Source organism: Ornithorhynchus anatinus, chromosome 7, assembly GCF_004115215.2.
Source record: "Ornithorhynchus anatinus isolate Pmale09 chromosome 7, mOrnAna1.pri.v4, whole genome shotgun sequence".
Taxonomy (NCBI): domain Eukaryota; kingdom Metazoa; phylum Chordata; class Mammalia; order Monotremata; family Ornithorhynchidae; genus Ornithorhynchus; species Ornithorhynchus anatinus.
In genome coordinates, this window is record NC_041734.1 from 42,019,594 (window position 1) to 42,142,634 (window position 123,041).

Below are 123,041 nucleotides of genomic sequence, written 5' to 3' on the forward strand. Positions count from 1 at the left end.
CCGAAATCCGCACCCTCGGTGGTAGCCTTGACTCCACGTTGTTGTTCGGCTCTCGCATCCAGTCTGCTGAGAAAACCTGCCGTTCTTTTGTCAAAAAACATCTCCCGGTTCCTCCTCTCCCTCTCCACCCAGTCACTCTTCTAGTTCAAGAGCTCTTCTCGGTATGACTGGATTATTCGATCAATCAGTCATTCAACGGTATTAAGTGCGGAGCACTGCACTAAGCAGTTGGGAGAGTACAGTACAACCGACTTAGCAGATGCGGTCCCTGCCCATAACGAGCTTAGAGCATAGCGGGGGAGGCAGACATTAATAAACCTAAATAATTTGTAATATGTAATGTAAAGGCGTCTACGTAAGTGATGTGGGGTTGAGGGTGGAGTGAATATCAAATGGCCAAAGGACACAGATCCAAGTACATCAGCGTGGCTCAGTGGAAAGAGCCCGGGCTTCGGAGTCAGGGGTCATGGGTTCGACTCCCGGCTCTGCCACTTGTCAGCTGTGTGACTGCGGGCGAGTCACTTCGCTTCTCTGGGCCTCAGTTACCTCATCTGGAAAATGGGGATTAACCGGGAACCTCACGTGGGCCAACCTGATGACCCTGTATCTCCCCCAGCGCTTAGAACAGTGCTCTGCACGTAGTAAGCGCTTAACAAATACCAACATTATTATTACATAGGTAATATATTATTACACATTACATTGATTGAATGAATGAATGACCTAGATTGGGCATTCCATAAATACCCTTACTGCTATTACTAATTCCCGCCTCATCCCGACTCTTCCACGCTGAACATTACCAGACTAGGACACTGTCAGCTCGTCTTGGGCAGGGAAGGAGTCCGTTTACTGTTATCCTGTACTCTTAGTACAGTGGTTTTCACACAGTAATCACCGCATAAATTCGATCGAAGGAAAGCGTGAATGAAAGGGAACCTTTGCATGCTACAGAAAGAGGGTGGAGTTGGAGTTGCGGCTAATGGGTCTAAAACCCACCAGCGACAGACATCATGAAAGGAATACTTCACAAATTATACAAAGTACGATGGGGTATTGGAATATATAAATGGATTAAGGTGTCTGGAGCCAGGGGGGGTGACTCTGGGAGGACTTGACGGAGGAGGAGAGTTTTTAGGATCTTTATGAGCTAACGGCAACTGGGATCGCGGGTCGCGAGACAGAGAAGTGAAAGCAAATAGGATGTGAAAAGCGGGAGAGTCAGGTGCAGGCAGGAGTGAAAATAAACCAAACTGGCGCAATCTAAGTTCCAGTAAATTCAACCGATCAATCAATCATATTTACTGAGCACTTCCTATGGGCAGAGCACTCCGCTAGGTGTTTGGGAGAGTACAATTTAACAGCACGGTTAAGACACGTTCCCTGCCCGCAATGAGGTTTCAGGCTAGAGGGGGGGAGACGGGCATTCATATAAATAGTCAAATATGGTTTTGAAGATGGGGAAAGTGATTGGCTCGATCAAAACCAAGCAACAGAATGGTCGTTTTCGTAGGCAAATAATGCTGTCGCCTAGGCATCGAACTACGGTGGGTCGCCGGGCCAGAGGTTTTAGGCGGAGTAATGGTGGGGCTGCAGAGCCCAGCCTCCCCAACCCTCACCCCTGCCCCATCTGTTTCCTGTTTTTCACGATCCTCCACCCCCCTCCACATCCCCTGCTCTCTGCAGCTTCTTATCACACCCCACCCCACCTACTCAGATCATAATAATAGTAATAACAACTGTAGTATTTTGTTAAGCGCTTACTACGTGCCAGTCACCGTACTGAGCTCTAGGGTTGATAAGAGGAGAGAAAACAGTCCCTGTCCCCCATGAGACTCCCAGTCTAAGAAGGAGGGAGAACAGATGTTTTAGCCCCGGTTTACAGATGAGGCGATCGAGACACAGAGAAGTTGAGTGACATACCCAAGGTCACACAGCAGAGAAGCGGCAGAGCCGGGGTTGGAGCTCAGGTCCTCTGGCTCCCAGGCTCTTGCCTTTTCCGCTAGGCAATGCTGTTTCTCACGCCCCGGACCGGGAATTCCTGTTCACTGTTCTAAGATAATTTTTTAATTTATTTTCACTCCTGTGCCCGGGGATCGTTTGGTAGATCTGATCCACTGAGGAGGAGAACAGAGGTGGGAAGCTGTAGGAGACGAAGGTGGTGAAGTAAGCGGGGGAGGTTTCGGGGCAGAGCTTGAAATGGTAAGCTCTTGCCAGGCCAGTATGCTTAATAAATACTGTTGACCGATTTTTTTTTATGACATTCATTAAGCGCTTACTACGTATGAGCCAGTCACTGAACTAAGCACTGGGGTAATAATAGTCGTTCCGACTGTGAGCCCGTCACTGGGCAGGGATCGTCTCTATCTGTTGCCGAATTGTCCATTCCAAGCGCTTAGTAAAGTGCTCTGCACAAAATAAGCCCTCAATAAATACTACTGAATGAATGGACGTAATTATAGTAATAATAATTGTGATATCTGTAAGCGCTTTACTATGTGCCAAGCACCGAATGAAGCACTGGCGAACATACAAGTTAATCAATCAGTCGATCAACGGTAAGACTGTGAGCCCGTCACTGGGCAGGGATCGTCTCTCCCTGTTGCCCAATTGTCCATTCCAAGCGCTTGGTCCAGTGCTCTGCACGTAGTAAGCGCTCAATAAATACTATTGAATGAATGAATGAATTTAGTGAGCACTTACTGTGTGCAGAGCACTGTACTAAGCGCTTGGGAGAGTACAACACAACGGAGTTGGTGGACACTTTCCTTGCCCACAGAGAGCTTACAGTCTTTTGGGGCGGGGGGGGGAGTCAGACATGCCGACACAAAGAAACCTCCCAAACAGACGCACACCCAGATACAACACCCAGCTGTTGCTACGCGCATCCACGCGGAGGCTCACATCGTGCAGAAGGGGAGAGGCAGAGAGTTGGGGTGAGGAGGAGAAGCTGGAGGAGAGGAGAGGAGTAGAAGAGGAGAGGAGCCCTGGAGAGAGGGTGAGAGCAGGACCCTTCCTCTCCACCTCTTTATCTCCGCGATCGTCATCACCGGTAACGTTCGCTGAGAGCCAACTGGCTCCGGAGTAGCGTATTATGCACTTGGGAACACCCAGATTAGATTTTCAGGCCCACTCGGACTGTGGGGCGGGGATCGTGTCCTGGACCTATCCCGGTGCTGGGCAGATAGTAAGCGCTTTCACGAATACTACGGTGATGGTCAGAAAAAGTAAAAAGTGCCTCCAGGAGCCGAGGCCACCTGCCGAGGCCCAGACTCTTCTCCGGGATCTCGGTCCCGCTCCCACAAGACGATGAGGAATGAAGAGGGCCAAGCCTGCTTTTCCCCCCCATCCAGCAGCTCACCGGGCTATTCCGCACCGTCACCGGTCATATCAGTTGGACGCAGTCCATATCTCGCGTGGGGCTTACCGTCTTAATCCCCGTTTTCCAGATGAGGTAACTGAGGCACAGAGAAGTGAAGTGACTTGCCCTGGGTCACACAGCGGACAAGTGGCACAGCAAGGATTAGAACCCAGGTCCTTCTCCTGGGGCCCTGCTCTATCCACTAGGCACAGTGCTTCTAATCTGTTACAAGCAGTAGCCGGGATACCCCACAGCCTTTTCCTCAAAGAATCACCATTCCCCTCCTCTTAATCACACCCTCCTCTTCCTTCTTCTTCCCCTTTCGCCGTCTCCTTTCCTAGAAAACTGGGGTATTTTAAGTACTTACTACGTTCTAAGCGCTGCGCCGCATACAGAGGTAAAGTACAGAGCAGTTGGATCAGGCCCTGTCCACGAGGGACTCGCTATCATAATGGGTACTGTCTGATCCAAAGATAACGAAGAATTACAAATAATTATAAGGAGCCCGGTTAGGGAACCAAGTTATGAGAAGATAAGGAAATAAACTGTGCTGGAAAGGCAGTAAGTTCAGGCTTCTCAACCCTCTTGGCAAACAGTCCTGAGAAACTGCTGCAGCAATCCGAAGATTTAGAGGGAAGGATCCACAGAAGTCCTGGTGAGCTGTCACAGAATGGTGGGGACGGGAAGGGTAGATGGAAAACACTTAGCAGAGCGCTCTCCCACAGTAAGCTCTCAGTAAATAATAATAATAATAAAGCTGGTGTTTGTTAAGCGCCTACTAGGTGCCGAGCACTGTTGTAAGCGCTGGGGTAGAGACAAGGTAATCAAGGTGTCCCACGTGAGGCTCACGGTCATGATCCCCATTTTACAGATGAGGTAACCGAGGCACAGAGAGGTTAAGTGACTTGCCCAAAGTCACACAGCTGCTAAGTGGCGGAGCCGGGACTAGAACTCACGGCCTCTGACTCCCCAGTCCGCGCTCTTTCCACTAAGCCGCGCTGCTTCTCTAAATGCCACTGACGGATGGATTGACAAGCGGTTGTCGATCTAATAGACTCAATCTTGATTCTATCTATCGCTACTGTTCTCGTCTGTCCGTCTCCCCCGATCAGACCGTAAGCCCGTCAGAAGGCAGGGGCCGTCTCTCTCCGTTACCGATCTGTCCATTCCAAGCGCTTAGTCCAGTGCTCTGCACACAGTAAGCGCTCAATAAATACTATTGAATGAATGAAAGGAAGTGGGGGATTCCCAACTGATCACCTTGGAAGGGGAACTGTGCCCTGGAATGGTGTTCAAAATGTGCCCCGGGCATGACCTTGGTGAGACCAAAATATTTTCAAGCGTTTAAATGATAAGGGCAAGATGGAAGATTGGCAGGAAGATTGAATAGCGGGAACCAGGAAACTGTCCAGAAAAGGTGAGGTAGAGCCAGAAGGCTAGGAGTTGTGAGGGTTATAGATGATTCTTTGGCATTTTAACTTAAGCACCGCTAATCAATCAACACGTCAATGGTATTCATTCATTCAATTGTATTTATTGAGCGCTTATTGTGTGCGGAATACTGTCCTAAGCGCTTGGAAGGTACATTTCGGGTACAGATGGAGGCAATCCCTACCCAACAACAGGCTCACGGTCTAGAAGGGGGAGACAGACAACAAAACAAAACAAGTAGACGGGATTCAATAGCATCAAAATAGATAAATAGAATTATAGGTATACACACATCATAAATAAGATAAATAGAAGATTAAATGTGTACAAATATTCGCAAGTGCTGTGGGGTGGGGAAAGGGGTAGGCAGAGGGAGGGAGTCGGGGCGATGGGGAGGGGAGGAGGAGCAGAGCAAAAGGGGGGCTCGGTCTGGGAAGGCCTCCTGGAGGAGGTGAGCTCTCAGGAGGGCTTTGAAGGGGGGAAGAGAGCTAGTTTGGCGGAGCTGAGGAGGGAGGGCGTCCCGGGACAGCGGGAGGACGTGGGCCGGGGGTCGACGGCGAGACGGGCGAGACCGGGGGACGGTGAGGAGGCGGGCGGCGGAGGAGCGGAGCGTGCGGGCTGGGCTGGAGAAGGAGAGAAGGGAGGTGAGGTAGGAGGGGGCGAGGTGATGGAGAGCTCTGAAGCCCAGAGTGAGGAGTTTTTGCTTCGTGTGAAGGTTGATAGGCAACCACCGGAGGTTCTTGAGGAGGGGAGTGAGCGTTTCTGTAGAAAGATAATCCGGGCAGCGGAGTGAAGTAGAGACTGAAGAGGGGAGAGACAGGAGGATGGGAGATCAGAAAGGAGGCTGATGCAATAATCCAGTCGGGAGAGGATGAGAGATTGTACCAACGAGGGAGCAGTTTGGATGGAGAGGAAAGGGCGGATCTTGGCCATGTCGTGAAGGTGAGAACGGCAGGTTTCGGTGACGGATCGGATGTGTGGGGCGAATGAGGGAGCGCAGTCAAGGATTCATTCAGTAGTACTTATTGAGAGCTTACTGTGTGTACTAAGCGCTTGGAATGTACAAATCGGCAACCGGCAAAGACAATCCCTGCCCACTGACGGGCTCACAGTCTAATCGGGGGATGACACCGAGGTTGCGGGCTTGTGAGACGGGAGGATGGCCGTGCCGTCCACTGTGATGGGAAAGTCAGGGAGAGGACAGGGTCTGGGAGGGAAGATAAGGAGCTCGGTCTTAGACGCGTTGAGTTTTAGGTGGCGGGCGGCATCCGGTGGAGACGTCCCGGAGGCGGGAGGAGATGCGAGCCTGAAGGGAGGGGGAGAGGACGGGGGAGGAGATGTAGATTTGGGTGCCGTCGGCGTAGAGGGGATAGTTGAAGCCGTGGGAGCGAAAGAGTTCACCGAGCGAATGAGCGTAGGTGGAGAACAGAAGGGAACCGAGAACTGACCCTTGAGGAATCCCTTCGGTTAGTGGATGGGAGGGGGAGGCGGAGCCCGCGAAGGAGACCGAGAATGACCGGCCGGGGAGATGAGAGGAGAACCGGGAGAGGACGGAGTCCGTGAAGCCAAGGTGAGATGAGGTGTGGAGGAGGAGGGGATGGTCGACAGTGTCGAAGGCAGCTGAGAGGTCGAGGAGGATCAGGATAGAGTAGGAGCCGTTGGATTTGGCAAGGAGGAGGTCGAGGGTGACCTTTGACAGGGCAGTTTCGGTGGAGTGGAGGGGATCCAGGAGAGAGTTGGAGTTGCCTGAGCACTTACTCTGTGCAGAGCACTGTACTAAGCACTTGGGAGAGTAGAATATATCAGAGTTGGTAGACACGTTCCCTGCCCACAACAAAAGTGCCAACACCTAGTCATGTTGAGAAGACCCCTTACGGCCACTATCTGAGTAAATTCTCCTATTAGGAGAAGCAGCCTTGCCTCGTGGAAAGAGCACGGGCCTGGGAGTCAGAAGGATCCGGGTTCTGATCCCGGCTCCCGAACCTGTCGGCTTTGTGACCTTGGGCAAGTCACCTAACTTCTCCGGTCTCGGTTCCCTCATCTGTAAAATGGTGATGGGTACCGCGAGCCCCGCGCGAGACGTGGGCTGTGTCCCTCGTCATTAGCTTGTATCTACCTTGGCGCTTAGGAAGTGTTAAGTGCTAAAGAAATACCAAAGAAAATGAATCTGACAACCCTCTCGTCTTTCGAAGGACCCACACTAGTTTTGTTCTGACGAGTGCCATTTCAGTTCTGCCCGATTAAATACGGAACAATCGTTACGCGCCCGCTGGGTATAGAAATGACTTTCCGGCATGTCGATCGTATTTGTCTCGTCTTACGCCGCCTAGTCCACTCCGTCTCCATTCGTACGTCTTTCCCAGAGCGCCTCGTCTCCGTCGGCAATCGTTCGGGTAGTGTAGCTGGAGAGTTTTCTCGGTAAAAATATGGAAGGGAGGGGTTTATGTTTAGGGAAGCAGCGTGGCTCAGTGGAAAGACCCCGGGCTTGGGAGTCAGAGGTCATGGGTTCGAATGCCGGCTCTGCCACTTGTCAGCTGTGTGACTGTGGGCGGGTCACTTCACTTCTCTGTGCCTCAGTGACCTCATCTGGAAAATGGGGATTAACTGGGAGCCTCACGTGGGCCGACCTGATGACCCTGTATCTTCCCCGGCGCTTAGAACAGTGCTCTGCGCAAAGTAAGCGCTTAACAAATACCAACGTTATTATCACCGGCTTCTTCCATGCGGTAAAACCGAGTCGCCGCCCTCAACTCTCTCCCGTAGCGCCGCTGCCCAGCACGGGTGAGTTTTGGACTTGTAGCGGGTGGCCCTCCACTCTCCAGCTCGGGTGGAACGGGGATGCCTCTGCTTTACTCTCTACTGAGTGCTTACTCTGTGCAGGGCGCTGTACTGAGCACTTTACTGAGCACTTTGATTTACAATTTACTGAGCACAATCTAACAGAGCTGGTAGGCGTGTTTCCCGTCCTTACCGGGCTTACAATCTAGAGGATGCGTATGCACCTGTCGATGGCAATCACTGACATCTACATCATCTTTGACCATGTTATAGACCCACGTTATGAATTTGTGCCCAGTTCTTCCACGACACGTGTCTTCACTACACAATTTGACAAGACGGTTATTAAAGCAGAGTGGCTCTACGTGAGAAAGCCCAGGGTTGGGAGTCAGAGGTCGTGGGTTCTAATCCCGGCTCCTCCACCTGTCAGCTGTGTGACTTTGGGCAAGTCACTTCACTTCTCGGTGCCTCAGTTCCCGCATCTGTAAAATGGGGATGGAGACTGTGAGCCCCATGTGGGACAACCTGATTGCCTTATTTGTTAATTTTGTCAATGAAACGTACATCGCCTCGATTCTATTTAGTCGCCATCGGTTTTTACGAGGTATTCTTCCCCTCGACTCTATTTACCGCCATCGTTCTCGTCCGTCCGTCTCCCCCGATCAGACCGTGAGCCCGTCAGACGGCAGGGACTGTCTCTATCTGTGGCCGACTTGTTCATTCCGAGCGCTTGGTCCAGTGCTCTGCACATAGTAAGCGCTCAATAAATACTATTGAATGAATGAATATCCCCCCCACCAGCGCTTACAACAGTGCTTGGCACATAGAAGCAGCACGGCTCAGTGGAAAGAGCACGGGGTTTGGAGTCAGAGGCCATGGCTTCGAATCTGACTTTGGGCAAGTCACTTCACTTCTCGGTGCCTCAGTGACCTCATCTGTAAAATGGGGATGAAGACTGTGAGCCCCACGTGGGACAACCCGATTCCCTTGCGTCTACCCCAGCGCTCAGAACAGTGCTCGGCACGTAGTAAGCGCTTAACAAATACCGACATTATTATTATTATTATTAACAAGTGCCCTCATTATTATTATAATTGTTACTGTTAAAGGAGCAGCAAACCTTTGGCTGATGGTAGCCGGTCCTCTTTGGTGCTGGCCAATATATACTGCATTTAGGCTCTGTGAGTACTAGAGGGTGAGTTTCTCTTAAAGCTTGCTTTGGTGACAATACCGTGCCTGTGTTTTAGGAGACTGGGGTGTGTGTGCCTATTAAAGGACTCTTCGACCGGCAGCGATGCCCAACGTTCAAAATTCTGCAGCAGATGTCATAAATAGACCCCACCAGGTGGGAAGCCACATTTCAGAGTGTTGCATGCCCTCCTCCCCCGCCAAAATAGCTAGCTTCCAAAATAGTAGTTGACTCCCAAAAGACAGCAAGTGCCTAGTTCAGTGTACGCACTAAAGGGGCCCTCAAAAGCTGCCAATAATAATAACAATAACGATAATAATAATTATGGTATTTGTTAAGCGCTTACTATGCGCCAGGCTCTGTACTAAGCGCTGGGGTGGATACAAGCAAATCGGGCTGGACACAGTCCCTTTCCCAAGCGGGGCTCACAGTCTCGTTCCTCATTTTCCAGATGAGGTAACTGAGGCCCAGAGAAGTGACATGCCCAGGGCCACGCAGCAGACAAGTGGCCGAGCTGGGATTAATAATAATAATAATAATAATAATAATAATGTCGGTATTTATTAAGCGCTTACTATGTGCCCAGCACTGTTCTAAGCGCTGGGGTAGACACAAGGGAATCGGGTTGTCCCACGTGGGGCTCACAGTCTTCATCCCCATTTGACAGACGAGGTCACTGAGGCCCAGAGAAGTGAAGTGACTCGCCCACAGTCACACAGCTGACAAGCGGCCGAGCCGGGATTCGAACTCATGACCTGCGACTCCAAAGCCCGTGCGCCTTCCACTGAGCCACGCTGCTTCTCGTAGAAACCCGTGACCTTCCGACGCCCAGGCCCAGGCTCTATCCACTAAGCCACGCCGCTTCTCAATACTTCTCAACACTTAATATCGCTACTACGATTACCGGAGTGGTGATTTTTTAAAATGCTCTCTGTTGAACGCTTCCTAAGTGATAACTACTGTTCCGAGTGCTGGGGCAGATACAAGCTAATTAGGTTGGAGAGAGTCCCTGTCCCCCACGGGGCTCATATTCTAAGTAGGGGGGAGAAAAGGAGCACTGAAAGACAGATAAAGTGAGTGATTTGCTCAGAGTCACACCTCAAACCGTTGGCTTTGCAGTTTGGCAGCGCGGACACCTAGAATTTAGTTCCTTTTGTAAATTTGATTCCCCGCAGATGATCCCGGACGGAACGTCTTGTTGAACACTGAAAGCCTGCATCTCCAGCTTGTCCAGACAGTGCCGAACCTCTCTGGGCGGGTGGGGGGCGGGTGGGGGGCTCAGGGCCTGAGGGGAGGAGCTGTTAGTTTTCTGGCATTATCTCCCAGGAACGATTGAGTCATCAGCTTCCTGTCAAACCCCAGATTCCCCAAATGTTAGCGGGGTTTTTTGGGGCATTTTGTTTCTAAGGTTTCGGGGTCCTTAGCCAGTCAGAGTGAAAATCATCTATTCATTTCTTCCTCTGGATTCATAAAGGTCAACTGTCTTCCTCCACACCCACCCAACCATCCTCAGGCCGGGCAGCTCGCATCTTGGCTCTGAGGAAGAGTGGGGATGAAGACCGTGAGCCCCACGTGGGACAACCTGATTCCCCCGTGTCTCCCCCAGCGCTTAGAACAGTGCTCGGCACATAGTAAGCGCTTAACAAATACCAACATTATTATTATTAAGTGACAGAGCGGGGATTCGAACCCATAACCTCTGACTCCCAAGCCCGGGCTCTTTCCATCGAGCCACGCTGAGCATTATTATTATTACCACGCCTCGCACACGGTAAGCGCTCAGTAAATAGGATTGAATGAATGAATGAATCTGTGTGGGGCAGTCAGTCAATCCTATTCATCGAGCGCTCCTTGGGCGCAGAACACCGTACTTAGCCCCGGGGAGAGAAGCAGCGTGGCTCAGTGGAAAGAGCCTGGGCTCGGGAGTCAGAGGTCATGGGTTCACACTTGTCAGCTGTGTGACCGTGGGCAGGTCACTTCACCTCTCTGGGCCTCGGTGACCTCATCTGGAAAATGGGGATAATGACTGGGAGCCCAATGTGGGACAACCTGATTACCTTGTATCTGCCCCCAGTGCTCAGAACGGTGCTTGGCACATCGTAAGCGCTTAACAAATACCGTCGTCATCATTATTGTCATTATTACGAGCAAAGCGGGTGGGACGCAGTCCCCGTCCCGCATAGGGCTCGCGATCTTAGTCCCCATTTGACAGGTGAGGTCACTGAGGCACAGAGAAGTGTCTTAAAGCGCTTAACAAATGCCATCATTCTTATTATTAGAGAAGCAGCGTGGCTCAGTGGAATGAGCACGGGTTTAGGTGTCGGTCACGGGTTCCAATCCCGGCTCCGCCACCTGTCAGCCGTGTGAGCTCGGGCAAGTCACTTCACTTCTCGGTGCCTCGGTGACCGCATCTGTAAAATGGGGATGAAGACTGTGAGCCTCACGTGGGACACGTGCCTGTACCTCCCCCAGCGCTTAGAACGGTGCTCGGCACATAGTGAGCGCTTAACAGATACCAACGCTATTATTAGTGGCGCTTATTAGGCGCTCACTGTGTGCAGGGCGTTGGGAGGGAAAACCCAGATGGGGATTAAACCTGATCCCTGTCTCTTGAGGGGGCTCATTCACACAGGGACCCTGAGCCCTCCTTCACTTTCCGGTGCCACCCTGGGCAAGAGCGTGGCCGTGATCAAGGCCAAGAGCACGGCCACGCTCATGAGCTCAAGAGCATGGCAAGCAGCGTGGCTCCGTGGAAAGAGCTGGGGCTTGGGAGTCGGAGGTCGTGGGTTCGAATCCCGGCTCGGCCGCTTGGCAGCTGTGTGACCGTGGGCGAGTCACTTCACTTCTCTGGGCCTCAGTGACCTCATCTGGAAAATGGGGATGAACTGTGAGCCTCACGTGGGGCAACCTGATGACCCCGTATCTGCCCCAGCGCTTAGAACGGTGCTCTGCACATAGTAAGCGCTTAACAAATACCAACGTTATTATGGGCGAGAGCGTGGCCACGGTCATGGGCATGAGCGTGGTCATGGGCATGAGCGTGGCAAGCAGCGTAGCTCAGTGAAAAGAGCTTAGGCTTGGGAGTCGGAGGTCATGGGTTCGAATCCCGGCTCTGCCACTTGTCAGCTGTGGGACTGGGGACAAGTCTGCTCTGCGCCTAGTACGCGCTCAATAAATACTATTGAACGAAAAGTCCCTTCACTTCTCTGGGCCTCAGTGACCTCATCTGCAAAATGGGGATTAACTGTGAGCCTCACATGGGGCAACCTGGTGCCCCTGTATCTGCCCCAGCGCTTAGAACAGTGCTCCGCACATAGTAAGCGCTTAACAAATACCAACATTATCGCGGGCGAGAGCGTGGCCACGGTGAAGGCCAGGAGCATTGCCATGGTGATGGACAAGGCCTCAGCCCCGCCCCCTCGGAAGACGTCACCCTCAGGCCAAGGGAGGGGGGAGCGCCGGCCCTGCCGATCGGCAGCTCCCGCAGCCAATCCTCTTGCGGGACACGCGATGATCCCGCCCCCGCCTCCGAGAGGCGCGTTCCGATTGGTGGGCGGGAGGCGGCTCCGCCTCTCCCGTATTCCCCGCAGTAGCCGCGCCTGCGCTTCTTGAGCGGCGGGAGCGGGCGGAGAACCAGAGTCCCGCTTTCGGCCTAGTGCGCAGGCGCGGGGATGGACGGGAACCGCGCTAAGCGAAGGGCCGGGCCCGGGCCCGCCGGCCAGAAGAGCGCTGAGCGAGAGGAAAGGTGCGGGGCCTCCCTTTTCCTCTCGGACCCCGGGGGGGAGGGGCGGGAAGATCCATCCATCCATCCGTGACATTCATTCATCATAATAATAATAATATCCATTTATTTCATTATTATTCTATTCATAGGAATTGCATGGATTTATCACCATAAGGTGCATCGATTCCTCTACATGGAGGCATTGATGATAATAATGATGATGATGATGATGACGGACTATGTGCCAAGCACTGGTCTGAGCGCTGGGGTAGGTGATAAAAGGCACTTCACTTCTCTGGGCCTCAGTTACCGCATCTGTAAAATGGGGATGAAGACTGTGAGCCCCACCTGGGACATCCTGATTCCCCTGTGTCTCCCCCAGCGCTTAGAACAGTGCTTGGCACATAGTGAGCGCTTAACAAATACCAACATTATTATTATTATTAAAAGTGGCATTTGTTAAGCGCTCACTATGTGCCAAGCACTGGGCTGAGCGCTGGGGTAGGTGATAAAAGGCACTTCACTTCTCTGGGCCTCAGTTACCGCATCTGTAAAATGGGGATGAAGACTGTGAGCCCCACGTGGGACATCCTGATTCCCCTGTGTCTCCCCCAGCGCTTAGAACAGTGCTTGGCACATAGTGAGCGCTTAACAAATACCAACATTATTATTATTATTAAAAGTGGCATTTGTTAAGCGCTCACTATGTGCCAAGCACTGGGCTGAGCGCTGGGGTAGGTGATAAAAGGCACTTCACTTCTCTGGGCCTCAGTTACCGCATCTGTAAAATGGGGATGAAGACTGTGAGCCTCACGTGGGACATCCTGATTCCCCTGTGTCTACCCCAGCGCTTAGCCCAGTGCTTGGCACATAGTAAGTGCTTAACAAATACCAACATTATCATTATTATTATTATTATTATTAAAAGTGGCATTTGTTAAGCACTCACTATGTGCCAAGCACTGGTCTAAATGCTGGGGTAGGTGATGATGGTGGCATTTGTTAAGTGCTATGTGCCAAGCACTGGTCTGAGCACTGGGGTAGGTGATGAAAGTGGCATTTGTTAAGCTCTCACTATGTGCCAAGCACTGGTCTGAGCGCTGGGGTAGGTGATAAAAGTCACTTCACTTCTCGGTGCCTCAGTTCCCTCCTCTGTAAAATGGGGATGAAGACTGTGAGCCCCAGGTGGGACCACCTGATTCCCCTGTGTCTACCCCAGCGCTTAGCCCAGTGCTTGGCACATAGTAAGCGCTTAACAGATACCAACATTATCATTATTATTATTATTATTAAAAGTGGCATTTGTTAAGCGCTCACTATGTGCCAAGCACTGGTCTAAATGCTGGGGCAGGTGACACTTGTCAGCTGCGGGCAAGTCACTTCACTTCTCTGGGCCTCAGTGACCTCATCTGTAAAATGGGGATGAAGACTGTGAGCCCCACGTGGGGCAACCTGATTCCCCTGTGTCTCCCCCAGCGCTTAGAACAGTGCTCTGCACCTAGTAAGGGCTTAACAAATACCGACATTGTTACTGTGATGACGGTGGCATTTGTTAAGCGCTCACTAGGTGCCAAGCACCGGTCTGAGCGCTGGGGTAGGTGATGATCGTGGCATTTGTTAAGCGCTCACTATGTGCCGAGCACTGTTCTGAGCGCCGGGGTAGATCCAGGGTAATCCGGTTGGCCCACCGTCTCAACCCCTCGCTTTCCAGATAATAATAATCATAATCATCCTAACCATCATAATGATAATGGTATTCGTTAAGCGCTTACTATGTGCCAAGCGCCGGGGTAGGTGATGATCGTGGCATTTGTTAAGCTCTCACTATGTGCCGAGCACTGTTCTGAGCGCCGGGGTAGATCCACGGTAATCCGGATGGCCCACCGTCTCAACCCCCACTTTCCAGATAATAATAATAATAATAATGATGATGGTCTTTGTTAAGCGCTTACTATGTGCCAAGCACTGTTCTAAGCGCTGGGGTAGATCCAAAGTAATCCGGTTGGCCCACCGTCTCAACCCCCACTTTCCAGATAATAATAATAATAACAATAATAATAATGATAATGATGGTATTTGTTAAGCGCTTACTATGTGCCAAGCACTGGTCTAAGCACTGAAGGAGATCCAAGGTAACCCGGTTGGCCCACCCCCACTTTCCAGTAATAATAATAACGATGATGATGGTATTTGTTAAGCACTTACTATGTTTCAAGCACTGTTCTAAGCGCTGGGGTAGATGATAATAATAATAATAATGGGATTTGTTAAGCGCTTACTATGTTTCAAGCACTGTTCTAAGCGCCGGGGTAGATGATAATGATAATAATGATATTTGTTAATAATAATAATGTTGCTATTTGTTAAGCGCTCACTATGTGCCGAGCACCGTTCTAAGCGCTGGGGGAGACACAGGGGAATCAGGTTGTCCCACGTGGGGCTCACCGTCTTCATCCCCATTTTACAGATGAGGGAACTGAGGCACCGAGAAGTGAAGTGACTTACCCAAAGTCACACAGTTGACAGGTGGGCAGAGCCGGGGTTCGAACCCATGACCTCAGACTCCAAAGCCCGGGCTCTTTCCAGTGAGCCACGCTGCTTCTCTAAATGGTATTTGGTATTTGTTAAGTGCTTACTATGTGCAGAGTACTGTTCTAATTGCTGGGGTAGACACAGGGGAATCAGGTCGTCCCACGTGGGGCTCACCGTCTTCATCCCCATTTTACAGATGAGGGAACTGAGGCCCAGAGAAGTGAAGTGACTCGCCCACAGTCACACAGCTGACAAGTGGCAGAGCTGGGTTTGAACCCATGACCTCCGACTCCAAAGCCCAGGCTCTTTCCACTGGGCCACGCTATGTGCCAACAGTGTTCTAAGCACCGGGGTAGGTAGTAATAATAATAAGGGTATTTGTTAAGTGCTTACTATGTGCCAAACATTGGTCGAAGCGCTGGGGTAATAATAATAATAATAATAATGTTGGTATTTGTTAAGTGCTTACAGCACTGTTCTAAGCGCTGGGGTAGACACAAGGGAATCAGGATGTCCCACGTGGGGCTCACGGTCTTCATCCCCATTTTCCCGTTGCGTGAACCGAGGCCCAGAGAAGTGAAGTGACTCGCCCACAGTCACACAGCTGACAAGTGGCCGAGCCGGGATTCGAACCCATGGTCTCTGACTCCAAAGCCCGGGCTCTTTCCAATGAGCCACGCTGCTTCTTGGGGTAGATACAAGGCGATCAGATTGTCCCACGTGGGGCTCACGGTCTCAACCTCCATTTTCCAGATAATAATAATGGTGTTTGTTAAGCTCTTACTATGTGCCGGGCACTGTAATGATATGTTGGTATTTGTTCATTCATTCATTCAGTGGTATTTATTGAGCGCTTACTATGTGCAGAGCACTGGGCTGAGCGCTTGGAATGGGCAAATCGGTAACAGAGACAGTCCCTGCCCTTTGACGGGCTCACGGTCTAATCGATTTGTTAATTCGTTAAGCGCTTACTATGTTCTAAGCGCTGGGGTCAATACAAGGTGATCAGGTTGTCCCACGTGGGGCTCACAATCTTCATCCATTCATTCATCCATCCATTCATTCATTCAACAGTATTTATTGAGCGCTTACTATGTGCAGAGCACTGTACTAAGCGCTTGGAGTGAACAAGTCGGCAACAGATAGAGACCGTCCCTGCCCTTTGACGGGCTCACGGTCTGATCGCGGGAGACGGACGAGAACGATGGCGATAAATAGAGTCGAGGGGAAGAACGTCTCGTAAAAACGATGGCGACTGAATAGAATCGAGGCGATGTACGTTTCATTAACAAAATAAATAGGGTTGGGGATCGAGACTGTGAGCCCCACGTGGGTCCGGGACTGCGTCCACCCCGATTTGCTTGTATCCATCCCAGGGCTTAATACGGTGCCGGGCACATAGTAAGTGCTTAACAGATGCCATAATTATTATCAACAATAAAACTATATTAATACATAAAATCATCTTAATTTACAATATACTATAAATTAATATAATTTTATATATTATTGCGTTCTATTATACGAGAATCAAATACATGATAGAAATAATAGTATATCATTAATATTACATTATCGTATAAATTACATAATACATAAATATAAATAATAATAATGTTGCTATTTGTTAAGCGCTGGGGTAGATACAAGGTCATCAGGTTGTCCCACGTGAGGCTCCCAGTTAATCCCCCATTTGCCAGATGAGGCCACTGAGGCCCAGAGAAGTGAAGTGACTTGCCCACGGTCACACAGCCGACAAGCGGCAGAGCGGGGATTCGAACCCATGACCGCCGACTCCCAAGCCCGGGCTCTTTCCACTGAGCCCCGCTGCTTCTCTATTAACAAGGTGGCACAGCTGTGAAGCATTTTGAGCTGCTTTTGCGAATGGCGGGGAAACACTTTCAAGCCTAAGATTTTTGTTTTATTACCAGACCGCCAAATCGAGACTAGATTGTACATAAAAATCCACCCGCCCCCCGCACACACAATACAGATCCCACATTGTCTAGGAATCCAAGGATCCGGGTTCAAATCCCATCTGGGCCAACCGCCAGCTGGGTGATTCGGGGCAGCTGCTTCCCCCGGCTGTGCCTCGTTCTTCTCGTCTGCAAAACAGAGATGATCGCGTCTTTCCCTAACTCGCAGAGGTGGCGTGGAAGACAAAAAAGGAGCATGTAAAGGAAGAGCACCTTGCCAACACAAGATTAGGTCAAAAGCAAAGGATTATGGCCACCTCCTAAAGTAGAGAAGCAGCGCGGCTCAGTGGAAGGAGCCCGGGCTTGGGAGTCCGAGGTCAAGGGTTCGAATCCCGCCCCTTGTCAGCTGGGTGGGCAAGTCACGTCACTTCTCTGTGCCTCAGTTCCCTCATCTGTAAAATGTGAATTAACCGTGAGCCTCACGTGGGCCAACCTGATGACCCTGTATCTCCCCCGGCGCTTAGAACGGTGCTCTGCACAGAGTAAGCGCTTAACAAACACCAACATGATGATGGTGATGAGAGAACGGGTTGAGGACACGATAAGGAGACCCTTCCGGATAACTTCAGTCGGGACACTCACACTTTCACCAAGTCACTAAGTAACTCCCGACGACCCTGATAACGTATTTAATAACTCCAGCCTGTTTACGTTCTCAGTAGCCAAGTTAGAGCGGCGGAATAAGAAGTCATTACATCTCTAGAACAGGAGTTACTGTACCTTCTTTGCGATCTATAACTTGGGCTGCATTTTGATTTTCTAACAATATACAGCTTTAATAATCTCTGTAGAAAGTTAAAGTTCAGGTTCAAAACTAAACCCGTATAGGAAATACATTTTTTAAACCTCAGTTACGTTATGAGAATCGAGAATTTATATTTAATACTTCAAAGTGCGGTTCATAAGAAAATCTTTGAAACTGTAGACTTTTCGGTAATTTTTTAAAGGCTGTGTAGATGTGTTGGTTTTTCAAACAGTAATGAACCGGTGACTTAGGTTAGAAATAGAATATAAAATGGCTTAAAAGTAGTCATAAAATTTGCTTAGTTTGGATTCTGTATTTTAAGGCATTTTAAATGTCTCCCGAAAAACCTTCTACAGTAATAAAAAAAAAAATTCAGTCAATGGGTGGCGAGGATCTTGATTTCTCCTTCAGGAAAATGGAAATTTTAGTAGGTGGAGACGAACAATATGTAAGAGGTAAGTCTGTGGGCAATAATACTTGCAGTATCCTTTCTGTGCAAATTATTTCTACTTTTGAATTTTTAAAACAACAGGAGCAGCATGGTTTAGTGGAGAGAGCACTGGCCTGGGAGTCAGAGGACCTGGGTTCTATTCCCGGCTCCACCCCGTACCTGATGTGCGACCTTGTTCAAGTCACTTAATATCTCTATGCCTCAGTTTCCTCATCTATAAAATGGGGATTCAATCCTATTCCCTCTGACTCAGACTGTGAGCCCCAAGTGGGACAGGGACTGCATCCAACCTGATCATCTTGTATCTGCCCCAACACTTAGAACAGTGCTTAAGGCATAGTAAGCCCTTAACTAACACCATAAGAAAACAAACAACGGTGTTCTGCCAGTTGCTTGCTTTATGAACTTGGGCAAATCACTTAACCTTTCTACACCTCAGTTTCCTTATCTGTAAAATGGTGATTCGGTGCCTGTTTTCCATCCTACTTAGGCTGTGAGCTCCATGTTGGCCAGGGGCTGTATCCAACCTGATTAAATTGTAACAACCCCAGTGCTTAAAACAGAGTTTGACCCGTGACTGCTTAACAGATACTATAATAATACCAATAATATTATTTAGTTTTATAACAGTGTTGGTGCTAGGAGGCTTCCTCTTTCTTCCTGAAAGAAGAATCCATTAGACCCCTAAAAAATACCATTCTTCTACTATTGGCAATCAGCTATCAATCATTCAGTGGTATTTAGTGAATGCTTATCATGTGCTATGCGCTTGTGTTACCTCTTTTATATTTATAGGGACCACAGCAAAATTTTTTGAGTTCACTTCTCAATGTGTTACTCCCCTGGCTGTATCTGACTTGTTTCATCCACTGCCCCAGTGGGACCCTGACAGACGGGGGGGGGGGGGGGGGGTGGATGAGAGAAGGCGAGACTTCTTGGAGATCACAAGCTACCCCTCATCAGAGAGAACTTGTATCTACTTCAGCTCTTAGTACGGTGTCTGGCGCATAGTAAGCACTTAAAAATACCACAGTAATAATTATTGTCATTATCAATTCCTGCCACGGATTCTTCATCCCAGATTCTTCAGAACTAGACTGAGGCTCATGTGTCACTCCTTGAGGAAACGTGTCTGCTGGCTCAGTCAGAGTGTACTCTTCCAAGCATTTAGTACACAGTTACATTTAGTACAGTTAGTATTAATGCTCAAGAAATGCCATTGATTGATTGACAGGAGACATTATCATCGTCCCCATCTGAAGTATCCTTCTATATTAGTCTGATAGTTTGAAACTCCTCTGGAAATTCTCCTTAGTTTCTGTCCCTCTTCCACTATTTTCCCTTTAACTAGTACAACTTTTTTTATGATATTTGTTAACACCCTTACTATGTTCCAGGCACTGTTCTAAGTGCTGGGATCGATAAAATGTAATCAGGTTGGACTCAGTCCGTGTCCCACGTGGGGCTCAGTCTTAATCCTCATTTTACAGATGAGGTAACTGAGGCCCAGAGAAGTGAAGTGACTTGCCCGAGATCACATAGCAGACAAGGAGCAGAGTTGGGATTAGAACCCAGGTCCTTCTGACTCCCAGGCCCGTGCCTTTTTTTACAAGACTGTGAACTCTTTGTGGTAAAAGCACTGTGTCTGGACTGATTATTTCGTGCCTGGAACATAGTAATCATTCCATAAATGCCATAAGAAGCTATAACTTTACTTTGCACCGTTGTATGTTGTGGGAAAATGAAATCATAATAATTTGGCCTAATAAAGTTGGAGAGGTTTCAGGATGATTGAAGGGTTGGAAAATAGGACTCACTGTGAAGCAGTGTGTCCTACGGGAAAGAACCCGGGCCTGGGAGTCAGAGAACCTGGATTCTTAACCCAACTCCGCCACTTGCCTGCTGTTTGACCGTCTTCATCCCCATTTTCCAGATGAGGTAACTGAGGCACAGAGAAGTGAAGTGACTCGCCCACAGTCACACAGCTGACAGGTGGCAGAGCTGGGATTTGAACCCGTGACCTCTGGCTCCCAAGCCCCGGCTCTTTCCACTGAGCCACGCTGCTTCTCTCGGTAGAACTTACTATGTACCAAGCACGGTTCTAAGTGCCGGTGAAGACACAAGCTAATCAGATGAGACACAGCCCGGCTCCCACATGGGGCTCACAGTCTTAATCCCCGTTTTCCAGGTGAGGGAACTGAGGCACAAGAGAAGTGAAGCGACTTGCCCACGGTCACAGAGCAAGACCGGTGGGGGAGACGGGATTAGAATCCAGGTCCTTCTGACCCCCAGGCCCTGGGCTCTGTAACGCGGGTTCTGATCCTCTTTTCTTGTTTCCCCGAAGGAAAATTTATATGGACTATAATGCAACCACCCCTCTAGAACCTGAGGTGATTGAAGCTATGACGGAAGCCATGCACGAGGCCTGGGGCAATCCCAGTAGCTCCTACGTAGCAGGTAAGGAACGGAGTTTGAGAGAAAATGATTTCTGAATGGACAGGTCGCCTCTGGCAGAAGCATTCAGGAGCCTTCCAAGTCGCTTTTCTGTTCCGAACAGAATTTCCAATATCCGAAACTTCTTCCGTTCCAGTTTTTGGTTCCAGGTAAGCTGTTCTCTCTCCCAAAGTCGTTTTGGTATAAATTTTCCAAAGCGCATCGCTTGTTAAACAGAGCTATTCTTCTCCTTGTTTTTCTTCTAATATAAATATTCCAAATCTACCTCTTCAGTTCTCTAATTTATAGCACAGTTAAGAATAGATATAATTATAGGTGTAACTAACTGCCTATAAGCTCCCTGTAGACTGTAAGCTCGTTGTGGGAAGGGGATGTATCTACCAACTCTAATAATAATAATGTTGGTATTTGTTAAGCGCTTACTATGTGCAGAGCACTGTTCTAAGCGCTGGGGTAGATACAGGGTAATCACGTTGTCCCACGTGAGGCTCACAGTTAATCCCCATTTTACAGATGAGGGAACTGAGGCACAGAGAAGTGAAGTGACGTGCCCACAGTCACACAGATGACAAGTTGCAGAGCTCTGATTCGAACTCATGACCTCTGACTCCCAAGCCCAGGCTCTTTCCACTAAGCCACGCTGCTTCTCCAACTCCGTTGGACTGTACGCTCCCAAGTGTTTATTACAGTGTTCTGCACACAGTAAGCGCTCAATAAGTACCACTGATGAGGATGACGATGATATTCGTACGGTTCTTAGCAGCATAGTATGCACTTCATATCGCAATTGTCATTATCGTAAACACTTGATATCACAACTGCCATTATCTTTTTCGAATTCAATTTTATAACGTTGCGCTCAGCTTTCCTGCCTGAAGCCATCCGTAAATTGGTTGCTCTGCTGTTATCTAAGAGGAAATCTGCTGTTTCCTACAGGTGCAGATCACTTTTGCACTTAGAAGTCACATTCCGAATCAAGTACTTTTTAACTAAGAAGCACAATAACTCTCTCCTGTGTCCCTTGACGTCTGGGTGGGGAGAGATAGCTTATGATTGCAGTGATTTACTTACAAATGTTTGGTTACTGTAGACCGTTCCGACAAACACATCTTGTTAATGAAATGTACATCGCCTTAATTCTATTTATTTGCTATTGTTTTAATGAGATGTTCGTCCCCCCGATTCGATTTATTGCTATTGTTCTCGTCCGTCCGTCTCCCCCGATTAGACCGTAAGCCCGTCAAAGGGCAGGGACTGTCTCTATCTGTTACCGATCTGTACATTCCAAGTGCTTAGTACAGTGCTCTGCACATAGTAAGCGCTCAGTAAATACTACTGAATGAATGAATCTTAGCTACTGGACTGAGATACACTGCATTTGATAATGCTGGCAGAATTCAAACTACTGGTTATTACTCAGCCATTGTAAAAAAAAAAAAAGGTAGAAAGATAGATTAGATCCATCAGCTAGTAAATCATTCATTTTCCTTTCAGTTCTGGAATAATACATGCTTTCACTCTCTGCTAGAATATTTTTAGGGGCTTAAGGAACTTTCTCCCCCAAACCCGAGTCTGTTTGGATCCAGCAAACTGTAGTCAGACATTTCGAAATGGCTGAGCACGTGTTTAGCAGTGTCAGAATGGGTCAGTTATTTAGTCATTCGTACTTATTGAGCACTTACTCTCCGCAGAGCACTGCCCTCAGCGCTTGGGAGAATTCGATATAGTAACAGACACATTCCCCGCCTACAACGAGCTTAAAGTCTAGAGGGGGATGCAGCGATTAGTGTACGTAAATTAGAACAGTGCTTGGCACATAGTAAGGGCTTAACAAATACCGTTATTATTATATATACACAAGGGCTGTGGGGCTGGGACGGGAGGATGAATGAAGGGAGCAAGTCAGGGAGCCGCAGAAGGGAGGAGGAAAGGAGGACTTAGTCCGGGAAGGCCTCCTGGAGGAGATGTGCCTTCAGGAAGGCTTTGAAGCGGGGAAGAGTAATTATCTGCGGGATTTGAGGAGGGAGAGCGTTCCGGACCAGAGGAGGAACGTGGACGAGAGGTAGGGGCGAGACCGAGGCCCAGTGAGAAGGTTGGCGTTAGAGGAGTGAAGTGTGCGGGCTGGGTTGTAGTAGGAGAGTAGCGAGGTGAGGTAGGAGGAGGCAAGGGGATTGCCTGCTTTAAAGCCAGTGGTGAGGAGTTTCTGTTTGATGTGGAGGTAGATGGGCAACCACTGGAGGTTCTTGAGAAGAGGGGAGACGTTGCTTGAATATCTTTGTAGAAAAATGACCCGGGCAGCAGAGTGAAATATGGACTGGAATGAGGAGACAGGAGGCTGGGAGGTCAGCAAGGAGGCTGAAGCAGTAGTCAAGGCAGGATAAGATAAGTATTACACCCTCTTGTAGTACATATATATATATATATATAGTCATACATATATGTTTCATTTTCTTTTTACCTCGAGTTTATGTTAGTATTTGTCTCCCCAGCTAGCTTGTAAGATCCTTGAGGACAGAGATCCTATGTACTAATTCTTTTAGACTCGCCTAAGAGCTTAGTACTGTGCTCTGCACAGAATAGATAGCAAATATTTGGTAATTATTATTAATTGATTACAGTGTGAGTTTTCCCTGAGGTGGAGTTTTGAATGTATGAATGTATGAATGTTATTGAATTGGGTGTATTAAATCAGATTCTAGTTAAATCTGGATTTTGCCTAGTATGTTTAGGAGAAGCAGCATGACCTAGTAGAAACTTTAATACTATTAATTATAGCTGTGGCATTTTGGGGGTACTTAGGTGTTAAGCATTCAGTTAGGTGCTGGAATGACTACGAGGCAGTTAGATCAGACACAGTTCCTTACAGTCTAAATAGGAGGGAGAGCAGATATCGACTCCCCATTTTAGAGATGAGAAAACTGAGGCTCAGGAAGTTTAATGATTTACCCGAGGTCACACAGCCCGTAAGGAGTGAGCCGGGATTAGAACCCAGCTCCGCTAACGCTTAGATCTGAGCCACACTAGAGCACCAGCCTGATCCCAACTCTGCCACTTGCCTGCCGTGTGACCTTGGGCAAGTCACTTAACTTCTCTATGCATCAGTTTCCTTGCCTGTAAAATAAGGATAAAATACACGTTCCTCCCTCTTCGACTGTGAGGCCCAACCATCCACACTGTGTACTTCCTCTGCAAAGCAAGTAGACTTGGGGGCGAAGCACGAACTCATGAGGTATTTAGCAATCGATCCTAATTATTGAGCGCTTACTGTGTGCAGAGCTCTGTATTGAGTGTTCGGGAGAGTACAGTATAAAAGACGTGGTACCCATAACCAGCTTGCAGTCTAGAGGGGTAGGCGGACATTAATATAAATAAATTACAGATATGTCCATGAGTGCTGTGGGGCTGAGGGAGGAGTAGAATAAAGGGAGCAAGTCTAAGTTCAAGAATACCGCAGAAGGGAGTGGGAGAAGAGGAGGGACACAGATGAAGTGACACGCCCAAGGTCACGCAGTAGGCAAATGGTGGAGCCGGGATTAAAACCCAGGTCTCCTGACTCCCAAACCCTGCGGTTCTTTGCATTAGAAGGAGATGGGCTTTTAATAAGGTTCTAAAGATGGAGAGAGTGATGAATGTCTGTTGGAGATGAGAGGGAAAATGTTTCAGGCCAGAGGCAGGACGGGGGCGAGAGGTTGGTAGCGAGCTTGACGAGATTGAGGTACAGTGAGTAGGTTGGCATTAGAGTAGCGCAGTGTGAGGGGTTATGATAGGAGAGCAGGGAGAAAAAGTAGGAGTGGGCAAGGTGATTGAGGGCTTGAAAGCCATCAGTAAGGAGTTTCTGTTTGATGCGGAGGTGGCTGCAGAGATTCTTGAGGAGTGGGGCAAACACGGACTGAACGTTTTTGTAGAAAAATGATCCGGGGAGCAGAGTGGAGTATGGCCTGGAGTGGGGAAGAGACAGGAGGCAGGGAGGTCAGCAAGGAAGCTGATAGGGTAATCAGAGAGGGATAGGATAAATGCTTGGATTGACGTGGCAGGGCTTTGGATGGAGAGGAAAGGGTGGATTGCCAAGAGGGCAGGGGAGGGGACGGGAGATAGCCCGCCTCATGGCAGACCACCAGAGGTTTGAATGAAGAGAGTCTTTTCCGGGAGTTTGTTTTTGCTTTACAGTATCTCAGCACATAGAACCTCTAAAAAAGGCAATCTGCACTTTTTAAAAGCGTGTTCTAGCCGTGTGCCCTAATGCAAAGAACTGCAGGGCCGGGAGTCAGGAGACCTAATAATAATAATAATGCTGGTATTTGAGCGCTTACTATGTGCAGAGCACTGTTCTAAGCGCTGGGGTAGATACAGGGCAATCAGATTGTCCACGTGAGGCTCACGGTTAATCCCCGTTTTACAGATGAGGTAACTGAGGCACGGAGAAGTGAAGTGACTCGCCCACAGTCACACAGCTGACAAGTGGCAGAGCCGCGATTCGAACCCATTACCTCTGACTCCCAAGCCCGGGCTCTTTCCACTGAGCCACACTGCTTCTCTAAGAGCTGGGTTTTAACCCCAGCTCTACCATTTGCCTACTATGTGATGGGGCATGTTAGTTAATCTGTGTCCTAGTTTCCTAATAATAAGTGTTCGAGCTCGTGTCTAGACCGTGAGCTCGTTGTGGGCAGTGACTGTCTAGACCGTGAGCTCGTTGTGGGCAGTGACTGTGTGTGTTTGTCGTTGAATTGTACTCTCTCAAGTGCTTAATACAGTGCTTTGCACACAGTAAGCACTCAATAAATACAATTGAATGGATGAATGGTGTTTGTTAAGCACTTCTATTTTATTGTCCAGTGGGGAGCTCCCCTGAACATAATCCTCTACCTGGTATGGTTTGAAATTCCACTGGTTTATCTATTCATTGATGGAATTTTGTGTTGTGTTTTTTCCACAGAAGGTGGATGGAAAAAGTTAGTCATGATGGGTTTAGGGTTTCTGTCACTTTTGCAACACCTTTGCTCAGTCCTAATCTGATCACAATTCTCACCAATTTAATACAACCTACCTAATTACTCTACTTTTATCCCTTTATTTACAGATCAATTACAGCCTCAGGCTCTTTAATTGGATTTTCTTTTTCTTTTAGAACGTAATTCTTGTCCTCTACTTAAAATCGTTCCGGTAAATACCCTATTCCCTCTCGGGGTCGCACCTGGAGAGTTTCCAGTACTCTACCAGTCTCGACTGTGGGAGGGAGGGTCAAGCAGAGGCCTACCCATTCCGTTGGAGAAGCAGCGTGACTCAGTGGAAAGAGTCTGGGCTTGGGAGTCAGAGGTCACGGGTTCGAATTCCGACTCGGCCACTTGTCAGCTGTGTGACTGTGGGCAAGTCACTTCACTTCTCTGTGCCTCAGTTACCTCATCTGTAAAATGGGGATTAAGACTGTGAGCCCCACGTGGGACAACCTGATTACCCTGTATCTACCCCAGCGCTTAGAACAGTGCTCTGCACATAGTAAGCGCTAAACAAATACCAACATTATTATTATTCCTAGCTTGAGCAGTGACTAGTGAGTGGAAGGCAATCTGCTTCGAGTCAACCCCTTTGCTGGGCAGCGGCGGTATGGGAGAGAGTCGAGGGTCGAGTAGACTTGAGTTTACTGCACGGAAGGAGGCATTGGTAAAACACTTCCCTATTTTTCCAAGAAAACTCTATGGATACACTACTAGAACAATTGCAGATAAAGGTGGGGCGTTCTGGGAGAGATGTGTCCATGGCGTCGCTATGGGTCAGAGATGATTCGACGGCATAAGACAAGGCAAAAAATACCCTGTATTCACCTTACCAGGCAGAAAAGCCAAGGAGATTATAAATGGAGCTCGGGAAAATCTGGCCAAGATGGTGGGAGGAAGGCCCCAGGATATAATTTTCACTTCGGGAGGAACAGAGGTAAGATTTTCAAACACATCTTCACTCTTCCTAACAAGAATATTTATTGCATAATGATAAAATGTAAACCTGTGTTTCCTTTTTGTTTTGTTTTTAATAGAGCCTCTCCCTCTAATTTTCTCTTTTTCCACTACATTCCAGCTCAAGCTAAGATTGAAGGGGTGTGGCCTTTTTTATTTTATTATTTTATGGCAGCTGTGTGACTGTGGGCAAGTCACTTCACTTCTCTGTGCCTCAGTGACCTCCTCTGGAAAATGGGGATAAAGACTGTGAGCCTCACGCGGGACAACCTGATGATCCTGTATCTCCCCCAGCGCTTAGAACAGTGCTCCGCACATAGTAAGCGCTTAACAAATACCAACATTATTATTTATTATGTGCCAGCCACTGTACTGAGCCCTAGGGTAGATCCCAGCTAATCAGGTTTGACACAGTTCACGTCCCCTACGACACTTACGGTGTTACTCCCCGTTTTACAGATGAGGTAACCAAGGCACAGAGAAGAAGTGACTTACCCAAGTTCACACAGCAGACAGGTGGCAGAGCCCAGGGCCTTCTGACTCCCAGGCCCGTGTTCTGTCCACTAAGCCAGGCTGTCTCGTGGCAAGATCGCAGGCCTGGGAGTCAGGTGACCCTGTGTTCAAATCCCAATTCTGCCAGTTGCTTGTTGTGTGACCTTGGCCGAGTCACTCAGCCTCTTGGTCCCTGTTTCCTCGTCTTTAAAATGGGTATTAAATACCTCTCCCCTTAGACTGTAAACGCTGTGTGGGACAGAGACTGTCTGACCTATCTCGTATCTACCCCGGAACTCAGTGTAGCGCTTAGCACGTAGGAAGCTCTTCACAAATACCACATCATTTTTCTTAACCTACTCATTAGCTTGTTCCGGTCTTTCCCGTCTCCAACCCCTGCTCCTACCTTTCCCTTGTCTGGAACTTCCTCCCCGCCTCACGTCTGGGAGATAATAATAATTATGGTATTTGTTCAGCATTTTCTGCATGTCTAGCAGTGTTTTAAATGCCGGGGTAGATACAAGATAATCAGGTCCCGTACGGGTCTTGTGGTCTAAATAGTGGGGAGAACAGGTATTGAATCCCATTGTGCAGGTGAGGGAACTGAGGCATAGAGACGGTTTGATTTGCCCGAGGTCACACAGCAGGTAAGTAGCAGTGTCAGGATTAGAACCCAGGTCGTACGATTCCAGGCCATGCTGCTTCTCCCACTGGGGTGATCACTGCTCACCCCATATCCAAAACCCTTTCATCTTTTCATCAGGTTACAGTTGGTATGATATAATTAAGCGTTAGAGAGGAACACATGTGGTAACTTGCTTTTTTCTGTATTTAACTCTGAATCCGTCGGACTTGAAATTGGTTTCCTGAAGCAAGCAGGCGTGGAAGGAAGGAAGAAAGAGATTAAGTATTGCTGACTCTGAAAAGCCTAGCAGTGGAATAGTAATGTGCTCATAAAAGGCCTTTGGGAAAAGGTTTTCCCCTCTGGGTTCACTTTTATGTAGGTGGTGTGGTTAATTAGGACTGTAAGTCAAGTCCAAGCATATACAGTGGAGGGAGAACGTGTGTTAAGTATAGGGTACAAGATCGATCATTTTTTCAGGAAACCCTGTTCTCCTGCTATTACAGAGTCTGAGGAGATCGAGTTGGGTTATTTGTCCATCTCGAAAATAGAGTTGAGCAAGCCATTCAGTTCCCCTCTCGAGATGGAAAAACCAACCCACCCATTTTATACAACAGAAGAAATGGAAAAATCGAGACTTGTCCTCGGTCCCATTATCAGTTTAGATGCTCTCATTAATGTCATGTCCTTCCCGTTTTGTGTTTTCAGGCAAATAATTTAGTGATCCATTCCTCTCTGCAACTCTTCCAAGAAGGCCAGAGGCAAGTACAGAGCAAGCCTGAGGAGCGGGAAGTGCACGTCAGTAATCCTAAACCGCACTTTATCACGTCCAGTGTGGAGCACGATTCCATCCGCTTGCCTCTGGAACGTCTAGTGAAAGAGCGTGTGGCAGGTGAGTGACGGTGGGTGGTCGGTAAATTGAGCTCTCCACCTCTCGACCTTCTTTCTGAGGATTGGAACCACATTCCGAAAAAGGTCATGTAGTTTGAGAATGCCCCACTGATCGAGAAATCGGGAAAAACCCAGTAGATATTTCCAAATCTACTATTGTGTCGTGGCAGGTGACTTGGGTTGTTGAATAGCAGTCTTCCCTCGTATTTTTTTAATGATATTAAGCACCAGGCACTGTACTAAACGCTGGGGAAGGTACAAGCACTTGCCACAATGCTCTGCACACGGTAAGACCTCAGTAAATACGATTGAAGGAATACAAGCTGATCAGGTTGGACAGAGTCCATGTCCCACATAATAATGTTGGTATTTGTTAAGCGCTTACTATGTGCAGAGCACTGTTTTAAGCGCTGGGGGAGATACAGGGTCATCGGGTTGTCCCACGGGAGGCTCACAGTCTTAATCCAAATTTTACAGATGAGGTAGCTGAGGCACAGAGAAGTGAAGTGACTTGCCCACAGTCCCACGGCTGCCAAGTGGCAGAGCGGGGATTAGAACCCATGACCTCTGACTCCCAAGCCCCTGCTCTTTCCACCGAGCTACGCCGCTTCTCTATGGGGCTCACAGGCTGAATCCCCACTTTCCAGGTGAGGAAATGGAAGCACAGAGAAGTGAAGTGACTCGCCCAAAGTCACAAGGCAGACAAAAGGGCGGAGCAGGGATTAGAACGCAGATCCTTCTGACTCCCAGGTCCTTGTTCTATCCACTAGGTCACAGTGCTTCTCCAGCTGCTTTTCTCTGCTTTCTCCTATATGAAGAAATGAAGAAAATGCTATTTGTTAGGTATAAATGCAAGTCAATAGAGAACGTGGGGGCTAGTGGAAAAACCACAGGCCTGGGAGATAAGGAACCTGGATTCGGATCCCCGCCCTAGCCACTTGCTGACTGTGAGACCTTGGAAAAGTCACTTACACGCTGTGTGAGCTTGAGCAAGTGACATCTCACTTCTTCTCTTTGCCTCAGTTTCCTCATCGGTAAAATGGGGATTTAAATGTCTGTTCTCCCTTCCCTTCAGACTGTGAGCCCCTTATGAGAAGAAGGACTGGGTCTGATCTGATTATTTTGTCTGTATCCCAGTGCTTACTACGGTGCATTGCAATTACATCCTTAAAAGTTTAGAATTGCCACTGCCCAGTTAAGATGACTGAACTGAGAGCATACGCTCCCCCTGTCACCAGAGGTCCGTGGGAATTCAGAATAAGAAATATTCCCACAGATCATTCTCCTTTTATGGTGGGGAAATCCTCGGTTCCGTATGTGGCCATCTTTAAACGTCAGTGCACTGGTGCATCCATCAGCCCTGAGAGCTCACCTCCTCCAGGAGGCCTTCCCAGACTGAGCCCTCCCTTTCCCTCCACCCCTCCCCATTCCCCTTACTCCCTCCCCCTGCTCTTCCCCCTTCCCCTCCCCACAGCACTTGGGCGTATTTGTATATATTATTTATTTCCCTATCTATTTTGCTAACGATGTGTCTCTATCTATCATTCTATTTATCTTGGTGATGTTGACGCCAGATACTTGTTTCGTTTTGTTGTCTGTCTCCTCTCTTTAAACTGTGAGCCTATTGTTGCTGTTGTTTAGACTGTTGCCCAATTGTACATTCCAAGTGCTTAGTACAGTGCTCTGCACATAGTAAGCACTCAGCGAATACAATTGAATGAATGAATGAACCAGTGCATTGAAGTGAAAGATGATGGCAGCTTAACTGGGGATCCCAGGGGAGAAACCATAGTTCAGTGTGTTTACCTCTCCCTCTGGACTGTAAGCTCATAATGGCAGGGCATGTATCTGCTTATTGTGTCCTATTATACTCTCCCACACACTTAGTATAGTGCTCTGCACATAGTAAGTGCTCATTAGGTACCTGATTGACTGATCAATTAAACATTTTTGGCCTTTACACATTAAACCCAAGGAAGCAGCCTTGTGGCAAGAGCCCGGGGTTGGGAGTCAGAGGATGTGGGTTCTAACCCCAGCTCTACCACTTGTCTGCTGCGTGACCTTGGGCAAGTCACTTCACTTCTCTGTGTCTCAGTTACCTCAGCTGTAAAAAGGGGATTAAGGCAGTGAACCCCATGCGAGACAGGGACTGTCTCTAACCCGATTACCCTGTATCTATCCCATCAATTAGAATGGTGCTTGGCACATAGTAAGCACTTAGCAAATATCATAGTCACTGTTATTATTGTGTGCCCAGCAGATCCTCCTAATGAATCAATACAGTGTGGCCCATTAAGTCATTCAACAGCTCAGTATCACAAGTCCCAGCTCATACCAACTGGGACTTTCCCCGACCAGGGGAGTCTCAGTGACACGTAATAGATCTCAAACCACCCCTCTGATCACCAAAGTTAATGTGGAAAGTTTTTTACTTAGTTTTACCATCATGCAAGGGAGTGACGCATACATATACACCTTCATTCCTCTCCACCAAGGATCCAATACCACTCTGTGGTCAAAGGAACCCATTCTGCTAATGCTTCTTCTTTCTGCTTCCAAGTGCTACTCTCAGCCTACTTCCTTTGTGCTTCTCTACATGCTTCTGCTCCTCTACTTGCCTCCAGGTGACCCCCCCACCCCCATCTCTAACCCCACCAGCTCACCCACCTTTTATCTGCCTTAAGTATCACAGCTGTGGCTCTACATGGCAGTCATTGATTGGTCCAGGCCCATTAGTGGGTAGAAGAGGGAGAGAAAGCCCCTCTTCCCTCCATGCTCCACCCCCACAGGCCAGCAATCACCTGCCTCAAGCAGAACCCATCAGTGCCCTGGCCAGTCTCTTCCTTATTGCCGTTCACGGGATCACAGACAGTCATTAATGAGGCGGCTTGTTGTAGCCTCACCATCCTCAGTTCGTCAGTTGAATTTCTTCCTTTGTGAGGCAGTGTTAATCTGCCCCGTTCATCTCTCTATCTGTGTTTCGTATCACAGAAGCCACCTTTGTCCCAGTGTCCAAACTGAGCGGGCAAGCAGAAGTCGATGACGTTCTTGCCGAGGTCCGCCCTACCACGTGTCTGGTGACCATAATGTTGGCCAATAATGAAACTGGCGTTATAATGGTGAGTCAGTTCTGTATTTTTTTTAATCTAAAGTTGCAGAAAAATGGGGGCTGGAACCCTTAGCGTGGAATGCCCCTTTACCTGTCGATATCCTCTAATGCTCTTTATGATGTGTTTCCTTTCCAATTTGCATCTATTCCTCATCTGAGTCATTCACCCATATTTAAATCTTTCCCCCCACCAACTTTGTCCCATTTTATTTCATTGCATTGCTGTAGACTGGGAAAATTAACGGTAGTTTTCTCACTCTCTCTTCAGCCCATATCTGAAATAAGTCAACGGATCCAGGCCTCGAACCAGAAAAGAGCGGCTGCTGGGTTGCCTCGTATCTATGTTCATACAGATGCAGCACAGATTGTGGGGAAGAGGCGAGTAGATGTGCAGGAGCTGGGAGTCGATTTCCTTACAATCGTGGGGCACAAGGTACTTCTCTTCTCCCTTTTTAGCACGGAGACTGTACAGACCACTCTTATGTCTTTTTAAGTATTCCTAATTCTAGGAGAGAAGATTTTCTGACTAGTGGTTCATTACATAGTTTTACATGTAGCTGGGGGCTTGGTTTTTAACAAATGTATTTGGAGTTGGAGGAGACAAATTCCAGAGAGACATATTAGTCTCAAGAAGCAGCGTGGCTTAGTGTAAAGAGCACTGGTTTGGGAGTCAGAGGTCGTGGGTTCTAATCCCGGCTTTGCCACTTGTCAGCTGTGTGACTTTGGGCAAGTCATTTCACTTCTCCATGCCTCAGTTCCTTCATCTGTAAAATGGGGATTAAGACCGGGAGCCCCACATGGGACAACCTGATTACCCTGTATCTACCCCAACGCTTAGAACAGTGCTCAGTACGTAATATGAGCTTAACAAATACCATCATCATTATTATTATTATTAGTCATTGTTCTTTGTCAGGAAGCCCCTTCTGTCAGCTTAATAAACCTGAGTTTCTAGCATTGTGTTTTAGGGTCCTAATCTTTAGACATCTCTCATCATGTTTGCATCATTATTAAACCTCTCTTTCTGAGAAACATAAAATTTTATTTTAAGAAGATGTTACATAGTCTTCAGAGGATGTTGATGTTTCTCAAGACCTCTTGTGTCCCACCACTCACCCCTTTCTCACATCCTCCTAACCTGGAACTCCCTCCTCCTCTGTATACAACAGACCACCCCTCTCCCCACCTTCAAAACCTTATTAAAATCACTTCCCCCCCAAGAGGCTTTCCCATATTAAGTCCTCTTTTCCCCCTATTCCCTCTCCCTTCTTCATCACCTCTGTACTTAGCTCTGTATCTTTAAGCACTTGATATTTATTCCCCCCCTTCAGCTTCACAGCCAGTATGACACATATCAGTAATTTATTTATACTAACGTCTGTCTCCCGCTCTAAACTGTAAGCTCGTTGGGGCTGGGAACATGCCTACCAACTCTCTTGTATTGTACTCTCCCAAACCCTTAGTACAGTGCTCTGCACATAGTAAGTGCTAATAAATACCATTGACTGATTAATCAGTAGTATTTATGGAGGACCTACTGCACAGAGAAGTGTAATAAATATTTGGTTGAGTGCAACTGAATTAGAAGAGCCCTGCCCCCAGGAATTTAGAATCTAGTGGGGGAGACCAGCACTAAAATAAATTAAGGAACAAAGAAAGAAAGAAAGAAAGGGGGATATTTACATGAATTGGTGCTTAGAAATGGGGCATATAAAAAACATCCAAAAGTGCTTAAGGAGGCTGTGAGTACCATATGGCTGTCCATGAATGGGTCCCAATTAGATGGAGAGAAAGAGGCAGATCCAGGAAATAATGTGGAGGAAAAACCAACAGGATTTGGCAGCAGATGGAATATGAAGTTAGAAAAGGTGAAGGCGTCAAGGATAATGTCAAGGTTTTAGTTTTCAGAGGTGGGGAGGATGAGGATGGTTTTGTGGTCAATTGTATTGGGAAGTTTGGTGGAATAGATGAGGTCAGAAGGACCTGGGTTCTAATCCCTGCTCTACCACTTGTATGACCTTGGGTAAGTCACTAAATTTTTCTGTGCTTCAGTTACCTCATCTGTAAAATGGGGATTAAGACTGTGAGCCCCAGGTGGGACATGGACTGTGGCCAACCTGATTATCTTCATTCAATAGTATTTATTGAGCACTTAGTATGTGCAGAGCACTGTACTAAGCACTTGGAATGTACAGTTTGGCGACAGATAGAGACAGTCCGTGCCCAATGATGGGCTCACATTCTAATCGGGGGAGACAGATGGACAGAAACAAGACAACATAATCACGATAAATAGAATCAAGGGGACGGACACCTCATTAGCAAAATAAATAGGGTAATAAAAATCTATACAAATGAGCACAGTGCTGAGGGGAGGGGAAGGGAAAGGGGGAGGAGCAGAGGGAAAGGGGGGAAAGGGGGATTAGCTGAGGGGAGGTGAAGGGGGAACAGAGGGAAAAGGGGAAGCTCAGTCTGGGAAGCTAACCCAGAAATTACTGGAGTGCCTGGCACATAATAAACGTTTAACAAGTATCGTTAAGAGGAAAAAAAGGAAAAATAAGTTTGGTTTTGGATATGTTGAGCTTGAGGTGTTGGTGGGCAGACAATATAGAGATATAGAGATATCTTGATTCTATTTATTGCTATTGTTTTTGTCTGTCTCTCTCCTCCGATTAGACCGTAAGCCCGTCAAAGGGCAGGGACTGTCTCTATCTGTTACCTATTTATACATTCCAAGCGCTTAGTACAGTGCTCTGCACATAGCGCTCAATAAATACTATTGAATGAATGAATGAATGAGTATCCTTGAGGCAGGAGGAAATGCAAGATTGCAAAGAAGCAGAGAGTCACCTTCATAGGAGTGGTTGTTGAAGCCATCAGAGCGGACAAGTTTCCTAAGAGAGTGAGCAAGAAGTGAGAAGGGAAGCCAGAACAAAGGCTTGAGGGGTTACCTCAGTTGTGGGGTTGGAGACAGAAGAGCCAGCAAATGAATCAGGAGAATAAACTTGAAAGGTAAGAGGGGGGACCGGGATAGAATTAATTCAGTAGATTCAATTTCCAGGAGAAGGGAGGGATCCGCGGCCAAGAGAGTGAAGAGAATTAAGATGGAGTAGAATCGAACAGAATTGTCAAGGAGGAAGTCATTGACCTTGCAGAGAGTGGATTCAGTGGAGCTTGTGTCGTAGGAAGAATGTGGATCTGTAGTAAGTTTATACAGTATTAATCACTTTACAATGTAGAGATAGTCACAGAAGTTATGACTAAATGCCCTATGTTATAATTGCTAATAAATCATCTTGTAAATCTTATCCACCCTTTGCTACTTCTTTCTTTGTGACTCATGGTAAAGGATAAGTAAGAGTATTTTTTTATAGTATCTGCTTTATGGTTCCTTTCCTGTTGGGAAGGAAGCGGTGCTCCTAGTGGATAGAGCACAGGCCTGGGAGTCAGAATGACCTGGGTTCTAATTCCTGCTCTGCCACTCGTCTGCCACGTGACCCTGGACAAGTCACTTGACTTCTCTGTGCCTCAATTCCCTCATCTATAAAACAGGGATTAAGACTGTAAACCCCATGTGGGACATGGATCATAGCCGACCTTATTAGCGGATATCTACCCCAGCACTTTAGTGCCTGACACATAGTAAGCACTTAAGAAATACCATAAACAAAAATAACAAAGCCAAAAAAAAACCGAACTCCAAAACCTCCTGCCTTTTTACTTGGCTTTGAACCCACCGAACAGCATCTGGTCAGCCTAGCGTATGTTTAGCAAACAGTGAGCGTCTTAGGGCGTTTTACATGGAACGAGGCTCTGCAGGGTTTAATATAATTTTGATTTCCTGAAGTCCTTTGTCCACCTGTTCTCTCTCAAGAGAGCCTGCTTTCCTGCTGTCAGTGGTTAACAGCGAAACAAGTGAAAAATTAACGAGGACGGTCCAGCTTGGAAAGAAGTCGGACCTTATGGAATTTGCTAACCCCCATCCTTTAAGATGCGTTATTAGATTTTTGTTTGTCTGGCAGTTTTACGGTCCCCGGATTGGAGCCTTGTACGTGCGTGGGCCTGGTGTCACCACCCCTCTGTACCCTATGTTATTTGGAGGCGGACAAGAACGGAATTTCCGACCAGGGTAAGAAGGCAGGACGGCACGTTCTGTCGTGTCCTTTTTCCAGCTCCTCTGCCTCTTTGGAAGTCACTTTAATGTACTCACTTTAATGTACCAGCTGATCAGCCTGGCTTGGGAGGACTGAAAGACCTACTGAATCAAGGAATGGGGCTCACTTCTCAGATGTGGAGTTTACAACTGATGAAATGATGGATACGGTATGCCTGGTCTAGACCCAGTGAGAGTATTCTCGGGGTTGTGCTGGAGTGCTGTGAGCAAAATAACTCGGGAATTGGTAGTTTCTGAGAACTGCTGATCACACCTTTCCAGGGTGCGGCCTAATGGAAAGAGCATAGGCCTGGGAGTCGGAGGACCTGGGTTCTAATCCCAGCTCCGCCGCTTGTCTGCGGTGTTGGCCAAGTCGCTTAACTTCTCTGTGCCTCAATTACCTCATCTACAAAATGGGAATTCAATACCTCTTCTCCCTCTTACTTAGACTGTGAGCCCCATGTGGGACCTGATCTTGTATCTACCCCAGCGCTTAAGTACACTATTTGGCATATAGTAAGCACTTAAATAACCCAATTATTAATTATTATTATTATCCTCACCACATCTATGAAAATGACCACTGAAGGAGTTGTCCGATGGGAACCTAAGGGATTCCTCCCCAGAGAATTGTGCATGCTGTCCAAAATCTAGATTAGAGGGTCTACAAAAGAGAAAAGTGTAAACTCCACTAGTTTCCCTGAGAGCAGGGATTGTGTTGTCCAACTCTATTGTACGTTCCTAAGTGCTTGGTACAGTTCTCCGCATCCAGTGAGTGCTCAATAAATATCACTGGTTGATTGAGAAGATCACTGTTATTATTGGCCTCATTTTCAATGACAGTGTTAAGCCATTTTTGTTTCCTTCCACAAAAATTTGATATTTGATACTTTTCTCTCTTCCAGGACAGAGAATACTCCAATGATTGCTGGTCTCGGCAAGGTTAGTGCAGAATTAATTTCTAAGTCGAAAATAAAAACTAGATCATCTAAGGAGCTTTGTAGCTTTCATTATTACCGGATCAAATGTCACAATTTGTTTTAAACTGCTGAATAGATAGAATGAAAATTAGGAAATATGGGTATTTTTTCTCACTTTGCCATTTTTAGCTTATTCGATGGCCAAGGCTAAATCATTCAATCACTAGGGTCCTAGTTGTAAAATGGCAAGAGTAGAAATGCTTCCTCTTGCCTCACATGAACCTTCCCCATAAATCACAAAATTCCTGCCCTAGTCACTTTCAGCCTCAAGAGAGATGAGCACAAGTGCAGAGATATTTAAAATATATAAACTTGAAATGAATTAGTGAGGCGGTGGGAAAGAGGGGTGAGTTTCCCCAGGTCAGCCCAAAAATGGAACTTGAGAACCTGCCTTCCATTTCTCAGTGACTCAGTGATTCAGGAGTCGTGTTTTTAATGGAGGGACCAAGGTTAATCTGTACTTGGCCATCTTCCTGGAGATCAGGGCTACAGAATAATAATAATAATAATGATGTTGGTATTTGTTAAGCGCTTACTAGGTGCCGAGCACTATTCTAAGCACTGGGGGAGATACAGGGTCATCATGTTGTCCCACGTGGGGCTCACACACTTTTAATCCCCGTTTTACAGATGAGGGAACTGAGGCACAGAGAAGTTGAGTGACTTGCCCACAGTCACACAGCTGACAAGTGGCAGAGCCTGGAGTCGAACTCATGACCTCTGACTCCGAAGCCCAGGCTCTTTCCACTGAGCCACGCTGCTTCTCCAAGAGCAAGGGTTCTATAAAATCACTTCCTGGAATGATTTACACAACCCAGATTAACCCTTATAACGACTAGAGAAGCATCATGGCCTAGTGGATAGAGCACGAGCCTGGCAGTCAGAACCACCTGGGTTCTAGTCTTGCCTCTGCCAATCGCTTGCTGTGTGACCCTGGGCAAGATACTTCACTTTTCTGTGCCTCAGTTCCTTCATTCATTCATTCAATTGCATTTATTGAGTGCATACAATGTGCAAAGCATTGTACTAAGTGCTCGGGAGAGTACAATATAGCAATCTACAGACACATCCCCTGCCCACAACGAGCTTGCAGTCTAAAGGGGGAGACAGATATTAACATAAATGTAAAAGGGAGATTAAGACTGTGACCCCATATAGGTAGGGACTCTGACCAACACAATTTCCTTGTATCCAGTGGTCCTGAGGAAAAAAAAAAAGCACAAAGAAGAAAAATTTAAGATAAAAAATACAAAAAAATCACATCACCATCTCAGTTCCCCAACCCACTTTCCTCCAGAGTTGGCTGCAGCTCAGAGAATGCGCGGGTCACCTCTCCCTGAGTAGTGATTTCTCACGATCCCACTCCGAGACAGGATTCTGAAATTGCATCGGCGATATGAGTAGAACTACAGGTTTCTTTGTCTTTCTGCTGGGCGGTATTGTCAGTCAGTTCTATTTATTGAGTGATTACTGGGTGCAGAGCACTGTACTAAGCCCTTGGGAGAGTATAATATAACAATGCAACAGACACCTTTCCCGACGACCACGACCTTACAGTTATAGTAAGTGCTGCAGTATTCTGTTCTGACTGGCTGCTAGGAATATCACCTCTATTGTTTTACACAATTTGAGTGATTTCTATCCTCACTACTATTATAAAAGCAATGGAGGTTGAATCGTGACACAAAAGGGAGGCAGGGTGGCCTCGTGGAAAGAGCACTGGGAGTAGGAGCATCTGGGTTCTAATCCCAGTTCCACCACTTGCCTGGAGTGGGCAAGTCATTTCATTTCCCTGTGCCTCAGTTTCCTCATCTGTGAACTGGAGATTCAATATCTGCTCTCCCGTTACCCTAGACTGTGAACCCCATGTGGGACAGGGACTGCGTCAAACTTAGCTTAGTTCAGTGCTGGGCACATAGTAAGTGCATAAATACTGTTATTATTATTATTATTATTAAGAGTATCAATCTGCTGACTTTTGCACCTTCCTCTTTCCTAGGCAGCAGAGCTGGTACATAAAAACTGCGATGTTTATGAAGCCCACATGAGGAAAGTTAGAGATTACCTGGAGGGCCGGTTAGAAGTAAGTATTTCTTTGTTATCCCTGTTTGGTGCTAGAATTGTTCTGATTAACACAGCAATCATCCTCTGTGGAAAAAAAGGAATTTACACTGTGAATGGGAGATGGGCAAGGGATGAGTAAAACAGAAAGAAGACAGCAGCAGGGACCCAGTGAGATGGCGCTAGGCAAAAGAAAATGAAAAAAACAAATCCCTCTGGGTGATGTGCAGAACTCCAAGTAAGGTGAAACTATGGATCACTTGACAAGTCGTTGAAAACTAATTGCCTGAAGGTGGAGGATAGAGCGTAATCAGTCAATCAGTGGTATTTATTGAGTGCTTACTTAAGTGCTGTGGTGCTGGGAGGGGAGATGAATAAAGGGAGCAAGTCCAAGCTGACTGCAGAAGGGAGTGGGAGAAGAGGAAAGGAGGGCCTAGTGTAGGAATAAATTAGACATAGGGGAAATGGAAGAGTATAGGAATATTTGCCTAAATTCTGTGGGGCTGAGGTGAGTATCAAAGTGCTTAAGCCAAGCACCTAGTAGATGCAGAGAGAGGGGCAGATAATAGGGCGAATGTTATCGGGTTCACTTGCTCTGTGTGAACAGCCCAAATGAATGATTCTCATTAAGACCACTCTCCAGTGTGAATTATTCATTAGCGCTGCCTATATCAAGCACCTCAACCAAGATAATTCAGTTGCTGATTGATCCACATTTCAGGAAACTCATTAGGAAACTCATAAGGTATCACGAAGAAATAACGTGTGGGATAAAATCAGGAGAGGAAAACTGGGGCCAAGAACCCAAGATCAGAAATATGCAAGGAAAAATACACTTTTTCTTATATGTGAGATCGGAAACATGCAAAAAGAAAAAAAAACCTCCTTGCTATGCACCACTGAAAGTTACCAGAAATGCGCCTTGGTTAAGCCAAGGTTCGTATATATCTCTTCCTGTTTTGCACATCCTGAAGGATCCCATCAGCAGTTTGGAGTTTTGTTAACAGATGATACCGATATTTCCATCTATGTGGAAGTGAACTGTAATTCAGACTCTCCTCTCCAAGAAGCTTTTACTATCAAAAGAGCAGTTTGGTCGAATTAGCAATTTGATCTTCCGGCTAGATCTGAGCAGGAGGCTGTAAGTCAAAGCTGTTGATGGGTTGGGGAGGTAGGGGAGGCTTCAGATACTTCAGTTGTATTTATTGAGCGCTTACTGCATGCAGACCACTGTACTAAGCGCTTGGGAGAGTGCAATATAACAGACACACTCCCTGCCCCCAATGAACTTAATAATAATATTGGTATTTGTTAAGTACTTACTATGTGCAGAGCCCTGTTCTAAGCACTGGGGTGGATACAGGGTCATCAGGTTGTCCCATGTGAGGCTCACAGTCTTAATCCCCATTTTACAGATGAGGTAACTGAGGCACAGAGAAGTTGTGACTTGCCCACAGTCACACAGCTGCCAAGTGGCAGGGCAGGGATTCGAACCCATGACCTGTGACTCCCAAGCCCGTGCTCTTTCCACTGAGCCACGCTGCGGTCTGAAGATGAGCCTACAGGCTTGAGATGAGCTTGCAGTCGTGAGAGGAGCTTAAAGTCTAGATGAGGAGAGTGTCCAGGTAATAACTTTTGCAGATAGTAAGGAAGGTTTGGGGATTTGGACTCACGGAGGGAGGAAATATTTGGTAAGAGTGCCCTGTCTTTTTTTCCAGAAGAGATGAAACAAAAAGCTAAAAAGAAGGAGGAATGAATTCAAAAGCACCTCCCCTGTTTGCAAACAAAGAAGAATTTACATCCTTGGCATTTTTTACTGATTGCTTAATTTGTTTTCCTAGGCTGTTTTTGGAAAAGCAAGAATCCATCTGAACAGTCAATTTCTAAGCTCCGAGCGCCTTCCCAATACGTGTAACTTCTCCATTAAGGGTCCACATCTCCAAGGTGACTTTTAGATCTATTCCTCATCTTCACCTTTCTGCTTAGGATCCCACTCCATTTCATTTTTGTACTCCTAAAAAAGTCTCTTTTTAGTATTCCGTGCTGCTTCTATGCTTTCACTTTAGACTCTTTTGGAGCGTTTAATGCTCACCACAGAGTGCTATGGCAGTGTTTGATTATTCAAGGATTGATTATCCATATTGTAATTTATCCGGGTTATTTGACTCTGCTGCCGCCTGACCTTTGAACATTTGACTGAAGATAAAAAGTAAACAGAGGAACAAAAAGAGCTGAAAGCTCTCATTGAGAGCTAATCAGTGCCTACTCTTGCTTGATTGCGGGTCACATGAATCTGCCATAGCAAACCAACCCTGTCACATAACAAAATAAAGAATATCATTCAGGCAAATGATAATCATCACTAGATTTTAAGATTATAAAGCAGTTAGCAGCAGTAGTAATTATTAGTAGCAGTAATATTATTTATCGCTTACTGGGTGCGGAGCAGTGTGTGCTAAGCGCCGGGAGCGATTGTGCAGGCATGATGCCTGTCCCTTATGGGGTTCACGATCTAAAGGTTTAAGGAATAATAATAATGTTGGTATTTGTTAAGCGCTTACTATGCGCAGAGCACTGTTCTAAGCACTGGGGGAGATACAGGGTCATCAGGCTGTCCCACGTGAGGCTCACGGTCTTAATCCCCATTTTATAGATGAGGTCACTGAGGCCCAGAGAAGCGAAGTGACTTGCCCTTAGCCACACAGCTGACAAGTGGCAGAGCTGGGATTCGAACCCCTGACCCCTGACTCCCAAGCCTGGGCTCTTTCCACTGAACCACAATGCTTCTCTCTTAAGTGGGGAGAAGGGATTGGAAACAGAAACACTGGGAACTCTAGGTGGGCTGATCGTGACTATCGGGACAGGTTTAGCTTTTGAGAGGAATTCCAGCGGAAAATAACTTCTTTAACTTAAATCAGCGCAGGAAAACCTGACTCTAAGCAGAAAGGCTACACCCGCGAGGACTGGCCTATATTTAGTATGAGGTGTTGAGGATCTGGCATCACTAGTCCCGCCTCAGGCATCTCCCTGTCTGACGTGTCAACACACGTGTCTGGATGCCACATTCCTGATTGTCCAAACCCAACCCTGGCCCTCCCCCTTCCTCTTCCCACCATCCTCCTCTGTAGGACCGTCTCTGGGATCCCAGGAATCCCCGGAGTCGGGAAAGGCCAGCGGCCCGGGTGGGGATCAGCAGCACTCCTGGTCTCGGGCTAATGGACCCAGCTTGTCCCAGCCTCATTTCAGTCCAAAAACCTGTCCCCACCTCCGGGCCGTGTCATAATCAAAGAGCTCTTGGTACTAAGGATTATATCATTAGCTGACTAATGAGGCAGATTTCATTAGGAATGTCAAGAGGTGTGTGGTCTGAAAAGGATCGGAGGTTTAATAATGTTGATATTTGTTAAGCGCTTACTATGTGCCGAGCACTGTTCTAAGCGCCGGGGTAGATAGAAGGCAATCAGGTTGTCCCACGCAGGGCTCACAGACTTCATCCCCATTTTACAGATGAGGGAACTGAGGCACAGAGAAGTTAAGTGACTTGAGCACCACTTAGAGCAGTTGGGAATGGCTAAGGAAGAAAAGGGGCAAAAAGGAAAAAAGCAAGGGCTCACAGGGAGGAGGAGAAGCGGAGCATCTTGCAGGCTTGACCAGAGAGCTTGTTACTCGATAAGGATGACTATTATCACTGGGTGGAAGCCCTGCTGAGCTTTTTCTTTGTGGAGTTACCTCAACTGGTTCTTTTGCTAGGGTGAAAAACAGCCCTGGTGGTTTAAGTACAAAGATGAAGATTGGATTTGCGGGGCTTCGGGTGGGGAATGTGAAATAGAAGACTAAGGGTAAATGATAAGATGAGGGAGGCAAATGTGCTCTGGGGATTACGCGCAGCCCACCAAGTGACTGTGCCCAACAAGAGAATCGGCGTGGCCTGGTTGATAAAGTATGGACTTGAGAGCCGGGAGACCTGGGTTCTAATCCCAGCTCCACCACTTGCCCGCTGGGCAAGTCACTCCACTTCTCTATGCCTCAGTTTCCTCAACTGCAAAATGGGGATTCAATGTCTTGTTCCCTCCTATTCAGACTGTGAGCCCCATTGGTTCATTCATTCAATCGTATTTATTGAGCGCTTACTGTGTGCAGAGCACTGTACTAAGCGCTTGGAATGGACAGTTGGGCAACAGATAGAGACAGTCCCTACCCAACAAAGGGCTCACAGTCTAGAAAGGGGAGACAGGCAGCAAAACAAAACAAATAGGCAGGGGCAGGTACTATATTTGGCCTGATTAACTTGTATTTACCCCAGCGCTTAGAACAGTGCTTGACACGTACCATTTTATAAAAGGAATATATCATTGTGTGTGACAGGAGCTCTATTAAGTTATACGTATGTTTATGAGTTTTGAAAATAGGTATGGAAATGGCAAGAAGCATTCTTTACGTGAAAAATACCGTAACGATTTTATCGATAGGTATTGTGAACATCAGGTAATTTACGTGTGCGACCCTCGATAGCTTACGACAATAAGTATTCACCCTTGGGCTGGATAGGGCAGATAAATGTAGGAGATACAGGTGTCCCCATCTATTCAGCAGCTCTGTTATTTCAGACACAAGAAAGATGGTCAGAGAGAGTCTTATGCCAGGTTTTCTCTGGCTTTTTGGATGTTGACTTTGGCACTGTTAGATAAAATTAGAGAAGCAGCATGGCCTAGTGGACAGAGCATGGATCTGGGAATCAGAAGGACCTGGGTTCTCATCCCAGCTCGGCCACGTGTCCGCTGTGTGACCTTGAACGAGTCACTTCATTTCTCTGTGCCTCAGTTCCCTCATCTGTAAAACGAGGATTAAGACCCTGCAGCCCACGTGGGTTGCGGACTGTGGCCTACCTGATTAACTTGTATCTACCCCAGTGCTTAGTACAGTGGCTGACACATGGTAAGTGCTTAATAAATACCTTAAAAAACCAAAAGAGAAATAAAAGTTTAGGTGTTTGCTGTCTCCTGCAGGCAGAATGGTGCTTTCACGCTGCAAAACTCTCCTGGCCAGTGTTGGAGCAGCATGCCACTCAGACAAGGGCGATCAGTAAGTACTCCAAGTTTTGGCGAGGGCTTTCTCACAGCCAGTGAATATGAGGGGGGAAAGCAGGGAAGAGGTAACGTGAATGAGACGAGGAGAGAGTGATATTTGGTAGCCTTTTCTGGCTGGGAGAGAGTTCAGTGCCAAGAAGCAGGTCATCAGAAGATGGCATCAGCAGGTGTCCCTCTCTTCCCGCCCACGTTCGCTCCTGCCAGCATTGAAAGAGATTTACTGTGGGCTGCTCGGAAGGGTCTGTGCCCTAGAGAGCTAAAGCTAAAATAGGGCTTGAGGCAAATTCGGTACCGGGGGAGAAACCTGAGAAATCTAAACAGGGTTTGGGAGAGGGAAGTTTGGAGAGACCCAAAGTGCTGGCACCAGGGTGGGAAAAGTGCTTTGTTTTCTGAATCTTCCCTCCAGGGATAAGCAGGGAAGATGCTCACTCAAAAGGCTAATGCCCAGGCTCTGTGGATTTTCTTCCAGGCCATCGTCGATCTTGCTGAACTGTGGGATTCCCTTTGACGTGGCTCAGAACGCCCTCCGCCTCAGTGTAGGGCGGAACACCACCGAAGAGGATGTGGACTGCATTGTCGAGGACCTGAAGCAGGCGGTAGCCCAGCTGGAACAGAGCAGCGCCTCTTAGTCCTGACAATCGAGGGAGAAACCCTTTCGGACATCACTCCCGAAGGAAATCTAAGCAGACATTTTACCTAGAAATTGAGGTGCAAGAGGATATCTTGTACAAAGTGGGAAATCCTCCTGCTGGGAAGATGAAGTCACTATGGCTGATCCAGACCTATCCGAGGTCTTTAGGAATCTGGATATTTCAGGTACCCGAATATCTATGGCCTGAAATGCCCAGATAATGGATGGCAGTATATTTTTTAACCCAGACTTAACCAGGTAATCGGACTCAAGCCAGAGGAGAAGGAAGTTCCGTTGATGGAAGGGACGCGGGAGGACAGGTAGACGTTGAGAGGGCTTGGTGGCGGGGTGAAGAGGGAGTCGAAGAAAAGCGGGACCGAAACTAGGCCTCTGGAGGTTGTTTTCGAGGAAGGGAGATAGAGGTTTGGCATCAGCTTCTTCTCACGTGACCAATACTTGTCCCCATTATCTCTTCCTCCCTGGTGGCTGCTTCCACTAACAGAAGCTCAGGGAAATAGCCCTCAAGAATAGCTCACAGACACACGAGAGAGCAGAGGTGGGCGCCCGGAATTGTGCATGGGGTCTTCCCAGTCGGAAGGCCAAGGAAGCAGTGGCCGCCTCTGCTATTGCTCTTTTGCTCCTCTCTCCTTTCTCCCTAGGAGCGTCCTTTGGTTCGAAAGCAGCGCTGCTGCTGATGAGATAGTATGTGTGAATGAGAGTGTCTTTGAGGGAGAATCGCTTGCACACTTGGTCGAATCGCTTGTGCGCGCTTCGTCCCTGGAAATTCAATCCTACACCTCTTCTGGCTCCGGGCCATTTGTGTGAGCATTCCTCAGACACCAATGATTTAAGAGGGGGGGGGTGTCCTACTGCCAGCAGGAAATACCTCTGTCGTGACCTCGGTTACCAATCAGATCCTGGAATGCAGTCAGCTGTCCAACAGTGAAGTGAGGCTCCTGGGAAACACAGCTCTGCTTGGCGGGACCTGTGAGGAGACGGATGACAGCAGGATTCCTAAGCAGCTACTGCAAGTGATGAACTGAAAGAGGGCACACGCAAGCCAGGAAGGGAGAAGAAGCTATTTAAAAGCCTAGCGAAGCACATCGGGGAGAGGGCAAGGGGTTTATGCAAGCCATTAGAACTATTATCAGTTCCTTCTACGGGTCCGACACTCGTCTGCCATTCCTTCACATACTTATATCGATACTTTTGCCAATCTGGGGCACCGCTCGTACTATTTCACCCCTGACTCCCTCTTCCCTAAAGCCGAGTCCTCTGAGCGATTCTGTAACATCACAGTTGATAATGTAGAAGGCTGTTCGCATATTTTGGACACTTGAGAGATACCTATTTCTGCAGAACAGAAAGGAGCATGGAGCGATTGCAGATGAAATTCCACACTCAGTCAGCACTGATGGGTCACCATTTGGAATCCGATTATATTTGCAGTATGATTATTTTTGTAAAAGGGTCACGTAACTTCCAAACGTGTGGCAAATATTTGTGGCCAAAAGTAGACTCATGGAAATCTTTTAATGGCATAATTTATTCAGTATAAAAATGTCTACTATATAATGATCCTCAAGAAAACGAAGCGTTTCATAGTCCGTTGATGAAATATTCTACAGTGTGTGTGTTTCATATGGCAAAGTTTCCTTGGTTCTTGGTTTCCCTGTGTGTCTGACCGAAGCAGCTCTTCGGTGAGGATTCAAAGTAATTTCTCCTTTTTGTGACAATAGGGAAGTCAACTTGGGGCTTGTTTTTTAAACAGGGCACCTCAAGACATGACACACAGTGTGACCTGGAAGGCCTTCCTTTACTCAAATGAGAATTGGAGGGGAGGAGGGAAGGGAGGAAGGAGGGAGGGAAGAAAGAAGGGGAATAAGCCACAGGTAGGGAAGGAGAGCAAAGGTGGGAAATGCGCTCAGCCGTAACTCTCAAAGGGTCAGTAGAAGGTCAGGCAGGAAGAGCCCAGAAAATAGGTGGTGGCGGTAAGTGTTGTCCAAGAATCAATCAATGGTATTTATTGAGCCAGTTGCTGATCAATCTGGGCAAGGGATGCCCACCTCACCTCCCCCAGTTCAATTCAATTGAAGTTGCATTCCCCCTCCCTCCCATTCTAATGGCTGCAGAGAGAGCCAGCTTGGGTCAGGGCCAAAGCCTGATCTCCTTAAGTAGCGGTTGCATGTCCTGGGTTGCGGCTCCCCGTCCCCAGGGGAGAGTGTTTTCTGTGGCCGAATCAATCCCTCGAAGGACTCCAGCTGTCTCCAGGCCCGGTGACGCCCCTGCCCTGACCCCCTCCGTCTTCCATATGCCCTCCGCACAGCCTTATCGGTAACCGGAGACAGTGGCTCCCGTCCACGTATGAAACGGGAAGCGGCAGGCGTGGGAGTGAGTAGCTCCCCGGAGGGACGGAGGTTCCCGAGGTAGAGAGCGGGCTGGCTCAGGGATGGGAGATCAAAGGGCAATTTTAGCCGCCAGGGATGGGGACTTGACCACCTTAGAGCGTCTCTTTGAGGATGGTCTCCTGAAACAGGGCGTCACTGATGCCCAGGGGGCAGGGCCCGTCCACCATGCCTCCAGAGGGGGCCACCTGGAGTGCCTCAAGTTCCTGGTACAGAGAGCCGAGCTTCCGGGGAACCAGCGGGCTAAGAACGGGGCGACTCCAGCGCATGACGCGGCAGCCACGGGTCACCTGGCTGAGCTACAGTGGCTGATGCGAGATGGCGGCTGTGGCGTGCAGGTAGGGGGGCCGCCTTGCCTCCGAGGGAACAGAGTAAAGCGGGCGGGGGCGGGGAGAGGACGGAAGCGATGCAAGTTATGGGGGGAGACGGGCCCCGGATCCCCCTCTTGAGGTGCTTCCTATTTCAAAAATGAGTTTGGGACCATATTCCTGCTGCTGGAATGCACGGGAGATGGTGGGTTTGGGGGAACCGGCTGTGGGGCTAAAATGGACAAATAACCAACTGGTCCCCAAAGTGGGAAATGTTGGCTCTTTCTTGCTCTGTACCGTTCTGTTATTCTCAAATAGTTTCTTCAGATGCACCGATTTCCTAAAGGTCTCTGAACAGTAGTATAAAATAGAACTTGCCTAAATAGGAGTTTCCTGAATTCCGAGCGACCGAACGTATCATTCATGAACTGGAGGGATTTAGCCACTGGAAACGTGGGTCGTAGTCCGTGCAAACTGAAATGGTAAATCAATCAATGGTATTTATCGGTATTTGGTAATAGTAGTGTTTAGTAATGGTATTTAGAGAAGCAGCGTGGGTCACTGGAAAGAGCCCGGGCTTGGGAGTCAGAGGTCATGGGTTCGAATCCCAGCTCGGCCACTTGTCAGCTGTGTGACTTTGGGCAAGGCACTTCACTTCTCAGTGCCTCAGTTGCCTCATCTGTAAAACGGGGATAAAGACCGTGAGCCCCACGTGGGACAACCTGATTCCCCTGTGTCTACCCCAGCGCTTAGAACAGTGCTCGGCACATAGGAAGCGCTTAACAGATACCAACATTATTATTGTCAGCTGTGTGACTTTGGGCAAGTCACTTCACTTCTCTGGGCCTCAGTTACCTCATCTGGAAAATGGGGATTGACTGTGAGCCCCACTTGGGACAACCTGATCACCTTGTATTTCCCCCCCCCCGCCCCAGCGCTTAGAACAGTGCTTGGCACATTGTAAGCACTTAAATGCCATCATCATCACTATTATTATTATTATTATTGTTTATTGAGTTCTTACTGTGTGCCGAGCACTGAATTAAGTATGAGTAAAGGGCCTCAGACTAGTGTCTTGAAGGAACGGCGAGGAAAGAGGAGCAATTTGAAAGATGGGGTGGGGGAGTGATAATCAGAGAAACTTCTGGCTGAAACAGGTGGAGCAGTTTCTAGCTCGGGTGCAACCGTTGAGCGCTGCAGGCAACGGAATTGACCAGTTTGAGCGGGATCCTTCTTTCCCCGACTGCCCATGTTAGCTTGATTTAGCACAGCCAGCCTGAACTTCCTTTTCCCTTCTTCTCTGCAGGTGATTCAGTTTGCCTGTAGAATGCTCTGATAGAATTTGCTCCCCCTCCCCAGTGGCCCAGAGGGCAGTGAGGGGAAGGGCTTTAATGAATGAATGTATTTACTGAACATTTCCTGCGTGCAGAGCATTGTGTTCAACCTTGGGAAAATAGAGCAGAATGGAGAGACCTGATCCCTGTCCTCAAAGCGCTTACAACACCAAATTGTCAGGGCGTGAGGGCCCCCGGGCCTTGACAACTGAGACCCTTTAACCCAGGGAGTTAATTTAAATAAACACGATTGAAAAGGCAGAGCACTGCAGATTTTCATGGTGTTGAAGCACATCGTCATCATCAATGCTTCTTGAGTGCTTACTCTGTGCAGAGCACTGTAGTAAGCGCTTGGAGAAGTACAGGACAAGATCTAGTAGACACGTTCCCTGCCTACATGTTCAGGATTCCTGGGCGGTAAGTGAGGTCCATGGTAAAGAGCGAGGGCAATTAGCCACACCAGTAGAGTTAACCACACTGAGAATGAATTAACACCCCCTGTCTCTCACTAAAGGGGGTGGATCATGCCCCGAAGGTTTCTGGGGCCAGAGAAACACCCACGAACTAAGGAAGAGGGAGAGAGCCTGAAGGTAAAGATCCCTCTGGGGTCAGTCAGTCAGTTAATCGTATTTACTGAGCGCTTATTATGTGCAGATCACTGAACTAGTGCTTGGGGGAGTTCAGTGCAACAGAATAAGTAGACACGTTCGGTGCCCATGATGAATTTACAGTCAGAGACCATGATGGGCAGATTCTAATGGTACCAATCGTCGGCCCATTTGATAGTCAATCATATTTCAATACCTACTGAGCACTTAGCGTGTGCAGACCAGTGTACCGAGTACTTGGAAGAGTACAATGCAACAATCTATCAACCATTCCCTGCCCACAACGAGATTACAGTCTAGAGGCAGAGTCCCGATGACCCCAGGACTTGGCCAGCGGTCGGCCCGGATCCCCAGCCTCCAGTGGCTTCCCCGTTGGTCTTTGTCGGCCCCAACCCTAATCCTTCAACCCTGGCGCTGCAGGTGCAGGATGTTTCGGGCGTCTCCCCCCTACACCTGGCAGCGCGTTTTGGGCACCCGATGGTGGTGGAGTGGCTCGTCCGGGAAGGGTACGACCCAGCTGCGGAGACCCTGGAGGGGGCCTCGCCTGTGCACTACGCTGCGGCCAAGGGGGACCTGACCTGCCTGAAGCTGCTGGTGGCCGCAGACCCCAGGTGAGATGCCCGCTGCCTCTTCTCGCGGTCCCCTTGGCTTGGCTCTTCCATCTTAGAGCACAGGGGTTGCCCTGCTGGGCCCACATCAGTAAGATCAGGCGTGAGAGGGCAGGAAATAGGGACTCAGGTTAAAGGCTGGAAGTGTGTGACCAAGCTTGGGAGAATAATAATAATAATGATGATAATAATGGTATCTGTTAAGCATTTACTATGTGCCAAGCACTGGGGTAGATGCAAGGTGATCAAGTTGTCCCACGAGGGGCTCACAGTCTTCATCCCCATTTTACAGATGAGGTAACTGAGGCACAGAGAAGTGAAGCGACTTGCCCAAAGTCACAGAGCTGACGAGTGGTGGAGCCAGGATTAGAACCTACAACCTCTGACTCCCAAGCTCATACTCTTTCCACTAAGCGATACTGGGAGATGATTTCTGGGAGGGAAGAGGTCACAGAGGCCTGAAGATGTTTCCCGATGCTCCGAAATGGCCCCCAAAGATCTTGCCTGGGACTCTCTGATCAACCTACGGGTCCTCATAATATTAATAATTGTGGTACCTGTTAAGTGCTTACTATGTACCAGGCTCTGTACTAAGTGCTGGAATAGATGCTCCGCACACAGTAAGCACTCAATAAACATGAATGAAGGAGTAGATACAAGCAAATCAGGTTGGATATGGTCCCTGTCCCACGTCGGGCTCACAGTCTTAATCCCTGTTTTACAGATGAGGTAACCGAGGCACAAAGAAATGAAGTGACTTGCCCAAGGTCACAAAGCAGACAAGGGCTGGAGCTGGGATGACAGGCCAGGCCCTTCTGATTCCCAGGCTCACGTTGCTCCTTAGCACTGATCCTCATGAGTTGAGGATTAACCCACCCTACCTGAGCAGAGGTCGGATACTGTGCTCTGCACACAGAAAAGTGCTAAATAGATTTGATTGATGGATCAATTGAGCACCCAGTCATCCTTCCTACCCGATTAACTTCTATCTAGCCACACATAGTAAGCACTTAACCAGTGCCTAAAAAAGAAAAAAAAAGCCCACAATTTATTACTATTATCATTATCATTTCCCCACTCGGAAACAGGCAGAGCTCAGGTGCTGCTTGGCCCGAGATCAGTAGATCGGAAGACACAGATAGCACGCCCGGAGTGTGAGGTCGTCTGCCAGCTGGTCTGGGCAGAGGCTGGAAGTCTCTTGTTCTAATACAGGCTCACGTTTGCCCTCCTCAACCTGAGACACCCTGGAGACGTAACGGCTCCGGAGTGAAAAAATGAAGGAGTCGGTCCACGGTATTTATTGAGCGCTTACTGTGTGCAGAACACTGTACCCAGAAGAGCACCCAGAAGAGTACAATACAACGGAGTTGATAACGCGTCCCCTGCTCACCAAGAGCAGACAGTCTAGATGGGGAGACAGACATTAATATAAATTAATAAATTACGGATAGGTGCGTGAGTACTCGGGGGCTGAGGGTGGGATGAATTTCAAGTGCTTTACGGGTACAGATCCAAGTCCGAAGGGATGGAGAAGGGAGAGGGAGTAGGGGAAAAGAGGACTAAAGTGGGGAAGACCTCAGAGGAGATGTGATTTTAATAAGGTTTTGAAGGTGGGGAGAGTAGTAGTCCGTTGTATATGGACAGGAAGGGAGTTTCAGGCCAGAGGGAGGATGTGAGCAAGGTATCAGTGATGAGATAGATGAAATCGAGGTACAGGTGATGTGCATATCCCATTCAGCAAAAGGCATCTTCTGCTAGTAGATCAATCAATCAATGGTATTTATTGAGCACCTACTCTGTGCGGAGCACTGAGCTAAGTGCTTGGGAGACCACAGTACAACCGAGTTGGTGGACACGTTCCCTGCCCCCAACAAGCTTACAGTCTAGAGGGGGGGATGGATGTTAATTGAACAATTTATAGTATAGAAATTAAATGTATGTACATAAGTGCCGTGAGGGAAGGTGAATATCAGATGCCCAAAGGTCACGTATCCGAGTGCACAGGTGATATAGAAGGGAGTAGGAGCTGAGGAAAAGAGGGTTTATTTGGGGGCAGGTCTCTTGGAGGAGATGTGACCTTAAGAATGCTTTGAAGGTGAGGAGAGTGGCCGTCTGTAATACACTGGAGGGGGAAGGTGTGGGAAAAGGATCAGAAGTGAGATAGATGAGATCAGGGCACAGTGAGTAAGAGGAGCCAAGTGTGCAGACAGTGGGAGATCAGTAAGGTAAGGTAGGATGGAAAGAGCCGATTGCATGCTTTAAAGCCAAGGGTAAGGAGTTTCTGTTTGATGCAGAGGTGGATGGGCAGCCAGTGGAGGGTTCTGAGGAGTGGAGAGACATGGACAGGACATTTTTTTAGAAAAATCATCCCTCGAGCCAAGTGAAGTATGGACTGGAGTGGGGAGGTCGGCAGGAGGCTGATGCAGTAGTCAAGGTGGGATAGAGTAAGTTCCTGGATCAGCACGGTAACAATTTGGATGATGAGTAACGGGAAGAGTTTAGCAATACTGTGAAGTTAGAACCTGCAGGATTTGGTGACAGACTTAATATTTGGGTGGAATGAGAGATGAGTCGAGGGCAGTGCCAAGGTGAAGGGCTTGTGAGACGGGGAGGATAGTGGTATCGTCTACAGTGACGGGAAAGACGGGGGAGAACAGGCAGGGTCTGTGTGGGAAGATCCGGAATTCAGTTTGGACACGTTCAGGTTGAGGTGACTGCCGGAAATCCAGGGAGAGATAATAATAATGTTGGTATTTGTTAAAAGCGCTTACTCTGTGCAGAGCACTGTTCTAAGCGCTGGGGTAGATACAGGGTCATCAGGTTGTCCCACGTGAGGCTCACAGTTCATCCCCATTTTCCAGATGAGGTCACCGAGGCCCAGAGAAGTGAAGTGACTCGCCCACAGTCACACAGCTGACAAGTGGCCGAGCCGGGAGTCGAACCCGTGACCTCTGACTCCGAAGCCCAGGCTCTTTCCACTGAACCACGCCGCTTCAGGGAAAGAGTTCAGCAGCAAAGGCAATTGCATTTTAGTAGGAAAAGAGATTTTTAAACGTTGGCGTGGAATAGGGAGTCTGGGTTTCAGCCAGCTGAATAAAAGAGAGGAGGTGACAGAGATACAGTGAGAAGAGTGGCAGCGGAAGAGTAAAATGCATGGTCTGAGTTGTAGTTCAAGGGGAAGGAAGTGAGGCAGGAAGAGAGAAGGTGATTGACCCCCTCGAAGATGGTATTTATGGAGCCCTGAGGTAAAAAACAAGCAGATGAGGTTAGATGTAGTCCCTCCCCCTCATGAAGTTCACAATCTCCATCCCTGTTTTACAGCTAAAATCCTTGCAGACCAGAGAAAGAAAGTAACTTACCCAAGGCCACACAGCAGGTCAGCGGGAGAGCAGAGATTAGAATCCAGGTCCTTCTGACTTTCAGGCCCGTGCTCTATCCCCTACATCGTGCTGCTTCCAAGCCCCGGCACCCCAGGGAGGAAAGCCGATGTCCCGAAGGCAGGAGGAAATGTGAGATTTCAGCGAAGGAGAGAAGTCGGGGCTGAAGATGTAGATTTGGGACTCTGCCTAGAGATGGTGGTAATAATAATAATAATGGTACTTGTTAAGCGCTTACTACGTGCCAAGCACCGTTTTAAGCACTGAAGTAGATACGAGTTAATCCGGTCGAACGCAGTCCCTGTACCGCACGGGCCTCACAGTCTTAATCCCCATTTTACAGATGAGGGAACTGAAGCACAAAGAAGTCGTGACTTGCCCAAGGTCACACAACAGACATGTAGCAGAGCTGGGATTAGAACCCGGGTCCCTCTGTCCCCGAGGCTTTATATCCTGGAATGCCCTCCCTCCTCACGTCCGCCAAACTCATTTTCTTCTCCTCTTCAAAGCCTTACCGAGAGCTCACCTCCTCCAAGAGGCCTTCCCAGTCTGAGCCCACCTTTCCCTCTGTTCCCGCTCCACCCTCTGCTCCTCCCCCTTCCCCCTTCCCCTCCCCTCAGCACTGTGCTCATTTGTATATATTATTTATTACCCTATTTATGTTGTTAATGAGGTGCACAGCCCCTTGATTCTATCTATCGTGATTATGTTGTTTTTGTTTTGTTCTCTTTTGCTCTGCTGTCTCCCCCGATTAGACTGTGAGCCCGTCACTGGGCAGGGATTGTCTCTGTTGCCGAACTGTCCATTCCAAGCGCTTAGTACAGTGCCTCTGCACATCGTAAGTGCTCAATAAATCCTTTGATTATATCCACTAAGCCACACTGCTTCTCTGGTACTTGAAGCCGTGGGAGCAGGTGGGGTCTCTAAGGGAGTGGGCGTAAATGGAGAATAGAAGGGGGGCTAGAACTAAACCTTGAGGCATCCTCTCTATCAGAGGGTGGGAGGCAGACGAGAGTCCAGCAAAAGCAACTGAAAAGGAGAGGTCAGAGAGATGGGAGGAGAACCCGAGAGACGATGGTGTCAGTGAAGCCAAGGCCGGATCAGGTTTCAGGAAGAGCGACTGGTCTACGGTGTCCAAGGCTGATCTGCCATTATCTATGGTCTACAGATGTCATAATCTAATGCTAAATTGAAATGGGCTTTAATCTCCCTATCAAATCAATCAAAATCCTTCAAGGTACTGAACAGCCTTATCTAGAAAGCAGCAGCAGCATTGCAGTTCAATAAGTAAACTGGAACAGCGTTAAAAGACGGTGAGTATTTTAACAGGTAAGAGTAGTAATAATATTTACTGGGCACAGTGCAGTATTAAGCGCTTGGGAAATATAAGGCAAAGAAGTGACATGTCCTCTGTCCACGAGGTTCTTACACTAATGCATGAAACAGACAAATGTTTACAGGTAGAGTGATCTTACTAAATAATTGAATGTACAGCTGGATAAACAGATATGCAAATGTGCTGGGGATTGTATAAATTAGTACGTAAGTGCTAGAGATGATTGATGGGTTAATCAATCAACCAGTGGTGTTTACTGAGTACTTTAGCTCGTGCAGAGCGCTTGGGAAAGTACAACACACTCTCGGGCGAGCTCGACACCTCCCTCTGGCTCAAAACTACCAGAAGCAAGATGGGCTCACCTGTCTTTCCCCAGGGGAGCCCAGGTTAATATGCTCCACTTCCACGGCTTCCTACCACGTCTCTCTTCCCCGTCCCCAACAACAGGTAATAATAATAATGTTGGTATTTAAGTGCTTACTATGTGCCGAGCACTGTTCTAAGCGCTGGGGTAGATACAGGGAAATCAGGTTGTCCCACGTGAGGCTCACAGTCTCAATCCCCGTTTTACTGTCGAGGGAACTGAGGCACAGAGAAGTTAAGTGACTTGCCAATGGTGCTGGATCTGGGATTCGAACCCATGACCTTTGACTCCCAAGCCCGGGCTCTTGCTAATAAGCCACGCTGCTTTCCTAGTGGCTGCTGGGAGAGAGGGTAAGGACTGAACTGAATACATTCTCCCTGTCCAGGCTGAAGACAACGGGCCATAGATGTCCCTGGTGGAAGGGCACCTGAGGAGCGGAAGGAGGGAAGGAATGGGAAGCGAGGGGGAGATAGAGTGACATGGCCTAGTGAGAAACAGCGTGGCTTAGTGGGAAGAACATGGGCCTGGGAATCAGAGGACCTGGGTTCTAATTCCAAATCCAGCCCTTGCATGTTGTGTGACCTTAGCCAAGTCACTTAACATCTGTGTCTCAGTTTTCCCAACTGTAAAATGAGGATTCAATAACTGTACCACCTGTTACTTAAGCTGTAAGCCTAATGTGGGTCAGGGACTGTGTCGAACCCGTTAAGCCGTGTCTATTTCAATTCGTTGCATAGTGCTTTACATATAGTAAATGCTGAACAGATATAATAACAATAATAATAATAACACCATGCAATAGAGTTGGTAGGCACAATCCCTGTCCACAGAGAGGATCCGTGAATTAATTGGGGATGGATTGTTAGAAAAAATGAGATTTTTAGGAGAGTACTGAATTTAGGGAAAGCTCTGGCCTCTAAGATTTGGGGAGGGATGGGGCTACCAGACATGTAATAATAGTAATTATTAAGCACTTGCTGTATGTAAACCACTGTAACCTTTGGCAGATCACCTCACATCTCTGTGCCTCAGTTACCTCATCTGCAAAATGGGGATTGAGCCCCACGCAGGACAGGGACTGGGTCCAACCCAATTTGCTTGTATCAACCCCAGCACTTAATACAGTGCTTGGTACATAGTAAGTGCTTAACAAATACCACCGTGATCATCATCACTGTACTAAGTCCTGGCAAAGAATATACAGGTAGGAATTGGACATGGTTCCTGTCCCTCAGGGGACTCACAATCTAAAATAAAATTACACCTTCATAGTGCTTTTAAATTTTTCCAAATCACCGTCACATCCAAGTGAGCTCCAAAGAGAGGAATGGTTTTTATTCCTATTGAACAGATGAGGAAACCAAGGCACAGAAACAAGAGATTCACATGAAGCAGGTCAGCGGAAGAGTTGGGATTGGGAGCCAGGTGTCCTAACTCCCAAACTAAGTTCTTTTCACTAGGCCTTCAAAGAGCGTAACGTGGGACTGACGGTGAAGACATCTAGCACGAGAGGTCTTGACTTTTCGGCTAAGGCTCTTTATGTAAGGCCTATTTCTGAAATGTCCTTTTGGTAGAAGATCTTCCCCGTGATCCAAATCAGAGTGGAAAGAAACAATTCAAGTTGATTCTTGATTCCAATCAACCGTTGCTTGGAGAGCATCACGCGGATTGGCGACGATTTTGGACGCGTATATACCAGTTTGGCCACCGAATCCATCCTGGGAACTCTGATCAGTCAATCGATGGTATTTATTGAGCACTTACTGTGTTTAGAGGACCGTATTAAGCGCCTGAGAGAGTACACTAAAACAGAGTTAGTGGACATGTTCCCTGCCCACAATGATTTTACAGTTTAGAGAGCTTACGGTCTAAAGGCATTTAAATTCTGATGTCCAAATGTCCAGCTAATTTCCTGTCCGGCCGTCGTCCCCCTCCCACTGCTGCTTTTTAGAGCCTTAGAGCCATCTCCTTAGCTGGGAGAGAAGGGCAGCCGGATCCCCCTGACCTCCCGAGTGGCAGCTGTCAATCGAACATTCTCTCGGCTCAATCGATAGGTCCACAAGAGCTTTGTCAGACAGCAAAAACATCCACTTTGGGGCTCATATCAGTGGCTGTGAGTTAAACCTGAAATTGTCTAGAAAAATGTAGTATTTGTCCAACAGTGGCAATACACCCTGTTCCAAAGTTTTGGTAATATGGGATCAAAATTGCTAAAGAGCCAGCCCCACCTCATTCCCGCCAACCCAATTCTCCCGCTGGCAAGCCGGGCACCTCTCTTTTGCTCACAACCCCCAGAGGCGGGGTGGGTTCACCTGTCTGTCTCCCCCCGGGGGGGCCCAGCTCAACTTGCTCCACTTCCGCGGCTTTCGGCCAGCCCCCGGCCCATCCTGGCCCTGCTCGGCACCGGGGTCCTAGTGGCTCTGGGAGAGAAGGTGAGTACCGAATGCATTCGCTTTGTCCAGGCTGAAGACAACAGACAACAGCCCCGAGGGGCGGGACGGGGGGCAAGTCACTTAACTTCTCTGTGCCTCCAGTTTCCTCGTCTGTAAAACGGGCATAAAATTCTCTTTCCCTCTTAGACCGAAAAACCCGTGTTCGTTCACTCATGCAATAGGATTTATTGAGCGCTTACTATGTGCAGAGCACCGGACTAAGCGCTTGGAACGAACAAGTCGGCAACAGATAGAGACGGTCCCTGCCCTTTGACGGGCTCACGGTCTCATCGGGGGAGACGGACGGACGAGAACGATGGCGGTAAATAGAGTCGAGGGGAAGAACGTCTCGTAAAAACGATGGTAGCTGAATAGAATCGAGGCGACGTACGTTTCATTAACAAAATAAATAGGGTAATGAAAATATATACAATTGAGCGGACGAGTACGGTGCCGAGGGGATGGGAAGGGAGAGGGGGAGGAGCAGAGGGAGATGGGGGGAAAAGAGGGTTAAGCTGCGGAGAGGTGAAGGGGGGGCGGTGGAGGGAGTAGAGGGAGAAGGGGAGCTCAGTGTGGGAAGGCCTCTCGGAGGAGGTGAGTTTTAAGTAGGGTTTTGAAGAGGGGAAGAGAATCAGTTTGGCGGAGGTGAGGAGGGAGGGCGTCCCGGGACCGCGGGAGACGTGGCCCGGGGGTCGACGACGGGACGGGCGAGACCGAGGGACGGCGAGGAGGTGGGCGGCGGAGGAGCGGAGCGTGCGGGGTGGGCGGTGGAAAGAGAGAAGGGAGGAGCGGTAGGAAGGTACAGGGACTTTGAATTATCCGCTTACATTGTTTTAATCCCACTATTTAGAGTGCTTGGCACATAGAAAATGAATTTAACAGTTATTTATTATTATTTATTATCATTATTGGCCAGGAAATCCCCGTTCACCTTTGCTTGGCAACAAAGACCAGGTTGCCCCAGGCAGATTCAGGTCTCTCCAAAAGCTGTTTTCCTCTGTCTAAGTTTACAAGTCTCTCCAGACACTTCTTTCTGAGGGATTGGGGGGACAGGAGGAGCCTGATCCAGACTCCACCCTAACCTTGCGTTCTCTAGTTCCCTCAGTTTTCTCTATCCTGGACGCCCCCTTTTTTTTTTTTTTCTTTTTGGTTCCCAACTGCAACATCCCACAAGCCGCTCTCCTCTCCCGAAAGTATGGATGCGTATAGTTAGGGGGCACGTCCAGGCTTCTTCCCATTCATGCTCTAGTACTGTAGCAAGCTGACAGGGGTGTGGGAGACGTAGTGCGTCGTTACCACCCAAAGCCCTTAGGAGGGTATTTGGATTGATCGTACGTCAGGAAAATGGGAAACAAGTGTTTGGGATGTAAATGGGCTAATGTACAAATGAGAGCCACCTCATCCTCTCTCTCTTCCCCACACTGTGGAAGAGTGACAGAACCATGTCTGAGGCGCTGCCAACCGGAGATATCTCTAATAATAATAATGTTGGTATTTGTTAAGCGCTTACTATGTGCCGAGCACTGTTCTAAGCGCCGGGGGCTGAAAAGATGGTTCGAAACAAGGCACTGTTGGATGTTTGTCAGGGATTCCGGGAAAGATTACACCTTACCCAGTGCAGTTTCGCTGGGACATATTATTCGATCCATGAGATCAAACACCAGGAATGCATTATTAAATATGAGCATCTTGAATACATTGAGCGCCATCTGGGGATTTAAAACCGAGCCCCTTGGAGGGGCTTTAGAGAGAAGAGGATTCAGAGGCCGCGGTTGTCTGTTGTCAAGAAGGAAGGGAGAATCTTTATCTTGAGACTTCGGGAACAAGAACCTGCCTAGAAAAACTGAATAGAGGGGTAACGGGTCATCCCGAGACACTTAGACTCTCTCTCCTCCTCGCTGGTCAAGTTCCAACTGGGGCCCAAAGTACAGTGAACAAATAGCAGGGCAGATTGGACATTAGTCCCTGCTGAGGGAAAATAGGTCTGGTTTAGTTGCTGGGATGTGTTTCACGAGGACAGGTAGGGATGGAAAGGTCTATCTATTTTGGCATCTGTTAGTCCCCAAAATTTAATTTGTGACCAACGGGTAGAAATTCGGCCACGATGACCGAGGGGTACTATGAGGTTTTTCCTGAGGGTCTTTTCGGGCCGAGGTATGAGGTCTGTATAGAGCTCCTCTCCCGGTATCCCAAAATCCAGGGAAGGCACTCCTGGGAGGCTGCCTTCCACCTTCCGCGTAGCCAGGAGGAGAAGGCCCAGCCTTCCTTCTTCCAAATTTGGCCTGAAAAATGAGCTCTTAATATTTCTCAAGAAACAGGGTGAATGGAGAAGCAGCGTGGCTCAGTGGAAAGAGCACGGACTTTGGAGTCAGGGCTCATGAGTTCGAATCCCAGCTCTGCCACTTGTCGGCTGTGTGACTGTGGGCAAGTCACTTAACTTCTCTGTGCCTCAGTTCCCTCATCTGTAAAATGGGGAGTAAGACTGTGAGCCCCACGTGGGACAACCTGATTCCCCTATGTCTACCCCACGGCTTAGAACAGTGCTCGGCACATAGTAAGCGCTTAACAAATACCAACATTATTATTATTATTATTACTGAGAAGGAGAAGGGCTTAGTGAAAAGATCACAAGGCTGGGAGTCAGGAGACCTGGACTCTAATCCCAGCTCAGCCATTTGCCTGCTGAGTGACCTTGGGCAACTCACTTTACTTCTCAGTACCTCAATTTCCTCATCTCTAAAATGGGAATTCAGTGCTTGTTCTCCCTCCCTTTTGGCCCGGAGGACAGGGGCTGCATCCAATCTGATTATTTTTTATCTACCCTAGTGCTTAGTTAACTGCTTGGACCGCCGTAAGTGCTTAACAGACACCACTATTTTTCTACTTGAGAAATAACCATCTCTGGCCTTGGTGAGAATCTTGGTTTCAGCACAGGGAAAGTAAGACGAGCACAAGTCGCCACAGCTTCCAGTGGGTGGGAAGCAGTGTAGCCTAATGGATAGGGCCCCGGCCGGAGACTCAGAATGACGTGGATTCCAATCCCACCTCCCCCACTTGTCAGCTATGTGACCTTGGTCGACTCACTTACCTTTTTGGAGCGTCATCTGTAAAATGGGGATTAAGACTGCGAGCCTCATGTGAGGCATGAACCGTGTCCGACCTGATAAACTCGTACCTACCCAAGTGCTTAGTACAATAATAATAATGATGGTATTAGGGAAGCAGCACGGCTCAGTGGAAAGAGCCCGGGCTTTGGAGTCAGAGGTCATGGGTTCGAATTCCGGCTCTGCCACTCGTCAGCTGTGTGACTGTGGGCAAGTCACTTCACTTCTCTGTGCCTCAGTTCCCTCATCTGTAAAATGGGGATGAAGACCGTGAGCCTCACGTGGGACAACCTGATTTCCCCGTATCTACCCCAGCGCTTAGAACAGTGCTCGGCGTATAGCGCTTAACAAATACAACATTATTATTAAAGTGCTCACTACGTGCCAAGCACTGTTCTAAGCGCCGGGGGGGATACAAGGTATCCACGTGGGGCTCACAGTCTTAATCCCCATTTTACGGATGAGGGAACTGGGGCACAGAGAAATGAAGTGACTTGCCCAAGGTCTCACAGCTGATAAGTGGCGGAGGCCCCAACCTCTGCCTCCCAAGCCCGGGCTCTTTCCACTAAGCCACACTGCACGTATCTATCCCAGTGGCACGTAGTAAGCACTTAACAGATACCACAGAAAATATCTTAAACCCCAAACGACCCAGTGATATTTAACGCAAGGGAGGGAAAACCGGAAAGGACATCTTTAGGGTTTGGGTCGGGTTGTATTATGTTTCATCCAGACCAATTTCCCACTCCTTATCTCTCTCCCCTGCCCCCGCCTCGCAGCGCGGGGCTCCTAATGGAGCCTCAGGGAACGCAGCCGTCGGTGCCAAATCTGCTTTCAGCACCCCTCTCGTATTTGTGTCCCGGAGCCTCCGATGAGCCTGAGCCGAGTCTTTCCATGGATTCGATTTCATATTGGCGGGAGGCATGAGCGCTCACGCTTGACCTGCAGCAGCCTGGCTTCTCGTTTTTTCCACGGCGGCCTTTGCGCTCCCCGAGCAGGGGGGAGGATCCGATCAGGTGGGATCACTTAACAGACACACATCATCGCGGTTTCAGGAATTGTCCTGGCATCTAACGGGTGGCCCCCCGCGACCCTGTGCTCCGCACACAGTAAACGCTCAATAAGTAGGATCGACAGATTGATGCCCACTTCTCAGGCACCCCAGGGACACTCAAGGTTGGCTACCATCTGCCATCTCAGAGGTGATCCTGGGGTGCGATCGATCGGTCAAACAGTGGTGCTTATTAAGTGTTTACTCTGTGTAGAGCACTGTACTAAACGCTTGGGTCCTTATAGTCCTTTTAGTCTGCGAGCCCGTTGTTGGTCAGGGGTCGTCTCTATCTGTTGCCGAATTGTTCACTCCAAGCGCTTAGTACAGTGCTCTGCACCCGGTAAGCGCTCAATGAATTCGACCGAATGAATATAGCAATGGGCTGGGGGGTGCTCTTCACAGTAAGTGCTCAATAAATATGATTGATTGAAGGAACTTAGCTCTGCAGAGGAGAAACTGAGAATGGTGACAGACGAGGAAGTCAAGGGGTGGGAGGGGTTCGTCCCCTGACTGACTTTTTGGTTCCCCGCCCCCCCAGTCGAGCCTGCCAGGAAGGAAGTCAGTGGAAGGGGTGGTGAAGGTGAAGGCCCGGCAGAGGGAGGGGAAGCCAAAAAAAGAAAATGAAACCAGTGTTGCCATCTGTTGTCTGGTGCCAGTGTCACGACCAATGGGGGTGACTTTCTGAGAGGAGCTCAGGTCACCTTGTAGAATCAATCCATCGGTCGGGGATGTTTATTGAGCGCTTACTTGGGAGAGTTCAATAAACTAGAGTCTGTCAATATGTACCCCGCTCTCAGTGACTTTAGAGTCTAGAGTGGGGAGACAGAGGATAGAATAATAATAATAATGTTGGTATTTGTTAAGCGCTTACTATGTGCAGAGCACTGTTCTAAGCGCTGGGGTAAACACAGGGGAATCAGGTTGTCCCACGTGGGGCTCACAGTCTTAATCCCCATTTTACAGATGAGGGAACTGAGGCACAGAGAAGTGAAGTGACTTGCCCACAGTCACACAGCTGACAAGTGGCAGAGCTGGGATTCGAACTCATGAGCCCTGACTCCAAAGCCCGTGCTCTTTCCACTGCGCCACGCTGCTTCTCAAAATAATAATGTTGGTATTTGTTAAGCGCTTAATATGTACAGAGCACTGTTCTGAGCGCCGGGATAGATACAGGATCATCAGGTCGTCCCACGTGAGGCTCACAGTCAATCCCCACTTTCCAGATGAGGTAACTGAGGCACAGAGAAGTGAAGTGACTTGCCCACAGTCACACAGCTGACAAGTGGCAGAGTTAGGAGTCGAACTCATGACCTCTGACTCCGAAGCCCAGGCGATAGAAATCAATACATGACTATCACGTAGGCATCCACGCATCTGATCGCTCAGATATACGCGGCGTTAAGTGGATTACCCTGGGCACAGGATGGAACAAAGCGATGTCACATCATCTCCGAACCTTTGTCCCCCAGGCTCCGGACTCACTGCAAAGACCTCTGGACTGTGAGCTCACCACGGGCAGGAATGTGTCCGTTGGTTGTTACACCGTACTCTCCCAACTGCTTAGTACAGTGCTTTGCACCCAGTAAGGACTCAACGCGCTTGAGTGAATGAATGCACGAATGACCTCCCAGGTTCCTATAAACCTAGGCGCCAGTTCAAAGCTGAGGGACTCCGCGGCAGGGTTTGAGGCGGACGGGGGTTGGTATTCAGTTTACAATATCGGACATAAAGACCGACGTGCCGTATCCGTTCCGGTCAGTAGACCAACCCGGTGCTCAGTACAGCGTCTGGCACGGAGTAAGCACTTAACAAATTCCAGTAAAAAGAAACCCCGCTGAAAACCGGACTGGTATAAAAAGGGGCAACTGGCCACCCTATTTATCCACATCGGGTTTTAACCCACAGGTCACTTGCTCCCGTTGGAGGTGTCTTTGGGCCACCCCTGTGGGTCAGGAGTGAGCTAGATTACAGAAATGCAGCCTCTTCTGCCTGTGATGGCTCCTACCTGACTCAGAGACAGCCATGAATCCTCTCGACCACCCCCGGAGCCCATTTTCGTCGGAGGCGGGAGGAGGCTGAGGGCATTTCCCCCGAAAGGAAGGAACCGCCACAAGCACAAGTGACTGTTTTAACTGAATTCAGCTGGTCGGTGGCCGGATCCAGGCCTGTCTTCAGCCCTGCTCTAAGCTGGACTTCCTGAAGGGCCTTAATGATAATAATAATAGCGTATTATTATTATGTAATAAAGTACTAATAATGTAAGTATATACGTATAACAACGTAAAGTGCTCGACAAATATAGCGTTACTTATATCGTTATCGTTGAGCACTTTAACAGATATATCGTATTTGTTAAGCACTTGCTACGTGCCAGACGCCGTACTGAGGGCTAAAAAAATATTTACGGCACTTGTTAAGAGCTTACTGTGTGCCAAGCACTGTCCTAAGCACTGGAGAAGATAGAAGTTACTGTTGGACAGTCCCTATCCCACACTGAGCTCACTCTTATCAGTAAAAATCCGATATTTACGGATACAGGTAAATATCTGTGCTTTATTTACAGATGAGGTAACGGGAGGCGCAGAGAAGTGAAGCGAACTGTCCGAGGTGACACAGCAGACACGCGGCAGGGCTGGGATTAGAACCCACGGCTTCTGACCCCCAGGCCCGTGGTCTATCCGCTACGCCGTGCTGCTTACGTGATGTTCTCACAGCAGTGTCTGGGATCGTTTGAAAGCACCCTTTCAAGCGAGCGGGAATCACTTTTAAAACAGGACGCTCTGTTTTTGACCTCTGAGCCCTCGGGGCACAGGAACTACACACGGCACCGCGTGAAGCAGTGCGGTCTAGTGGCTAGAGCACAGCCCTGGGAGTCAGAAGCAGCCGGGTTCCGATCCCAGTTCTGCCACTTGCCAAAAACTGTGAGCTTGGACAAATCACCTACTTCTCTGTGCCTCAGTTACCTCATCTGTAAAATGGGGATCGATACTCTGAGTCCCTTGTGGGACACGGACTGGGTCCAACCGGCTCCGCCACTTGTCTGCTGTGTGACCTTGGGCAAGTCACTTAACTTCTCTGGGCCTCAGTTACCTCATCTGCAAAAATGGGGATTAAAAAACTGTGAGCCCCACGTGGGACAATCTGATTATCCTGTATCTCCCCCAGCGCTTAGAACAGTGCTCTGCACATAGTAAGCGCTTCACAAATACCATAATCATTACCTATCCCAGTGTTTAGCGCGGTGCCTGGCGCATAGTATTTAACCAGCACCATGAAAAACGAGCAAAAAACACCCAGCAGAACCACTCCCTTAGTCTAGGCCTCTGAGATCAGTGTCCACAGCATGTGTCTCGTTGTGGGCAGGGATTGTCACTGTTTATTGTTGAACTGTACTTTCCCAAGCTCTTAGCAGAGTGCTCTGCACACAGTAAGTGCTTAATAAATACGATCGAATGAATGAAGGAACGGATCAGTTGGATCGTAAGAACAGCTTAGAAAGCCGGGGGAAACCGGAGCACAGAAAGTGATCTGCGGAAGGGTACAGAGTAAATCAGTGGAAGTAAGCGGAACCCAGATCACTTGACCAACTAATAATAATGATAATGTCGGTATCCGCATAGCGCTTACTATGTGCCGAGCACTGTTCTAAGCGCTGGGGGAGAATCAGGGTAATCAGGTTGTCCCACGCGGGGCTCACACACTTTTAATCCCCATTTTACAGATGAGGTAACTGAGGCACCGAGAAGTGAGGTGACTCGCCCACAGTCACACAGCTGACGAGTGGCCGAGCCGGGAGTCGAGCCCGTGACCTCTGACTCCGAAGCCCGGGCTCTTTCCACCGAGCCACGCTGCTTCGACCGCCCGAGGTCCCACCCGTTAGCCCGTCGGCCTTTGCGTCGTAGCTTCTTTCTTGGCGCAGGACTCCATTCCCTGCGCCCCCTCCTTCCACGTTGCTCTCCGTCAGTCCCGTCGGCAAAGGTGGGAGAAAAACTGCTGACCCCTTTACTGACCCTCTCCCCCCGCCTTTTCTCCCAGAAACTGTGTAGACAAGCAGACCCGGAGCGGAGCCTCCCCGCTCTATCTCGCCTGCCAGGAAGGCCACCTCCACGTCGCCCAGTTCTTGGTGAAGGACTGTGGGGCCAACGTGCACCTGAGAGCGCACGATGGCATGACCATCCTGCATGCGGCGGCCTGCAGCGGTCACTACTCCCTGGTCGTCTGGTTGGTGAGTCGGGAGGGGACGGGAGGCAGAGAGGGAGACGAGGCTGCCCCGGCCCAAGCCCTCTGCCCAGGTCTCCGCCGCCCCCCACCCTCACCACGGCCGCCGTCCACGGTGGTCAGGGATGGGGACGGTCGGCCCCAGCCAAACAGCCGCTCTGCCGCACTCAAACTGGCCCTTCGGGGCTGTGAGCAGGCATTTCCGGCATAACCAGGGGACGTGTTTCCGCGCAGGAGGCAATTCTCGGTCCGTGACCCCGATGGGCCGGCTTAACTGGGCCGGGGATGGGGACGGGGGTAGTTACTCCCGTGGCTGTCACCACCAGTATCCTACCTTTCCGTCCTGCCCACCTGCCTAAAGCCGGGACTCCTGGGTTGTTGAGGGGCATCACCCCTGACACATATATAAGGCTGCCTTAGCTCAGACTAAGAGCCTCCGGACCGGAATCAGCTCTGGTTCCTCCCCTTCTCCAAAGCCCCCCCGCTGCGGCTCCTCGCCTCCCCAGAAAGGGGACCGGCGAGAAAGGGCTAATTAACCTTGGCTTCCGTCTGGGTTCCACCCGGCTTCCCCCAGTGGAAACTTAAACTCATTCTGATCCTATGTCACGGACCGCGGTCTCTAACTATCTGCTCGTGGGCCCAGATTTAGAATATTTCTTTGTGTTTGTTTCGCATTTGGAAATCAGTGTTCGGGCATTTCTGCCGGTTGGGAGGGAGATTACAAAAACCGATCCCATAGATGGAGGCGAACGTTCGGAAATGATGTGTTGGAAGTGATTGTAGAATGACAAATATTCAAATGAAATGAACAAATGAGGGCAGGTGTTTTTAGGTGGCGGAAAGAGGAAGTAAAATACAGTAGTCGATCAATCAACCGTATATACTGAGTGTTTACTGTGTGCAGACCGCTGAACTAAGAAGCCCTGTGTAACTGTATATCGCGCTCTCCCAGGTGCTTAGTACAGTGTTCTGCGTGGTGCGCTCAGTAAATATGATTGATATAACAGGGTCGGAGAATACGCTCTGTGCCCTCAGTGATCTTACAGCCTAGAGGGGAGATAGACATTAATATAAATAAATAAATGATGGATATGTACAGAAGCGCTTCGGAGCTGACAGGGCTGGGGCAGAATAAAAGATGCAAATCCAAGGTGCCGAGACCACACAGAGGGGAGTGGGGGAGTCCGTACTTTTGTATTCAAAAGGGAAGTTAGCAGGGGGAATTCCCCTGCTTTTGCCCTTTATTCAGAGAATCCCCATTCTCATTCTGAAGATGAAACTGATAAAATGCTGCACTTCTCTTTAACATTTCCAGTAATGTTTCGAGTAACGACACAGATCATAAAAACAAAACCCAAGATTTGGTACCAAAAAATAACCGTTTAATCTCAGCTCAGAAACAGTTGAGTAGCGGTCACCCGTCGCCCGGAGAGGGGTAATTTCGGAAATCGGAGTGGTGAAAGAGAGAGAGACGGGGGACAGAAAGCCTGAGTTTTATACAAAATTTATTCCGCGGGGTGAATTGAACTTCCCTTTCAGGAGGAATGTGATTATTTAATGATATTAGAGATTCCCTATCGGGAGGAATATAATTATATGTTACTCGCGTTTGGCAAAACAGCCGGGTCCCATCCGGGAAGAATTCACTTATGGTTTGTTTGCATGTGGTGAGGCAGCCAACTCTCATCCACGAGCACTTTCCACTTGGAAGGAATCCACTTGTGCATTTCACACAGTGGCAGAGCGCCTGGCTTCCAGCCCCAGGAGCGTTCGACGGGACGAAGCACTCCCCCATCCCACGGCTCCTCACTGGGTGCAGGCAGAGCGACCCTCTCACGCCCTGGGCAGAGGCGACCCGTGGCCGGCTGCTGCAGGTCTCGATCCGCCGCACGGAAGGTCAGAGGCCGCAGGGATTTATCACCTGTGCTCCTAGGCCGTTCCAGCTTCCGGCCTCAGTTTATCCAATCTCCGCCCTCCCCCCTCCTCCGTACCTAATTTGATGGCCCGGGGTGGAGGGACAGCTTCCGTATTCCCGGCTTGGATCGTCAATCTAGGAGTTTCGGTTGTGATTTCTGCCTGCTGAGTCGGGCGGTCTCAAGATAGCATTTGACCTTGAGATGGTGGGTACCCCAGGATCATCTTGGGATGGTAGATTTTTCCCATAAATACGCAAGTGAAGCAGCATGGTCTAGTGGTTAGAGCATGAACCTGGGAGTCAGAAGGACCTGGGTTCTAATGTAATCTAATGTCTGTCATGAGACCTTGAGCAAGTCATTTCTCTGTGCCTCAGTTACCTCATCTATAAAATGGGGATTAAGAGAGTGAGCCCCATGTGGGAGGTGCGCCGTGTCCAACCTGATTACCTCATATCTACCTTAGCTCTTAGAACGGTGCCTGGCATATAATAAGCGCTTTACAGACATCGCAGAAAAGCCCTCGAATAAGATATTGTTCCTCATTGACGTACACTGCTTTCTGAGACTTTTGTCCCCTAAAAATGTCCGAGAAGTAACCTCTGCCTGGAAACGAGAGTTTCTGTCGTCATAGCCGGAATTCCACACTGCTGCCGTGCTGCTCGTGTGCTTGATCTGATTTCTTGGCCACGGGCCCAGGGGTGCCAAACTCCCTCTCCTAAAAATGGGAGAGACATGAGGAGCGTTGCATCCTCTGCTGGCCCGACTCATCGCTTGACCGAGAGGGTGGATCGATATGATGGGTTGATTGATTAGTAGAATGGAGGGAAACCAAGATTAGGGGAATATGGAAGGGAGAGAAGAAAAATTGCCTTGGGAAACAGAAGCCTTGGCCAGAGAGCTTCCTCTGACCCTTAATCAATCAATCAGTGATATTTATTGAGCATCTACTATGTGGAAAGCACTGGGCTAAGCACTTGGGAGAGTACAATATAACATTCCCTGCCCACAACGGGTTCACAGCCTAGAGACAGGCTTACAGCCTACCCCAGTGCTTAGAGCAGTGCTTGACGCCGTAATAAGGGCTTAACAAATGCCATTTTTTAAAAAAATTAGAATGCAATCAGATCAGACCCAAACTCTTTCCCAAGGGGGCTCATAGTCTAGGTGTGGGTTAGGGTCTGCTCCTTGGGTGGGGCCGACCTTGCTGGTCCTCAAATGTGCGGGTGGGATGTTGGAGGGGTGGGGGGTTGGGGGAGAAGGGGGAGCTGAGAGGAAAGGGAGGAGAAGAGGCCTGTAAGAAATGACGTGTGGGGAAGGAAGAGGAGGGAAAGAGGAGGAAGGAAAAGGGAGGAAGGACCAGTTACCAACCCAGGGTTTCTCTTCTTCCTCTAGACTGAGAGTTTGTTGTGGGCAGGGAATGTGTCTGTTATATTGTTATATTGGACCCTCTCAAGTGCTTAGTACAGTGCTCCGCGCACAGGAAGCACTCGGTAAATTTGATTCTGGATAGATAAATGAAAGTTTTGGTCCCCTTGGCAGGAACAATGTCTTATTTATTACATTTCTCACTCAGCCTCGTTCTTAAAAGAAAAAAATCAAATCTCACAAGAAGGGCGCTTGGCCTGGTGGAAAGAGCAGAAGCCTAGAGTCCTCTAACTCTGCCAATTGCCTGCTGTGTGACCTTGGGGAAATCATTTAAATAGCTGCCTTTAGATTATGTAAATTTGGCATTTGTTTTGGGGATTTATGGAAGAGGAGCCTAGGAAAAGGCACCTCTAATGGGAAGGACACCGGACATGTGATTGACCCACGTGGCTTTTTGACGGAACTTTTTGCTGCGCCGAAGAACGATCCCTGCTGAGCCAAATTTCTTTTTCTTAGGATTTCCGTGTTACTCTTTGTCTGTTGCAGTGATCGTCACTATCCCAAACCGAATGAGGCCAAGCGTTCTAACTCTCCACCAAGCTCTCCTTAGCTTTAGAGATATTCATTCATTCATTCATTCAATCAATCATATTTATTGAGCACTTACTGTGTGCAAAGCAGTGAAATATAACAATAAACAGGCTCACTCCCTACCCACAACGAGCTTAGAGTCTACAAAGGCAGTAGGAACTTGCTCAGTGGATGGTGGGGTAAATTGTGATTTTTTTAATTTTGTCCTTTCTCGCGGGGGTGAGAAATGTGCCCGGAACAAGACTCAAGTCTGGTTTCTTTGCCTCTCTCCTCATCTTTCCATCCTTCCCCTCTTTGAGGTCACGTTCACGGACGTCGGCCTGGCTGCTCAAGACGACGAGGGAGCCACGGCGCTGCACTTTGCGGCCAGGGGGGGTCACACGCCCATCGTGGACCGGCTTCTCCTGATGGGGGCTGAGATCACGAAAGACCACTGGGGCGGGACCCCCCTCCATGATGCGGCTGAAAACGGGCAGCTGGAGGTAAGGCCGAGGGGGAGAAGAAATGGCCACGGGGGAGCAAGAAGGCCTTGGGACCCTCCGTGATCGATCAATCCATCGACTGTATTGAGTGCTTACTGGGGTTGAGCACTGTCTGTACGATAATGATTTGTTAAGCGCTTACTGTGTGCCAAGCACTGTTCTAAGCGCTGGGGTGGATGCAAGGTAATCAGGTTGTCCCACATGGGGCTCACAGTCTTAATCCCCATCTTACAGATGAGGGAACTGAGGCCCAGAGAAGTGAAGTGACTTGCCCAAAGTCACACAGGTGACAAGTGACGGAGCCGGGATTAGAACCCATGACCTCTGACTCCCAAGCCCAGGGTCTTTCCACCGAGCTGCTGGAAGAGTACAATGTAACGGTGTAACAGATACATTTCTTGCCCATAGTGAGCTTACAGTCTAGAGGGGGATGAATGAATTTATTATTATAAATAAATAAATTACAGATATGTACATAAATGCTGAGAGAATGAGAGGGACGATGAACTAAGGGAGAAAGTCAGGATAATAATAATAATGTCGGTATTTAAGCGCTTACTATGTGCCGAGGACTGTTCTAAGCGCTGGGGTAGATACAGGGTAAACAGGTGGTCCCACGTGAGGCTCACAGTTAATCCCAATTTTCCAGATGAGGTAACTGAGGCACAGAGAAGTGAAGTGACTTGCCCACAGTCACACAGCTGACAAGTGGCAGAGCCGGAATGGCACAGAAGAGAGTGGAAGAGAAGGGAAAGAGGGCTTGGCCAAATTCAACGGCTTCTACTCCATCCTAATCCTCCTTGACCTCTTAGCTGCCTTTGACACTGGGGATCACCCCCTTCTCCTGGAAATGTTATCCAGCCTTGGCTTCACTGACACCGTCCTCTCCTGATTCTCCTCTTATCTCTCTGGCCCTTCATTCTCAGTCTCCTCCGTGGACTCCTCCTCCCCCTCCCACCCCCTGACTGTTGGGGTCCCTCAAGGTTCAGTTCTGGGTCCCCCTCTATTCTCCATCTACACTCATTCCCTCGGAGAACTCATCCGCTCCCGTGGCTTCGTCTACCATCTCTATGCAGATGATACCAAAATCCACATCTCCGCCCCCGATCTCTCTCCCTCTCCAGGCTCACAACCCCTCCTGCCTTCAAGACAACTCTACTTGGATGTCCTCTCTTCACCTCCAACTTAATATATCCAAAAAAGAGCTCATCTTCCCACCCAAACCCTGTCCTCTCCTTGATTTTCCCGTCACTGTAGACGGTACCACCATCCTTCCCGTCTCACGGGCCCTTAATTTTAACGTTATCCTTGACTCCTTTCTCTCATTAAACCCACATGTTCATTCCGTTCCCAAATCCTGTCAGTCCCACCTTCAGGACATCACTAAAATCCGCCCTTCCCTCTCCATCCAAGCCACTACCATGATAATACGGTGACTCATCCTATCCCGCCTAGACGACTGCATCCGCCTCCTTGCTGACCGCCCAATCTCCTGCCTCTCCCCATTCCGGTCCATGCTTCTCTCCGCTGCCTGAATCATCTTTCTACAGAAACGTTCTGGACATGTCACCCCCCACCCCCCAAAAAATCTCCCATGGTTGCCGATCCACCTCCATATCAAATAAAAACTCCTCACCATTGGCTTTGAAGCTGTCCATCGCCTCGCCCCCTCCTACCTCACCTCGCTTCCCTCCTTCTACGACCCAGCCGGCCCGCTCCGCTCCTCCGGCGTTAACCTTCCCGCTGTGTCTCAATCTCTCTTGTCTCACCCCTGACCCCTGGCCCACATCCTCCCTCGGGCCTGGAACGCCCTCCCTCCTCAAATCCGCCAAACAATTACTCTCCCCACCTTCTAAAGCCTTTATTGAAGACATATCTTCCCCAAGAGGCCTTCCCAGATTAAGCCCCACTCTTCCTCATCTTCCACTCTCTTCTTGGTCCCCCGGATTTGCTCCCCTTGCCCCTCCCCGCTTCCCCTCGCAGCCCCACAGCACTTATATATCTGCAATTTTATTTATTTGTACTGATGCCTGTTCATTTATATTGGTGTCCCCCCTTTCCCCTCCCCAGACTGTGAGCTCTTTGTGGGCAGGGATCGTCACGGTTTATTTTTGTATTGTACTTTCCCAAGTGCTTAATACAGCGCTCTGCACCTAGTAAGCGCTTGATAAATACATTTGAATGAATGGTTTTGGGGAGGAGATGTGCTTTCAATAAGACTTTGAAGGGGGGGGAGAGTGATCCTCTGTCAGATATGAAGAGGGAGGGCTTTCCAGGCCAGAGGCAGGATATGGGCGAGAGGCGGGTGGCGAGACGGATGAGATCGCAGCAGAGTAGCGTGAGTAGAGGAGAGAAGCGCGCGGGCTGGATTGTAGTGGGACAGCAGCAAGGTGAGGTAGGATGGGGGAAGGCGATTGAGTGCCTTAAAGACATGCTAAAGAGTTTTTCTTCCGTGTGGAGGTGGTGGCTCTCCCGTGAGTATTCAACCAATGGATGTATTCATTCGTTCACCCTATTTATTGAGCATCTCTCTGGTGTGAGTGTACAATAAAAGTGAAAGGCGGGGCCCCGGCCCTCGAGGAGCTTCCAGTTAAAAGGTAGTGTACGGCCAGAAGCGGCGTGGCTCAGTGGAAAGAGCCCAGGCTTGGGAGTCAGAGGTCATGGGTTCAAATCCTGACGCCGCCGCTTGCCAGGTATGTGACTGTGGGCAAGTCACTTCACTTCTCTGTGCCTCAGTTCCCTCATCTGTAAAATGGGGATTAAGACTGTGGAGCCCCGTGAGGGACGACCTGATCACCTTGTATCCCCTCAGCACTTAGAACAGTGCTTTGCACATAGTAAGCGCTTAACAAATACCACCATTATTATTCTTAAAGGTGGCACCGTGCTGGGGTGGTCTTATTTTTGTTCAGTTGTCCCCTTCAGGATAAATCTTCCACATCAATGTGGTACAGTGTTCACTAAGGTGGGGGCAAAAGGAACAGAAACTTCTACAATGGGAGATTGATTGAATTGTCCGTAGCTCTCGGAAGGCAACTGGGGGGAAGGTGAGCTGGGAGAGGGTTGTCAGACCATCACCTCCTGGGTTGAAGCTGCTTTTCAAAAGGTGTCAGGTTTCTCTTCTCACCTGTGCCAGATAAACAAGCGCCCGTTCCCTTTTAACTTGGGGAACGGAGGAAGGGGAATGGTTGCAAAAATGTCTGTCAATCCAGTCTCGTTCACCGGGTCGTGCACCCGGGGGAGATTCCACATCCATGCACTGAGAGGGGCCGACTAGTCCGGTAGGAGAACTGGAACTGGCCCCGGGACTGGCCGTGCTGCACGACTGGTGGTAGAGATAGATGCCCCAAAAAGAGACATCCGTCTATTTTTAAGGTACCCTCCTTGGGGAGCGAGTGGACTCACCCATTATTTCTCTTCCCTCTAGACCGTAAGCTCGTTGTGGGCGGGGAATGTGTCTGTTTACTGTTCTATCGTACTCTCCCAAGCACACAGTAGAGTGCTCTGCACACAGTGAGCGCTCGATAAATACGACTGACTGACTGACTGGCTGTCCTCGGCATGGCCTGCAGTGTTGTCGGACCTTGATCGTCCATCACGTGGATCCCACCCTTCTGGACGGGGACGGCTACACCGCGAGAGACCTCGCAGAGTATAACGGACACAGAGACTGCACTCTCTTCCTGCAGCAAGTGGAGACGCTGGTAAGTCATTTCCGGGGCCGATTTACAGCGGTTATCATAATCATAGGAGTCAATCTGCGGTATTTATTCACTCATTCATTTATTCGATCGTATTTATTGAGAGCTTACTGTGTGAGCTCAGGGGTATGAGCAAAACCAAAACTCAGTCAAATACATACGTGCCAGTCCCGGCTAATTGAGAAGAAGCGTAGCAAAGGGGAAAGAGCACACAGCCCGAGTGTCAGAGATCTTGGGTTCTAATCCTGCTGTGTGATCTCGGGCAAGTCACTTAACTTCTCCTTATCTCAGTTCTCGTCTCTAAAATGGGCATTAAATTTTCCTTCCACCGATGTAGACTGTGAGCCCCATTTTGGACCGGGATTGTGTCCACCCGATTATCTTGTATCTACCCAGCATGTAGGAAGTGCCAAACAGGTATCTTAAAAAAAAATAAATCCCGATAGGAGTACAGGTTGGACCTTATTCTTTCCCCTGCAATTCCTACATGTGTCTCTACTGCCTCTGGAAAATATGATCACACTGTTGATGATGATGATAATAATGATAATGGTATTTGTTTAGCACTTACTATGTGCCCAGCACTATACTAAACACTGGTATAAGTACAAGATAATCAGCTCAGACACAGTCCCTACCCAACCTGAGGCTTACAGTCTAAATAGTGGGGAGGACAGGTATTGAACACATATTTTACCGATGAGAAAACTGAGGCCCAGAGAAGTTGAGTGAGTTGCCCAAGGTCACACAGCAGGCAATTGAGAGAGCAGGGGTTATTTGAGGTCTTCTAAAACCCCCCCGCTCTTTCCACTAAGCCACACTGCTTCTTTGCTTCTACTCCACTGCTGGAAGGAGCCTAATAATACTTAATGCCCCTACTGTCTTCTTCTACCTCCCTCTCACCCAGGTCTTGCTCTTCTCTCCTTCCCAACAGTAAAATAGTTAAGAAACCCTCCTCCGCAAAGGAATTCCATATACTCAGTAATTCCTTAGCACTTATGTGTCCTTCTTATGATTTGTGCTCTGTGTTCCCATCGTGTGTATTTTGAATGTTTCTTCCATGTTTGTATGTCTCTGTTATTTGCAAAAGAGGTCATTATATTTGGGATTTGGGTATTTGTCTTTCTTTGTTGCGTCTCTTTCATCTATCTGGAAACTCCTTGAGTCTTCTGATTCCATTCCGACTGCCCACGATGGCCTGCCACGGATGGGTGCTTCATTCATTCATTCATGCTTTCATTCAATAGTATTTATTGAGCTCTTACTATGTGCAGAGCACTGTACTAAGCGCTTGGAAGGTACAAATCGGCAACAGATACTGTCCCTGCCCATTGATGGGTTTGCAGTCTAATCGGGGGAGACAGACAAAAACAGTGGCAATAAATAGAATCGAGAGGATGTACAGCTCATTAAAACAATAGCAATAAATAGCAATAAATAAATAGAAATGCAGCTGCCGGACTGACGGGCCCAAGATGGTGAGGGAATGATGGTATGTTGGAACGGGCTGATATTTAGTGCAGTGGAAACAGACCCAGGAAACTGTTATAGGAGAAGAGGCAGAGGAGCAGAGCTTAAATTGGATATTGACTTCATCAACAGGCCATCTGGGTGCCTGAAGTGTTAAACACTGTTGCCCATCAAAGGAAAGTTGCCTGAGTGGAACTTTCCCAGGGAACAAAAATCTGAAAAATGCTCCTTAGAATATGCAGTTTGACTGACACTAGACCCCTGCATCTTCCATACTCCACTACAGCATTTATGTAGATAATTACCCACGCTTACATTTAATAACGTCTTTACCTCTCCTAGAAGCAGCATGGCCTAGCGGATAGAGCACGGGCCTGGGAGTCAGAAGGACTGCAGTTCTAATCCAGGCTCTGCCGTTTTTCTGCTCTGTGATCTTGGGCAAGACATTTAACTGCTCTGTGCCTCGGTTTCCTCATCCATACAATGGGGATTCATTCCGTGAGCCCTTTATGAGACATGGATTGTGTCCAACTGATGACCTAGAATTCCAATTATCATAGTACAGTGCCCGGCACGTAGTAACACCCTAATAAACACCATAAAAAAGCCTCATATAAACAAACAAAAAAAAAGGTGTGACCTCACACACTGTACCCAAACATATCAAAACACTCAGAGTGTATTGTATTCCTACAATTCATAAAATTTGCAACATAAATCCTTCTCCCCCTCTAAGCAACCCATCTATATTCAGCCCTATCTCCACCCCTTGGTTGATTCATTCATTCATTCAATCGTATTTATTGAGCACTTACTGTGTGCGGAACACTATAGTAAGCGTTTGGAAAGTACAGTTCAGCAACAGATAGAGACAATCCCTACCCAACTACGGGCTCACAGTCTAGAAGAGGGAGACAGACATCAAAACAAGTAAACAGGCATCAATAGCATCAATATGAATAAATAGAATTACAGATATATGCACATCATTAATAAAATAAATAGAATGATAAATATGTACATTTATGCACAAGTGCTTTGGTGCGGGAAGGGGGGTAAAGCAGTGGGGAAGGGAGGAGGAGCAGAGGAAAAGGGAGATTAGTGTCAGCTCTGCCCTGTCTAATCATTTTCACTAATGAAACCCTTTCCGTTCATGCTCCTTTGATCCAGAAGTTTGCTGTTCGAAGAATCCTTGCTCTGCCACTTTCTGGAAGAGAGAACTGTAGTTGCCAAGACCATTATTTATCAGGCAATGCTTCTTCCACATTTATAGAGGCCTCTTCTTTTCTTCCTCTTCCTTCCTTGTCTCCCTAATATCCTCCTCTCTCTGTCCCCTCCTCCCCAGTAACAACAGCTTTTCAGAAAAACCTGTCTGAGCACTTTTCCTTACCTCTAACCTCAGCCTAACCTTTTGTTCCTTACCCTCAGGCACTCAGTGGTATTTAAGGAACTCTTATTGTGGGCAGAGCTCTGTACTAAGCATTTGTCCCATCCCCTCCCCGTAGTCCTGGTATGGTGTTAACTCTTACAGAGTCACCAGGACTAGATGTTACTGGGCAGCACCGAGAGTCCCCAGAAGTCCCATTGGGAGACCCTGAACTAGGGATTTTTCACGCCATGGAAAGTCTCGATAGAAATCATGTTACAGAGCTATTCCCCTTCCACCCTACAATCCAAGTGGGGCGGGTGAGGTAATAATGATAATAATACATTTTAAGTGCTTCCAATGTGCCAAGCACCGCACTAAGCACTGGGGTAGTTACAAAATTATCAAGTGGGACAGAGTCCCCGTACCACATAAGGCTTTCTGTCCAAGTAGGACTATGAACAGGTATTGAATCCCCACATGTAAATACACAGACATTTCAAGAGACACTGCTTATCCAGATTTCTGCCCGTCCTTCAGTTTTATAATTCTACAAGTAGGCCCTATACAAAATTGCTTGGGGAAGAGGCCAAAGTGCCCAAGTCTTCTAGTGGCCATCCCCTGATTCAGTTATTGCTCATATTTAGTAGGTTTACCTCTGCCAAGCATAATAATCGCAGTAATGATAATTTGTTAGGCGCTTACTATGTTCCAAGAACCGTAGTAAGCGCTGAGACAGATACAAGATAATCAGGTCCCACTTGAGACTCTCAGTCTCAGTAGGAGCGAGAACAAGTAGCGGATCCCCATTTTGCAGATGAGGGAACTGAGGCTCAGAGAAGTTAAGCACCTTGCCCAAGGTCACCCAGCGGGTAAGTGGTGGAGCCAGGTTTAGAACTCAGATCCTCTGACTCCCAAGCCTGTGCTCTTTCCACTAGGCCACGCTCCTTAGAAGGCCACAAGAGCAGAACAACAGGTGCTGCATCATCCTCCGTGATGAAGTCGAAGCTGCCCGATTGCAATATTGATGGATATTTTAGTATCAGATGTAGAAGATAGGGCTTCCAGGGAGGTAACGCTCTATCTCACATTCACTGAAGTGTTGAAATATGCCTTTGGTCCCGCAAGAACATGCTGAGAAAGTGCCTCCTGACTAAAAAATGACCCAATTAAGCTTGCAATCTGAGAAGAAGCAATTGTAGAGGAGCCAAATCCCAGCAGGCACTGGACTTACTTCTCTCAATACAGGAAAATTCATGTAATGACAATTTACTCCACTTTTTTTGTCGAGTGCATTTTCCGAGTAAAAGAGATATCTGCTTTCACAGGCTTGTGATCAAAACTAAAACCCTAAGGAAGGGGCGAGATTTTACAGTGAATCTGTAGCCGTTAACTCAGAGGGAGGGGAAGTGAAGTTATTAAGTCTGTAATTCAATCTCAGTCCATCGGTGATCAGTTTAAGTATTTTGATCTTGTGGTTCACGATTGTCTCCAGACATAGGATTGAATTGCAGTTTAGTAATTCACCTCTGCTGATTCATTATCCTATATATAATGGATGATGAGACACAAATCTCACTTAAAAGGCAGGAAGGGAGAAAAGCAGAGTAGAGGGAGATTCATTCATTCATTCATTCATTCATTCGTATTTATAATATAGATAATGAGATAATATAGAACCTTCTATCATAAGAACATTAGAACGTTAGCAATTCCATCCTTGAGTCAGATCTGAGGTTCAGGCAGCCTAGTATTCAGCCCTTGGTGAATACTTGCTTGGAAGAGCAATGTTTGACATCCATATGCTATCTCTGACTCTTACCTCTTCATCCCTAACTTCCCTTTAGCAGTCACACTACAGATCCATGCATCTATCCTAATCTTTCTGGAATTATAGTATTTTCATTCTTCTCAACTTCTTCGGGTAAAGCATCTTCCCTCTGTATGAAATGTTGCCGTTTGTTGGTTCTGAACTTATCACCCTCAAATGTCAGTAGGAGACCCTCGTTGCCGACGTGGTGGGATTTGGTGAACAGAAATTCCATGTTTGTCCGGCCTACACTCTTCATGATTTGGTAGAATTCAGCCATTGTCCCTCTCAGCCTTCATTTTTTCTATCCTAAAGTGTCCTAATCTATCCCATCACTCTCTATAGAGAAGCTTCTTCATGCCCCCACGATGACTTCTCAGAGTATCAACCTTGGTCCAAACAATAGCTCGGAACCCTGTAACATTTGCTCCAAATCTGAACCCTCTCCAGGACTATGGACCGTGAAGGAACTCTCCAGAGCTCCGAGAACTCAGGCATTAGTTGGACTGTAGACTTCTTGCCTTTTAAATCACCTCAGTCTGAAGTATTTTATTTCAGGACCAACTCTGTCAGCTTCTCTCTCCTAAGAAGAGGCTAATTCCTCTTAGGTGAATTTCTCTGAGGAGACCATCTCTCTTCCCTCTCCAAGTCACTTCCCCTTAAAGTGCCATCTCCCCAACCCAGACAGCAAAAAGATTCCAGGCCTTATTCTGTCATCGGGCTCCGGGGGACTCCGTCTAGCGCACAGCCCCCGGACAAACTGTGCCACAACCTTTCAGCAAGGAAGCTTCTGGGAATCTTTCTGTTTTCCGTTCTGATAGAGGTTTATCAGCCTTCAAGAGGCTCCAGGACACAGGCTTCTGGCTCAGCCCTTATTCTCTTCCTCATCCATCTGTCCCTAAAGGCCCCCCTGTGTCCTCCATCTCAGAGAATCCTTTATTCATTCCAGGTAGCGCCTTTCTTGTGAGTCAGGAGAGAGGAAAAGGGGCATCTGAGAGAGTGGAGGCCGACAAGCCTCCTGACAGGCTCAGGTGAAATCTCCAACGCCCTCTCTGCCCCCCTCCCCTACCATACAAGCCGTCTGGCCACCCGACGCAGTTTTTCAATATTAATGGGATGCTAATCGTGACTTCCTTGACCTCCTCTCTCTAGACTCGCCAACCCAGTGCCGTCTCTGAGCGTCTGTAGACGGATGGGCTGGGAGGTCCTGTCTCTCCTCATGCCGGTGAATCAACCTGGTGCTAGCGAGTTCCCTCTGGGGGGCTGACCCAGCCCCAGCCCTCAAATTGCAGGGCCCTTTCTTACTGCAAGTGACTCTTTACTCCTGGGCTCCCTTGCCGCTGGATTCCTGGAGAGACTGGAGGCGTTGGTATTTGGTATGTAGCTCTTATTTTAGACATATTTATCTTTAGGCATTTCTCTGTCCCACCAGCCCCCTGTCAGCCAAGGGTCCTTTTGGGATTTGGAGCTTAACTGCCCCGTCGTGGTGGCAGGCCGCGCTCCAGCCTGGCTCCACCACTTCTCTTCTGTGTGACCTGGGGCAAGTCGCTTCACTTCTCTGGGCCTCAGTTCCCTCATCTGTAAAATGGGGACTGAGACCGTGAGCCCCACGTGGGACAGGGACTGTGTCCAGCCCAATTTTCTTGTATCCACCCCAGTGCTTAGTAGAGTGCCTGGCGCATAGTAGGCCTTTAAAAAATACCCTAATTAGTACTGAGAAGCAGCATTGCTTAGTGGATAGAGCCCAGGTCTACGAGTCAGAAGGACTGAGTTCTAATCCTGGCTCCGCCGCACGTCTGCTGTGTGATCTGTGTGATTTCTGTTCTTCCGTTACCTCATCTGTGAGGCTCATGGCCGGACTGATTGGCTTGTATCTACCCCAGTGTTTAGAAGAGTGCTCGGCAAATAGTAAGTGTTTAACAAGTACCGTAATTATCATTATTACGGTTGGACCCTGTGAAGGTGGCACAACCAGCAAGCTAAGCCCATCCTCTGCGGGAGGATGACTGGCAGCGGCTCAGAATTTGGGGGACTAAGCGTCCTTGGCAGCCTGAGTGCCGGGCAGCTCTGGCTCGCTGTCTGTCTCCCACTACCTTCACCCTCCCGCCCTCCCCGCCAACAGGCAAGACTGTGTTGACTGGGGAATGTGTCTATTTACTGTTATATTGTACTCTTCCAAGTCTGTAGTACAGTAAGCCCTCAATAAATACAACTGAATTAATAATAATGATAGTTTGTTAAGCGCTTACCATATGTCAAGCACTGTTCTAAGTGTTGAGGTAGATACGAGGTAATTGGGTTGTCCCGCGTGGGACTCGCAGCCTCAATCCCCATTTTACAGATGAGGTAACTGAGGCCCAGAAAAGTGAAGTGACTTGTCCAAAGTCACACGGCTGACAAGTGGCTGAGTCGGGAACCCACGACCTCTGACTCCCAAGCCCGGGCTCTTTCCACTAAGCCAAGCCGCTTCTCCTGCCCCGTTCGGCTAAGGCTCCGTGGGGCTGTACGACTCGTCTCTCCTCTGCAGAGAGACATCATTTTCACTTTTTGGCCGAGGACCCCACTGAGAATTAGACCTCCCATTTCAAATCCTGATAAATAAATAGCCCCTTCAGGATTTGATTCCGACGGACTTCCAGACCATTTTTAGATATCTGGTGCCAGTGGCTTAGGGATAGAGCCTGGAGAGATTTCCAAGGCTAATGGTTCAGGAATCTAGGTGGCTTGTAAGTCTTACTGTCCTAAACCCATTCAGAAATTTCCCAATTTGATATGTTTCTGTAGATAGAGATACTGGATTTGAATAGGCGTTACTGGGAGCACTTTCCCCAAGACTGTAGCTTCCTTCTTTGCCACTAACTCTATCGTACTCTCCCAACCGCTTAGGACAAGGCTCTGCACATAGTAAATGCCCAATAAATGCTATTGATCGAAGGCTTGCAATTGGACTAGAAAAGACCTGGTGGTGTATCAGTCGATTAATCGTATTTATTGAGCGCTTAATACATGCAGAGCTTGGAAGAGTACGATATAACAGAGTGGGTAGGTCCATTCCCTGTCCACAGTGAGCTTACAGTCTAGAGTGGGAGACAGACATTAATATAAATAAATTGCAGATCTGTACGTACAGTATTCTTAGCACAGGTTGGTTCCTGTACTCAGGCTTCACAGGGAGCATCTAACGGGGGCGAGATGAGGATCGGAAGGAGTAGGGCCCCCCGGCTTACAGGTTGAGATGGGTAGAGGTGGGGACCCCATCATGAACAGGAGTATTGAAAGGGATGGGGAATAAATTCTCTAGGCCACAGCCCTGAATTTGGCTAAAAAGGTCACCCAATCCTCTATCGCACACCCTATTCCCTATATCCCACCGGTCTCAGCTGCTACTAGGATTTGAAGGGTGAGGGACGAGGATGACGTGAGGGGTCTGTGCTCTCTATCCTAACCCTAACCCAAATTCGTTCGCCCTTGCAGTTAAATTTCAGCGGGTGCTGGGCTCCCCTCACTCACGGAAAAATTCTCAGTTCCGATTCTTCCTCAGGTTCAGAGCTGTTTGTATCCGCACTGTCTCCTGGTTACACGAAGCCTGGTTCTCATTCATCGGGTGAAGAATCCCCAGAGATTAGACTCTCTGCTGTGCAGCGAATATCAGCCTCAGGGGCTGCTTTGTGGTCCGTGATGATGGGAGATCGCAGCGGCGGACAGCCCGGTGATAACGGGGCAAAAGTTATAAATACAAAAAGGAATGAGCGTATTGATGGTTTCTCTCGTGCTCCTGTCGTTTTCTGCTCAGCAGCATTGCGAAGATGGGTATTTCTCCTTTAGAACACTGGAAAGGCGGTAGCTTTAGTGGTTACCCAGGCTACGGCTATGGAACCTTAGAGATGAGGAACCTGAAACTCTTCTCCAGCCACGGGACACTATTGCTCAAGATCGTTGTGGGAATTGGGAGGGGTTTTGGACTCTTCAGAAGAAAGCCGCTATGTCCGTGATGTTTTTATTGTTGTTTGAATTTATTATCACTTCCCTCGAGGGCCCATGGATAGCAAGCTAGGGTTGCGGGAATTAAATAGCCAAACAGGGAACGAAGCGAGTTCCTTCAAAGACGAAGGAGGCTGTAACAAGCCCGTCCTGGCCGGGAGAGTGGCAGGGTAACCTGGCTCGGCCTCTAGGGTTAAAATCAAAGCGGGAACTCTCTTCCTGTTTTTAACAATTGCCAGGGTTTGGTTTCCTTTTAGTCTGATTATGTCAGAAGGGAGGATATTCAAAGCCCCCTCCAAAATGCTCCTTTTTCTGGGGCTAAGGGTCATGATGTACGTAGCCCCCTCCAAAATACTACATTATCTGGGGCGAAGGGTCACGATGTACATTACCAGTGACTACAGGAGTCTTGTACTCTGGTTCTAACGGACAAAGTACAGTGACATCTGGGAACTCAAAGGTTTCTAATCTGTTCTGGTACCATATGCAACCTTTTCCCTAGGCTATTTGGGAGGAGATTGATTTTAGTTCTTCTTATATTCAACCTCATGTCTCTTGAGAGGTCAGTTGATCCCATCAGCTCCAGGTGCTGCCAACATCAACCATGACAACAGAACAAGGCACGGGCCAGAGAACCTGGGTTCTAATCCCTGCTCTACCACTTACCGGATGGGTGACCTTGGACAAGTCACTTCACTTCTCTGGGCCTCGGTTCCCTCATCTTCAAAATGAGGTTTCGATACCTGTTCTCCCTCCTCCTTAGATGGTGAACCCCACAGGGGAACCGATCGTCTTGTATCTACCCCAGCTTTTAGTACAGTGCCTGACACAGAGCACTTATCAAACACCGCAATCCTTATTATTATTATCAACATAATTACCTTGTCATGGACATGGGATGGTTTTTACAAGCATGACCCATTTGCAACCGCAGTGACCATAGAGTAGGGTCGATGCTGTGCCTCTCCTCCATCGTATCCCGGCAACCGGAAGCAAGGTTTGAGAACAGCTGAGGCAGCGGCTTCCCTGGTGAAGTCAAAGGTCAGTGCCGAGTAAATCCTCCTCTAGACTGTAAGCTCAGTGCGGCCAGGGAATGTGTCTGTTTATTGTTATGTCGTACTCTCCTAACCGCTTAGTACAGTGCTCTGCACACTGACTGATGGACCGAAAGGCATCCTCCGCTCCACAAGCAGCACAAAGTCAAAACTTTCCTAACTCTGCCCCTGCCTCTAGGCCTCACCTCCGGTCAGTCCTGCCCTTAGTTTGCCAGCCACCAAGCACCCAGCAGCTGAACGGAGAAGAGGCGTCTGCTCCCGTCAGGACCGTGCCCGTGAGTGTGGCGTTTTGGGCGGCAAAAACACCAATCCTCCCAGCAACAGTCCGATGTCAGCGATGAGCGGGCCGGGCAGCTGGGCTCTATCCGGGTAGGGACAGTGAAGTCAGAGTCAGTGCTAAAGGCCCCGTCGGTCAACGTGGAATTGAGGTGAAGCAATGTCACAATGGATAGAGCAAGGGCCTGAAAGTCAAGAGGACCTGGGTTCTAATCCCAGCTCCGCCAACTGTTGGCTGTGTGACCTTGGGCAAGTCACTTTGCTTCTCTGGGCCTCATCTGTAAAATAGGGATTAAGAGTGTGTCCAACTTAACTGACCATATCTACTCCAGCATAGTAAGTGCTTCACAAGTGCCATTATTTATTTTTGTTTTAATTCAGAGATGTGACCGGCCTATTCCCCCTCTGCAAAGGCAAGTTCAGGTTCAGGAAGGGGTCTGGGTCTGGAGAGGGTGGTGTTGGATCAGAAGGCCGGGAGAGGTCTGAGTCTGGAGCACGTATTACCCGGGGGTGTCTTATCTGGCTCAAACTCATTCCCGGGCCAAAAGACCTGGGAAGTCTGTGTCAGTTCTGAGCCATTCCAGATGCACCGGAGGAATCTGGGCAGTTGGAAATCTCAGTGTCACCATGCGACTAAACTGATCCAGTGTCACCAAGGCTCTTGGGACAGAGGGTGCCCCAGAGCTGGATGGATTCTCCGGTCACCCCAGACCAGAGTAGGAGACAGAGGGCAGGGAGGTGAAGAAGGACTGATTTAATTCTGTTGTGTTTATGACACCTCCTGGGGAATACGGGCTGGATGAAGACGTGGAATTTAAACCACCTTGCTTGCCTCTAGCAGAAAAGTGGCCATTTGTTGAGAAGGAAATGGGAAAAGGAGAGGAAGGTGAAACATACCACACCACCTTCCTGTGAGGTCCAGAGGCCTTTTCTCAAATCAACCCTGAGGTTAATTCTTCCAAGACCCTAAAGGGGTTTAAGTGACTCCTAGACACTCGGGACTTGAAAGAGTCAATGCAGCATCACAAGACACCAGGTGCACTTTTGGGCCCTGGGAGAATCTGGCTCAATGGGCATGGTTCTCCAGGTGGGGTTCATTTAGGACATCTTCAGGCCCTTTCTGCCCCCCACGTCCCAGGATGGAGGAATCTACTCCACCTCTGTCCCATAAACTTGAATTCTGCTTCACGATCTCAGTGAACCCCCTGCCCTCAGCCTTCACCCCCATTCTCTTCTGCCACATTATTGTATTCTCATACTCTGCTTTCCCTCCTTTCAGTAGGAGGGCTGGGCTCTAAGAGATGTTCATTCCATCCTTCCTATTTCTCTCCTTCTAAGCTATGCAATCTCTGACCTAATTCTGCTTTTTCCCTTTTTCCAGCTGTAGCATCGCTGAACGCCGTACAGTGCAACCAGTCCAGCAAGTCCCTGAGTACGGAGCTGAAGATCAGTACATCTGTACAGAAGGACCGGATCGACGCCACGTTTGCCCACTCGGTGTGTACTTTCCCTTCTGGCTGCCTTCTCCTTTTCCTCTTCCCCTTTCTTCTTCTCTTTCTCTTCACTGATGGTCCTTGCCAACCTTTCTGAGCCTATCTCTACAGAAACTCTAACGTCCATCCCTCTTCTGATCTGGGGATTTGAAATCCGAGATCTTTTTGGTCTAGATCTTGCACTGGCCGTCAGATGCTGGGGTCCTGGACTTTCGGGAGCTCACTCCTCTCTCCCACCAACCCTTTTGTGTAGATTACTCTCCATCTTGGCTCATTTTTTATGGTATTTGTTAAGCACTTACTATATGTTAAACGCTCCGAGTGCTGGGATAGAAACATGTTTATCAGGCTGGACGCAGTCCATGGCCCACATGGGGCCCCAGTCTAAACTGGAGGGCAGAAGATTTAATCCCCATTTTACAAATGAAGTAACTGAGGCGCAAAGAAGGTACGTGACTTGCTCAGTGTCACACCGCAAGCAATTGGCAGAGCCAGAATTAGAATCCAGGTCCTCTGAGGCCCATGCTCTTTTCAACTCGGCTACCTGACTTCTGAATGCTTTTTGGAATAATTGTGTCATCCTGTGAGCTTGGTGAGCCAAAGAACAATGATTCCTGGGAAGCGGACCTTGTCGAGCCTTGAATGCGTAAACATGGTCCTCATTGAGGTGATCTGTAATTATAATAATAATAATAATAATGTTGGTATTTGTTAAGCGCTTACTATGTGCCGAGCACTGTTCTAAGCGCTGGGGGAGATACAGGGTCATCAGGTTGTCCCACGTGAGGCTCACAGTTGATCCCCATTTTACAGATGAGATAACTGAGGCACAGAGAAGTGAAGTGACTCGCCCACAGTCACACAGCTGACAAGTGGCGGAGCCGGGATTCGAACCCATGAGCTCTGCCTCCCAAGCCCGGCCTCTTGCCACTGAGCCACGCTGCTTCTCTAGAAGCAGTGTGACCTAATGGAGAGAGCATGGGCCTGGGAGTCAGTAGGACGTGGATTCTAGTGTCAGCTCTACCACTTGTCTGCTTTGTGACCGTGGGGAAGTCACTTAACTTCTCTGTGCCTCAGTTGCCTCATCTGTAAAATGGGGCGCAAGACAGTGAGCTCCATGTGCTACATGGACTGTGCCCAACCTGATTACCTAGTTGTCCTTGGAGAGAATACAAAACAATACCCCAGTGTTTAGAACAGTGCCTGAAACACAGTAAATTTTAAACGGATACCATAAAAAATTTTTACAATGAGGGTAAAATCCCTGTGCAGGGGGAGAAAATGGAGGCCTTCGAAGATCTCGGGAAGAGCCTCATCTCACTGAGGCTGAAGGAGTTGAATCAGTCGGATGCCGATGCCCTGGTGCCCACCCACGACGAACGGGGCTACCCAATCCCGGAGTGGAAGAGGCAGGTGATGGTGCGGAAGCTACAGGCCCGCCTGCTGTCCGAGGAGACCCTAAGCCAGAAGGTACTTTTCTTGTTTTCACTAAGAAACACCATAATTGTCCCCCTTGGGGAATTATTTTTGTAACGTTAAATCAGAGCATGGCTGCTACACAGGGTTAACTTAACAATAAGGGAAGGAGGAGAAAAAGAAGAAAAAAGGAAAGGAAGAGGGCATTTAAGATTGCCTCTCTTATTTCTGTTGCACTCTCCCTTGTGCTGCATACAATAGGCCCTCGGTGAATTAATTACCCTTCTGCTTCCCTGTCCTCTACTTCATTTCCCGTCTACTCCTCCTCCCCTGGCCTCACAGGCTTAACTAATCAACCCCGCCCTTCCCAAATTGTCACATTCTCACTCTTTTGTTCCAGGGAAGGAGAAGGGTACACGGACATTAGTTTAGCTTGCCTCTAGTCTCATTGTGGGCAGGGAAGGCGTCTACCAATTCCCTTGGTTTGTATTCCCCCACGCGCTTAATACAGTGCTCTACACATGGTCTGTGTTCAAGAAATACAAATGATTGATTAGTGAGATCGGTCCCTGGTGGCACTCAGGTCTCATAATGTCAATTGTGGAAACTGACGACGGCTATGCTGGGAAAGAAATAATGGAGTATGTTCAGCAAAATCAACAATTTAATAGTAACGAGAAAAGATAAAAAATGAACCTGCTGCTTTTCTCGTTACTATTAAATTGTTGATTTTGCCGAACATATCATTTTTTATAAACTACCCAACTACTACTAATCAGTAGAATTTATTGAGTACCACCTGCCTGCAAAGCAGGGCACTCAGCACTTAGAGAGTAGCCGAGATCCCTGCCCTCAAGGAATTTATCATCTGGCAGAAGAGAGAGACACGGAAATAATTTACCGGGAGGAGGAAGAAGGGGACGTGGATAAGTATACAATCGATCGGTCAATCAATCACTTAGTGAGTGCTTACTATATGCAGAACACTGAACTAAGCACTTGGGAGCGTGTAAGTTTAATTTTTAAATGGTAGGGTATATAAACTAACCTGTGCAGACTTCTGTGGCTGTGAGTGGTTGAGAGGACAAGGTATATAGTTGTTGCAGAAATGATGAAATGGTAGTTGGAGGGACATGATAATAATGATGATATTTGTTAAGAGCGTACTTTGTGTCAGGCATTGTTCTAAGCACTGAGGTAGATACAAGATAATTGGGTTGGACACAGTTCCTATCCCACATAGGGCTCACGGTCTTAATCCCCATTTTACAGACGAGGGAACTGAGGCACAGAGCACTGAAGTCGCTTGCCCAAAGTCACCCAGCAGACAAGTGGCAGAGCCAAGATTAGAATACAGGTCCTTCTGACTCTCATGCCCTATCTACTAGGTGACGTGGCTTCATGACGTGAGGGGTAGAGAAATTAATGGGAAAAGACTTCCTAAAGGATCTGAGATTTTAGAAGGGCTTGGAAGGTGGATAGAGCAGTGGTCAGATGAATTGGAAGTGGGAGGGAGCTCCAGGTTAAAGAAGAGGCTTGAACAAATGCTTAGAAGTGGGAGAATCAAGAATGAAGTACAGTGGGAATAGGTTATATTGAGAAAAATGAAGAGGGCAAGCTGGATCGAGGTGGAGAGAAGAGTGGGTACGTGTGAGGGGGAGAATGGGTTGAGTGCTTTAAAGCCAAAAGGCAGGAGTTTCTGCTTGATGTGGGGAGGAAAGGGTAATTGTGAAGGTTTTTAGGAGAGAAGAGTCACGCAGAATTAGTTTTTAGGAAAATGAAGGATGAGATACAGATTGGAAAGGGAAGAGACTGGAAGCAGGAAGGTCAGCAAGGAGGCTGATGCAGTAGTCAAGTCAGGATATAGCAAGTGTCAGGATCAGCACTTGGCCATTTGGATGGAGAGGAAGGGATGGATCCTAGAAATGTGGGAGAAAAACTGGCGGGATTTAAGGGAGTTGAAAGAGAAGGAGAATTCTGGTATAATGCCGAGGTTGTGGGTGTCAGAGATGGGGACGGTAACGGAGTTGCCATCTGGGATGGAGAAAGTTAGGTAGAGGAGAGAATTTGGGAGGAAAGATGAGAAGCTCATTAATAGACACCTTAAAACTTAAAGGACATCTATATGGAAATATTCTGGAGGCAAGAAAAAATGTGAACTTACAGTCAAGGAGCTTGCACTCTATCGTGGGGCTCCTCTCGTACCCCTAAGCAATTTTTTTTTTGATAATTATCAATGCCATTTCAGATTTGATGTTCTCTGGGAGATCTTCTTTGGGGAAAGATCTTCTGGGCTGGCCCTTCATATACCCACCAGTCTGGTCAAATACGTTTAAAAACAAGGCTTGGGAACCAAGGCTTAGAGAAAAAGCATGAAAACCAATAGAAAAATGGGATTTCGGTTAAAAGTCTAGGACAGAGTGGTTATCCACAGAAGCTAAATCAATTGATATCTCCATTCCCGAGAAGTCAAAGTGATTTGACAAACAGGAAATCTTTCCCCCACCCCACTGACCCAATCTTGGCTCTCCTATAGTAGAGAACAACAGGAATTTGGCTCTTTGATTATCATCATCATCGCTGTCAGTCAGTCAATAGTATTTACTGAGCACTTACTTTATGAAGAGCACTGTGCTAAGCACTTGGGAGAGCGCAATATAACAGACACATTCCCTGCCCACAACTAGCTTGTTGTCATCACCTTCCTTATTATCCTCACCCCCACCGATACCATCCATTCTCAGTATACTAATGAGCATGGACAGTGTGCAGAAAACTCTACCAGGGAACAACAAAAAAAAAATACACTTTGCGTTTAGTACAGTATTCTGCACATAGTAAGTGCCCAATAAATACCACCGATTGAATCTCTGTTCCCGAGGAGTTGACAATGGAGTGGGGGGAGACAGAAGTCTTAAATCGCTGAATTTGCAGTGGTTTAAAGGGTCAGAATCGCTAGAGAAGCAGCGTGGCTCAGTGGAAAGAGCACGGGCTTGGGAGTCAGAGGTTATGGGGTCGAATCCTGCCCCTGTCACTTGTCAGCTGTGTGACTGTGGGCAAGTCACTTCACTTCTCTGTGCCTCAGTTCCCTCATCTGTAAAATGGGGATTAAGACTGTGAGCCTCACGTGGGACGACCTGATTACCCTGTATCTACCCCAGCGCTTAGAACAGTGCTCTGCGCGTAGTAAGCGCTTAACAAATACCAACATTATTATTATTATTATCAACAAGCACCCACGGCTTTTTGAGTTGTGAGCCGAGAAGTTATCGAAAGTCTTCACGGATTTAGTAAGGGGGCAGTCGGCATTCATTCGGGAGGGAGGCCGGAGGTTCGCTCTCTCTCCGGGTAGAAGCGTTTCTGGATTTCCACTCTCCACCGCTGCTCTCCCTGTCCCCCGGCAGGAGGGTGGAGGCTCCATGGAGGTGAGCGATTGGAGATACTCGCAGGCCCACAATGCCATCCTGGGCTCCTACGGGGAGCTGCTCACAGAGGACGACCTCATGTACCTGGAGAAGCAGATCGAGAATCTGCAGTTGAAGAAGAAGTGCCGGGACTACGAGCGAGAGTTGGGGCGGTTGGCCGAGGAGCTCCAGGCCCTGCTCCCTCCTCCCATCGTCAACGTCTCGGTCCACGGCCGGCCACGGCGGGACCCGGGGGCCGAGGGGGAAGGCCAGGCCCTGCCCATGTGGTGCAGCCGCGTCTCGGGGGCGGCGAAGAGTATGTCCCTGCCGCTGAGGAACATGAACGGTCTGGTGAGCAGGGAGGAGAAGTCAGCCGGGGGGCTTCCGGCCCGGGCGGTGCCGGACCCCCCGGGTGGCTCTGTGGAAAGAGAGATCCTGGGCTGTGGTGTCTCCGTGAGGAGCCTGAGGGACAGCTTCGAGAAACAGGCTTGTTCTGAGCCCCAGAAACCGGCACAACCCCAAGAGGCCAAGATGGGACCTGGGGGACCCCTGAGGGGAGCCCACCCCCTGGGCGGGACTGGCCCCCACAAGATTCAGGCGGGGGACAAGAGCCAGAAAAGGCAGCTCCGGGAGGAGCGGGCCTCAGGAGACCCCAAGGTAGCCACTGATGCTGGGATCGGCTGTGAAGAGGCCTCCTCTGGGACCAACGGCTCCCCGGTGGCCGAGTCGGCCAGCCTGAGGAAAGAGCGGATCGTGACGCTCTTCCTGAGTCACTGGAAGAAGTCTGCTTACACACCCGCCTTGAAGACTGCGGCCAGGAGGAGCCTGGAGTCCCGCCGGGCTCGGAGGAAGGGGCGGGAGGTGGCCCCGATCGGGCCGGGAGCAGAGCAGTCCGACGGCAAGCCGCCCCTGAGAGAAATCGGCAAGCTGGCTCACTTGCTCCAGCAGAGGAACGCCATCAAGAACCTCCTCGGCGACTGGAAGGACATCATCTCCCACGTCCCGTCCCGGCAGATCCGCCGCTTGAACAGGCAGCCGGTCACCTACTCTCCCGAGCAGTTCCTGCCTTATGTGAACGGGGCCCCCGTCCCTCATGACAGCCTCACCCTGGACCTCTTCATGCTTGGCTACTTCCACATCCTGGACCTGGACCTTCCGGCCGAGGAGCGGAAGACAAGGCACCTGCTCTGCTTCGAGGTGTTCGACCACCTGGGTTCGCACAGCTGGGAGACGGTGCGTGCCTTCCACCGGGCCGTGATCGGCGAGATCGAGGCGGGCCGGAGGGGCTGGACAGACGGTTTTGAGGATATCAAGGAGCGGTTCTTTGGTCCCGACAAGGGCCCTGCCCGTGAGATTGAGGCCGGCCAGAGGAAGCCGTCACCTGGGGCTGCAGCCCCAAGTCGCTGCCTGGAACCAAGGGGACGCCTGTCAGGGACCTTTTCTGGATCCAGGGGCTTCAGCAGCGATGACATCTGTGGGTACATCGACCGGAGCTTTGCCTTCTGGAAGGAAAAGGAAGCAGAGATGTTTGACTTCCGAGAGTGAGGTCCAGCTAGCACCGAAAGTCGCTGCCTCTTAGTTGTTGGCCTTTAGATATAAAAGCAAAGCGAATCTGGGCTTAAACTGGATAGATGGAGTCTTTTGGTCCCAACACGATTATTCCCATCTGGATTTTTCAGGACCAGACAATGTGAAAAGATGAACTTAGAAAACCTTTTTCTCTTTGTAATTGCCTTTCCTATTCTGGTTTTTCCCTTTCCTGCTGGTCGTAAGTGCATGTGCTACACATTCCATCTCTCCCTCGAAGGGAGAACCGTTTTAGCTGCTTGGAATCATGCTGGAATGAAGTCCCAAAAGGCCTAGAATCAAATCCCCCTATGTGAACTGATCCCTGTGAGTTATATGGACCTCTGAAAGCCCATTTGGCATTTAGAAATAGAAATGTAAATCAGTGAAGCCTTTAGACATTGATATTTGAGGCCTTTTCAGTACAAAAAAGATCCGATTTTGAATTTTAAAGGAGGCTTCGCGTAACAATGTATCATCCTTGAATTGTGTAAATGCCCTCATTAATATCCATTGTGTCTATGCAGAAGTTGTTTTCTACAAGTGTTTTTGATATAAACCACTGCAGTGATTAATTTAATACTTTATATTTCATTTCTCCATCTGCAGAATGACATATACTACCTGTCCCTGTCTGTTAGATGTTGGTTGAGAGTAGATGAGGTCATGGCTGAATCTTCAAAAGGCAGAACCAACTGCTATTATTTAATCCCTCCTGTATTTTTGTCCTCATCGTACAGATGGGGATACTTAAGGCCCAGAAAGATGAAATGGCTATTCCAAGAGAAAATCAGCGGCAGGGAAGGACCGAGTGATTTAAACCTTCCGACTTGTAGTCAAGTCACTTCTGAAACTGGGAAATTTACAAGGACTTCACTATTAATGGTGGTATTTGTTAAGCGCTTACTATGCGCAAAGCACTGTTCTAAGTGCTGGGGGATACAAGGTGATCAGGTTGTCCCAAGTAGGGCTGACAGTTTAAATCCCCATTTTACAGATGAGGTAACTGAGGCACAGAGAAGTGACTTGCCCAAAGTCACACAGCTGGCAAGCAGCGGGGCCGGGATTAGAAGCCACATCCTCTGACTCCCAAACCCTGGCTCTCTCCACTGAGCCGCGCCGACTATTGATCAAGAGTGGTTATTATAGAAATTTCACACTAAAATCACTCCCCCACCAAAACCTATATTACGCCACAATCACATTCTAGTTAGGGGTCCATCCCTAACTGAAAGGGAGGATGTCAGAGAAGGAAACAACATGGCCTAGCGGGAAGAGTGCAAGCCTGGGAGTCACAGGACCTGAATTCTAGTCCACGTGCTGCACCTTACCTGCCGTGTGACCTTGGGCAAGTTATTTAATAACTTCTCTGGGTATCAGTTTTAGATCTACCTCAACTCTTAGTCCAGTGGTTGGCACAGAATAAGCCCTTGACAAATAGCATTATTAGTACTGTTGTTGTCGAATACTGTCGAGTCTTTTCCAACTGATAGCGACTTTATGGATTTATATCCATAAGAGTAAAAAAAAAAATGGAAGTGGTCTTCCACGCAGTTAAAATTTAAATCTCTGTTTGTCTTTGATCAACATTTTGATCATTTTGAACATCCTCCTTTGACTCTTTCCCATGCCGCTGCTGCCCAGCACGGGTGAATCAACTTTTCCTGATGCTTCAGCTTAGACCTTTCCATTATAGGTAATCCCGGTGAAAGAATCTCTGTCACTGGCATAGCGCTAAACTTCACTGACCTATGCAAACCCTTCGGCCACCACAGGGCACTGATTCATAGTATTATCATCATGGATAACCACCCCACTATTCCCCAAACATCCCGTGGTCAAGATCAGCGACAGGACGCTGGGCAGGACGGGCACTGTTCTGACCCGGGAAGATGTTCCTCCTGTTTTTCAAGCCTCTCACTCGTAAGCAGTAGACCGATATTTCTAAGGATGGATATGTCTTTTACATTTATTATTTGAGAACCCAAAATCTTGATTCTGTTGTGCGCTTTGGCCGCTAGTGTGATTCAAGGCCGCACTTTCTCATTAAGTGCAATACCACAGTCCTGGCAGCTAACTTCAGAGGCGGGCTGAACGGGGACATTCTCAGGAATGAGGGAAGGGGAGGTCGCCTTGTGACTCGGTCCAAAAGCTCTTTGGCCCAAGCTCTGTGACCTGTCACTCCCTGAATACCTTTTCTTCAGTCTTCATTCAGATTGATTTAGCCTGCTTATCCCCAAGGAATCCCTGCCTTCTAATGCTGTAAGCAGATATAAATATATACATATATTTACGCGTATATGTGTATGCATGTATTTATACCTCTATTGACATAAGTATATAGAGAGAGATGTGTGTGTGTGTGTATTAGAAAACAGGCCTGGAAGTCAAGGATCCGGGTTCAAATCCCTTCACCTGATGGAATTAGTATTGTTCCCCCAGCTTCAAGCCTCTTTCCTCCTCAAACTCACCTATCTGCATCCACTCAGATTATCTTCTATAAACACCATTCACTCCCCTCCTCATAAAATACCCATTTCTCTTTGCATTAAACAACTCTTCGTCACCACGCTTCCCCCTCTAGAATGTGAGCCCTTGTGGACAGGGAGCTTTTCCACTGACACTATTGTCTTGTACTCTCCCAAGCACTTAATACAGTGCTCCGCGCAGAGTGAGTGCTCGGTAAATACCACTGATTGATTGTATTTAAGTAGCCTCCCTAGTGTCACCTTCTTATAAGCTTTTCTTTCTCCCAGTACATCCCAGCTGCACTCCTCACACCTTCCAAAATATCATTCAATCTGTACCCTCATTCGATATGTAGTGTTGGACTCACTCCTTGGATTTTAACCCTGCCTGAAACTCCTTCCCTACTTAAATCCTTCAAGCCACAACCCCGCCACTTTCAAAACCCCCTAAAAAGCCATTTCTCTAAGAGACATTCCCCTTCCTGGCCAACTCATCCCACCAGCCACCTTATCAATCGATCGGTGGTGTCGATCAAGCGTTCACGGTGTGTAGAGCCCTGTGCTCAGCATTTGGGAGCGTGCAGTATAATAGAATAGGTAGATACAGTCCTGCCCACAGGGAACTTACAGTCTATGGGGAGGCGATCATTAAATTATAGATAGGAGAAACAGCAGAGTCATGATGTTTATATGTTTATTCATTCATTTAATTGGTTTTTTTATCATTTACATTCATTCATGATTTTAAGTTTTCACATATAGTCTGTTTCCCCTTTAAGTGTGCTTATCTCCCCCTACCAACTGTGGCTCCTTGGGGTCGGGAACTCTGTTATCGACATGCCTCCGAGTGTCTAGTACAGCGTTCTGCCCGGTAAGCGCTCAGTCTACGTTCCTGTTGTTGCTGCTGCTGCTGCTTGTAGAGCAGTAATGCCACCGAATGGTCAACCCCAATTATTGCAAGTGATCACATTTCTAGCCAGGGCAGCCCGGACCGCACGAAAGATCGGAGGAATCGCTTCATTCCCCACCGCAAAGGCTGGGGCCACTCAGGTATATCACCCATCCATCCATCCATCCATCCATCCATCCATCCATCCATCCATCCATCCATCCATCCGTCCATCCATCCGTCCATCCATCCGTCAATCCATCCATTCCCCCCGCTGCCCCTTCTGAATCCTTTAGGACCCCCATGGGGGTTGGTGTAGTCAATCAGTGGTATTTACTGAGCGCTTACCTGTTTGCAGAGCACTATGGGAGAGGGCAATATAACAGAGTTGATAGACACGTTCCCTGTCCACGGTGAGCTTATGGTCTAGAGGGATGATAATAATAATAATAATGCTGGTATTTGTTAAGCTCTTACTATGGGCCGAGCACTGTTCTAAGCACTGGGGTAGATACAGGGTCATCGAGTTGTCTTACGTGAGGCTCACAGTCTTAACCCCCATTATACAGATGAGGTAACTGAGGCACCGAGAAGTGAAGTGACTAGCCCCAAGTCACACAGCTGACCGGTGGCGGAGCCGGGATCAGAACCCATGACCTCTGACTCCTAAGCCCGGGCTCTTTCCACTGAGCCACGCTGCTTCTCTATGAATAGTATCGATCGATCGGCTACTGCATGTAGAGCACTATCCTAAGCACTCGAGAGAATACATTACAATTCCGAATCTGGGTCCGGGTTGAATTAGGACAGCTTCTAGCTCGGTGTCGGTCCTCCGTGCCTCAGTAACCCCTGGGATTCTAATGGGGCCTGAGAAGGGTTTGGAGTCTGAAGCCCTCTGGACCTCCCAGCCCTCCGGCCATCAGAACTCTCTAGGGAAGTGGGACCCAAGGACATCATGTCCAGCCTGGCCCTCCGGCAGCAGACTGTAAGTTGGTTGAGGGCAGGGAATGTGTCTACTAATTCTGTTCTATTTGCCTAAGTGCTTAGTGCAGTGGTCTGCACCCAGTAAGTACAGACTGATTGACTGGGGGAAGCAGTGAAGCACGCAGAGAGAGAAGGTGAAGCCGTGTTGGGTCATCAACATCCTCTGCGGGGTGGCCCCGTGGTGTTCAAAAACTGCCTTGAAGAGCAAGGTTGCAGGCTGAGTGTCCCAGCTTCCTCATTCTGGGTCCCGCGGCCCCATTCGGAGTCCCAGCTTGGAGGCTGCTTCAGCCCCTGGAGGAAATGTGAGGAAAAATAGATGCTTAGTTTTGCATTTGTCTAATGGATCCAGTTATCCTCTTCTTCCCCTCTTCTTCCTCCGGGGATTTCTGAGCATTTGAGTAGTGCTGGAAAGGCAGTATTGCCTGGTAGAAAGAGCACAAGCCCGGAAATCGGAAGACCTGGGTTCTAATCCCGGCTCCGCCACTTGTCTGCTGTGTGACCTTGGACAAGTCACTTGACCTCCTTGTGCCTCAGTCACCACACCTCTAAAATGGGGATTAAGCTTGTGAGCCCCATGTGGGACAGGGACCGTGTTCAACCTAATTAGCTTGTTTCTACCCCAGCACTTTGTACAGTTCCTGGCACATAATAAACACTTAACAAATACCGTAACAACAAAGAAAAACCCAACTCTCCCCCGCCCCGCCACAGTCCCTCCTTACAAGATGGAAACAAGACGCATTCCCAACTCTCTCCTCTCTTCCCTGTTTTCCCCAGTCTTCCCAGAGTTCCAACCACCCGTAGCTCTTGACCCGTAGCTAGCACCCTCTCAGCGATCGATCGATCCATCCATCCCGTCCCGAGGAAGCGATTCCTCCCCGGTTGAGCCGTCCAGCGTGGGCGGTCACCACCAGTGCTCCCGCGGGATGCTCCTGGGTGTACGACTTTAAGAGCAGGCAGCCTGACGAGAATAACTGTCAGATCCCTTCCCTCCACCCCACACTCCAACCGGGGGCGATGACTGTCTAAAAATACCTTGTCCCACCCTCCCCCGGCTGCCGGTCTCCAGCCAGGGACCGTCTAAAGAGGACTCCTTGGAGCGCTGAGTGCTTCCTTCCAGGGCTGGAAATCCGCAGGGATCTTCCACGCTGACTTTTGCTCCTTTGTGCTCCCGAACCTGATTGCGGGAGCTGATTGGATGTGACGGGCTACGAAGAGGAAGCTTCAGAGGGAAAGAAAAACCCATCTGAGGTAAGGCCCCGGGCTTGGAGGACCTGGACTCGACCAGGCCGGGAGGGAGCGGGGAACTGCGGGCGTGGATGGAATTAGACGAAGGAGTTGGGCTCAGCGGACGCGGGTGGAATTAAAATTAGGAGTTAGACTCTCGCTCCGGCTCTGGGGAATTCCGTGAGTCACAGGGACAGAGCACGGACATTTTCTTGGCTGAGGGCTGGTAGGAGAGAAAGGGGAATTGAGGGAACGCTTTTGGAACTAAAACCATTTTTTAGGAAGTGAAACCTTTAACAGCTTCAGCTCACAACCAACCCGAAGTCCTAAAGTGTGTCAGTAGAGTGGTACCTGGAAGGTACAACAGGCGTTTCCTGTTTGTCCAGAGCAGCTCCTGTGGCTGCAAGGGGGAAGGGGAGATGGGGAGAAGAGGGCCATTTTCCACTGTGGATCTCGCTCTCGCTAAAGTCCCTATTTGTCCGTCCCCGTCCTAGTTACTTCTGGGAACAAGGGGACAGGGATCGGGGGCCAGATAATTCTGGACCCGGGATCTGATTGCAGCCAGAAAGTTGGGCGGTGTCATGAGCCAAATCCACCCTGGTCCAGTTCAGATGGCCTCGGGTGGGCTTCTGATGCAAAGGGAGGCAGCCTAGATAGCTGATGCCCAGGAGAGAAGCTCTGAAATCCCCCACCATAGCCGTAATGGTCTCATCGAATGACCCCTGGGTGCAGTTTTTCTCCACCCTTCGGGCCCGGGAAATCCCTCCGAGTATATTATCAATTCTACGGTGTTTCCGGTGACAGTGTATGGATCCGAAAGCTGGACAGTGGAAAAAAACAGGATAGAAAGCACATCGATTATGTTGAAATGCGGTGTTGGAGAAGACTTCTGTGAATACCCTGGGCTGCCCGAAAAACAGACTCATGGACTTGGGAGCAAATTAAGCCAAAGTGGTCTTTGGAAGACCAAATGCCTCAACTTAGATTAGCCTATTTTGGACACAGAATCAGGAGGACTGATTCTCTGGAAAAGACACTAATGCTAGGAAAAGTCCAGGGAAATCGTGGAAGAGGCAGGCCAGGAGCTAGACGGTTAGAGACCATAAAAACGATAACGGCAGAACCGTTAGCAAGATTACGGATTACGGCAGAAAACAGAATGTTCTGGAAGAAATAAATCCATAGAGTCGCTATGAATCAGTGCTCTGCACATAGTAAGCGCTCAATTAATACTCTTGAATGGAAATACTATTGAATGAATCAGAAACGACTCAATGGCTCTTGATAAGAATGATACTGTTGCTAGGGTATTGCCCAGCTACTAACGGGGAGGACGAAATGGAATCACCAGTGAATAACAAATGGAGAGCCCAGGGTTAAGGGGCTAGAATGGCAGGGTGAGGACTCTCTTAATAACAACTGTGCTTTTTGATGAGCGCAGACTATGTGCCAGGCTCTGTATTAAACGCCGGGGTGGATACAAGGAAATCAGGTTGGTCGCAGTCCTCCGTGTCCCGCATGGGACTCACAGTCTTAATCCCCATTTTATAGCTGAGGTAACTGAGGCACAGAGAAGTTAAGTGACTCGCCCAAGGCCGCACAGCAGACAAGTGGCGGAGCCGGTATTAGAACCCATGACCTTCCGACTCCCAGGCCCGTGCTCTACCCGCTACTCCGTGCTGCTTCCCTCTATGCCGTGCTGTCTTGAAGTACCGTACTCCCAAGCAGAGTACAGTTATCTGCACACAATAAGCATTCAATAAATATCACTGATTTATCGATCGGAGGAAGGGCCAGGGAGGGGAGCTATCTGATGAGGCCAGGGAGGATGGAGATGATGCGGAAGAATCAGTCGGCAGAAAATCCCGAGCAGCCTCGACGTACGGAGGAACGTCGCGCTACGTAACCGTAGACGCGTCGTTCAGCAGACTGACTCGTCCTCGTCGCCCACTCGATCCCAGTGAGGGTAAAAGCTGGGAAGACAAGGAGGGCGGGTCTGGCCTTCTCCATCCCAGACGTTCTGTCCAGGATTGATTGCAACTTTCTGCTAGTTTCCTCCCTAGAAGGAATACTCCCGTGTGCTTCTCCATGTGAGATCGCCAGGCCCGGTGCCGAAAATCCGACCCCGGAAGAATCACCATGGTGAGGAACGTGGACGACCTGGATTTCTGCCTGGCGACCCACCCCCAGGACATCCTGGAAGGACTGCAGGGTCTGCGGACCAACCCCAAGCTGTCCGACGTCACGCTGCTCGTCGGGGGCCGGGAGTTCCCGTGCCACCGCAGCATCCTGGCCCTCTGCAGTCACTACTTCCACGCAATGTTTGCCGGGGACTTCGTCGAGAGCATCTCGGCCCGGGTGGAGATCAAGGACGTGGACGCCGCGGTCGTGGGCGAGCTCCTGGACTTCGCCTACACGGGCAAGCTCACCATCAACCAGGGGAACGTGGAGGGGCTGATCCGCACCGCCAACCGACTCCAGTTCCCCACCGTCCTCAAAGTGTGCTGCCGCTATCTGCAGCAGCAGGTGGATGCCACCAACTGCCTGGGCATCTGTGAGTTTGGGGAGCTGCATGGCTGCCCGGAGGTGTCCTCGAAGGCTCGGGCCTTCCTGCAGGAAAACTTCGAGGACGTGTCCCAGGAGGAGGAGTTCCTTCTGCTGCCCAAGGAGAGGCTGGCCCTCTGCCTCTCCGACGACCTGCTCCAGGTGCGCGAGGAGCAGAGCCTGGTGGAGGCCGTGCTCAGGTGGGTGAGGTACCAAGAGGGGGCCCGAGCCCGCCACCTGCCCGACCTCCTCGGCCTGGTCCACCTGGTCTCGCTCCCCGATCAGTTCCTCCAGCATCTGCTCTCATCGGAGCCGCTGATCCGGGAATCGGAGGCGTGCCAGTCGGTCATCTCCCGATACCGCAGCACGGTCAGTGCAGGGAGGAGGACGGAGAGGGGGAGGGAGGAGAGGGGGAAAGAGGGAGGAGGGGATGTTCCTTAGGGAAGGATTGGTTATCATCCCCTTTCTCTCCCACTGGGGATGAAACTGGAGGAATGCCAACTTAGATCAATTCCCTGAAGCTTTGAGATGGGCAGAGGGATGAGTCTGGACTATGTAGGGAGGAAGGAGGGAAAGGAATCATTCGTTCATTCGTTCGGTCGTATTTAGTGAGCGCTTAGTGGGTGAAGAGCGCCGTACTAAGCACTTGGGAGAGTACAATACAGCGTGGCTCAGCGGAAAGAGCTCGGGCTTGGGAGTCAGAGGTCATGGGTTCTGATCCCCGCTCCCCCACTTGTCAGCTGTGTGACTTTGGGCAGGTCACTTCACTTTTCGGTGCCTCAGTTACCTCATCTGTAAAATGGGGATGAACAACCTGATCACCCCGAATCTACCCCAGTGCTTAGAACAGCGCTCGGCACATAGAAACGCTTAACAAATACCAACATTATTATTACGATACAACAATAACCAGACACAATTCCTGCTCACAACAAGCTTACGGTCTAGAGGACGAGCTTACAGTCAATCACGTTAGAAAAGCGGCATGACCTCATGGAAAGAGCCCGGACCTGGCGGTCAGAGGCCTTGGGTTCTAAACCTGGCTCTGCCACCTGGCTGTGGTGTGACCTGGGGCAAATCACTTCAGTTCACTGTGCCTCAGTTTCCTCATCTGTAAAATGGAGATTCAATATCTCCTCTCCGTCCTACTTAGATTGGGAGCCCCATAGGGGGTAGAGACTGGGTGCAACCTGATAAACGTGTATCTACCTCGAAGCTTACTACAGTGCTTGGCACGTAGTAATTGCTTTACAGATACTACAGTTATTACTATTGAGCCCTTACTATATGCAGAGCACTGTACTAAGCCTTTGGTAAATTACAGTAGAGTTGGTAGGTATCGCCACTGCCCACGAGGAGTCCGGTGGAGGAGCCAGATGTTAAAACGGATTGCCGATAGAGTACAAGGATATGTACGTAAGTGGGTAAGCATCAAACTGATTAGTGGGTATGGACGTAAGTGCTTAGGCAACGCAGAAGGGAGGGAGAACAAGGTGGCGAGACGAGAGGTTGGTCAGAGAAAGCTTCCCGGAGAAGATCTGATTTTAGTAGAAGGCGAAGGGCGAGGTTGTGTCCGGCTTCCTCTGGGGCGATAGACGTTGTCGTGGGTGAGGCTAGAGGGAGCGATTTATCCTGAGGCCTTTACAGTTTTCCGATTCTCTCTCGAATGGATATCTGGGCTAGAGTGGCCTCTCGCCATCGATTTGCCAAGTACCAGGAAGATTGATTGGCAAGGGACTAAATTCTAAGCTACCTGAGTATTCTATATATTTAGTGTACGTGTCTACCGACTCTGTCATACTGTCCCCTGCCAAGTGCTTTCGAAAGTGCTCAGCCCACAGTAAGAGCTTAATAAATATGATCGAATGATGTCCCCTGATTTATTTAAACCCAGCTCCATTTGATGCCTCGCTTAAGCCCCTATATAAAAAATGTATCCGCATCTCACGTACCCATCCACCTCTCCAGGGTACGCGACAACCGAGTGGCTTGCAAAAGTATTGACCCCCCCTTGAGAAAGTTGGTTCACGCGTCATGGTACCTCTCTCCACACATCCAGTAGACGTCCTCTTTGTTAGAGTCACCTCCTCCGATTGGCTTAGAGATGGCTCCGAGGCGGCAGTCGTCTGGACCACGGATTGGGAAGATGCGGGAGCCGGGACAAGAGCGGGGGACGGGGGCGGAGTTTGGATTGCCCCCTAGAGATGACCGGGGCAAGGGGAGGGTAACCGGGCATTCCCAGGGGTCTGACAGAACGGCTACATCCTTCCAGCGTGTGTTGCCTTCGTGCTTCTTGCTGAATGGCTTTGATGGTGGCCCTTTCACTGAGCACTTTCATCTAGACTACAAGCTCCTTGAGGGCAGGGATGTCTGACTACTCTATTGCATTCTATTCTTCTAATCACAGTGAGCCCACAGTACGTACCTTTGATTGATCGATGTCTGGTGAAATCTGGGCACAAGCTGGCTCGACAAGGAGCAGCCCTCAGACAGCACACATTGAAATTCAAAGCCCGGACATCTGTCACTAGCTGAGAAAACCCCTGCAACCGGGGAGACACACACACACACACACACACACACATAAACTGATAGAGAAGCAGCGTGTCCTGGTGGGTAGAGCATGGGTCTGGGCGTCAGAAGGACCTGGGTTTCTCATCTCAGGTCCGTTATTTGTCTGACGTGTGACCTTGAGCAAGTCGTTTCACTTCTCTGTGCTTCAGTTACCTCAGCTGCCAAATGGAGTTTAAGTCTGGGACCCCCATGTGGAACAGGGACTGTGTCCATCCTGATGATCTTGTATCTACCCCAGTGCTTAATACAATACCTCACACAGAGTAAGTGCTTAATAAATACCATGATGATAATTATAATTACGTGGGACATGGATTATGTCCGGCCTGATTAGCTTGAATCTATCTCAGCACTCAGTACAGTGTCTGGAACAAGTGAGCGCTTAACAAACACCAGCAAAAAAATGATCAGGGAGCGTAGCACAGACTTTGAGAGAACACTCCATCCATCTCTCTTGTCTCAAGCAGGACTGCATTTTCCATCCTGGGGATTTGGAGAGATGCCCAGCGATAGAATTCCCAGACACTCACAAGGTAGTGCTTCATGGAAGAGTCGAACCACCCTCACCACATTTAACCGTCCTCATGGTTACCGTAGATATTAATATAAATGAATATTTACGCCATCTGTTAAGCCTTACTATGTGCCGAGCACCGTTCTAAGAGCTGGAGTGGGTACAAGGTAATCAGGTTGTCCCTCGCGGGGCTCACGGTCTTAATCCCCATTTTACAGACGAGGTAACCGAGGCGCAGAGAAGTGAAGTGGTTGGCCCGAGGTCACACCGCAGGCAAGTGGTGGAGCTGGGATTTGAACGCGTAGATCCCTCTTGCAGCAATTTAATAATAATGTTGGTATCTGTTAAGCGCTTACTATGTGCAGAGCACCGTTCTAAGCGCTGGGGTAGATACAGGGTAATCCATTTGTCCCACGTGAGGCTCACAGTCTTAATCCTCATTTTCCAGATGAGGTAACTGAGGTCCAGAGAAGTGAAGTGACTCGCCCACAGTCACACAGCTGCCAAGTGGCGGAGCCGGGATTCGAACCCGTGACCTCCGACTCCCAAGCCCGGGCTCTTTCCACTGAGCCACGTGTTTAAGCCCTCAGACCGGACCTCAGGAGACCGGGAGGATGCAGCTGACGCTGTCGGGGTGCTTTTTCTTTCCCAACAGAAGGAGAACACATTCTCTGTTGAGCAGACCCTACTGGCCCTTCCCCAGAAACTGGAGGAAGTGCTGGTGGTGGTAGGTGGGAGAGCCCTGGAGGAGGCCGAAGATGAGGAAAGCAGTGAGGAGCCTCCTGCTGTCTCCAGGAACTTCGCTTTCTATAACGCCAAGTCCAGTAAGTACCCCCTTAACGGGAGCACGGTGGTAGGATTCGGTCTGACCACTAAAAGTGGATGGGGGAGATCCCTGGCCTCCGTCTGCCCTTGGCTGACCGTAAAGTGCTTGCGGGCCCACGTCGGTTCCGGATATTTCCGCGGCCTGTTCTTTCAAAGGGGCGGTGACTTGACACTCGCGTCTATCGTCGTTGATCCATTCATTCGCCACGGTATTTATTAAATGCCTTCAGCCCAACGAGGCGGCCGGACTGTCTAGAATCCGGCACTGCCCCGCTCCTCTGCCCCATCCGGGCCGGGATTCTGCCCCCAAACTGCTGGACTGGATCCGGTGGGGCGGGGAGGGGAGGGATTCGAGCGATGACAGTTTGGCCCCAAAGATTTTAGAAAGGGGGGAAGGTGTTAGCTGTGGCTTTTGTGACTCCTGTCCTCTGGACAGTCGTGTCTGGCGAGGAGTCTGAAAACGGCTCCTTTAACCGCAATATTCTTGAGCTCTTATTACGTTCATTACCATCAGCGTGGCTCATTGGAAAGAGCCCGGGCTTGGGAGTCAGAGGTCATGGGTTCGCATCCCAACTCTGCCACTTGTCAGCTGCGTGACTGTGGGCGAGTCACTTCACTTCTCTGTGCCTCGGTTACCTCATCTGTAAAATGGGCATTAGCTGTGAGGCTCACGTGGGACGACCCGATGACCCTGTATCTCCCCCAGCGCTTAGAACGGCGCTCTGCACATAGTAAGCGCTTAACAAATACCAACGTTATTACCTTCCTTGTGTTGAAATTAGAATTGGCCACAGCGAGGTCTGGGTTCTAATTCCGGCTCTGCCCCTTGTCTGCTGCGTGACCTTGGGCAGGTCACATCACTTCTCTCACTTCTCAGGAGAAGCAGCGTGGCTCAGTGGAAAGAGCACGGGCTTTGGAGTCAGAGGTCATGAGTTTGAATCCCAGTTCTGCCACTTAGCTGTGTCACTCAACTTCTCTGGGCCCCATTTACCTCATCTGTAAAACGGGGATTGAGACCGTGAGCCCCACGTGGGACAACCTGATTCCCCTGTGTCTACCCCAGCGCTTAGAACAGTGCTCTGCACATAGTAAGCGCTTAACAGATACCACCATTATTATTATTATTATTCTCTGCAGTTACCTCATCTGTCTGTCGAGAAGTCTGAAAACAGCTCCCATAACCACAATACTCTTGAGCTCTTATTGCGTTCCTTACCGTCCTTGCATTCTTAAGGTGTTCTGTCTCTATGTAGTCAATCTTTCCTCCTGTGCCCATCTACCAACCTCCAAACCCCCTCTTTCAGATTGGAGCCCCCTGAGGGCTGGAACTGTGGCTAATTTATTCTTCAGTGCTTTTTTTCCCCCTAGTGCTGAGTAACAGGGCTTTGCACAGAATAGGTGCTCAATAGATATCAGTGAATGAATCAATAAATCAAGCGGTGCTATTTACTGAGCACTTTGGGTGCACAGAGCGCTGTGCTAAGTGCTTTGGAGAGTACATCCCCACCTTACCTCACTTCACTGATCTTCTACAACAGCCCAGCCTGTCTATTCCGCTCCTTCAGCGCCAGCTTACCAACTGTGCCCCGATCTCATCTATCTCACCGCTGACCCCTTTTCCACGTCCTCCCCCTAACCTGGACCTCCCTCCCCCTCCATTTGTGCCAGACCACCACTCTCACTACCTTCAGAGCATTATTAAGGTCTCCTCCAAGAGGCCTTCCCTGATTAAACCCTCTTTTCCTCAGCTCTCTCTCCCTTCTCCGTCATCTTAGATCTGTCACCTTTGGGCATGTGATATTCGCCTACTTCCAACTCCACAGCACTTAGGTGCATATCTTTAAATTGTGTATTATATATTGAAAATTATTCATATTTGTGTCTCTCTCCCTCTAGACTGTAAGCTCGTTATGGGCAGGGAATATGTCTCTCTCCCAAGCATTTGTAATAATAATAATAATAATAGTGTTGGTATTTGTTAAGCGTTTACTAGGTGCAGAGCACTGTTCTAAGCGCTGGGGTAGATACAGGGTAATCAGCTTGTCCCACGTGAGGCTCACAGTTAATCCCCATTTTACAGATGAGGTAACGGAGGCACAGAGAAGTGAAGTGACTTGCCCACGGTCACCCAGCTGACAAGTGGCAGAGCCGGGAGTCGAACTCATGGCCTCTGACTCCGAAGCCCAGGCTCTTTCCACTGAGCCACGCTGCTCCTCCCAAGCACTTGTACTCTCCCGGGCATTTAGTGAAGTGCTTTGATTATAGTAAGCACTCGATAAATACCGTTGATCGGCTGATCGATTGATTGACTGCAATATAACGGAGTTGGTAGACAAGTTCCCTGAATGCATGAAGAGTGAATGAATGAAGATAAGTGAAATTCTGTCAAACTCTAAAGATCTGCTGCATTGCCAAGATGTTTCAGAGATGAAGTGCAGTGGGGCATTAAGTCATGGGATAAAAAAGTTTACTAATCACTGGCTATGTCCCTCCCAGTTCACGGGTTCACCACCGAATCGTCCTCAACTGTTGCATTCGTGAGCCAATTTCTCTTTTGGCGGCGTAGTGACCGACTAAACAGCAGCTGAACTTTCCGGGGGGTGATCTGTTTGACAAATCTGGATTAACCCTACAGTGTTATGGCTGCTGACGGAAAAAAAAAAAGCTTATTTTGAATTGTTCAGGGAAATCCGGGGCAAGAGAAAGGGGAAGTCTCCCTCAGTGGGAACAGTGTAGAATTTTGAGTAATAAAGGTGCCGACTGTGCCCAATTTGGACCCGGATGTCATCGGAGCGGGAGATGACGTGATGGGCTGGACCGTTGGCATCCGACGTGCTGAAAAGCCGGGGGCCTCGGACCCTCGCTGAGCCCAGGACAGACGCCGCAGCCCCGGCCGATCAACAAAACGCCTGCCGGGGCCTGGTCGGCCCATGGCGTCAGAGGCTGGCACTCGGCGAGTAAGGCGGGCTGGGGGTCCATCCCTCCGGGAGGCGGGCATCAGCCAGGGTGGGAGAGTTCGAGCTGATGTAATGAGATGAGTTCTCTTGGCTTGACCCTCCGACGAGCAGCTGTGTCCACCCAGACGGGAGCCGGCTCGCAAGGCCGAGGGGCAGCCCGGTGAATGCCCGTGACACAATGGTCTGTTCCTTCCAGGGCGAGCCAGGCATGAGTAATCCTGGTGAAATGACGCGAGTGTCAGGGACGGACTCTGACCACATCGCGGGTGCAAGTTTAGACGGAAGGATCATCGTTCGGGATTTCCAACGATTCTGGCTTTCTCCATTATCCCCTCATTATCCAGATTAAAAGCTCCTTGAGCCGAGGGGCAAGCGTCCAAGTCCGCAGCCTTGATTGCGACCAGCCCTTCGGGAGTAATTGAAAAATGACGATAGCAGCGGAAGGGATGCTTTACTGGTACTCTAGGTGTAATATTGCCCAAGCAACTTTCTTCGGCGGAGTTTCATCTGAGTATTAATGAAAACTCTCCATCCTGGCTCCGACTCTGGGGATGTGCCGAAAAAGAGCAGAACTAACGATAGAGACTGTGCTGGAGTTTCTTAGGTGCTACTCGGCATTCAGGTATTAGACATGATGCTTCCCCGAGGTCCCCAGGATAACATCTGGTCAGAAAGGAGGCAGAAAACAGAAAGCTCGGACGCGCCGTAGGTTTCAAGCGATACCCGCCGAGGAGAACAATTCGATTTTATGCCTTAAAGAATGAACAGATTTCAGAGCATCACAAGCTGGCATCCCACCTCTGTCTAGCCACCCTTTGGATCTTTGGTCTTTTATCTACTTGGTAAAAATTAGGTAATTTCCATTCCCGGCAGCCTGATTGGCATTTGCAGTTGACGTACTGAGCGTAGGGGTGGGTAAACGCCCGAGGCTTGCTGGAGGCCAGAATGGAGAAAATTCCGGGCCGCAGTTCCGGGTCTCCGGTGAATGTGTCGTGACCCCATTCCCCGATCCCCATTCTCACTCTGTTTATCTTCTTGCCAGAATGCTGGACGGCCCTTCCTGACTTTCCCGATTACCATAAGTGGGGCTTTTCTCTGGTGGCTTTGAACAATGATATCTATGTCACAGGTAGGCTTGAGGGACGGAAGGCTGTAGGGGTGGGGAGGGGAAGGACAATCTGTGGCCGTGACAGAGTTCTAAACTTACATTCGCCTGGCACTGCAAATCATCTTGTTTCAGTCCCTTAGCTGTCTTTGTTGTTTTAAATTGAAGTAGAGAAGTCAAGTTGGGCTGGCACCCCTCTGATTCTGAGCCTGAACCACTAGTTTCCTTGGGAAATCAAATGCCTCATCTACAAAATGGAGCTGCACGATACCTATCGTCCCTCCTAATTAGAATGGGAGCCCCATGTGGTTCAGGGATAATAATAATGTTAATAATGTTGGTATTTGTTAAGCGCTTACTATGTGCCGAGCACTGTTCTAAGCGCTGGGGTAGACATAGGGAAATCAGGTTGTCCCACGTGGGGCTCACGGTCTTAATCCCCATTTTACAGATGAGGGAACTGAGGCACAGAGAAGTTAAGTGACTTGCCCACAGTCACACAGCCGACAAGTGGCAGAGCTGGGATTCGAACGCATGAGCCCTGACTCCAAAGCCCATGCTCTTTCCACTGAGCCACGCTGCTTCTCCGGGACTTCTCAGGGACTGCGTCTAACCTGCTTATCTTGTATCTACCCCAGCGTTAAACATAGTGCTTCGCATGCAGTAAATGCTTAGTAATAATAATAATGAGAAGCTGCTTGGCGTAGAGGATAGAGCACGGGCCTGGGCATTAGAAGGACCTGTGTTCTAATCCTGGGTCCATCACTTGTCTTTACCTCGGTTACCTCACCTGTAAAATGGGGATTAAGACTGTGAGCCCCATGGTGGGACAGTCTGATTAGCTTGTATCTCCCCAGGTGCTTAGCACAGTGCCTGGCACATTGTAAGCGCTTAACATATACCATAAAAAATTAAGTTCTTGATTTTCACAGAGCTCTTCTGTGTTCTTCTCCATGATTATTACAGATTCAGCGATTCCCCGCCCCCTGAAATGACGTAGTTGTCCCAAACTGGTCAGTAGCCCTGATCGTAGCCTCTTTCAAATGACAGTAATCTTAGATTATGTCAACGGGTTCAAGGGACTCAGAGCCATTTTCCTATAGAGGACCAGTGAGAGCAAAATCTGCATTTTCCCGATCACTGATGACTTCTCTTTGTAGGAGGATCTCGAGGCACACAGGTGGACACCTGGTCCACCACCCAGTCCTGGTGCTTTCACCTGAAAGAGGGCACCTGGAAACCTATCGCACCCATGCTGAAACCCCGCACCAATCACGCCAGCGCGGTCCTCAACGGAGAGATCTACGCCCTGGGTGGTAGGCCATTTACCGACTTTCTCCCACAGTGTTGTTTCTTACTGAGAAGCAGCGTGGCGTAGTGGATAGAGCCCGGGTCTGGCAGTCCTGGGTTCTAATCCTGACTCTGCCACTTGTCTGCTGTGTGACCTCGGGCAAGTCGCTTCACTTCTCTGGGCCCCAGTTACCTCTTCTGTAAAGCCGGGATGGAGACTATAAGACCCACGTGGGACAGGGACCGTGTCCATCCCCATTTGCTTGTATCCACCCCAGAGCTTAGTACAGTGCCTGGCACATAGTAAGCGCTTTACAAATGCAATAACAATAATAATACCGAGGTCTCGCCGAGGCCATTTGGTTTGGGGAAGCAGTTCCCTTGTGGAAGTCTGGGCGGCTTTCAGAAAACAAATCGGGCAGTTTTGATAATTGTTTCCAGAAATGATTAGATCTGCAAAGAGGCGTCAAATGTCCTTACCAGGCCATTTACTGACCCTGCCCCACATCTAACCATCCACACCTAGAGTCGGGGCCAACTCATACTTTTATGATGGTTTGTTGGCCAGAGGAAATAAAGGAGGAAGGCTCACAGCTAGCATGATTTCCTCAGACTTCCCACACCCTTTTCACGAGGAATCTCGCTGAGAAGCATGCATTTTGGGGGATCATCCGTCAGGGAAGATATCTGAAGCTTGACTATGCCATCATTCCTCGGGCCTAAGCCCTTGCCGAGTGACAGAAGCAGCCACGATGGCCACCTTTGGCCAATATGCCCCAGCCAAGGACCCAGAAAACCCTGCATATGAGCCGCCACACCGACTCAGTAGCTTTAAAGCACTCGGTCAACTTGCCCCCTCCTACCTCGCCTCGCTCCTCTGTTATTCATTCATTCATTCAATAGTATTTATTGAGCGCTTACTATGTGCAGAGCACTGTACTAAGCGCTTGGGATGAACAAGTCGGCAACAGATAGAGACGGTCCCTGCCGTTTGACGGGCTTACAGTCTAATCGCTACAACCCAGTCCGCACACCTTTCTCCTCTAATGCCAACCTTCTCACTGCACCTCCATCTCGTCTATCTCGCCACCGACCTCTCGCCCACCTCCTACCTCTGACCCGGAACGCCCTCACTCCTCATATCCTACAGACATTTACTCTCCCCACCCTCAAAGCCTTATCGAAGGCACCTCTTCTCCAAGAGGTCTTCCCCGACTAAGCCCTCCTTTCCTCTTCTCCCACTCCCTTCTGCATCACCCTGACTCGCTCCCTTTATTCATCCCCCCTCCCGGCCCCACGGCACTTCATGTCCCTATCTGTAATTTTATTTATTTATACTAATGTCTGCCTCCCCCTGTAAGTGCACGGGATACGGTTCACACTGATGCCGGATCTAAGTTCGTGTGATGCGGTTCGTAAAGTTACCGATGATGCAAGGCACGCAAAGGCTATGTTTAATGATGGTGTCTGTCAAGCGCTTACTATATGCCAGGCGCTGTTCTAAGAGCCGGGGGAGATACAAGGTAATCAGGTTGTCCCACGTGGGGCTCACGGTCTTAATCCCCATTTTACAGATGAGGTCACTGGGGCACAGAGAAGTTAAGTGGCTTGCCCAAAGTCACACAGCAGACTAGTGGCGGAAACGGGATTAGAACCCACGACCTCTGACTGCCAAGCCCCGGGCTCTTTCCGCTGAGCCACGCTGCTTCCGGAAGCACCCTCACACCCCAGTCGGTGCGAGGAGACGCCGGGACGGCTTCACTGGGTAACGGAGGAAACGCCGAGGACCGACACCGCTATCGAGTCATTGTGGCATCTCAATGGCAAGGGGGAAGCGGCACGTTTTTATCAGCTGTGCTGATTTCAAGTGCAACGGTAGAAGGGAGGCGGCTCTGGGCATGTTATCACCTTGGGAAGTATCCTCCTGACCAAGTCTGGTATTTCCCCACGGTCCAGTCTTCGGTGCTTGTCCTTGCTCTACGAGATAAGGACTAGATTCCTGGAGTTGGGCCGTTCTGCACCTGGTGTGGGGATGCGGTTATTTTTTATCGGGAAACTTCCTCTTCCTCCCAGGAATGTGAATCAAGGGGCCCACGGTGCTCGCAGATATAAGCTGCGTGGATTCAGGCCTCGCACGCTAGATTGGTTAAGAGCCACTAAGAGCCCTCCTCGGTCTTCTTCCGAGGCTTTCCCCTTACAGCCCCCCTAGACCGTAAGTTCATGCGGGCAGGAAGTGTGGCTGTTACAGTGTCATATCGTAACAACGCAACCTTAGAACAGCGCTCGGTAAATATGATTGACCGCCGGACCGGCCGATTTCTTCTCCCTCTATCTCTTCTTGGCCTGTAGGCACCACCATGGACATCGTGGAGGTGGAGAGTTATGACCCCTATAACGATTGCTGGTCTCTCATCACTCCTGCCTTGAAGTACGTTAGCAACTTCTCGGCCGTCGGATGTCAAGGGAAGCTCTACCTCATCGGCTCTTGTGCGTGCAAATATAACGCCCTGACCCTGCAGTGCTATAACCCAGTCATAGGTAAGTAAGGATGTTTTGTTTTGTCGTCTGTCTCCCCCCGTTTAGACTGTGAGCCCGCTGTTGGGCAGGGATGGTCTCTATCTGTTGCCGAAGTGAACATTCCAGTGCTCAGTACAGTGCTCTGCACATAGAAAGCGCTCAGTAAATACGATTGGATGAATGAATCTAATAGCAGGGTGTCTCCCTTGTGGCCGCAGAAGCAGTAAGGCCCCCAGCCAGCTTGGCGTAGTGAGTAGAGCGTAGGCCTGGGAGTCAGAAGAACCTGCCTTCTAATCCTGGATCCACCACACGTCCGCTGTATGACTTTGGGCAGATGATCGAACTTCTGAGTTACCTCCTCTGTAAAATGGGAATTAAAAGAGTGTGAGCCCCATGTGGATCAGGGACTGTGGCCCAACCTGAATACCCAGGGCTTAGAACAAGTGTTTGGCAAGAAATAAGTGCTTAACAATGACCATAATTACTATTATTATTATTGCTGACAGGAAGTTGGGTTCCTTCAAATCATGCGGTGCAGGCGTGAATGATCCATTTAGGAGAGTGTGTAGATTTGTAACTTAAGTAGCAGAGGTGCCGACCTCACAGCAGTGAGGGAGTCCGCTGGCTTTGTGAAATTGGCTCCAAGTATGCAAAGCCATTAGCTTGGACTCCCCAGACTTTTGTTCAGGATGCGTAACTGTGTCTAGCCTTACCCTCTCTTTGGTCCCGCAGTGGGTCGAGAACGGGAACTGAGATTTTGGTTCCACCTTGTAATTATAGCTCGCTGTGGACAGGGAACGTGCCCATCAACTCTGCTGGACTCTCTCAAGAGCTTAGTACAGTCCTCTGCTCGTGGCAAACACTCAATAAATACCACCGCTAACGATGGTAATAATAATAGTGTTTGTTAAGTGCTTACTACGTGCCAATCACCGTATTAAGCACTGGAGGTAGAAATAAGATAATCAGGGTACGGTCCCCTGTTCCACATGGGGTTCACAGTCTGGGGAGGATGGAGACCAGGTGTTTACAGATGAGGTAACCGTACAGAGGCACGGAGAAGTTCGGTGACTTGACCAGTGTCGTGTGACAGGCGAGTAGCGGATCTGGGATTAGGACCCAGGTCCATTAGGCCACACTGCTTTGCAGATTGCTGGTTTCTGGACTCTCCATTGCCAGGGCAAAGATTCCTCTAACCCCTGCCTCTAGAGCATCCTGAGGACAAAATGTCCCCCCGTCTCACCCCTGCCCAGCTCCCCCAGGCCCCAGGATGAGCGGGAGTCGGGAACCGAAAGGAGGTGGGATTTAGAGACGTAAGATTACTACACGAAGGCAGCTCCACCTGGTAAGGATCTGTTCCGGAAGACATCAAGGGCTGCACAACTATTTCCTCGCCTTCCTATTCCTCACCTCTCCTCTTCTACTGTAGTTATCCCTCTTCTCTCAGTGGAGTAACTAGAGCTATGGTATCTGGTTGTCGGAGTAGGGGTTCAAACCTTCCATCTCCATGTGAGGATACCGGATGGCCGATTCCAATGCCGGCATGTGGTTCTTACAGATGTGTGGAGTGTCATTGCATCTCCCTTCATCCCAAAGTACCTGTCCTCTCCTCGCTGTGCCTCCCTGCATGGTGCGATCTATCTCATCGGGGACAACACCAAAAAAGTCTACGTCTACGACCCGGATGCCAATCTGTGGCAGAAGGTAGGTATACGGGTATGTGCGGACAGTGCGGTAGATAGGAGATAATCCTTTCCTGGGAAAGGCGGATCATGAAATGATCACTCTCTTGCTACTGCCGTCTGACTGAATCAGCCACCTAGTAGAGACGGAAAGAGAATAACTCATTTCCATTTCGAGGATGGGGGCCACGTCTACCAGTTGCCTTGTACTCACCCGGGAACACAGTATATTGCTCACAGTAAGCACTCAATAAACCTCATCGATCGACTGATTCTAGTCTTGACTCTGAAATCATTTAATTGGACGAACGACCGAGGAGGCAGGAACTATCAGGCCCGAGAAATCTGTTTTGGCCTAACGCAAAGCAAAACTCCTTCAGTTTCTTGCTCCCAAACCAGCTGACTCGAATAGCACCGGAGTGGTCCTTGGTCTCTCGGCTGCGAGCTCGGAACCTGTGAAGTCTTACTTGGTTTTGATTTGAAATGCTTTGCACCTGTTCCGGAGTCCCTGAATCACCACTAGAGAGTTGGAGACACCGCTTCCCCATCCACCCCTTCCCCAGGCCCTGCTGCTGTTTACGAAGCTGTGTGTAATGTTGTTGCAGGCTCGGGTTTCCCAGGATCATTCCGAAATCCCGCCGCAGCTGTTCACATGACGTCAGCGCTCAGCTGACGGAGCTGACCCCCCATTACAGGGCAGAGACAGGTGCAGAGAGGGCCTTGCCAGTGTTCCCTTCCCTTGCTTTCTGCTCTAGGAATGTCGGGAGACGTCAAGTTCTCTCTCTCCTACTAGTTCTGATTCTGGATCGGCTTTGGGAATCTCGTTAGCTTAACAGTCGTGGTTTTTACCAACCCATTCATTCACTCCTCACTGACTTCCCTCCATCTTGAAGGGAAAGAAGAGCATGGGCCAGAGGACCGTTGATGGATTGATTGCTGTGTGACCTTGAGCAAGTCACTTAGCTTCTCTGTGCCTCTATTTCCTCCCCTGTAAAATGGGTATTAAATCCCCATTCTCCCACCTACTTAGAACGCGTGCCCCAGTGGGGACAGTAAAGGGTGTCTGACCTGGTTATCGGATATTCGCTTAGTACAGAGCTCCCGGTACAAAGCAAGCGCTCAACAAGTACCACAACTATTGTGTAAGAGAACTCCTAGGGATAGATGTCACAGAGTGCATTGGTCACCTTTTTTGGGATTCATACTTCTTCTCCAGCCCCACGCATATGTGACCTACCCGCTAAAAATGGGGCTACCAAGAAGCCCAATGAGGAGTTTCACCATTTAGCACATTATCCTAAGCTTCCTATTTCTAGGGAAGTATATAAAAGGTAGCCCTGGAGGCTCTGTAGGATCATTTCAGCCTCCTCCTGGTCCTATCAGTGGATCCCTTCCTTAGGTGATGGGATATGACCAGCTCGCTACACTGGCTTGGTTAGGTCAGCATATCTTAGGCTAGGAGGATATCATGTTAATTTGAGAAGGGGAGGCCCCTGGCAGTGATTATCTATTAATCACCCCGGAAGGGTAACCTTGCTCCAAAAATTCTGACATGTGCATCCTGACATGAGGGGATTGTGGAACGACTGAGGAAAGTAAGCTAAATACTACGATTATTGTGGTGAGTGCTAGGAATCCCTTTGGCAAGAAATATGCCCCCTTCTAACAGGTTCAGACTGCACAGTTGCCCAGTTCTCTAGTATTAAGGGGACTTAAGATCGTCAATGAATTTGGCACCAGTTGACTGGACCTCAGTCTCCCCACATTAAGGAAAGACTCTGAAGTTATGCTGTGCTTTCCCGAGTGCTTAGTACCATGCTCTGCACGCAGTAAGCGCTCAATAAATGTGATTGAATTAAAGTGCCCTGGATCCCTCTCAGCTGCCCTTTGCCGAAAGGCTCAGAGTTTGCCTATGGAGCCACGTCTCTGAAGTGAGAGCCGGGGCCTTGAATTCCCCTGACCGGCTGTGTTTTAGTAAACGTCAGTCTCTGTTCTCCGAAGGGGGCCTCGCTCCCAGTGTAACGGGGACCTTCCATTCATTCATTCATTCAGTCGTATTTATTGAGCACTTACTGGGTGCAGAGCACAGTACCCAGCGCTTGGGAGAGTACAGTGTAACAATAAATAGACACATTCCCTTCCCACAACGAGCTTACGGGCTAGAGGGGCCTCTGACTAGACCTCTGGACTAGAGATTCCCTCTGTTTACCCCAGCGCTTAGCACAGCGCTCTGCACATAGTAAGCGCTTAACAAATACCAACATTATTATTATTGTTAGAGAATCACCCACGGGCTTGACAGGACCAAGTCTAGGCCTGCAAGCTCGTGTCACTTTGCACACTGTCTCAGGTGTTGAGGCTGGGTTGGCCTATGTGGGACCCCGTGCTACCCTGCCTTCACGCCTTAAAGCCTGTCACGTTTTTAAATGGCATTCGTTAAGCGCTTACTAGGTGTCAGGCACTGTACTAAGCACTGGGGTAGATACAAGATAATCAGGTTGGACCCAGTCCCTGTCCCACGTGGGGCTCACAGTCTTCATCCTCATTTTACAGAGGAACTGAGGTACAGAGAAGTGAAGCGACTTGTTCAAGGTCATACATCAGACAAGTGATGGAGCCGGGATTAGAACCCCGCCCCGTGCTTTTACACTAGGCCACGCTGCTTCTTCTTGCCCCTGAAACCAGCCCTCTCCCCAATCCCATCACTGCAGGTGCAGTTGCTCCACAGTCTGCACGAGAACGGAGGAATGGTGTCGCTGGGAGGCAAGCTGTACGTGACGGGAGGCCGCTGGCAGGGCATGGACGGCGACTACCGGGTGGAGATGGAGGTTTACGATTGCAACAAGGACGTCTGGACTAGGGAAGGGGCTCTGCCCTGCCTCTGGCTCTACCACGGCTCTTCCTCCATTTTCATGGATGTTTCAAAGTGGACAGAACCCTTTGTAGGGACCCGAGTCCACTGAGCCAGTCCAGCGCCGAGCCCTGGACCACAGGGAGTGTCGGCGTGTCTCCGCACCCTGTTTCCCTCCATTGCGTTTGATCTTCTCGTTATGCCGGGCCCCTCGGCGGGAGATTCACAGACCGTCAATCTGGATCCTAGTCAGGCTGGTCCCATGTCCCTTTGCCTCCAGTGGGCTGGAAATGGGACCTGCAAAGGCTCGGTCTAAAATGATGTCATTCTCTGGGGCAGAGTTAAAGGAGGATTTTCCTAGAGAGCGAGCGTGAACACGAAGGGGCCCCTGGTAAGAAAGCGGGTACAGATTTTGTCGTGTAAGAGTCCCAGATCACTGACTTACTGATGGGCCAAGTCAAGGCAAAGTGTTCACCTCAGCAAGTGGGGATGGGGGGGGGGGGGCGATAGGAACGGTTTCAGGACCCAAGGCAGTCTTAACTGGTCTTCTGGGTTTCTTAAACAATTAATTTACCTCGCCTGAACATCCATCTACTCCCAAAGAAGGGTTCCCCAACTCAAGGGTCAGGTATATTTTTGTATCAGTTCTCACCCCACGGCTGGGGACACTAAGGCACAGAGTAGAGAAGGGGGTTAAGGTCAAATCTCACCCCTGGGAAGGCAGAGAAGGCAGAAGAGAAGAAAGAGACAGCGAGAGAGAGGAAACACACTTCCGCTAATTGTGATAGAAAAAATGAGGCTGATTCTGTAGTTTACTGAGAAAATAAGCAGCTGCGAGCATGAGAAACTTCTTTTTTAATAAACGGCAAGATACTTCTAGCCCAGACTCTTTCAGCCCTGAGGAAGGTCCCTCTCTACAAGATCACTTAGCTCTTCACCCCCAATTCCCCCAGCTAAATGACGGCATGTCTCTTGACCCTCAGATTTTTGCATTTGACCTTTCACCTTTCCCCCATGGCTAGTTTTAATAGCTTGCCTCTATAACTAGAGATGGGTGTTTCTTATTTTCCACCTGCAAATCTGTGAAAACGGGGCAGTTGATTCAGCTCTTTGCCATTATAAAATGCTGTAAACATCCCTGCATTGCGCTTAGTCAACTTGCAACCAAACCGTTTCACAGTAAAGGAAAAACTCTGTGGCTCCTAGCCCTGCAAACAAGTCCTCTTATTCATAATTATTATAATTAGTAGTAATAGCATTTATTAAGGGCTTATGGTGTGCAGAGCACTGTACTAAGCAATGGGAAAAATTACCCAGGTAGGATCTCCTATTAAATGCTCCAATAATTTACAGCAGAGTTGCCATACCTCTGAATTTATTTTGTAGTCCCCGGGTGGAGAAGACTGCCTGGTCAGGGAGGTAACTCTCAGAGGATTCTGGCCCCAAATTTCCAAAATTCTCGGGGGACAGCGGGACAGTCACAAGAGGAACAAATGCTTGTATCCTCATAGAAATTGTCACCCAGAAACTCTCTACTTGAATTCTTCCCATGAATGGAGTTTATCTGTGACTCAGTGTGCTGTTTGGTGTGCTGGCTTTCATTTTTCTCTTTATTTTTTAGTGACATATTTCCTGCTAATGGTCAGAGCTAGAAGAGAATTGCCCAACTGGCTTGAATTCTATTCAGGTACACTAGAAGTACAACTCAGTTTGGCTTCAGCATGAATTCTCCCAAGACCCTTGTTTAAAGCACAGGGTGAAAGACAGGCACCTCCTGGCCTGCAGCTTCTTGCACGGTGTTTTCTTCTGTCCACATTTCCTCATTTATTCAACAGCACCTCCTCGTTTTCCATATTTTTTTTTTTAAGGAAGAAAATAAAGCTTTTTCATTTGGTTCTGGCAGGGTTTTTCACTTTCTATTCTTCTTTCAAATATAAAAGCAGAAGTGTTGACCGTTGGCGGGCTTTTCGATTTGAATATGTGGTAAGTGGCGTGTTTGGTGTGGGGGAGAATTCTAGGGTGGGGGGCTTATAGGGGAGAACAGAGTGTCAGATTTGTGAAAATATCTAAATCAGAGATTTGGAGAATTAATGTTAATTCCTGTATCACTTAGAAAAATGAATAATCTGATAACAGAGATGAAGTTTTATAACATTCGTTAAGAGTAAGGAACTTGTAGATTCTATAGATGAGAGCAGCTCTAGCGGAACAAATGTTTCTCAAGTGATGATTATTACTATTCTCAGGTAGCCCCTTGACCAACTGGCGAATCCTGAAGTGGCTTTTGGTGGGAGTGTGGGAGTGTGGGGTCCATCATATTTTTTGAGCTTCTCTTTGAGCACTGGACTAAATTCTGGGATGAGACGAGAGATTAACTGGGGAACTGTGATTTTACTGCACGAAGTTCTGTAAAGTTCTAAAACTCTAAGAGACCCAAATAACTGTGGTATTTGTCGAGCGCTCACTGCGTGTCTGGGACTCTACTAAGCGGCGCTGGGGTGGATACAAGCAAATCCCCCATGGACTCAGTCGTAATCCCCATTTTAGTTGAGGGAACTGAGGTACAGGGAAGTGAAGTGACTTGTCCTAGGTCACACAGCAGACAAATGGCAGAGCTGAGTCGGGATTAGAACTCAGTAATAATAGTAGTGGTAATAAAAATTGTGGTATTTAATTGCTTACTTTGTGCCAGGGACTTTACTAAGTTCTGGGACAGATACAAGCAAATCGGGTTGGACGTAGTCCCTCCACATGGGGCTCACGGTCGCAATTCCTATTTTACAGACCAGGGAATTAAGGGACAGAGAAATGAAGTGACTTGCCCAAGGTCACACAGCAGACAAGTGACAGATCCGGGATTAGAACTCCTGACCTTTTAATGATAATAATAATAATAATAATGGTATTTGTTAAGCGCTTACTATGAGCAAAGCACTGTTCTAAGCCCTGGAGAGGATACAAGGTGATCAGGTCGTCCCTCACGGGGCTCCACAGTATTAATCGCCATTTTACAGATGAGGGAACTGAGGCACGGAGAAGTTAAGTGACTTGCCCGAAGTCACACAGCTGATAAGTGGTGATTAGAACCCATGACCTCTGATTCCCAAGCCCAGACTCTTTCCACTGAGCTTTTGACTCCCAGGCCCAGGTTCTATCCACTAGGCTATGCCGCATCTCAAGGCTGGGGTCCGACCTGGGAAATGAAACAGCATTTTTCCCTTTAGGCATCGTCTCTCCTCCCAGCCCCGCAACACTTACGTACATATCTGTAATTAATTCATATTAATGTCCGTCTCCCCCTCTAGACCGTAGGCTTCTTGTGGAGAGCGATTGTGTCTGTTATAGTTTTATGTCGTACTCTCCCAAGCGCTTAGTAGAGCGCTCTGTGCATGGTAAACACTCAATAAATACGACTGAAGACTGACATGATCGTAACTAGGGCTGCCACGGGGGGAGTCTCAGGCTCACCCGGTTCACTTTTCTGGCTTTTGCCGAGGTAGTAGAAATTTTGTGGCAACTTACCCTCTTTTGGCATCTCTCCCTTAGGTCGGGGGTGTACTCTCGTGGAAAGACCACAGGCCTGGGAGTCAGAGAACCTGGGTTCTAATCCTCGTTCTGCCACATGTCTGTCGCACGGTGTTAGGCAAGTCACTTCACTTCTCTGTGCCTCATCCGTCTCATCTGTAAAATGGAAATTAAATCCTACTCCTTCCTAGTTCGTACTGTGAGCGGCATGTGGGAAAGGGACTGTGTCCAACCTGATTAACCTGTATCTATCCCAGTGCTTAGAACACCGATGGGCACGTAATAAGCGCTTAACAAGTACCAGAATTATTATTATTAGTCCTTCCACATCCCTGCATTTCTCTTTGGTAACCCGTTATGGACTTGCAGCCCATGAATGTATCCGACTCCTTCTTTGCCGTATCGATACGGTTAGTCTGCCCAACTTTCCGTGGTATTAAATTCCATATGCTAAAAACTGTTGCGTGAAAAGTCTTCCCTTCTATTTTTTTTAATGGTATTTTTTTAAGCGCTTACTATGGGCCAGGCACTATACTAAGCACTGGGATAGATATAAGCTAATCAGGTTGGACACAATCCATGTCCCCTGTGGTGCTGGCTGCCGAAATCCCCGTTCTCTGTGAGGCACAGAGAAGTTAAGTGATTTGCCTAGGGTCACACAGCACACTTGTGGAGTAGAACCCAGATCCTCTGACTCCCAGGCCCGCGCTCTTATCACTTGGCCACGCGACTTCTCACTAGGCCACACTGCCTCTGCCTGTCCCCCGGACTAACTAAGCATGCCAACGTGACACCTGAAGACGTGAGGGACAGAGACTATCCCTGGGTGTTGTCCCACTCTTGGAACGACTTCCTTGGAAATATTGTACTTCCTTCAGCCTCTGCCACCTGAGAGATGTTCTGGAGGTTAATCTCGTCAGTCTTCAGGAAACTCTGGAGGGCAGAGGCTGGGACCGGTGCAGAATTTCCAATTCTTGACAGAAAAAAAGCAGGATCCATATAAAGCCTAATTGCGGGCTGCCATCCTAAACGCTTTGAGCCTGCCGCAGACCGCCATCCCGATGACCTCAGCGAGCCCTTCCGAACGGAATCTTCCCATTCTGCGCGGGCCAGAGCACATGTGGTAGAGGAACTGAGCCAGGGTTTGGGTTTAGGTGGAGTTGGTTTCCCTGGGCTATTGACTGCAGGTTGTGGGGACTGGGCACAGTGACTTTCCTTCAGCATCACTTTGTTTTCAGTAGCAGACAGGGCTTTCGTTCCCATGACTTCATTGGCAAGTTCCTACCTATGGAGGGAAAGAGAGAGAAACAGGGCGGGGGGCGGGGGGGAGAGGAAGAGAAGGAGGGAGGGAGATTGAGAGAAAAATTGGGAGGTTGAGAGGTTGAAAAAGAAAGGGAGATTGAGAGAGAAATTGAAAGATTGAGAGGCTGAAAAAGATCGTGAGTAAAGAGATTGAGAGATTATAGAGAGAGAGAAAGATTGAGATGGAGGGAGAGGAAGAGAGAGCGAGAGCGTGAACAGCTTGACCGCATCAGTTCGCTGGGAACCGTGGGCCTGTGCCGTGACACGAGAGCTCAAGAATGAGGATTCAATTTCAGAGTGCTTGAGGCAGCGGGGTCGGTGGGGGGGAGTCCATCCCGCTGTGTCCTCACGTCTCCCCTCATTCACTACTTCCATTCTATCTACCCTCCCTGAACTTGACCCTTCCGGTGGATTCAGGAGCGTGAGGAGGGCATCGGGGCATTTCCCGCCGGAGCCGTGATTCAGGGGGATGGTCAACCCTGCTGCTTTTAACAGACTTGAGGTGGAAAAGGGCTTTGAAATCCGACCGCGGGTTTGGACGGGGAGGAAACAGTGCACCCGGCCATCTCTGCCTCCCCAAAGACTCAGACAACCCACCTCCCTTCCGCCCCTCAGTAGCAGGCTCTGTCATACCCCGGAGATATTATTACAAGTGGATCTGTGGAAGGACTAAACCAATTTGATCTGGCCCTTCTGGCGGCTCCTATGACATCATTAATATTTTTCACTGTTTGGGAAAATAACTTTCTCCACATGGCAACAGGCTGAGCCATCTCCCTTAACTCCTTCTCCAGGCTGAGAGGGGTCCCCGCCCCATCGGGAGGTTCACGCTTCCTCAGGTGCAGCCGGAGGACTGTGTCAACCTCCTCCTCCTCTTCCTCCTCCTCTTCCTCACAGTCTGTTCTCCCTCCTGCCTCGACTGGGAGTTCCATGGGGGACGGGCACTGGGAGGGCTCTGTCTGACCTGTTATCCTCTATCTAGTATACCACTTTCATTCAGTAGTATTTATTGAGCGCTTACTATGTGCAGAGCACTGTACTAAGCGCTTGGAACGGACAAATCGGCAGCAGAGACAGTCCCCGCCCAGTGACGGGCTTACGGTCTAATCACTTAATAGCTATAATAGTCTATAATAACAGAAAAATACCACTTAATAGCTATAATACTAATAATGGTATTTGTTAAGCACTTACTATGTGCCAAGCACTGTACCAAGTGCTGGACACTGTACTAAGCGTGGGGCCCACCCAGTAAGAGCTTGACAAATTATTACTATCATTATTTTTATCATTACTGAGGGGTGGAAACTCCCTAGACCCGAATGAATTAGTGTTCAGAGGTGACCGTCACCTCAACCCATCACTCAGTGGTATTTATTGAGCGCTTACTTTCAGCAAAACACTGCACCAAATGCTGGGTTGATCAATCAGCTGTATTTATTAAGTGCTTCTCGTGCGCAGAGCGCTGTGCTAAGCGTTTGGGAGAGTACACTATAACAATATGACAGACTCATTCCCTGCCCACAGTGAACTATACGATAATCGGGTTGGGGACAGCCTCTGTCCCACGTGGGCTTCACAGACCAGAGACGCAGCATGGCTCAGTGGCAAGAGCCTGGGCTTGGGAGTCAGAGGTCATGGGTTCGAATCCCAGCTCTGCCACTTGTCAGCTGTGTGACTGTGAGCAAGTCACTTAACTTCTCTGGGCCTCAGGGACCTCACCTGTAAAATGGGCGTTAAGACTGTGAGCCTCACGTGGGACAACCTGATGACCCTGTATCTACCCTAGCGCTTAGAATAGTGCTCTGCACATAGGAAGCGCTTAACAAATACCGACATTATTATTATTATTATTATTAATAAAATAAACTACAGATAGACGAAGCAATTGGTAAGGATACCTACTTTAGAGCTGTTGGGGTCGGGGGGCCTGGGGTGAGCTTCTAAGTACTTAGGGAGTGGGATTAAGCGCATGGAGGAGGCAGTAGGGAGGAAAATAGGGCAGGGGGATGAGAGCTTAGTCGGGGAAGACTTTCTGGAGGAGATATAATTTCAGGAGGGTTTTGAAGATGGGGAGAGTGCTGGTCTGTCAGCTATGCAGGGGGAGCAGCATGGCTTAGTGGATACGGCATAGG

The 123,041-nt window shown here is 48.9% G+C and overlaps 3 protein-coding genes across 9 annotated transcripts; all 3 read left to right on the forward strand.

Annotated features, from left to right (window-relative positions):
- Positions 1 to 12,392: 12,392 nt before the first annotated feature.
- SCLY (selenocysteine lyase) lies at positions 12,393 to 46,205 on the forward strand. 5 transcript variants are annotated; one of them, XM_007669348.4, is made up of 12 exons: positions 12,396 to 12,504; positions 20,532 to 20,644; positions 26,469 to 26,569; positions 28,412 to 28,595; positions 31,586 to 31,713; positions 31,972 to 32,136; positions 35,726 to 35,832; positions 36,762 to 36,798; positions 38,836 to 38,919; positions 40,739 to 40,841; positions 43,904 to 43,979; positions 44,454 to 46,205. In XM_007669348.4, the coding sequence occupies exons 1-12, from the start codon at positions 12,431 to 12,433 to the stop codon at positions 44,611 to 44,613; spliced, it is 1,332 nt and encodes a 443-aa protein (XP_007667538.1). In that variant the 5' UTR covers positions 12,396 to 12,430; the 3' UTR covers positions 44,614 to 46,205. The 5 variants fall into 5 exon arrangements, with proteins under 5 accessions (XP_039768485.1, XP_007667538.1, XP_028925107.1 ...); XM_029069274.2 differs by lacking the exon at positions 12,396 to 12,504 and adding an exon at positions 15,343 to 15,367; XM_039912550.1 differs by lacking the exon at positions 12,396 to 12,504 and adding an exon at positions 15,344 to 15,367 and having other exon boundaries at positions 20,532 to 20,790.
- A 97-nt stretch (positions 46,206 to 46,302) lies between these two features.
- ESPNL (espin like) lies at positions 46,303 to 92,583 on the forward strand. The gene is made up of 12 exons (XM_039912733.1): positions 46,303 to 47,358; positions 49,691 to 49,864; positions 59,338 to 59,348; positions 65,507 to 65,520; positions 65,589 to 65,767; positions 69,932 to 70,114; positions 73,687 to 73,818; positions 83,391 to 83,483; positions 83,676 to 83,772; positions 85,155 to 85,270; positions 86,521 to 86,736; positions 90,087 to 92,583. Exons 1-12 carry the CDS (start codon positions 47,065 to 47,067, stop codon positions 91,629 to 91,631), a joined length of 3,054 nt encoding a protein of 1,017 aa, XP_039768667.1. The 5' UTR covers positions 46,303 to 47,064; the 3' UTR covers positions 91,632 to 92,583.
- A 4,355-nt stretch (positions 92,584 to 96,938) lies between these two features.
- KLHL30 (kelch like family member 30) lies at positions 96,939 to 117,981 on the forward strand. Of its 3 annotated transcripts, none has more exons than XM_029069099.2 (8): positions 96,939 to 97,244; positions 99,272 to 100,133; positions 103,508 to 103,676; positions 107,677 to 107,763; positions 108,900 to 109,055; positions 111,379 to 111,567; positions 113,105 to 113,250; positions 115,940 to 117,981. In XM_029069099.2, exons 2-8 carry the CDS (start codon positions 99,360 to 99,362, stop codon positions 116,189 to 116,191), a joined length of 1,773 nt encoding a protein of 590 aa, XP_028924932.1. In that variant the 5' UTR covers positions 96,939 to 97,244; positions 99,272 to 99,359; the 3' UTR covers positions 116,192 to 117,981. The 3 variants fall into 3 exon arrangements, with proteins under 3 accessions (XP_028924932.1, XP_028924933.1, XP_028924934.1); XM_029069100.2 differs by having other exon boundaries at positions 99,284 to 100,133; XM_029069101.2 differs by lacking the exon at positions 108,900 to 109,055.
- The last annotated feature ends 5,060 nt before the right edge of the window (positions 117,982 to 123,041 follow it).

Bases quoted from the DNA above. Each gene is read 5' to 3' on its own strand.
- KLHL30 (XM_029069099.2), top strand. From the start codon at position 99,360: ATGGTGAGGAACGTGGACGACCTGGATTTCTGCCTGGCGACCCACCCC. The intron at 107,764-108,899 runs GTAGGCTTGAGG...TTCTCTTTGTAG, and splicing joins CAATGATATCTATGTCACAG to GAGGATCTCGAGGCACACAG. The intron at 111,568-113,104 runs GTAAGTAAGGAT...TGGTTCTTACAG, and splicing joins GTGCTATAACCCAGTCATAG to ATGTGTGGAGTGTCATTGCA.
- ESPNL (XM_039912733.1), top strand. From the start codon at position 47,065: ATGGGAGATCAAAGGGCAATTTTAGCCGCCAGGGATGGGGACTTGACC. The intron at 83,484-83,675 runs GTCAGTGCCGAG...CCCTGCCTCTAG, and splicing joins CTTCCCTGGTGAAGTCAAAG to GCCTCACCTCCGGTCAGTCC. The intron at 85,271-86,520 runs GTGTGTACTTTC...TTTTACAATGAG, and splicing joins ACGCCACGTTTGCCCACTCG to GGTAAAATCCCTGTGCAGGG.
- SCLY (XM_007669348.4), top strand. From the start codon at position 12,431: ATGGACGGGAACCGCGCTAAGCGAAGGGCCGGGCCCGGGCCCGCCGGC. The intron at 12,505-20,531 runs GTGCGGGGCCTC...GTTTCCCCGAAG, and splicing joins AGCGCTGAGCGAGAGGAAAG to GAAAATTTATATGGACTATA. The intron at 43,980-44,453 runs GTAAGTACTCCA...ATTTTCTTCCAG, and splicing joins CACTCAGACAAGGGCGATCA to GCCATCGTCGATCTTGCTGA.